Source organism: Mus musculus, chromosome 13 (genome assembly GCF_000001635.26).
Source record: "Mus musculus strain C57BL/6J chromosome 13, GRCm38.p6 C57BL/6J".
Taxonomy (NCBI): Eukaryota; Metazoa; Chordata; class Mammalia; order Rodentia; family Muridae; genus Mus; species Mus musculus.
In genome coordinates, this window is record NC_000079.6 from 6,683,821 (window position 1) to 6,827,999 (window position 144,179).

The window sequence follows — 144,179 nt, forward strand, 5'->3', positions numbered from 1 at the left end:
AGCTAGAGACACAAGCTCCGGGGTACTGGTTAGTTCATATTTTTGTTCCACCTATAGGGTTGCAGATCCCTTTAGCTCCTTGGGTACTTTCTCTAGCTCCTCCATTGGGGGCCCTGTGATCCATCCAATAGCTGACTGTGAGCATCCATTTCTGTGTTTGCTAGGCCCCGGCATAGTCTTACAAGAGACAGCTATATCAGGGTCCTTTCAGCAAAATCTTGCTGGTGTATATAATGGTGTCAGCGTTTGGAGGCTGATTATGGGATGGATCCCTGGATATGGCAGTCTCTAGATGGTCCATCCTTTTGTCTCAGCTCCAAACTTTGTCTCTGTAACTCCTTCGATGGGTGTTTTGTTCCCAATTCTAAGAAGGGGCAAAGTGTCCACACTTTGGTCTTCATTCTTCTTGAGTTTCATGTGCTTTGTATCTTGTATCTTGGGTATTCTAAGTTTCTGGGCTAATATCCACATATCAGTGAGTACATATCATGTGAGTTCTTTTGTGATTGTGTTATCTCACTCAGGATGATGCCCTCCAGGTCCATCCATTTGCCTAGGAATTTCATAAATTCATTCTTTTTAATAGCTGAGTACTCCATGGTGTAAAGTCCCACATTTTCTGTATCCATTCCTCTGTTGAGGAGCGTCTGGGTTCTTTCCAGCATCTGGCTATTATAAATAAGGCTGCTATGAACACAGTGGAGCATGTATCCTTCTTACCGGTTGGGACATCTTCTGGATATATGCCCAGAAGAGGTATTGTGGGATCCTCTGGTAGTACTATGTCCAGTTTTCTGAGGAACCGCCAGACTGATTTCCAGAGTGGTTGTACAAGCTTGCAATCCCACCAACAATGGAGGAGTGTTCCTCTTTCTCCACATCTTCACCAGCATCTGCTGTCACCTGAATTTTTGATCTTAGCCATTCTGACTGGTGTGAGGTGGAATCTCAGGGTTGTTTTGATTTGCATTTCCCTGATGATTAAGGATGCTGAACATTTTTTCAGGTGCTTCTCAGCCATTCAGTATTCCTCAGGTGAGAATTCTTTCTTTAGCTCTGAGCCCCATTTTTAATGGGGTTATCTGATTTTCTGGAGTCCACCTTCTTCAGTTCTTTATATATATATATATATTAGATATTACTCCCCTATATGATTTAGGATAGGTAAAGATCCTTTCCCAGTCTGTTGGTAGCCTTTTTGTCTTATTGACGGTGTCCTTTGCCTTACAGAAGCTTTGCAATTTTATGATGTCCCATTTGTCAATTCTCAATCTTACAGCAGAAGCCATTGCTGTTCTATTCAGGAATTTTTCCCCTCTGCCCATATCTTCGAGGCTTTTCTGGAAAGATCAGGAATTCAAGGCCCATACCTAAACATGATAAAAGCAATCTACAGCAAACCAGTAGCCAACATCAAAGTAAATGGTGAGAAGCTGGAAGCAATCCCACTAAAATCAGGGACTAGACAAGGCTGCCCATTTCTCCCTACCTATTCAACATTGTACTTGAAGTCCTAGCCAGAGCAATTCAACAACAAAAGGAGATCAAGGGGATACAAATTGGAAAAGAAGAAGTCAAAATATCACTTTTTGCAGATGATATGATAGTATATATAAGTGACCCTAAAAATTTCACCAGAGAACTCCTAAGCCTGATAAACAGCTTTGGTGAAGTGGCTGGATATAAAATTAACTCAAACAAGTCAATGGCCTTTCTCTACACAAAGAATAAACAGGCTGAGAAAGAAATTAGGGAAACAACACCCTTCTCAATAGTCACAAATAAAATAAAATACCTTGGCGTGACTCTAACTAAGGAAGTGAAAGGTCTGTATGATACGAACTTCAAGTCTCTGAAGAAAGAAATTAAAGAAGATCTCAGAAGATTGAAAGATCTCCCATGCTCATGGATTGGCAGGATCAATATAGTAAAAATGGCTATCTTGTCAAAAGCAATCTACAGATTCAATGAAATCCCCATTTAATTCCAACTCAATTCTTCAATGAATTAGAAAGAGCAATCTGCAATTTCATCTGGAATAACAAAAACCCTAGGATAGCAAAAACTCTTCTCAAGGATAAAAGAACCTCTGGTGGAATCACCATGCCTGACCTAAAGCTGTACTACAGAGCAATTGTGATAAAAACTGCATGGTACTGGTATAGTGACAGACAAGTTGATCAGTGGAATAGAATTGAAGACCCAGAGATGAACCCACACACCTATGGTCACTTGATCTTTCACAAGGTTGCTAAAACCATCCAGTGGAAAAAAAGACAGCATTTTCAACAAATGGTGCTGGCATAACTGATGGTTAACATGTAGAAGAATGCGAATTGATCCATTCCTATATCCTTGTACTAAGGTGAAATCTAAGTGGATCAAGGAACTCCACATAAAACCAGAGACACTGAAACTTATAGAGGAGAAAGTGGGGAAAATCCTCGAAGCTATAGGATTTTTTTAAAGGACAAAACCATATAGCTACCATATTTTCCATGTGGCTTTGCTATTTTCCAAGAAATATAAGTCTCAGAATTTTAAGAAGTCACCTTGTCTGTACAGATTAATTTTGGGATCTACACTGACCCATACTTTCTGTTGTTTCCTCTGAAGTACATTGAATCAGAAGTAGTTGCTGTCAAGAACCTCAGTTGGGTTGATGGGTGTGGAGGGCAGATTCCTGGAGGGCAGCTAGAGCCTGAGGCTTATGAAGAAAAATAGGAAGGATGTCTGTGTCTTCCAGTTATACACATCTGAAGAAGAAAACAGAATGGAACTGAAAAGGGTCAGCTGCCTTCTGAGTTTCTGCCGCCTGCCGCAGGAGGGAGTGGTACTTTTGGCAATGGAAAGATTGAAACTGGGACCTGAGTCTGATTGAAACATGATATGTTGTTCTCCAGCAGGGGAAGTCAGGGGTGGAAAAAGAAGTTCAAGACGTTGAGGAAATGGGTATCTCCACCAGGAAGCATAGTAATAGTCCCAAGAGGAGGGGCTGCTATAGGGGCTTACATCCAGAAGGTGAAGCGGGTAAAGCTGGGGTGTGGATAGTGTGCAGAGGTGGATAGACTGCATTGGAACAGGATGGAGGGGCCTGAGGTTGAGAGGAAGAGGAAGAAGAGGAGGATGAGGAGGAAGAGGAGGAAGAGGAGGGAGAGGAGGAGAAGGAAGAGGAGGAAGAGGAGGAAGAGGAAGAGGAGGGAGAGGAGGAAGAGGAGAAAGAGGAGGGAGAGGAGGAGGAAGAGGGAGAGGAGGAGGAGGAAGAGGAGGGAGAGGAAGGAGAGGAGGGAGAGGAGGAAGAGGAAGAGGAGGAAGAGGAGGAAGAGGAGGGAGAGGAGGAGGAGGGAGAGGAGGAAGAGGAGGAAGAGGAGGGAGAGGAGGGAGAGGAGGGAGAGGAGGAAGAGGGTGAATCTGGATTAGGTTAGTTGTAGGCAGGGAAGGGAGCTCACAGAGGGTCTTTAGCCCCGGAAGGGAACAAGACAGGAAGTGGGAGCTGCTGACAGGGAGATCTTTAGAGACCTAAACAGCAGAGGAATATCTAGAGGTACAACCCTTAAGCCTAGAGGGTGGGCTTTGAACATGGGCCAATGATTGATCAATAGAGGCGAACTGATCAGAACACTATGGGGACGCTTTTACCTTGAGACAAAGTGCTTTTGCAATAGCTGGGTCTAGGTAACCAGCAATCGGCCATTTCACTTCATAAGATGGCCAGTCAATCTCTCACCGAAAGTGCATAGCATTCATTTTGAGAGCACACTCCCATTTTACTCCCCAAACAAACCCTTGGGAGAAATTCTTTAGCATACTTTGAATGGGTAAGAACTCATGATCCCAGTGTGAGGAGAACATTTTGGTGACTTTAAGAAGTAAAAGATTAATATAACCAATCCATTCTCACTGGCAACAAAGAGGAAAGAGAATATGGCCCCACAGAAGAATGGCCACAGTTTCCCTGGTGTGGGAGCCAGTGAGAATACAAGGCTGGAGAAGTGGGGTAGGAACTGATGGGTATGACTGTTGATTTTCTGTCTTGGATAGGAAAGGAGATGTTCTTACAAACGAAGAGGTGATCTGAACAACAAGAGAGGATGCCACTTAGTAATCAGACCAAACAAAGCAAAGCAAACAGCAAACAGTGGCACACAGAGGATTCTACCTTGTGGTAGAATAAAGAAAGCAAAACCAAAAGTCCAGAGAAAGATGCTCCAACATCCATCACTAGCACAATACTGAGATGCTCAGAAGACTCCGGGACTCATCAGTAACAGTACCTTAGAAACTATTCTGATAGGAAGGCCCTTTCTCTCCCACTGTGGATGCCACACTCTTGAGGGTCACAAAGTAAAGTGGCCACTGTGTAGATAAAGGGGCTTGTACACTATCTCATAGTCACCAACACCAATATCAGACTGGTTTAAATTGAGAGGTAGACATTGTTGGGTTGTGGGATACTAGAGATACTCTTGTGCCTGGCCATGAGCTGGGTGGGGCCAATATCAGAGCCTGGGGAAGCTGTTTACTACAGTGGCATGCACTGGGGCTGGGACTCAAGGCAATGGTGTTGAGGGATCTGGAGCTTAAACTCAGGGGTGAGGGTGAGGGATGAGGGGAGTAGGTTGTTGGGATCAGGGGTTAAGAGGGTTTTAGAACTCAAATTCAGATCTTCATGTCTATGTAGCAATTTACCAACAGCCATCCCATCATCTCCCTCCATGTTTATATTATGGAAACCATTGGGATTCTATTCACCTCTTGGCTTTACTCCTTAGCCAGATGACTTGGCTTTGGAAACACGAACCCATCAATTTGAAATAACACATTTTGCATGAGTGTCATCATGCCTGGCTCATTTAGAAAGTAAAGCCCTGGCCTAACTAACTTGGGCTCATTAAAATATGAAGCATCTGTCTGTTAAGCTGCAGGCCTCATGGAAGTTTCAGAGCCCCTGGATCGTCCACTGCTGGATGTCCCCAGTGCTCCTCATAGGTGACAAGGCTATAGCTTTCCCTTGTGTCTGTGTAAACTGTACAACATTAAATTACTGTTTAGATTTAGTCCAAAAATATTAAAAAATCAACCCCCTTAAATTCATTTCTATTTCTCTTTACTGCCCCCTAATGGTCTGCAACTCAGAACATGTTCTGTGGTCTGTGGTTAGTGGTCCCAGATTTCTGTTGAGCAAATTATAAGTCCCAATCCCAAACTTTTCTCTCTGTCTTTAAATACAATTCCATTAGCAGCATATCCTTGTGTATGTATAGTAATACTTGAGAAGCACTCCATCTCTCTGTATGATTGGCTGTTTTGCAGTCTTTAGGCAAGTACGCTTACTGATTGCTTAAAACTTCTAGCCTGTCTTTTTTTCTTTAATAGACTTAGAAGCATCCGGCCCTTGCATTCTTCAATAGGACCACACGATGGCCCCAGACTCCTACTAAATGCATAACTGGCATGGCCCTTTAAGCGGCTCTTAAAAACATGCTGGGTCTCCTATGGAAAGAATTGAAAGAAATAAATATATGAGGATAATTCTCCGCCAAACCCATTACTTCCCACAACTGTATGTATTTACGAGTCCTCCGTAAGTAATTTGGCTTTTGTCTATTTCAATACAATGTACTTTTGCACATGTAAGAAGAACTTAAAAAGAGTATAACTAACTTGTTACTCTTAACAAGTTATGGCCTAAGCTGGGGAGGTAGCTCAGTGGCAAAGTGCATGTGTTCACTACCCAACAAGGAAAATACAGGAGAATCAAAACAAAACTATTTATTTATTTATTTATTTATTTAAAAATCTTTTTATTGATTCTTTGTGAGTTTCACATCATGCACCCCAGTCCCTCTTCTCTCCCCATCTGCTCATATCCACCCCTCACCCTTGAAGCTCTCCATCAAAATAACACACAACAACAGCGACAACAACACAAACCAGAGAAAACATCTCATCGTGGAAGCTGTCGTACAGCACAGTGAGTGCTACAGTGTATTGCTCTGTCCACAATTCTTCACTTGCAAATGGTCATTGCAATGAGTCTTTGGTCTATGGCTTCTATGACACCATCAAAGTTGGATCTTCATGGGGACTCCTTCTGGTTATCCTTCCGGTTGTTGCTTTGTGTCATGAAGATCCTGCAGCTTTTGACACCAGGACTGGCCCTTTCGTGCATCCCAACCATTCGGAGATGATATAGATTTGGGGGTAAGTCAATTCAGAGCCCTGGATTTGGGCCTGGGTGGTAGCTTAGCTGGTCAGCATGTAGGCTCTCCCTCACCTGCACCACTAAGCTCTTCAGCACGTGCTCCAGCTAGGCCACTCAGTGCTGCCATCTGCTGGAGGTCAGCTCTCATGTCCTCAGGGCCCTCGCACCTGCACCCACACCTCCAGCACCCACTCCACTGTGCTGCCCAATCAAGATGTGGGGGCCCACTCTCCTAAGTGCTGCAGATTGTGATGAATTGGCCCAGCTCTCCCACTCTTAACATTCTCAGGGCTGGATCACCTAAGCCTTTCCCATCAGAGCCAGCTCCACTGTTTGGTCCAGACGAGGTGCACGGCTCACTCTCTAGATTGCTATAGCCAGTGAGGGGGGGGGGGAAGGGTCTGCTCTGGTGAGCCCAAGGCTAGCTCTCCCAACTACTGCAGTTGGCCAGGGGAGAGGGGAGAGCTTGCCCCCTGTACCCATGCAACCTCACACCAGATGAGTGGTGGGGCTAGCTCTCCAGTACTCTTGCTCTTGGGGCCACCTTACCTATGTCCCCTCCATTAGGGCTAGCTCTTCTGTGCTACTCAAGCAAGGTTCAGGGCCTGTTCTCCTAAGTGCTGCAGGCAGCGAGAGTCAGTGTCAACTTGCCAGCTCTCATGACCCTGGGGCCAGTTCTCCCTACTGCCTCAGGTGGTGAGGTGCACAGTGGGGTAAGGGAAGGGAGTCATCACCAGAACCCTCCCCCACTCTGCACCCAGGTCACCTTAAGGCAGGTGAGCCGTGGGGTCACATTTCCCATACTCTTACCCTTGGAGCTGGCTCACCTGTGTTGTCCACCACCAGGGTCAGCACTGAGGTGCTATCCAAGCAAGGTACAGCAAACAGGTGTCTATGGCCCACCTGTGCTGTGTGCTGGGGGTCAGGGGTGTTGTGGAACCGTGAAAGGCAGCCTGTTTTCTGTTGAGCTAGGCTTAAAACCCTGAGACCCAGCAGTGTTCCTGCAAGGGACAGAAGGTGTTTCCCACACCCCCAGACACCAGGCTCTATTTCTCTACTCTCTCCCTTTCTCTGCCGCTACTCCATCACAATAAATGCCCTAAAACCATGGACTGTCTCTTCTCATCGGGATCCATCGTGTTGGAGCAATGGAGCAGGTTTCCTCTAAAGAGCTACATCTAACCTCCTGCAGGAAGTTTCTCTGCGCTCTTAGCCACGGTCTCCATAATCTCCATCAAGCTAGCCCACCGAGGAAGTCAGACACACTCCTCCCTATGAGAACCAGCCAGATGCTCTCTTCCTGCCCCTTTCCCTTCGGCTCCAGGCTAGAGCCAGCCTCATGGGCCTCCACTCCATTCTCAGCTCTTCCACAGCACTCAGCTGTGTCTGTGGTGTCCAGGACCCTGAGAACCTGTTGTCCTCGGCCTCTGTGCAGACACGGGGACCCCCTGAGAGTATGAGCCAACTCCCGCAGTCCACAGGGACCTTAGACTGCACCTCCCCAAACCCAGAGTGGGGTCCTGCGGCTTCTCACAGCCCAACGCCCGCCCTGCGGCAGCAGTGTGGGATTTGTGCAGTCAAACTTCCCGCGTCTGCTAACCCACAGTCTATGGTGGCAAGATACAGGTCTCTGTTTTCTTCCTCTCTCTCTCTGAGTTGCTGGGATTAGATTTCACTTGATTTGATTTTTATGAATCCTAGATAGCTTGGGCCACCAAGCCAGCCATCAAGCTAGGATGAACGAAGGTCGGCCATCTGCTCTGCCCCTGACTAACATAAGAGCAACACCACCAAGTAGAGTGTCTTTGCCATTATCAGGGGGTAATTTGTTTTTATGTTTGTTTGTTTGTTTTTGTTTTGTGGGGGCTCAGAGTCTCCTGTAGCCCAGGCTTGTCCCCAACCTTGCAATGTAGTTGAGGGTGACCTTGAATTCCTGTGTTTCCTGCTTTAGCCTCTCCATTGTAGGGATTACATGCGAATGCCACCATACCTGCTACATTCAGTGTTGGGGATTGAATGCAGAGCTTTACGAGTGCCAGGCAAGCACTGTACCAAGTGAGCAGCATCCCCAGTGCCTGGTCTCAAAAATCTAGAATAAATCTATTTTAAAATCTCAAAGGTCCTCCTTCATATTTTGAAGCCCAAATAAGACATTTTTTTTGCTTTTGTTATTAGCATTCTTTGTCTCTCGCCCCAGCTTTACTTATAGATTTACCAAGGTATAATTGATACATAATAAAATGGTTCAGATTTATAACCTACAAATTGAGCTCTGATATAACCTCACAAAATGAGGTTTAAACCACAATAAGAAACAAACTTATTGGCTCTAAAATGTTCCCTATACACACATCTTGTTTCTCAGTAGAAAAATCTGCCTCCTGCTTGTATAGATGTGTGTGCATCTTCTAGAATCTTATAATGCAGTGTACTCTCTTTTGATGTCGGCAGCTTTTCTTAGTCACATTAAGGTGCTGAGATTCACTCCTTTAGACTTGTATTGGTTTGAATAGGTTTGCCCCCCATAGATATATGTGTTTTCATGCTTGGCCCATAGGAAGTGGCACTAGTAGGAGGTGTGGCCTTGGTGGAGGAAGTATGTCATTGTGGGGGCAGGCCTTGAGGTCTTCTATGAGAGCTTCTACTTAAGCTCTGTCCAGTGTGGAATTCAGTCTCCTCCTGGCTGCCTTTGGATTAAAATGTAGAACTCTCAGCTCCTTCTCCTGAATCATATCTTCCTGCAGGCTGCCGTGCTTCCTTCTATAATGATAATGGACTGAACCTCTGAAACTGCACACCAACCCCAATTAAATGTTTTTTTAAGAGTTGCCTTGGTCGTAGCGTCTCTTCACAGAAATGGAAACCCTAACTAAGATAAACACATACCAATAACCTACACTTGTGGTTTTCCCTTGTCCTTAGCGGTTGTTGGCCACAGGCCCATGGGGACAAAGGAGGCAGAAGCATCTAGCAGGGTTAGGACAGCTGTGAGTATGATAGAAGAACTTACAGAGAATGCTGCAGTGAGACAAACCTACTTTATTGTTCCAGGGATATAAGGGCCTTTAGGGGTATGTAGGGTTAAATGGTATCTCGAGTCCCCTCTGCCATAGGGCTTGGGCCACTTGGGGAGAAGGAATGCTAAAAGTTTTGACTGTGCTTACCCCATGCAAGGGCTGGGAAGCTGTGGGACTCCACTCAAGGGTTGGGGAAGTGCAGTATAAGGTCCCAGGGACAGCTGTAGCTGGTTTGGGGGTCCTTGGGCATGGAGGGAAGCCAGGCCCATCTGGTTCTCAGACTGTTGGCACCCAGGTGCCGCTGGATACTGAGGAGGAGCTGAGAATGGAGTGGGGGCCCATGGACTGGATCAAGCCTGGGGCCAAAGGGGAAAAAAGGGGAGAGCTCTGGCTGGGTCATTTGGGTAGGAGAGAGTCCTTGGCTTGTTGGGCAGGCATCTTGACTTGGTGGAGGCCATGGCTGGGAGGGTACGGTGGACTCTAGATGAAGGCCTGCTCCATTGCTCCCCATGGCAGATCCCATGAAAAGAGGCAGTCCAAGGTTTTAAGACATTTATTGTCATGGTGGGAAGTAGATGAATAAAACCATATCCCAGTTTCTCAGGGTGGACCTGAGGTTAAATACATTTTGCAGGGAGGAGTGTCTGGGAAGGAGACTTTATTGGCTAAGCCTCCAGGCCTTTAGGTACTTCATTAAAATGGAGATCTGTCTTGAGGCTATGTGACTTGTGGTCACATCCTCTACTTGTGGAGGGGCTTGGAACATTGGCCTTAATTGACTAATGGCTACAAACCTATGGAGGGTTGCGGACTCATGCCAGGAGCCTAGTGTCTGGGAGCATGGCAAAATGCCTACTCTCCCTACAGGGTCACTGGGGTTTCAAGCCTGTGTTCAACCAGGGACCAGGCTGTCTTTCACAACCCACCGCCCCACAAGGGTATGGTTGGGAAGGGCTAATTGGACATAACATCATTTGGGGGAGCCAGAGCAGAACTTGTGTGCTGAGTTATTCAGTATTTGCAGAGAGCTTAGCACAAGGTCATTCTTCAGATGAGGTCAGGCATCTGTGCCCAACACTCTTCAAAGATATGCAGAAAAAGGGAACCCTACTGAGAAAGGGAGTCCTTCATTATGCCCTGAGCTCAGAGAGCCATCCAGACATGGAGACTTGGACCTTAATAGCAGGGTTCCTCACCATATACTTTCTAATCTCTGAGCAGCCTTCTACTGGCAGATATATCTTAATGTGTTCATTCATTTGTTGATAGACACATAAGTGTTCTTCAGTATTAGTTGTTGTATATAAAGCTGTAATGAATGCCAGTTTACATGATTTTATATAGGGTGATGGTATGGTTTCTTCTGGCAAAATACCTGTGCAGGAAATGGCAGGACTAGAAGGAATATGTCTAATTATCAGAGAAAAGTAAAAGAGGTTTTAAAATTATTTGCACTACTGTACATTTCTGACAGAAATTGATTGGACACATATTTACCAACTGACTTTGAATGGTATCTCCTTACTTACAGTGGTGTCACCAGGGAAGAGGGAGCCTCAGTAGAGGAATTGTCTCCATCAGATTGGCCTATGGGGCATTTTCTCAATTGATGTTTAATGTAGCAGGGTCCAGTCCACTATGGGTGGTACCATGCCTAGGCAGGTAGGCATGGACTGTATAAGAAAGGTAGCTGAAAGTGAGCTTGAGAGCTAGCCAAGAAGCAACATTTGTTGGAGATTTCTGTGGTAAGTTCCTGCCTTGAGTTCCTGCCTTGGTTCTTAATGGTGGACTACAACTGAAAGATATAATAAATGCTTTCTTCTACAATTTTTTTGACCATGGTGATTAACATAGCAATAGAAACTAAACTAGAACATGGACTCATGATAGTAAGCACCTTTTCACATGTTTGTTTGCTATCTGCAGAACCGGTTATGGCAGCACATATGTGTGATACCAGTCCCTGAGAGACTGAGGTAGAAGGAACTTGAGTTCAAAACCAACAAGAATTACTTAGAAAGGCTCTGTCTCTGAAAAATAACAACAAACAAACAAAACTGAGGAAGCAAGCAAAACCTGCCTCTCACTTTTAGTGAAAACTGTTCAAATCAGTTGCCTATATTTAAATTGAATTCTTTTTATTAAGGAGTTGTGTGATTTACATTATAATTATGAACTTCTGCCAGATATATGTTTTCCTAACAATTTCTTCCAGATTTTAGATAGGAGGTTAAGAGAAATCTTGAGCTAATTATGGCAGCACACACCCATGAGCCAGCCACCCCTTGGAAGGTGGAGGCAGCAGATCTATTCAAGGACGGTCTCAGCTATATAGTGAATTCAAGGCCAGTCTGAGTTACATGAAACTCTGTCTCAATGTGCCAACACAGACAAACAACAATGGAAACACAACTCAGAACATCTCTTTCTTGTACTATTTTAAGATCAGACGATAGCCTAATAATACACATTGAGTTTACAGAGTCTATTGATTGAATAATCCTCCACTCTTGTATGTGTGTGTATCTGTCATCTCTCTCTCTCTCTCCCTCTCTCTCTCTCTCTCTCTCTCTCTCTCTCTCTCTCTCTCTCTCTCTCTCTCTCTCTCTGTGTGTGTGCGCGCGCGCATGCATGCATGCAAACATGAACATGGAAGTAGAGGCCAAAGTAAAATCTTGAATGCCATTCCTCAGACAACATTCATCTTGTTTTGAACTACTCTCTCATTGTCCTGGAGCTCACCCATAAGGTGAGGTGGGCTGCTCAGAGAGCCCCAGGGACCTACCTGTCTCCATCTCTTCCAGTACTGAGAGTATAACCATGTGTCACACCCAACTTTTTAAAGATAGATTCTGAGGATTAAACTCCAGCCCTCACCCTTAAGGGGCGATCTGTCAACTGACTAAGCCACCTCTCCCACACTGAATCATTTTCTTTTTGTGCTTGTTTTAATCTTGTATTATAGTACTTATCCTCAAGGGTAAAGTTATTTTACATGCATGTATACACACACACACACACACACACACACACACACACACATAGTCTAGGTATGTAGTAAGCTATATGATCTAAGCTTGTGTGTAACTATATACACCATGATAAAAGTATAATGAAGGAATCAATTAACAAATCATTTCTGTGAAGGTTTCTCTGTCATTGGCAAATGGTTGGATAGCCATACAAAACACTTTCCACCGGTAGAAAGTAACACACACAACCTTGACTACTTTATTACACTAAATACATTGTTTCATAATAAATGGAAACATTTTTCTCCATGATATCAAGCTTCTAATTTGCTGAGAACTAACGACAGTTCTGAAGTGGATCATTATCTGCCACAGATGGTGCTGTACCATTAAAGCAAGAGTGGTCATCTATCATGGTGTAGGTTGACGCTGTCTTTTATAATGCTAGCAATAATGTTACTGAATGGTCACATTATACATCTGGCCAGCCACTATGTAAAAATAATCACGAACTCTTAGATGTTTTATAATCATGATTAACCTACATGACATTGAGTTAGTGATGATTAAACAGTGATATTCCTGAGGACTATTGTTATAAATGTATTTGTATGAAGGTGTGTGTCTGTGTGTGTAAGAGAAAGGGGGGACAGAGGAAGGGAGAGAGGGAGAGAGAGAGAGAGGGAGAGAGGGAGAGAGGGAGAGAGGGAGAGAGGGAGAGAGGGAGAGAGGGAGAGAGGGAGAGAGGGAGAGAGACACACACAGAAAGAAAGGAATCTAATGTCACAAAACATATATGCAGTGGATCTTCTCAAAGCCAGATCTATTATCAATTTCCTTTCTAGGTAGGAAGTGACTTATTGGTAAGCGTGAGTCTTATATCCTACCTCTTTTGCCAGAAGGAGATGAAAACAAACTCTCTGAAGGGGAGATGAAGGCAGAATTTATATAAACAAGTCCAAAATTTCCTAGAACATGCAGAAAAGGACTATAGTTAACAACAAACATTTATTTATTTATTTTTTCCATTTTTTATTAGGTATTTAGCTCATTTACATTTCCAATGCTATACCAAAAGTCCCCCATGTCCACCCACCCCCACTCCCCTGCCCACCCACTCCCCCTTTTTGGCCCTGGTGTTCCCCTGTACTGGGGCATATAAAGTTTGCAAGTCCAATGGGCCTCTCTTTCCAGTGATGGCCGACTAGGCCATCTTTTGATATATATGCAGCTAGAGTCAAGAGCTCCGGGGTACTGGTTAGTTCATAATGTTGTTCCACCTATAGGGTTGCAGATCCCTTTAGCTCCTTGGGTACTTTCTCTAGCTCCTCCATTGGGAGCCCTATGATCCATCCATTAGCTGACTGTGAGCATCCACTTCTGTGTTTGCTAGGCCCCGGCATAGTCTCACAAGAGACAGCTACATCTGGGTCCTTTCAATAAAATCTTGCTAGTGTATGCAATGGTGTCAGCGTTTGGATGCTGATTATGGGGTGGATCCCTGGATATGGCAGTCTCTACATGGTCCATCCTTTCATCTCAGCTCCAAACTTTGTCTCTGTAACTCCTTCCATGGGTGTTTTGTTCCCAAATCTAAGGAGGGGCATAGTGTCCCCACTTCAGTCTTCATTCTTCTTGAGTTTCATGTGTTTAGCAAATTATATCTTATATCTTGGGTATCCTAGGTTTGGGGCTAATATCCACTTATCAGTGAGTACATATTGTGTGAGTTTCTTTGTGAATGTGTTACCTCACTCAGGATGATGCCCTCCAGGTCCATCCATTTGGCTAGGAATTTCATAAATTCATTCTTTTTAATAGCTGAGTAGTACTCCATTGTGTAGATGTACCACATTTTCTGTATCCATTCCTCTGTTGAGGGGCATCTAGGTTCTTTCCAGCTTCTGGCTATTATAAATAAGGCTGCTATGACCATAGTGGAGCATGTGTCCTTCTTACCAGTTGGGGCATCTTCTGGATATATGCCCAGGAGAGGTATTGCTGGATCCTCCGGTAGTACTATGTCCAATTTTCTGAGGAACCGCCAGACTGATTTCCAGAGTGGTTGTACAAGCCTGTACTCCCACCAACAATGGAGGAGTGTTCCTCTTTCTCCACATCCACGCCAGCATCTGCTGTCACCTGAATTTTTGATCTTAGCCATTTTGACTGGTGTGAGGTGGAATCTCAGGGTTGTTTTGATTTGCATTTCCCTGATGATTAAGGATGTTGAACATTTTTTCAGGTGTTTCTCTGCCATTCGGTATTCCTCAGGTGAGAATTCTTTGTTCAGTTCTGAGCCCCATTTTTAATGGGATTATTTGATTTTCTGAAGCCCACCTTCTTGAGTTCTTTATATATGTTGGATATTAGTCCCCTATCTGATTTAGGATAGGTAAAGATCCTTTCCCAATCTGTTGGTGGTCTTTTTGTCTTATTGACGGTGTCTTTTGCCTTGCAGAAACTTTGGAGTTTCATTAGGTCCCATTTGTCAATTCTCGATCTTACAGCACAAGCCATTGCTGTTCTGTTCAGGAATTTTTCCCCTGTGCCCATATCTTCAAGGCTTTTCCCCACTTTCTCCTCTATAAGTTTCAGTGTCTCTGGTTTTATGTGAAGTTCCTTGATCCACTTAGATTTGACCTTAGTACAAGGAGATAAGTATGGATCGACTCGCATTCTTCTACAGGATAACAACCAGTTGTGCCAGCACCAATTGTTGAAAATGCTGTCTTTCTTCCACTGGATGGTTTTAGCTCCCTTGTCGAAGATCAAGTGACCATAGGTGTGTGGGTTCATTTCTGGGTCTTCAATTCTATTCCATTGGTCTACTTGTCTGTCTCTATACCAGTACCATGCAGTTTTTATCACAATTGCTCTGTAGTAAAGCTTTAGGTCTGGCATGGTGATTCCGCCAGAAGTTCTTTTATCCTTGAGAAGACTTTTTGGTATCCTAGGTTTTTTGTTATTCCAGACAAATTTGCAAATTGCTCCTTCCAATTCGTTGAAGAATTGAGTTGGAATTTTGATGGGGATTGCATTGAATCTGTAGATTGCTTTTGGCAAGATAGCCATTTTTACAATGTTGATCCTGCCAATCCATGAGCATGGGAGATCTTTCCATCTTCTGAGATCTTCCTTAATTTCTTTCTTCAGAGATTTGAAGTTTTTATCATACAGATCTTTTACTTCCTTAGTTAGAGTCACGCCAAGATATTTTATATTATTTGTGACTATTGAGAAGGGTGTTGTTTCCCTAATTTCTTTCTCAGCCTGTTTATTCTTTGTGTAGAGAAAGGCCATTGACTTGTTTGAGTTTATTTTATATCCAGCTACTTCACCGAAGCTGTTTATCAGGTTTAGGAGTTCTCTGGTAGAATTTTTAGGGTCACTTATATATACTATCATATCATCTGCAAAAAGTGATATTTTGACTTCCTCTTTTCCAATTTGTATCCCCTTGATCTCCTTTTGTTGTCGAATTGCTCTGGCTAATACTTCAAGTACTATGTTGAAAAGGTAGGGAGAAAGTGGGCAGCCTTGTCTAGTCCCTGATTTTAGTGGGATTGCTTCCAGCTTCTCTCCATTTACTTTGATGTTGGCTACTGGTTTGCTGTAGATTGATTTTATCATGTTTAGGTATGGGCCTTGAATTCCTGATCTTTCCAGAACTTTTATCATGAATGGGTGTTGGATCTTGTCAAATGCTTTTTCTGCATCTAACGAGATGATCATGTGGTTTTTGTCTTTGAGTTTGTTTATATAATGGATTACATTGATGGATTTTCGTATATTAAACCATCCCTGCATCCCTGAAATAAAACCTACTTGGTCAGGATGGATGGTTGCTTTAATGTGTTCTTGGATTCGGTTAGCGAGAATTTTATTGAGGATTTTTGCATCGATATTCATAAGAGAAATTGGTCTGAAGTTCTCTATCTTTGTTGGGTCTTTCTGTGGTTTAGGTATCAGAGTAATAGTGGCTTCATAAAATGAGTTGGGTAGAGTACCTTCTACCTCTATTTTGTGAAATAGTTTGTGCAGAACTGGAATTAGATCTTCTTTGAAGGTCTGATAGAACTCTGCACTAAACCCGTCTGGTCCTGGGCTTTTTTTGGTTGGGAGACTATTAATAACTGCTTCTATTTCTTTAGGTGATATGGGACTGTTTAGATGGTCAACTTGATCCTGATTCAACTTTGGTACCTGGTATCTGTCACGAAATTTGTCCATTTCGTCCAGGTTTTCCAGTTTTGTTGAGTATAGCCTTTTGTAGAAGGATCTGATGGTGATTTGGATTTCTTCAGGATCTGTTGTTATGTCTCCCTTTTCATTTCTGATTTTGTTAATTAGGATTTTGTCCCTGTGCCCTTTAGTGAGTCTAGCTAAGGGTTTATCTATCTTGTTGATTTTCTCAAAGAACCAACTCCTCGTTTGGTTAATTCTTTGAATAGTTCTTCTTGTTTCCACTTGGTTGATTTCACCCCTGAGTTTGATTATTTCCTGCCGTCTACTCCTCTTGGGTGAATTTGCTTCCTTTTTTTCTAGGGCTTTTAGATGTGTTGTCAAGCTGCTAGTATGTGCTGTCTCCCGTTTCTTCTTGGAGGCACTCAGAGCTATGAGTTTCCCTCTTAGAAATGCTTTCATTGTGTCCCATAGGTTTGGGTACGTTGTGGCTTCATTTTCATTAAACTCTAAAAAGTCTTTAATTTCTTTCTTTATTCCTTCCTTGACCAAGGTATCATTGAGAAGAGTGTTATTCAGTTTCCACGTGAATGTTGGCTTTCCATTATTTATGTTGTTATTGAAGATCAGTCTTAGGCCATGGTGGTCTGATAGGATACATGGGACAATTTCAATATTTTTGTATCTATTGAGGCCTGTTTTGTGACCAATTATATGGTCAATTTTGGAGAAGGTCCCGTGAGGTGCTGAGAAGAAGGTATATCCTTTTGTTTTAGGATAAAATGTTCTGTAGATATCTGTCAGGTCCATTTGTTTCATAACTTCTGTTAGTTTCACTGCGTCCCTGTTTAGTTTCTGTTTCCACGATCTGTCCTTTGAAGAAAGTGGTGTGTTGAAGTCTCCCACTATTATTGTGTGAGGTGCAATGTATGCTTTGAGCTTTACTAAAGTGTCTCTAATGAATGTGGCTGCCCTTGCATTTGGTGCGTAGATATTCAGAATTGAGAGTTCCTCTTGGAGGATTTTACCTTTGATGAGTATGAAGTGTCCCTCCTTGTCTTTTTTGATAACTTTGGGTTGGAAGTCGATTTTATCCGATATTAAAATGGCTACTCCAGCTTGTTTCTTCAGTCCATTTGCTTGGAAAATTGTTTTCCAGCCTTTCACTCTGAGGTAGTGTCTGTCTTTTTCCCTGAGATGGGTTTCCTGTAAGCAGCAGAATGTTGGGTCCTGTTTGTGTAGCCAGTCTGTTAGTCTATGTCTTTTTATTGGGGAATTGAGTCCATTGATATTGAGAGATATCAAGGAAAAGTAATTGTTGCTTCCTTTTATTTTTGTTGTTAGAGTTGGCATTCTGTTCTTGTGGCTGTCTTCTTTTTGGTTTGTTGAATGATTACTTTCTTGGTTGTTCTAGGGTGTGATTTCCGTCCTTGTATTGCTTCTTTTCTGTTATTATCCTTTGAAGGGCTGGATTCGTGGAAAGATATTGTGTGAATTTGTTTTTGTCGTGGAATACTTTGGTTTCTCCATCTATGGTAATTGAGAGTTTGGCCGGGTATAGTAGCCTGGGTTGGCATTTGTGTTCTCTTAGTGTCTGTATAACATCTGTCCAGGCTCTTCTGGCTTTCATCGTCTCTGGTGAAAAGTCTGGTGTAATTCTGATAGGCCTTCCTTTATATGTTACTTGACCTTTCTCCCTTACTGCTTTTAATATTCTATCTTTATTTAGTGCATTTGTTGTTCTGATTATTATGTGTCGGGAGGAATTTCTTTTCTGGTCCAGTCTATTTGGAGTTCTGTAGGCTTCTTGTATGATCATGGGCATCTCTTTTTTTATGTTTGGGAAGTTTTCTTCTATTATTTTGTTGAAGATATTAGCTGGCCCTTTAAGTTGAAAATCTTCATTCTCATCAATTCCTATTATCCGTAGGTTTGGTCTTCTCATTGTGTCCTGGATTACCTGGATGTTTTGAGATAGGATCCTTTTGCATTTTGTATTTTCTTTGACTGTTGTGTCAATGTTCTCTATGGAATCTTCTGCACCTGAGATTCTCTCTTCCATTTCTTGTATTCTGTTGCTGATGCTCGCATCTATGGTTCCAGATCTCTTTCCTAGGGTTTCTATCTCCAGTGTTGCCTCGCTTTGGGTTTTCTTTATTGTGTCTACTTCCCCTTTTAGTTCTAGTATGGTTTTGTTCATTTCCATCACCTGTTTGGATGTGTTTTCCTGTTTTTCTTTAATGATTTCTACCTGTTTGGCTGTGTTTTCCTGCTTTTCTTTAAGAGCCTGTAACTCTTTAGCAGTGCTCTCCTGTAATTCTTTAAGTGACTTATGAAAGTCCTTCTTGATGTCCTCTATCATCATCATGAGAAATGTTTTTAAATCTGGGTCTAGATTTTCGGTTGTGTTTGGGTGCCCAGGACTAGGTGGGGTGGGAGTGCTGCGTTCTGATGATGGTGAGTGGTCTTGATTTCTGTTAGTAGGATTCTTACGTTTGCCTTTTGCCATCTGGTAATCTCTGAAGCTAGCTGTTTTAGTTGTCACTGTTAAGAGCTTGTTCTTCAGGTGACTCTGTTAGCCTCTATAAGCAGACCTGGAGGGTAGCACTCTCCTTAGTTTCAGTGGACAGAGTATTCTCTGCAGGCAAGCTCTCTTCTTGCAGGGCAGGTACCCAGATATCTGGTGTTCGAACCAGACTCCTGGCAGAAGTTGTGTTCCACTCACTAGAGGTCTTAGGATCCCGTGGGGAATCCTGTGTGGGCCCTTGCGGGTGTCAGGCGACTCTGCTGGCAAGGTAGCCCGGGGCTCGAGTGGAGCGGAAGGGGTTTGTGCCCCAGATCAAGCCCAGGTAGCCTGCTTCCCTATGTATCGCAGTCTCAGGTTCTGCGCGATTGGATTGGGGCAGGCGCTGTGTTCCACTCACCAGAGGTCTTAGGATCCCGTGGGGAGTCCCGTGTGGGCCCTTGCGGGTGTTGGGCAAGACTCTGCTGGCAAGGTAGCCCGGGGCTCGAGTCGAGCGGAAGGCAACCACAAACATTTAAACACACACAATTTACATGAACTAGTTTATAAGCTACCTTGTCACTGGTATGGGAGGGTCTAGCCCACTGTGGGCAACAAGCTCTCTATAAGGTAGGTTTTGGCTATTTAAGATAACTAGCTGAGTGAGCCAGTAAGCATTATCCCTCCATGATTTCTGCTCCAGGTTCCTGCCCCAACTTCCTGCTCTGACGACCCTCAATGGATGGATTGTGACTTTGAAGAGTAAGATTAAGTGAGCCCTTTCCTAACGGTGTTGCTCTGGTCAGAACATTTTATCTCAAGAAGAACTCAAACTGGAACAGAAAATGATTTCAGATTAATGGTGTGGTGGTATGTCGCATTATTTTTTCATAATCATTATTACTTAGGCCAAAGTGTTCCTCTTGATCTAATGAAGACAGTGTTTGCTTTGGAGAGACAGGAATTCATTAGTACTTTAAGCTGTCTGAATAAACTCTTTAAGAGCACACTGAATCAAGATGAATATCTTTTGTTGTTAAGTGCTCCCTCCGGCTATGTAGTTTCTATATTTGTAAACAACTTAGCCCATTAATTACAAATGTAGAAGCAAAGAAAATATGTTTGAAGATTTATGGAAAGGGGGCAATGAGCAGGTCGTAAAGTGAATAAGTTAAAAAAAAAGTACAACATAAAGAAATGTACAAAAATGGGATTTATGGAAGACTGACTTGATTAGAACTTTTAATAAAAAAGCCTGAAGTTTTATTTTAATAAAGTTATTAAAGGCATGGCTAACCTTCAGTTTTACCAATAAGAACACTAGAAAATTTGCTATTTATTAATTGTTGAGTTATCTTAGCGCCCCCCCCTTTTTAGAAAGAGAAGTTGAGAACATCAGTAAGGTAAGGACATTAAAATTTAAAGCTCACATTATTAATGGTAGCTATTTTTTGTTTTCTTTTTATATGTGTATGTGTTGGTGGTATGCATGCATGTGTATATGCGTTCAAATGTGCATGGATGTATATGTATGTACTGCTATGCATATAGTATGCACTGCTGTGCATACATGTATTCATTCATGAAGACCAGAAGTTGATATCCAGAGTTTTCCTCAGTCACTATCCATGGTAAATATTGAGGCAGGGTGTCTCTTTTGAATAGAAATTTCTGATTAGAATAATCTATCTATCTAGCTCTGCCTATGACTTCATCTCCACAAGTACCAGGATTACAGGGGGTCACCATGCCTTCCAACATGTGTGTAGGTGCTGGGGATCTGGACTATGACCCTCATGCTTGTGTAGAAAGTATTTTGCCCATTGAACCATCTCTCAAGCCCATCTGTAGCTACTTTAATCACTGTAAGGAAATGAAATTCATTGTTGAACTAAAATGATTAGAGAGTAATTATCTTCAAAACCTTTCCTAAATGTAGGAAGAACTTAGCCAAGTAGGCCCAGCAGCAATGCTGGCACATGTACCACTGATACTTCCCCCACTGAGGCAACCTTAAATCTGCTGGCATGGCTAGAGACTACTGACACTGATGCAGGATCAGGTGATGGAGCAAGTCAATTGGAAAGAGACAGCACCACATCTGGCTACTTGACAGCCAATGAAATGCTGGGAGGCAGGTATAAAGGTTTGCCCAGTTCCTGCAGTTAAAAAAAAAAACAACAACAACAACAACAAAAAAAAACCAAATCTGGGTTCCGGTCATCACCAGCCATGGGCTACCTTGTGCACGAACTCATGGTCCCTAGAGGACTCTCCATGCTGCAGGCTCCCTAGCACACCCAGGACCTTATGATCACTGGTGAGTGGAACACATCTGATCCAAAACGACCAGGAACGACCCTGTGCCAGCAGGGATAGAGACACAGGAAACCCATCCAACCAGTGGCTGGGGTTTGTTCCAGTCAGCACCAGCTCCAGGCCACCTTGGGCATGAACTAAACTGATGGTCCCATGGTCCCCAGAGGACTCTCCACGCTGCAGGCATCCTAGCACACAAAGGATCCTAGGATCACTGATCTGGGTTAAAGATGAAGCTTCTTAGAAAACCAAAACGATGGAATTACATGAATTGTTGCCTGGCATTTGAATGATGGCATCTTAGATAGAGTTGTAATTTCTTTTTAAAAATTGTTTTTGACTCTGTGCACCTTCCCTGCCAGAGGAGAGTCAGTCTCCAGAGAGGGCTCTGACCCCGGGACTCAGGTGAGAACGCCATCTTGTATCCCAGGTCTCTCAGAGACCAGTCCTTTCAGGAGAGCATGTTGGCCACAGAAGCAACAGAGCTTCTTAGTCAGGGTCCTTTAGGGCCTTCATCTTCCACCAGGAGGCAGATCTGAGCTCCAGACCTCTGTGCACCTTCCCTGCAAGAGGAGAACTTGCCTGCAGAGAGTGCTCTGACCACTGGGACTCAGGAGAGAGTTGGACTCCCAGGACTGCTGACAGAGACTAACAGAATCATAGGACTAACAAGCTCTAGCCAGAGACTGCTAGAACATCTAACACCAGAGATTACCAGATGGCAAAAGGCAAACTTAAGGATTTTACTAACAGAAACCAAGACCACTTGGCATCATCAGAACCCAGTTCGCCCACCACAGTGAGTCCTGGACATGCCAACACACCCGAAAAGCAAGATGAGGATTTAAAATCATATCTCATGATGCTGGCATATGATTTTTAAGAAGGGCATCAGTAACTCACTTAAAGAAATACAGGAGAACACTTAAACAGGTAGATGTCCTTAAAGAGGAAGCATAAAAATCCCTTGAAGAAATACAGGAGAACACAACCAAACAGGTGATGGTATTGAACAAAACCATCAAAGATCTAAAGATGGAAGTGGAAACTATAAAGAAAACCCAAAGGGAGACAATTCTGGAGATAGAAATCCTAGGAAAGAAATCAGGAACCATAGATGCGAGCATCAGCAACAGAATACAAGAGATGGAAGAGAGAATCTCAGGTGCAGAAGATTCCATAGAAAACATGGACACAAGAATCAAAGAAAATGCAAAATGCAAAATGCAAAAAAAAATCCTAACTCAAAACATCCAGGAAATTCAAGACACAATGAGAAGACCAAACCTAAGGATAATAGGTATAGATGAGAATGAAGATTTTCAACTTAAAGGGTCAGTAAATATCGTCAACAAAATTATAGAAGAAACCTCCTCTAGTCTAAAGAAAGAAATGCCCATGAACAAACAAAAAGCCTACAGAGCTCCAAATAGACTGATAGAAAAGAAATTCATCCTGACACATAATAATCAGAACAACAAATGCACTAAATAAAGATAGAATATTAAAAACAGTAAGGGAAAAAGGTCAAGTAACATATACAGGATTAAAATTACACCAGACTTCTCACCAGAGACTATGAAAGCCAGAAGATCCTGGGCAGATGTTATACAGACCCTAAGAGAACACAAATGCCAGCCCAGGCTACTATATCCAGCAAAACTCTCAATTACCATAGATGGGGAAACCAAAGTATTCCATGACAAAACCAAATTCACACAATATCTTTCCACGAATCCAGGCCTTCAAAGGATAATAAAGGGAAAACTCCAACACAAGGAGGGAAATGACACCCTAGAAAAAGCAAGAAAGTAATCCTTAAACAAACCTAAAAGAAGATAGCCGAAAGAACAGAATCTAAACTCTAACAACCAAAATAACAGGAAGCAACAATTACTTTTCCTTAATATCTCTAAATATCAATGGACTCAATTCCCCAATAAAAAGATGTGGACTAACAGACTGGCTACAGAAACAAGGCCCAACATTTTGCTGTGTACAGGAAACTCAGGGACAAAGACAGAAACTACCTCAGAGTAAAAGGCTGGAAAACAATTTCCCAAGCAAACGGTCTGAAGAAACAAGCTGGAGAAGCCATTCTAATATCGAATGAAATCGACTTCCAACCCAACGTTATCAAAAAAAGTCAAGGAGGGGCACTTCATACTCATCAAAGGTAAAAATCTATTGAGGTGAACTCTCAATTCTGAATATCTATCCTTCAAATGCAAGGGCATCCACATTTATTAAGGAAACTATAGTAAAGCTCAAAGCACACATTGCACCTCACACAATAATAGTGGGAGACTTCAACACCCTACTCTCATCAATGGACAGATCGTGGAAACAGAAACTAACAGAAGTTATGAAACAAATGGATTTAACAGACATCTACAGAACTTTTTATCCTAAAGCAAAAGGATATACCTTCTTCTGAGCACTTCATGGCACCTTGTCCAAAATAGACCATAAAATTGGTCACAAAACAGGCCTCAACAGATACAAGAATATTGAAATTGTCCCATGTATCCTATCAGATCACCATGGACTAAGGCTGATCTTCAATAACAACATAAATAATAGAAAGCCAACATTTATGTGGAAGCTGAACAACACTCTACTCAATGATAACTTGGTCAAGGAAGAAATAAAGAAGTTAAAGACTTTTTAGAGTTTAATGAAAATGAAGCCACAACATACCCAAACTATGGGACACAATGAAAGCAGTTCTAAGAGGAAAATTCATAGCTCTGATTGCCACCAAAAAGAAACTAGAGAGAGCATCCATTAGCAGCTTGACAGCACACTTAAAAGCCCAAAAAGAACAAAAAAAGCACACCTAAAAAATCAAAAGGGCTGGGCGTGGTGGTGCATGCCTTTAATCCCAGCACTCAGGAGGCAGAGGCAGGTGCATTTCTGAGTTTGAAGTCAACCTGATCTACAAAGTGAGTTCTAGGACAGCCAGGGTTATATAGAGAAACCCTGTCTCGAAAAAAACAAACAAACAAACAAACAAACAAACAAAAAAACCAAAACCAAAACCAAAACCAAACCAAAAAACAAAACAAAACAAAACAAAAACAAAAACAAAAAAGAAAAAGAAAAACAAAAACAAATCAAAAGGAAGCAAATTCACCCAAGAGGAGTAGACAGCAGTAAATAATCAAACTCAGGGCTGAAATCAAGTAGAAACAAAAAGAACTATACAAAGAATCCAGGAGCTGTTTTGTTTTGTTTTTTGTTTTTTTGTTTTTGTTTGTTTTTTTTTTTTTGAGCAAATCAACAAGATAGATAAATCCTTACCCAGACTAGAGGCCATAGGGACAGTATCCTAATTAACAAAATCAGAAATTAAAAGGGATACATAACAACAGAACCTGAGGAAATCCAAAACATCATCAGATCCTACTACAAAAGACTATACTCAACAAAACTGTAAAACCTGGATGAAATGGACAACTTCCTAGACAGATACCAAGTACCAAAGTTAAATCAGGATCAGATTAATGATCTAAGCAGTCCCATATCCCCTAAAGAAAGAGAAGCAGTCATTAATAGTCTCCCAACCAAAAAATGCCCATGGCCGGATGGGTTTAGTGCAGAGTTCTATCAGACCTTCTTCCAATTCTCCTCAAACTATTACACAAAATAGAAACAGAATGTACTCTGCCTTATTCACTCTATGAAGCCACAATTACTCTGATACCTAAACCACACAAAGACCCAGCAAAGAAAGAGAACTTCAGACCAAATTCTCTTATGAGTATTGATGCAAAAATACTCAATAAAATTCATGCTAACCAAATCCAAAAACACATCAAAATGATCATCCATTATGATCACATAAGCCTCATCCCAGGGATTCAGGGATGGTTTAATATACAGAAATCCAACATAATCCACTATATAAGTAAACTCAAAGACAAAAACCACTTTATCGTTTCATTAGATGCTGAGAAAGCATTTGACAATATCTAACACCCATTCATGATAAAAGTCTCAGAAGAATCAGGAATTCAAGATCTATACCTTAACATAATAAAAGCAAAATACAGCAAACCAGTAGCCAACATTAAACTAAATGGAGAGAAACTTGAAGCAATCCCACTATAATCAGGGACTAGACAAGGCTGCCCATTTTTTCCCTACCTATTCAATATAGTACTTGAAGTCCTAGCCAGAGCAATTCGACAACAAAAGGAGATCAAGGGGATACAAATTGGAAAGCAAGAAGTCAAAATATCACTTTTTGCAGATGATATGATAGTTCATATAAGTGGCCCTAAAAATTCCACCAGAGAACTCATAAACCTGATAAATAGCTTCAGTACAGTAGCTGGATATAAAATTAACTAAAACAAATCACTGGCCTTTCTCTACACAAAGGATAAACAGGCTGAGAAAGAAATTAGGGAAACAACACCCTTCTCAATAGTCACAAATAATATAAAATATCTCGGCGTGACTCTAACTAAGGAAGTGAAAGATCTGTATGATAAGAACTTCAAGTCTCTGAAGAAAGAAATCAAAGAAGATCTCAGAAGATAGAAATATCTCCCATGCTCATGGATTGGTAGGATTAATATAGTAAAAATGACTACCTTGCTGAAAGCAATCTACTTATTCAATGCAATCCCCATGAAAATTCCAACTCAATTCTTCACAGAGTTAGAAATGGAAATTTGCAAATTCATCTGGAATAACAAAAAACCTAGGATAACAAAAAACCTAGGATAACAAAAACTCTTCTCAACAATAAAACAACCTCTAGTGGAATCACCATGCCTGATCTCAAGCTGTACTACAGAGGAATTGTGATAAAAAACTGCATGGTACTGGTACAGCGACAAACAGCTAGATCAATGGAATAGAACTGAAGACCCAGAAATGAACCCACACACCTATGGTCACTTGATCTTTGACAAAGGAGCTGAAACCATCCAGTGGAAAAAGCATTTTCAACAAATAGTGCTGGCTCAACAGGTTGTTATCATGTAGAAGAATGTAAATTGATCCTTTCTTATCTCCTTGTACAAAGCTCAAGTCTAAGTGGAACAAGAAACTCCACAAAAACCAGAGACACTGAAACTTATAGAGGAGAAAGTAGGGAAAAGCCTCAAAAAAAAAAAAAAAAAAAAAAAAAAACACAGGGGAAAAATTCCTGAACAGAACGGCTATGGTTTGTGCTGTAAGATTGAGAATTGACAAATGGGACCTCATACAATTGCAAAGCTTCAGAGAGGCAAAAGACACCGTCAATAAGACAAAAAGGCCACCAACAGATTGGGAAAAGATCTTTACCAACCCCAAATCTGATAGGGGACTAATATCCAATATATATAAATAACTCAAGAAGCTGGATTCCAGATAATCAAATAATCCCATTAAAAATGGGGTACATTGGAAAGAACTCAAGAAGGTGGACTCAAGAAAATCAAATAACCCCATTAAAAATGGGGTTCAGAGCTAAACAAAGAATTCTAACCTGAGGAATACTGAATGGCAGAAAAGCACCTGAAAAAAATGTTCAGCATCCTTAATCATCAGGGAAATGCAAATCAAAACAACCCTGAGATTCCACCTCACACCAGTCAGAATGGCTAAGATCAAAAATTCAAGTGACAGTAGATGCTGGCGAGGATGTGGAGGAAGAGGAACACTCCTCCATTGTTGGTGGGATTGCAAGCTTGTACAACCACTCTGAAAATCAGTCTGGCAGTTCCTCAGAAAATTGGACATAGTACTACCGGAGGATCCAGCAATACCTCTCCTGGGCATATATCCAGAAGATGTTCCAACCGGTAAGAAGGACACATGCTCCACTATGTTCATAGCAGCCTTATTTATAATAGCCAGAAGCTGGAAAGAACCCAGATGCCCCTCAACAGAGGAATGGATACAGAAAATGTGGTACATTTACACAATGGAGTACTACTCAGCTATTAAAAAGAATGAATTTATGAAATTCCTAGGCAAATGGACGAACTTGGAGGGCATCATCCTGAGTGAGGTAACCCAATCAAAAAAGAACTCACATGATATGTACTCACTGATAAGTGGATATTAGCCCAGAAACTTAGAATACCCAAGATATAAGATACAAATTGCGAAACACATGAAAGTCAAGAAGAACGAAGACCAAAGTGTGGATACTTTGCCCCTTCTTAGAATTGGGAATAAAACACCCATGGAAGGAATTACAGAGACAAAGTTTGGAGCTGAGACAAAAGGATGGACCATCTAGAGACTGCCATACCTGGAGATCCATCCCATAACCAGCCTCCAAACGCTGACACCATTGCAGACACTAGCAAGATTTTGCTGAAAGGACCCTGATATAGCTGTCTCTTTTGAGACTATGCTGGGGCCTAGCAAACATCCAAGTGGATGCTCACAGTCAGCTATTGGATGGATCCCAGGGCCCCCAATGGAGGATCGAGAGAAAGTACCTGTAGTGGCTATTCCTGGTTGTCAACTTGACAATATTTGGAATGAACTACAATCCGGAATTGGAAGGCTCACCAGTGACCCTTATCTGGAGGCTTGGAGATCCTTATCTGGATCTTGGTTTGAAGATCTTGAGCCATAGTGGCTATGGATTCCAGAAGATTGAATCTCCGAGTTAAGGAACACACCTTTAATCTGGGCTATGCCTTTCATCTGGGATTAAAGGTGTGGTGGAACACACCTTTAATCTGGGCTACACCTTTTGCTGGAGACAATATAAGGACATTGGAAGAAGGGAGTCTAGCTCTTGCTCTTGCTCCTTCGCCTGCTTGCTGCGTGAGACTGAGTAACTGCTAGATCCTTGGACTTCCATTCACAGCTGCGACTGAACCATTGTTGGGAATTGGGCTGCCGACTGTAAGTCATCAATAAATTCCTTTACTATTTAGAAATTATCCATAAGTTCTGTGACTCTAGAGAACCCTGACTAATACAGAAGTTGGTACCAGGAGTGGGGTCCCATGGATATATTGTGTAAAGCATAATTGTCCACAATGGGAAGGTCCAGAAGATATGCCTTTCACCAGCTCTATAAGACGCAAATTGGTGAGAGGGGCACCAGCACATTTGAAGGGTTTTGTTCTTTCCCTTTTCCTTGTGCCAGATCTTAGCATTGGAGATGCTTCTGCTCAATTAGATGAATTAAATTCACTGGGTTTAGTTGGATTCCGAGGTAACAAGGGCCAGGTGGCAGCATTGAATCGCCCGAGACAAGGTGATTCTAGTTATTATAATGGACAGCGTAGACAAAAGAATGTTTATAATAACATACCCAGTAATGGTCAGCACAGGAGAGGTGAAATTTATAATGGCATGACTCGGTTGGACCTTTGGTACTGGCTAACCAATCATGGTGTTTCCAGGAATGAAATACATAGGAAGCCTACTGCATATTTGTTTGATCTGTATAAGCAGAAAAATTCTCAAACAAATGAAAGAAAGGCTACATTAGATCGTGGTAAACAGCCAAATGAAAGAAAGGCTACATTAGATCGTGGTAAACAGCAATCTCGGCCAGTGAATCAATTTCCAGACTTGAGACAGTTTGCAGATCCAGAACCCCTTGAATGAAGGGGTGGCCAGGTTCCGCTGAGGAAGGATCTTGATAAGACACTCAAAGGTTTTGCTGTTACCCTTTCTCCAGTTCTTCCCCAGAGGGACCTACGGCCTTTTACAAGGGTAACTGTACACTGGGGAAAAGGAAATAATCAGACTTTTCGGGGTCTGCTGGATACTGGTTCTGAGTTGACACTGATCCCAGGGGATCCCAAGAAACATTGTGGCCCTCCAGTTAAAGTAGGGGCTTATGGAGGGCAGGTGATTAATGGAGTTTTGACTGATGTCCGACTCACAGTAGGTCCAGTAGGTCCCCGGACACATCCTGTGGTGATTTCCCCAGTTCCAGAATGTATAATTGGGATAGATATACTCAGAAATTGGCAGAATTCTCATATTGGTTCCCTGAACTGTAGAGTGAGGGCTATTATGGTTGGAAAGGCCAAATGGAAGCCTTTAGAGTTGCCTTTGCCAAAGAAAATAGTGAATCAAAAACAGTATCGTATTCCTGGAGGCATTGCAGAAATTACTGCCACTATCAAGGACTTGAAAGACGCAGGGGTGGTGGTTCCCACCACATCTCCGTTTAACTCTCCTATCTGGCCAGTGCAGAAAACAGATGGATCATGGAGAATGACAGTTGATTATCGAAAACTAAATCAGGTAGTAACTCCAATTGCAGCTGCTGTACCAGATGTAGTTTCGTTACTTGAGCAAATTAACACATCTCCTGGCACCTGGTATGCGGCTATTGATCTGGCAAATGCCTTCTTCTCAGTACCTGTCCATAAGGACCACCAGAAGCAATTTGCTTTCAGTTGGCAAGGCCAACAGTATACCTTCACAGTTTTGCCTCAAGGATATATTAACTCTCCTGCCCTGTGTCATAATTTAGTTAGAAGGGATCTTGATCGTTTGGATCTTCCACAAAATATCACATTGGTGCACTATATTGATGATATTATGCTGATTGGAACAAGTGAGCAGGAAGTAGCAACCACTTTGGACTCATTGGTAACACATATGCGTATCAGAGGATGGGAAATAAATCCAACCAAAATTCAAGGACCATCTACCTCAGTGAAATTCTTAGGAGTCCAGTGGTGTGGGGCATGCAGAGATATTCCTTCTAAGGTGAAAGATAAATTATTGCACCTGGCCCCTCCTACAACCAAGAAAGAAGCACAACGTTTAGTGGGTCTATTTGGATTCTGGAGACAACACATCCCTCACTTGGGTGTGTTACTTAGGCCTATTTACCAAGTGACTCGGAAAGCTGCTAGCTTTGTGTGGGGCCTGGAACAGGAGAAGGCCCTTCAACAGGTCCAGGCTGCTGTGCAGGCTGCTCTACCACTTGGACCATATGACCCAGCAGACCCGATGGTACTTGAGGTGTCTGTGGCTGATAGAGATGCTGTTTGGAGCCTCTGGCAGGCCCCTGTAGGTGAATCACAGAAAAGACCTTTGGGATTTTGGAGCAAAGCTCTGCCATCATCTGCAGACAACTATTCTCCCTTTGAAAAACAGCTCTTGGCCTGCTATTGGGCCTTAGTGGAAACTGAACGTTTGACAATAGGACACCAAGTTACTATGCGACCTGAACTACCCATCATGAGCTGGGTACTATCAGACCCTGCAAGTCATAAAGTGGGACGCGCACAGCAGCAGTCTATTATCAAATGGAAGTGGTATATACGTGATCGGGCCAGAGCAGGTCCTGAAGGCACAAGCAAGTTACATGAAGAAGTTGCTCAAATGCCTATGGTTTCTACTCCTGTTACAATGCCATCTGCTGCCAAGCATGCACCTATAGCCTCATGGGGTGTTCCCTATGATCAACTGACCGAAGAGGAGAAGACTAGAGCCTGGTTTACTGATGGCTCTGCACGTTATGCAGGTACCACCCAGAAGTGGACAGCTGCAGCATTACAACCCCTTTCTGGGACAACCTTGAAAGACACAGGTGAAGGGAAATCTTCACAGTGGGCAGAACTTCGGGCAGTACACATGGTATTACAGTTTGTTTGTAAGAAGAAGTGGCCAGATGTACGATTATTCACTGACTCATGGGCTGTAGCCAATGGATTGGCTGGATGGTCAGGGACTTGGAAAGATCACAATTGGAAAATTGGTGAGAAAGACATCTGGGGAAGAAGTATGTGGATAGATCTCTCCAAATGGGCAAAGGATGTGAAGATATTTGTGTCCCATGTAAATGCTCACCAAAAGGTGACTTCAGCCGAGGAGGAGTTCAATAATCAAGTGGATAAGATGACCCGTTCTGTGGACAGTCAGCCTCTCTCCCCAGCCATCCCTGTCATTGCTCAATGGGCACATGAACAAAGTGGTCATGGTGGTCGAGATGGAGGTTATGCTTGGGCTCAGCAACACGGGCTTCCACTCACCAAAGCTGACCTGGCTACTGCTGCTGCTGATTGCCAGATCTGCCAACAGCAGAAACCAACACTGAGCCCCAGATATGGCACCATTCCTCGAGGTGACCAGCCAGCAACCTGGTGGCAGGTTGACTACATTGGACCACTTCCTTCGTGGAAAGGACAGCGTTTTGTTCTTACTGGAGTAGATACTTATTCTGGTTATGGATTTGCCTTTCCTGCACGTAATGCCTCTGCTAAAACCACCATTCACGGATTGACAGAATGCCTCATCTATCGTCATGGTATTCCACACAGTATTGCTTCTGACCAAGGAACTCATTTCACAGCCAGAGAAGTTCGACAGTGGGCCCACGATCATGGAATACACTGGTCTTACCACATTCCCCATCATCCTGAAGCAGCTGGGCTGATAGAAAGATGGAATGGCCTTTTGAAGACGCAGTTACAGCGCCAATTAGGTGGTAACAGCTTGGAAGGCTGGGGCAGAGTTCTTCAGAAGGCAGTATATGCTTTGAATCAGCGCTCGATATATGGTACAGTTTCACCCATAGCCAGGATTCATGGGTCCAGGAATCAAGGGGTGGAAAAGGGAATAGTTCCACTTACTATCACTCCTTGTGACCCTCTAGGAAAATTTTTGCTTCCTGTCCCCATAACTCTAGGTTCTGCTGGCCTAGAAGTTTTGGCTCCAGAGAGGGGAATGCTCCTACCAGGAGCTACAACAAACATTCCATTGAACTGGAAGCTCAGACTTCCCCCTGGTCATTTTGGGCTTCTAATGCCCTTAAACCAACAGGCTAAAAAAGGAATAACAGTGTTAGGAGGGGTGATAGATCCAGATTACCATGGGGAAATTGGATTACCTCTTCACAATGGTGGTAAGCAAGATTATGTCTGGAGTGTAGGAGATCCCTTAGGGCGTCTCTTAGTACTACCATGTCCTGTGATTAAAGTCAATGGGAAACTACAACAGCCTAATCCAAGCAGGATGACAAAGGATGCAGACCCATCAGGAATGAAGGTATGGGTCAATCCTCCAGGAAAAGAGCCAAGACCTGCTGAGGTGCTGGCTGAAGGTGAAGGAAATACAGAATGGGTAGTAGAGGAAGGTAGTTATAAATACCAATTAAGGCCACGTAACCAGTTGCAGAAACGAGGATTATAAAGTAATATGAATGCCCATTGTAAATTTACTAATGCGTTTGCGATTGTACGAGGGATAGTTATATCATGTTAGGCGTATTTACAACCTTGTTATTGTTTCATGTGAACATGAGATATTATTTGTGTCAAGTTGACAAGGGGTGGATTGTAGTGGCTATTCCTGGTTGTCAACTTGACAATATTTGGAATGAACTACAATCCGGAATTGGAAGGCTCACCAGTGACCCTTATCTGGAGGCTTGGAGATCCTTATCTGGATCTTGGTTTGAAGATCTTGAGCCATAGTGGCTATGGATTCCAGAAGATTGAATCTCCGAGTTAAGGAACACACCTTTAATCTGGGCTATGCCTTTCATCTGGGATTAAAGGTGTGGTGGAACACACCTTTAATCTGGGCTACACCTTTTGCTGGAGACAATATAAGGACATTGGAAGAAGGGAGTCTAGCTCTTGCTCTTGCTCCTTCGCCTGCTTGCTGCGTGAGACTGAGTAACTGCTAGATCCTTGGACTTCCATTCACAGCTGCGACTGAACCATTGTTGGGAATTGGGCTGCCGACTGTAAGTCATCAATAAATTCCTTTACTATTTAGAAATTATCCATAAGTTCTGTGACTCTAGAGAACCCTGACTAATACAGTACCCAAGGAGCTAAAGGGATCTGCAACCCTATAGAAGGAACAACAATATGAACTAACCAGTACCCCGGAGCTTGTGTCTCTAGCTGCATATGTATCAGAAGATGGCCTAGTCGGCCATCAGTGAAAAGAGAGGCCCATTGGTCATGCATACTTCATATGCCTCAGTACAGAGGAACGCCAGGGCCAAGAAGTGGGAGTGGGTGGGTGGAGGAGTGGGTGGGGATGGTGTGGGGACTTTTGGGATAGTATTGGAAATGTAAATGAAATAAATACCTAATAAAAAGTATATTTAAAAAAAAGAGTTGAGCAGAATGGACAAGCACTGTGGGAGTTACTATGTTTAATGTAGAAAAAAATAAATGCATTCCATGAGAGAGAACTGCTGGTTGAGACCTTATGGTGGTCTTACTCACTTTCCTACAAGTTACTGTTAGAAGCATTTGGAACATGTTAGCATCACAAGATCCAGGCCTCTCTGCTACACTCGGTGAACTATGTCTGGAGTATTTGAACAATAGCCTCTGTATCTGAAAGTAAAGTCAATTTGGTTCACAACATGAACTGTGGTTAAAGTGATTGCTGAGTTTGGGTAAAAAAATGGGGTACAGAGCTAAACAAAGAATTCTCAACTGAGGAATACCAAATGGCTGAGAAGCACCTGAAAAAATGTTCAACATCCTTAATCATCAGAGAAATGCAAATCAAAACAACCCCGAGATTCCACCTCACACCAGTCAGAATGGCTAAGATCAAAAACTCAGGTGACAGCAGATGCTGGTGAGAATGTTGAGAAAGAGGAACACTTCCGGATGGGATTGCAGGCTTGTACAACCACTCTGGAAGTCAGTCTGGCGGTTCCTCAGAAAATTGGACATAGTACTACCGGAAGATCCAGCAATACCTCTCCTGCGCATATACCCAGAAGATGTTCCAACTGGCAATAAGAACACATGCTCCACTATGTTCATAGCAGCTTTATTTATAATAGCCAGAAGCTGGAAAGAACCCAGATGCCCCTCAACAGAGCAATGGATACAGAAAATATGGTACATTTACACAATGGAGTACTAGTGTGCCATTAAAAACAATGAATCTAGGCAAATGGATGAATCTGGAGGGCATCATCCTGAGTGAGGTAACCCAATCACAAAAGAACACACATGATATGCACTCACTGATAAGCGGATATTAGCCCAGAAACAGAATACTCAAGATACAATTTGGAAAACAAATGAAACTAAGGAAGAAGGAGGACCAAAGTGTGGATACTTCATTCCTTCTTAGAATAGGGAACAAAGTACCCATGGAAAGAGTTATAGAGACAAAGTTTGGAGCTGAGATGGAAAGAAGGACCATGCAGAGACTGCCCCACCCAGGGGTCCATCCCATAAACAACCACCAAACCCAGACACTATTGCATATGCCAGCAAGATTTTGGTGATAGGAGCCCTGATATAGCTGTCTCTTGTGAGGCTATGCCAGTGCCTGGCAAATACAGAAGTGGATGCTCACAGTCATCTATTGGATGGAACACAGGGCCCACAATGAAAGAGCTAGAGAAAGTACCCAAGGAGCTAAAGAGGTCTGCAACCCTACAGGAGGAATAACAATATGAAGTAACTAGTACCCCATAGAGCTTGTGTCTCTAGTTGCATATGTAGCAGAGGCCTAGTAGGTATTGCTAAGATTATATGCCCCAGTATAGCGGAATGCCAGGGCCAGGAAGCAGAAGTGGGTGGGTGTCTTAGTCAGGGTTTCTATTCTTGCACAAACATCATGACCAAGAAGCAAGTTTGGGAGGAAAGGGTTTATTCGGCTTACACTTCCATACTGCTGTTCATCACCAAGGAAATCAGGACTGGAACTCAAGCAGGTCAGGAAGCAGGAGCTGATGCAGAGGCCATGGAGGGATGTTCCTTACTGGCTTGCATCCCCTGGCTTGCTCAGCCTGCTCTCTTATAGAACCAAGATTACCAGCCCAGAGATGGTCCCACCCAAAAGGGGCCTTTCCCCCTTGATCACTAATTGAGAAAATGCCTTACAGTTGTATCTCATGGAGGCATTTCCTCAACTGAAGCTCCTTTCTCTGTGATAACTCCAGCTGTGTCAAGTTGACAAAAAACTAGCCAGTACATTGGGTTTGGTAGCAGGGCGGGGGCGGGGGGGGGGGGGAGGGTATAGGGGACTTTCAGGATAGCATTTGAAATGTCAATGAAGAAAATATCTAATAAAAATATTGTTTTAAAAAAAATCTGATTTTGCCACTTGCTTGACTCCTGTAGTCTGTGTCATTGACTCTGACCTTCTTACTCCTGACCCCAAGGGTCTTAGTCGGGGTGGCAAGCAACACTAACTAATAGGTGGGGTTTGTAATCATATAAGTAATGAGGATGCTTTGAATCATCCCCTGACTGTGAGAATTAATGGGGTTCTGCTCTTGGTTGCTGAGTACAACTTTGAAGTGAATGCTTTTGGTTTAATCTTATATTTTATTTTGTTATATATGGTTATTTATTAGTAGTTTGTTATTTCCTAATGAGAGACAGAAAGGGAATGGACCTGGGGGAGAGTGGCTGTCAGGAAGAACTGGGAGGACTAGAGGAAGGAGAAACTATATCAGGATATATTGTATGAGAAAATATTCTATTTTCAATAAAAGGAAAATGAAACAATGAAAAAAACTTTTATTAAAAAGATCTATTTTAGGACTGGAGAGATGGCTTAGCTGTTAAGAGCACTGACTGCTCTTTCAGAGGTCTGGAGTTCAGTTCTCAGCAACTACTTAGTGGCTCACAATCATCTGTATTGGTACCTGATGTCCTCTTCTGGTGTGTCTGAAGGTAGTTACAGTGTTCTGATAAAGTAAAAATAAATCTTAAGATCAAATCTTCTTCAAATTTCATAGTAATAGAGAAATTTCAAGTGTTGCTCTGTGGTATTCTAGCTGGCCCTTTGTTGAACAGCAGCACCTTTTACAGTTGACCACAATATAAACAATACTCTCTTCTAAAATTGGCCTTACTTGATATGGGAAAAAATATATCCTTCAAGTCTGTTTTCACAGGTGATTCACAGTTGCACTGAACACCATGGGCGTCACCTCCCAAAGATGAAGTCAAGTTCACGAGCTTCATTTGATTCTGTTACCTATGTTTACAAACTGTGTCCACTAAGCACTATCCAACCCTTGAAGGGAACACTTCAGAATAGTCAGTTTGGGTACCTTATGTAAAAAAAGCTTGGTAGTGATTTATAAATATTTCCTCCAAAATAAGCTCATTAAGACTCCTGATGTTCTAAAGGGAGGGAAGACACGCCCTCCTCCAGGGAGGCTCCTGAAAACTCAGGGGCAAACAATAGCTCAATATTTCAATAGCTTTTGGAAGTCCCTGAAATTCACAAGGCCCCTCACTTCGCAAATATAAATATATAAATATAAATACATGAGCAGTAAGGGCTGCTGAGAGACACTTTCAGACAAGGTGGACTGAGCTGTCCACCAAGAACAGAAATCAGCACTTTACATTTTTATTTTAAAAGACAGGGCCTCATGTAGTCCAGGCGAGCTCTAAACTTGCTATGTAGCTGCTGACAGTTAGCTTCTGAGTTTTGCTTCCCCTTGAGTGCTGTATTTGTAAGAGTAAAGTCCTATGCCTAGTTTATGCAGGGATGGATACAAAAGCCAGAACTTGTGCATGTTAGATAAGGATGCTACCAACTGAGCTATAGCCCCGGCTTTTGTCAAGGGTCTTTAACTCATTAAGTATTCCCAGTAGCCCTCCAGGGCCTTGTGCTTGCTGGGTAAATGCCTTACCACTGAGCTACACCACTAGCCCTCTTGTTTTTGGTTGTGTTTTGTTGTTTTGTCTTTTAATCTTTTTATCTTTTTCTGCCTTTGCACTTTTTTTTTTTTTTATTTTTGTTTTGTTTGTTTGGTTGAGACAAAATTGTGATGCTGACTATATCTCAGGCTGGCCTGAAAATCACTGTGTAGCCCAGACTGGCCTCTGATTTGGGATTTTTTTGCCTCAGCTTCCTGAATGCTAAGATTGCAGGTATGAGTCACCACACTCGACTCTAGCTATGGTGCTCAGCTTTAATGAGTGTCAGTTCTACATTTTACTTTTTATTTCAAAATACCTTTCTCTCTCTCTCTCTCTCTCTCTCTCTCTCTCTCTCTCTCTCTCTCTCCCTCTCTCTCTCTCTCTCTCTCTCTCTAGCATTGGTCAGATGAAAAAAGCCTAAAAATACTTATGGAGTCACAATATATTCCATTAGATATAATGTGGCTTGGTGCACTGTATAGTCAGTAAGGAAACATCTCCATGCATAGCTCCGTATTCCTTAAGCTGCAGTTAAGTCTAAACTTTTTATTTTTCCAGGAAGCCTCCTAAAGTGTACAGTTGCAGATGATGTATCAACATCAAAGCTGATATACTGCGTCTATGTGTGCATGGAAGGACAGAGGAGAGGGAAAATGTAGATCATAAGATAAAACTCTTTGGGAAAAATATGTGTAAGGAATCCGGAAGCTCTCATTAAGAAAATGTAGCATGTGAGGCAAATGTGAAAACCACTACATTACAGAAACAGAAACACTCCTCCTCCACATTTGCAGTAGATGTGCAGCTTGGCCTTCAAGGGAGTCCTCTAGCAACTGGAGCAAGGTTGTCTCTGCCTCTGCTGCCTGCCATTGGCTCCTTTTCTGCTAACTGGACTGCCTTGTCTGGCCTCACTGGGACAGGATGCACTTAGTCCTGTGGTGACTTGATGCGCCAGGGAGGGCTGGTACTCGTGAGGATCTTCTGTTCTCTGAGGAGAAGGAGAGCTGGTAATGGCATAATGGGGGAGGGGGTTTGTGAGGGTGGGACTTGGAGGAGAGGAGGGAGGGGGTTGTAATCTGGATGTAAAGTGAATAAATAAATTAATAATAACAAAAAGGAAAGAAAAGAAAATGTAGCATAGTGGATCAGAAGGAAAAGGGGTTGCCTTCCTCTTAGGCTTCTTCCAGCCTTCCTCTAATTCAACCACAGCTCCCCTCCCCACCAGCCCTGACTTCAGTCCGTTGGTTGGGTCTAAGTATCTGCATCTGCCTTAGTCAGTTGCTGGTTGGGCCTCTCAGAGGACAGCCATGCTAGGCTCCTCTCTGTAAGCATGTAATAGCATTAGTAATAGTGTCAGGCCTTGGAGCCTCCCCTTGAGATGGATCTCAAGAAGGCCCTGTCACTAGACTGCCTTTCCCTCAACCTCTTCTCCATTTTTGTTCTTTTAGGCAGGAACATTTCTCAGTCAGAAATTTTGAGTGTGGGTTGGCAACCTCATCCCTTCACTTGAGACCCTGTCTATTTATTGGAGGTGAACTCTACAAGTACCCTCTCCCCACTGTAGGGCATGGTATCTAAGGTTCCCCTTTGAGTCTTGAGAGTCTCTCACCTCCCAAGTCTCTGGTACTTTCTACAGGGATCCTCCACCTCTCTCCACCCCGAGGTTGCACATTTCCATTCATTCTGCTGGCCCTCAGGGCTTCTCTTCTGTCTCCCCGCCCCCTAGACCTGATCATCATGTTCCCCTTTCCTCTCCCTCTCTACTCTCCTACCCAGGTCCCTTCTCCCTCTGCCTCCCCTGATTATTTTCTTCTCCCTCCCAAGTGGGGTTGAAGCATCCTCACTTGGCCCTTCTGCTTGTTAAACTTCTTTTTTTTTTTCCATTTTTTATTAGGTATTTAACTCATTTACATTTCCAATGCTATACCAAAAGTCCCCCATATCCACCCACCCCCACTCCCCTGCCCACCCACTCCCCCTTTTTGGCCCTGGTATTCCCCTGTACTGGGGCATATAAAGTTTGCAAGTCCAATGGGCCTCTCTTTCCAGTGATGGCCGACTAGGCCATCTTTTGATATATATGCAGCTAGAGTCAAGAGCTCCGGGGTACTGGTTAGCTCATAATGTTGTTCCACCTATAGGGTTGCAGATCCCTTTAGCTCCTTGGCTACTTTCTCTAGCTCCTCCATTGGGAGCCCTATGATCCATCCATTAGCTGACTGTGAGCATCCACTTCTGTGTTTGCTGGGCCCCGGCATAGTCTCACAAGAGACAGCTACATCTGCGTCCTTTCAATAAAATCTTGCTAGTGTATGCAATGGTGTCAGCGTTTGGATGCTGATTATGGGGTGGATCCCTGGCTATGGCAGTCTCTACATGGTCCATCCTTTCATCTCAGCTCCAAACTCCGTCTCTGTAACTCCTTCCATGGGTGTTTTGTTCCCAAATCTAAGGAGGGGCATAGTGTCCACACTTCAGTCTTCATTCTCCTTGAGTTTCATGTGTTTAGCAAATTATATCTTATATCTTGGGTATCCTAGGTTTGGGGCTAATATCCACTTATCAGTGAATACATATTGTGTGAGTTTCTTTGTGAATGTGTTACCTCACTCAGGATGATGCCCTCCAGGTCCATCCATTTGGCTAGGAATTTCATAAATTCATTCTTTTTAATAGCTGAGTAGTACTCCATTGTGTAGATGTACCACATTTTCTGTATCCATTCCTCTGTTGAGGGGCATCTGGGTTCTTTCCAGCTTCTGGCTATTATAAATAAGGCTGCTATGAACATAGTGGAGCATGTGTCCTTCTTACCAGTTGGGGCATCTTCTGGATATATGCCCAGGAGAGGTATTGCTGGATCCTCCGGTAGTACTATGTCCAATTTTCTGAGGAACCGCCAGACGGATTTCCAGAGTGGTTGTACAAGCCTGCAATCCCACCAACAATGGAGGAGTGTTCCTCTTTCTCCACATCCACGCCAGCATCTGCTGTCACCTGAATTTTTGATCTTAGCCATTCTGACTGGTGTGAGGTGGAATCTCAGGGTTGTTTTGATTTGCATTTCCCTGATGATTAAGGATGTTGAACATTTTTTCAGGTGCTTCTCTGCCATTCGGTATTCCTCAGGTGAGAATTCTTTGTTCAGTTCTGAGCCCCATTTTTTAATGGGGTTATTTGATTTTCTGAAGTCCACCTTCTTGAGTTCTTTATATATGTTGGATATTAGTCCCCTATCTGATTTAGGATAGGTAAAGATCCTTTCCCAATCTGTTGGTGGTCTTTTTGTCTTATTGACGGTGTCTTTTGCCTTGCAGAAACTTTGGAGTTTCATTAGGTCCCATTTGTCAATTCTCGATCTTACAGCACAAGCCATTGCTGTTCTGTTCAGGAATTTTTCCCCTGTGCCCATATCTTCAAGGCTTTTCCCCACTTTCTCCTCTATAAGTTTCAGTGTCTCTGGTTTTATGTGAAGTTCCTTGATCCACTTAGATTTGACCTTAGTACAAGGAGATAAGTATGGATCGATTCGCATTCTTCTACATGATAACAACCAGTTGTGCCAGCACCAATTGTTGAAAAGGCTGTCTTTCTTCCACTGGATGGTTTTAGCTCCCTTGTCGAAGATCAAGTGACCATAGGTGTGTGGGTTCATTTCTGGGTCTTCAATTCTATTCCATTGGTCTACTTGTCTGTCTCTATACCAGTACCATGCAGTTTTTACCACAATTGCTCTGTAGTAAAGCTTTAGGTCAGACATGGTGATTCCACCAGAGGTTCTTTTATCCTTGAGAAGAGTTTTTGCTATCCTAGGTTTTTTGTTATTCCAGATGAATTTGTAAAGTGCTCCTTCTAATTCGTTGAAGAATTGAGTTGGAATTTTGATGGGGATTGCATTGAATCTGTAGATTGCTTTTGGCAAGATAGCCATTTTTACAATGTTGATCCTGCCAATCCATGAGCATGGGAGATCTTTCCATCTTCTGAGATCTTCTTTAATTTCTTTCTTCAGAGATTTGAAGTTCTTATCATACAGATCTTTCACCTCCTTAGTTAGAGTCACGCCAAGATATTTTATATTATTTGTGACTATTGAGAAGGGTGTTGTTTCCCTAATTTCTTTCTCAGCCTGTTTATTCTTTGTATAGAGAAAGGCCATTGACTTGTTTGAGTTTATTTTATATCCAGCTACTTCACCGAAGCTGTTTATCAGGTTTAGGAGTTCTCTGGTAGAATTTTTAGGGTCACTTATATATACTATCATATCATCTGCAAAAAGTGATATTTTGACTTCCTCTTTTCCAATTTGTATCCCCTTGATCTCCTTTTGTTGTCGAATTGCTCTGGCTAATACTTCAAGTACTATGTTGAAAAGGTAGGGAGAAAGTGGGCAGCCTTGTCTAGTCCCTGATTTTAGTGGGATTGCTTCCAGCTTCTCTCCATTTACTTTGATGTTGGCTACTGGTTTGCTGTAGATTGCTTTTATCATGTTTAGGTATGGGCCTTGAATTCCTGATCTTTCCAAAACTTTTATCATGAATGGGTGTTGGATCTTGTCAAATGCTTTTTCTGCATCTAACGAGATGATCATGTGGTTTTTGTCTTTGAGTTTGTTTATATAATGGATTACATTGATGGATTTTCGTATATTAAACCATCCCTGCATCCCTGGAATAAAACCTACTTGGTCAGGATGGATGATTGCTTTAATGTGTTCTTGGATTCGGTTAGCGAGAATTTTATTGAGGATTTTTGCATCGATATTCATAAGAGAAATTGGTCTGAAGTTCTCTATCTTTGTTGGATCTTTCTGTGGTTTAGGTATCAGAGTAATAGTGGCTTCATAAAATGAGTTGGGTAGAGTACCTTCTACTTCTATTTTGTGAAATAGTTTGTGCAGAATTGGAATTAGATCTTCTTTGAAGGTCTGATAGAACTCTGCACTAAACCCATCTGGTCCTGGGCTTTTTTTGGTTGGGAGACTATTAATAACTGCTTCTATTTCTTTACGTGATATGGGACTGTTTAGATGGTCAACTTGATCCTGATTCAACTTTGGTACCTGGTATCTGTCCAGAAATTTGTCCATTTCGTCCAGGTTTTCCAGTTTTGTTGAGTATAGCCTTTTGTAGAAGGATCTGATGGTGTTTTGGATTTCTTCAGGATCTGTTGTTATGTCTCCCTTTTCATTTCTGATTTTGTTAATTAGGATTTTGTCCCTGTGCCCTTTAGTGAGTCTAGCTAAGGGTTTATCTATCTTGTTGATTTTCTCAAAGAACCAACTCCTCGTTTGGTTAATTCTTTGAATAGTTCTTCTTGTTTCCACTTGGTTGATTTCACCCCTGAGTTTGATTATTTCCTGCCGTCTACTCCTCTTGGGTGAATTTGCTTCCTTTTTTTCTAGGGCTTTTAGATGTGTTGTCAAGCTGCTAGTATGTGCTGTCTCCCGTTTCTTCTTGGAGGCACTCAGAGCTATGAGTTTCCCTCTTAGAAATGCTTTCATTGTGTCCCATAGGTTTGGGTACATTGTGGCTTCATTTTCATTAAACTCTAAAAAGTCTTTAATTTCTTTCTTTATTCCTTCCTTGACCAAGGTATCATTGAGAAGAGTGTTATTCAGTTTCCACGTGAATGTTGGCTTTCCATTATTTATGTTGTTATTGAAGATCAGTCTTAGGCCATGGTGGTCTGATAGGATACATGGGACAATTTCAATATTTTTGTATCTATTGAGGCCTGTTTTGTGACCAATTATATGGTCAATTTTGGAGAAGGTCCCGTGAGGTGCTGAGAAGAAGGTATATCCTTTTGTTTTAGGATAAAATGTTCTGTAGATATCTGTCAGGTCCATTTGTTTCATAACTTCTGTTAGTTTCACTGTGTCCCTGTTTAGTTTCTGTTTCCACGATCTGTCCTTTGAAGAAAGTGGTGTGTTGAAGTCTCCCACTATTATTGTGTGAGGTGCAATGTATGCTTTGAGCTTTACTAAAGTGTCTCTAATGAATGTGGCTGCCCTTGCATTTGGAGCGTAGATATTCAGAATTGAGAGTTCCTCTTGGAGGATTTTACCTTTGATGAGTATGAAGTGTCCCTCCTTGTCTTTTTTGATAACTTTGGGTTGGAAGTCGATTTTATCCGATATTAAAATGGCTACTCCAGCTTGTTTCTTCAGTCCATTTGCTTGGAAAATTGTTTTCCAGCCTTTCACTCTGAGGTAGTGTCTGTCTTTTTCCCTGAGATGGGTTTCCTGTAAGCAGCAGAATGTTGGGTCCTGTTTGTGTAGCCAGTCTGTTAGTCTATGTCTTTTTATTGGGGAATTGAGTCCATTGATATTAAGAGATATTAAGGAAAAGTAATTGTTGCTCCCTTTTATTTTTGTTGTTAGAGTTGGCATTCTGTTCTTGTGGCTGTCTTCTTTTTGGTTTGTTGAATGATTACTTTCTTGGTTGTTCTAGGGCGTGATTTCCGTCCTTGTATTGCTTCTTTTCTGTTATTATCCTTTGAAGGGCTGGATTCGTGGAAAGATATTGTGTGAACTTGGTTTTGTCGTGGAATACTTTGGTTTCTCCATCTATGGTAATTGAGAGTTTGGCCGGGTATAGTAGCCTGGGCTGGCATTTGTGTTCTCTTAGTGTCTGTATAACATCTGTCCAGGCTCTTCTGGCTTTCATAGTCTCTGGTGAAAAGTCTGGTGTAATTCTGATAGGCCTTCCTTTATATGTTACTTGACCTTTCTCCCTTACTGCTTTTAATATTCTATCTTTATTTAGTGCATTTGTTGTTCTGATTATTATGTGTCGGGAGGAATTTCTTTTCTGGTCCAGTCTATTTGGAGTTCTGTAGGCTTCTTGTATGATCATGGGCATCTCTTTTTTTATGTTTGGGAAGTTTTCTTCTATTATTTTGTTGAAGATATTAGCTGGCCCTTTAAGTTGAAAATCTTCATTCTCATCAATTCCTATTATCCGTAGGTTTGGTCTTCTCATTGTGTCCTGGATTACCTGGATGTTTTGAGTTAGGATCCTTTTGCATTTTGTATTTTCTTTGACTGTTGTGTCGATGTTCTCTATGGAATCTTCTGCACCTGAGATTCTCTCTTCCATTTCTTGTATTCTGTTGCTGATGCTCGCATCTATGGTTCCAGATCTCTTTCCTAGGGTTTCTATCTCCAGTGTTGCCTCGCTTTGGGTTTTCTTTATTGTGTCTACTTCCCCTTTTAGTTCTAGTATGGTTTTGTTCATTTCCATCACCTGTTTGGCTGTGTTTTCCTGCTTTTCTTTAAGAGCCTGTAACTCTTTAGCAGTGCTCTCCTGTAAATCTTTAAGTGACTTATGAAAGTCCTTCTTGATGTCCTCTATCATCATCATGAGAAATGTTTTTAAATCTGGGTCTAGATTTTCGGTTGTGTTGGGGTGCCCAGGACTAGGTGGGGTGGGAGTGCTGCGTTCTGATGATGGTGAGTGGTCTTGATTTCTGTTAGTAGGATTCTTACGTTTGCCTTTCGCCATCTGGTAATCTCTGAAGCTAGCTGTTTTAGTTGTCACTGTTAAGAGCTTGTTCTTCAGGTGACTCTGTTAGCCTCTATGAGCAGACCTGGAGGGTAGCACTCTCCTTAGTTTCAGTGGGCAGAGTATTCTCTGCAGGCAAGCTCTCTTCTTGCAAGGCAGGTACCCAGATATCTGGTGTTCGAACCAGACTCCTGGCAGAAGTTGTGTTCCACTCACTAGAGGTCTTAGGATCACGTGTGGAATCCTGTGTGGGCCCTTGCGGGTGTCAGGCGACTCAGCTGGCAAGGTAGCCGGGGCTCGAGTGGAGTGGAAGGGGTTTGTGCCCCAGATCAAGCCCGGGTAGCCTGCTTCCCTATGTACCGCAGTCTCAAGTTCCACGCGATTGGATTGGGGTAGGCGCTGTGTTCCACTCACCAGAGGTCTTAGGGTCCCGTGGGGAGTCCCGTGTGGGCCCTTGCGGGTGTTGGGCAAGACTCTGCTGTCAAGGTAGCCCGGGGCTCGAGTCTCGAGTCGAGCGGAAGGGACTTGTGCCCCAGATCAGGCCCGGGTAGCCTGCTTCCCTATGTACCGCAGTCTCGAGTTCCGCGCGATTGGATTGGGGCAGGCACTGTGATCCACTCACCAGAGGTCTTAGGGTCCCGTGGGGAGTCCCGTGTGGACCCTTGCGGGTGTTGGGCAAGACTCTGCTGGCAAGGTAGCCCGGGGCTCGAGTCACGAGTCAAGCGGAAGGGACTTGTGCCCCAGATCAGGCCCGGGTAGCCTGCTTCCCTATGTACCGCAGTCTCAAGTTCCGCGCGATTGGATTGGGGCAGGCACTGTGATCCACTCACCAGAGGTCTTAGGGTCCCGTGGGGAGTCCCGTGTGGACCCTTGCGGGTGTTGGGCAAGACTCTGCTGGCAAGGTAGCCCGGGGCTCGAGTCTCGAGTAGAGCGGAAGGGCTTGTTAAACTTCTTAAGTTTGGTGGGTTGTATCCTAGGTATTCTCTACTTTTGGGGCTAATATTCACTTATTAGTGAATGCATACCATGCGTGCCCGTTTGGGTCTGGGTTACCTCACTCAGGAGGATATTTTCTAGTTCTATCCATTTGCCTGTGAAGCTCATGATGTCCTTGTTCTTAATAGCTGAATAATATTCCATTGTATAAATGAACCACATTTTCTGTATCCATTCTTTGTTTGAGGGACATCTGGGCAGTTTCCAGCCTCTGGATATTACAAATAAGGCCTCTCTGAACATAGTGGTGCATCTTTCGGGTATATAGCCAAGAGTGGTATAGCTGGGTTTTCAGGTAGATCTATTCCCACTTTTCTGAGCAACTGCAAGATTGATTTCCAGAGTGGTTGTACCAATTTGCAATCCCACCAGCAATAGAGGAGGATTCCTCTTTTTCCACATCCTCACCAGCATATTCTGTCATCTGAGTTTTTGATCTTGGCCATTCTGATTGGTGTAAGGTGGAATCTCATGGTCATTTTCATTTGTATTTCTCTGATGCCTCAGCATGTTGAACATTTCTTTTTTTTCATGTTTTATTGGTATTTAGCTCATTTACATTTCCAATGCTATACCAAAAGTCCCCCATACCCACCCACCCCCACTCCCCTACCCGCCCACTCCCCCTTTTTGGCCCTGGCGTTCCCCTGTACTGAGGCATATAAAGTTTGCGTGTCCAATGGGCCTCTCTTTCCAGTGATGGCCGACTAGGCCATCTTTTGATATATATGCAGCTAGAGTCAAGAGCTCCGGGGTACTGGTTAGTTCATAATGTTGATCCACCTATAGGGTTGCAGATCCCTTTAGCTCCTTGGGTACTTTCTCTAGCTCCTCCATTGGGAGCCCTGTGATCCATCCATTAGCTGACTGTGAGCATCCACTTCTGTGTTTGCTAGGCCCCGGCATAGTCTCACAAGAGACAGCTACATCTGGGTCCTTTCGATAAAATCTTGCTAGTGTATGCAATGGTGTCAGCGTTTGGATGCTGATTATGGGGTGGATCCCTGGATATGGTAGTCACTACATGGTCCATCCTTTCATCTCAGCTCCAAACTTTGTCTCTGTAACTCTTTCCAAGGGTGTTTTGTTCCCACTTCTAAGGAGGGGCATAGTGTCCACACTTCAGTCTTCATTTTTCTTGAGTTTCATGTGCTTAGGAAATTGTATCTTATATCTTGGGTATCCTAGGTTTTGGGCTAATATCCACTTATCAGTGAGTACATATTGTGTGAGTTCCTTTGTGAATGTGTTACCTCACTCAGGATGATGCCCTCCAGGTCCATCCATTTGGATAGGAATTTCATAAATTCATTCTTTTTAATAGCTGAGTAGTACTCCATTGTGTAGATGTACCATATTTTCTGTATCCATTCCTCTGTTGAGGGGCATCTGGGTTCTTTCCAGCTTCTGGCTATTATAAATAAGGCTGCTATGAACATAGTGGAGCATGTGTCCTTCTTACCAGTTGGGGCATCTTCTGGATATATGCCCAGGAGAGGTATTGCTGGATCCTCCGGTAGTACTATGTCCAATTTTCTGAGGAACCGCCAGACGGATTTCCAGAGTGGTTGTACAAGCCTGCAATCCCACCAACAATGGAGGAGTGTTCCTCTTTCTCCACATCCTCGCCAGCATCTGCTGTCACCTGAATTTTTGATCTTAGCCATTCTGACTGGTGTGAGGTGGAATCTCAGGGTTGTTTTGATTTGCATTTCCCTGAAGATTAAGGCTGTTGAACATTTTTTCAGGTGTTTCTCTGCCATTCGGTATTCCTCAGGTGAGAATTCTTTGTTCAGTTCTGAGCCCCATTTTTTAATGGGGTTATTTGATTTTCTGAAGTCCACCTTCGTGAGTTCTTTATATATGTTGGATATTAGTCCCCTATCTGATTTAGGATAGGTAAAGATCCTTTCCCAATCTGTTGGTGGTCTTTTTGTCTTATTGACGGTGTCTTTTGCCTTGCAGAAACTTTGGAGTTTCATTAGGTCCCATTTGTCAATTCTCGATCTTACAGCACAAGCCATTGCTGTTCTGTTCAGGAATTTTTCCCCTGTGCCCATATCTTCAAGGCTTTTCCCCACTTTCTCCTCTATAAGTTTCAGTGTCTCTGGTTTTATGTGAAGTTCCTTGATCCACTTAGATTTGACCTTAGTACAAGGAGATAAGTATGGATCGATTCGCATTCTTCTACATGATAACAACCAGTTGTGCCAGCACCAATTGTTGAAAAGGCTGTCTTTCTTCCACTGGATGGTTTTAGCTCCCTTGTCGAAGATCAAGTGACCATAGGTGTGTGGGTTCATTTCTGGGTCTTCAATTCTATTCCATTGGTCTACTTGTCTGTCTCTATACCAGTACCATGCAGTTTTTACCACAATTGCTCTGTAGTAAAGCTTTAGGTCAGACATGGTGATTCCACCAGAGGTTCTTTTATCCTTGAGAAGAGTTTTTGCTATCCTAGGTTTTTTGTTATTCCAGATGAATTTGTAAAGTGCTCCTTCTAATTCGTTGAAGAATTGAGTTGGAATTTTGATGGGGATTGCATTGAATCTGTAGATTGCTTTTGGCAAGATAGCCATTTTTACAATGTTGATCCTGCCAATCCATGAGCATGGGAGATCTTTCCATCTTCTGAGATCTTCTTTAATTTCTTTCTTCAGAGACTTGAAGTTCTTATCATACAGATCTTTCACTTCCTTAGTTAGAGTCACACCAAGGTATTTTATTTTATTTGTGACTATTGAGAAGGGTGTTGTTTCCCTAATTTCTTTCTCAGCCTGTTTATTCTTTGTGTAGGGAAAGGCCATTGACTTGTTTGAGTTAATTTTATATCCAGCTACTTCACCGAAGCTGTTTATCACGTTTAGGAGTTCTCTGGTGGAATTTTTAGGGTCACTTATATATACTATCATATCATCTGCAAAAAGTGATATTTTGACTTCCTCTTTTCCAATTTGTATCCCCTTGATCTCCTTTTGTTGTCGAATTGCTCTGGCTAATACTTCAAGTACTATGTTGAAAAGGTAGGGAGAAAGTGGGCAGCCTTGTCTAGTCCCTGATTTTAGTGGGATTGCTTCCAGCTTCTCTCCATTTACTTTGATGTTGGCTACTGGTTTGCTGTAGATTGATTTTATCATGTTTAGGTATGGGCCTTGAATTCCTGATCTTTCCAGAACTTTTATCATGAATGGGTGTTGGATCTTGTCAAATGCTTTTTCTGCATCTAACGAGATGATCATGTGGTTTTTGTCTTTGAGTTTGTTTATATAATGGATTACATTGATGGATTTTCGTATATTAAACCATCCCTGCATCCCTGGAATAAAACCTACTTGGTCAGGATGGATGATTGCTTTAATGTGTTCTTGGATTCGGTTAGCGAGAATTTTATTGAGGATTTTCGCATCAATATTCATAAGAGAAATTGGTCTGAAGTTCTCTATCTTTGTTGGATCTTTCTGTGGTTTAGGTATAAGAGTAATAGTGGCTTCATAAAATGAGTTGGGTAGAGTACCTTCTACTTCTATCTTGTGAAAAAGTTTGTGCAGAACTGGAATTAGATCTTCTTTGAAGGTCTGATAGAACTCTGCACTAAACCCGTCTGGTCCTGGGCTTTTTTTGGCTGGGAGACTATTTATAACTGCTTCTATTTCTTTAGGGGATATGGGACTGTTTAGAAGGTCAACTTGATCCTGATTCAACTTTGGTACCTGGTATCTGTCCAAAAATTTGTCCATTTCGTCCAGGTTTTCCAGTTTTGTTGAGTATAGCCTTTTGTAGAAGGATCTGATGGTGTTTTGGATTTCTTCAGGATCTGTTGTTATGTCTCCCTTTTCAGTTCTGATTTTGTTAATTAGGATTTTGTCTCTGTGCCCTCTAGTGAGTCTAGCTAAGGGTTTATCTATCTTGTTGATTTTCTCAAAGAACCAGCTCCTTGATTGGTTAATTCTTTGAATAGTTCTTCTTGTTTCCACTTGGTTGATTTCACCCCTGAGTTTGATTATTTCCTGCCTTCTACTCCTCTTGGGTGAATTTGCTTCCTTTTTTTCTAGAGCTTTTAGATGTGTTGTCAAGCTGCTAGTATGTGCTCTCTCCCGTTTCTTCTTGGAGGCACTCAGACCTATGAGTTTCCCTCTTAGAAATGCTTTCATTGTGTCCCATAGGTTTGGGTACGTTGTGGCTTCATTTTCATTAAACTCTAAAAAGTCTTTAATTTCTTTCTTTATTCCTTCCTTGACCAAGGTATCATTGAGAAGAGTGTTGTTCAGTTTCCACGTGAATGTTGGCTTTCTGTTATTTTTTTTGTTACTGAAGATCAGCCTTAGTGCATGGTGATCTGATAGGATACATGGGACAATTTCAATATTTTTGAATCTGTTGAGGCCTGTTTTGTGACCTATTATGTGGTCAATTTTGGAGAAGGTACCATGAGGTGCTGAGAAGAAGGTATATCCTTTTGTTTTAGGATAAAATGTTCTGTAGATATCTGTCAGGTCCATTTGTTTCATCACTTCTGTTAGTTTCAGTGTGTCCCTGTTTAGTTTCTGTTTCCATGATCTGTCCATTGGTGAAAGTGGTGTGTTGAAGTCTCCCACTATTATTGTGTGAGGTGCAATGTGTGCTTTGAGCTTTTCTAAAGTTTCTTTAATGAATGTGGCTGCCCTTGTATTTGGAGCATAGATATTAAGAATTGAGAGTTCCTCTTGGAGGATTTTACCTTTGATGAGAACGAAGTGCCCCTCCTTGTCTTTTTTGATGACTTTGGGTTGGAAGTCAATCTTATCAGATATTAGGATGGCTACTCCAGCTTGTTTCTTCATACCATTTGCTTGGAAAATTGTTTTCCAGCCTTTTATTCTGAGGTAGTGTCTATCTTTTTCTCTGAGATGTGTCTCCTGTAAGCAGCAAAATGTTGGGTCTTGTTTGTGTAGCCAGTTTGTTAGTCTATGTCTTTTTATTGGGGAGTTGGGACCATTGATGTTAAGAGATATTAAGGAAAAGTAATTGTTGCTTCCTGTTATTTTTGTTGTTAAAGTTGGCATTCTGTTCTTGTGGCTGTCTTCTTTTAGGTTTGTTGAGGAATTACCTTCTTGTTTTTTCTAGGACGTTGTTCCCATTTTTGTATTGTTTTTTTTCTGTTATTATCCTTTGAAGGGCTGGATTCGTGGAGAGATAATGTGTGAATTTGGTTTTGTCATGGAATACTTTGGTTTCTCCATCTATGGTAATTGAGAGTTTGGCTGGGTATAGTAGCCTGGGCTGGAATTTGTGTTCTCTTAGTGTCTGTATAACATCTGTCCAGGCTCTTCTGGCTTTCATAGTCTCTGGTGAAAAATCTGGTGTAATTCTGATAGGCTTGCCTTTGTATGTTACTTGACCTTTTTCCCTTACTGCTTTTAGTATTCTATCTTTATTTAGTGCATTTGTTGTTCTGATTATTATGTGTCGGGAGGAATTTCTTTTCTGGTCCAGTCTATTTGGAGTTCTGTAGGCTTCTTGTATGTTCATAGGTATCTCTTTCTTTATATTTGGGAAGTTTTCTTCAATAATTTTGTTGAAGATGTTTGCTGGTCCTTTGAGTTGAAAATCTTCATTCTCATCCACTCCTATTATCCGTAGGTTTGGTCTTCTCATTGTGTCCTGGATTTCCTGGATGTTTTGAGTTATGATCTTTTTGCATTTTCCATTTTCTTTGATTGTTGTGCCGATGTTCTCTATGGAATCTTCTGCACCTGAGATTCTCTCTTCCATCTCTTGTATTTTGTTGCTGATGCTCAAATCTATGGTTCCAGATTTCTTTCCTAGGGTTTCTATCTCCAGTGTTGCCTCACTTTGAGTTTTCTTTATTGTGTCTACTTCCCTTTTTAGGTCTAGTATGGTTTTGTTCATTTCCATCACCTGTTTGTATGTTTTTTCCTCTTTTTCTGTAAGGACTTCTACCTGTTTGATTGTGTTTTCCTGTTTTTCTTTAAGGACTTGTAACTCTTTAGGAGTGTTCTCCTGTATTTCTTTAAGTGATTTATTAAAGTCCTTCTTGATGTCCTCTACCATCATCATGAGAAATGCTTTTAAATCTAGGTCTAGGTTTTCGGGTATGTTGGGGTGCCCTGGACTGGGCGAAGTGGGAGTGCTGGGTTCTGATGATGGTGAGTGGTCTTGGTTCCTGTTAGTAGGATTCCTACGTTTACCTTTCGCCATCTGGTAATCTCTGGAGTTAGTAGTTATAGTTGACTCTGTTTAGAGATTGTTCTTCTGGTGATTCTGTTACCGTCTATCAGCAGACCTGGGAGACAGATTCTCTCCTCTGAGTTTCAGTGCTCAGAGCACTCTTTGCTGGCAAGCTCTCTTACAGGGAAGGTACGCAGATATCTTGTTTTTGGACCTCCTCCTGGTCGAAGAAGAAGGCTCAAAACAGGGCCTTTCTCAGAAGCTGTGTTGCTTTGGCAGTTCCTAGAAGCTGTCAGCTTCTGTGGTGCAGACTCTCACCTGTGCAGACTAAATTCCTAAGTTCCAGGGAGTCCTGGAACCAAGATGGCGACCGCTGCTCCTGAGGCTGAGGCCTCCTCCCGAGCCAGGCGGAGGACACCTGTCCTCTGGTCCGGACAGTGGCCGGCTGTCTGCAGCCTGCAAAGGGTACTGCCTCAGCGGCTCTGTGCTTCCGTCTGTCCCAGAAGCTGTCCGGTTCTCTGGCGCACCCTCTCACCAGTTCAGACTAATTTCCTAAGTTCTGCTGAGTCCCGGAACCAGGATGGCTACCGCTGCTGCTGAGGCTGAGGCTGCCTCCCAAGCCAGGCGGACACCTGTCCTCTGGTCCGGACGGTGGCTGTCTGTCTGCAGCCTGAAAAGGGTGCTGCCTCAGCGGCTCTGTGCTTCCGCCTGTCCCAGAAGCTGTCCGGTTCTGTGGTGCACCCTCTCTCCAGTTCAGACTAATTTCCTAAGTTCTGCTGAGTCCCGGAACCAGGATGGCGACCCTGAACATTTCTTTAAGTGCTTCTTGGCCATTCAAGATCCCTCTGTTGTGATTTCTCTTTTTAGTTCTACACTCCATCTTTTAATTGGGTTATTTGTTTGTTTGTTTGTTTTTGGAGGTTACCTTCTTGAGTTTTTTTTTTTTTTTTTTTTTTTTTTTTTTAACGTATTTTGGATATCAGCCCTCTCTTGGATGTGAGGTTATTGAAGATATTTCCCAATCTGTAGGTTGATGATTTGTCCCATTGACTGTGTCTTTTGCCTTACAGAAGATTTTCCAATGCAACCCACATCAAGATTTCAACACAGTTCTTCAGAGACATGGAAAGAGCAATTCTCAATTTCATATGGAAAAACAAAGAACCCAGGATAGTGAAAATAATTCTTAACAATAAAAGAACTTCTGAGGGAAGTTGAGGTCACCATCCCTGACCTCAGGCTGTACTACAGAGCAATAGTGATAAAAATTGCATGATATTGGTATAGAGACAGACAGGTTGATCAATGGAATAGAATTCAAGACCTAGAAATAAAACCACACATTTATGGACACTTGATCTTTTACAAAGAAGCCAAAAATATACAATGGAAGAAAGAAAGCATCTTCAATAAATGGTGCTGGTCTAACTGGTGGTCAATATGTAGAAAAATGAAAATAGATTAATATTTGTCACCTGGCACAGAGCTCAAGTTCAAGTGGATCAAGGACCTGAACATAAAACCAGATACATTGAATTGAATAGAAGAGAAAGCAGGGAAGAACCTCAAACTCATTGGCACAGGGGAAAAAATTTCCTAAACAGAACTGCAACGGCTCAGGCTCTAAGATCAACAATTCATAGGGACCTCAAGAGAATCATTTTCTTTTAAGTCACTTCATTCCTAAGTGCCACAAAGGAGACCACCATTTGCTATGCGGATTTCTTCTTGAGTGTTGGTTTATAGATTACTTAGCTCATTTTGTTTTATATTACCGTATTTCCTCCTTAAAAAAAAAAAAAAAACAAAAAAACCCAAAAAACTCTGCTTGCGAATATTTATAAAACCACGAGGCCACTAGGGGGAGGCCAATGCTAGGTAATCAGCAATGGATGTCCTTAGATTAGCCCTTCTCTTTTTAGCATGTCTACCCCTCTTGACCTTTGAATTCCCAAGCTGTGCTTTGTGTGAAGGGTTAATAACAAAAATGCAAATGTTGAATTATAGATGAGTTGGCTTTTCCCAGCCTGGGGGATTACTAGAGGCTGATGTACAACAGAAACCCAGATGCTGTTGGACAAACCGCAGTTCATTGTGCCGTAAGTGAGCTATACAGATGTGACCTTTTGTCTTTGGTGCAAAGGCCTCAGAACTATCATTTCAGTTCAGAATACTTTTTAGCCAGTGGCCATTGGCTTATCACTACACATGCTTTGCAAGGCTGTAGGAGGGAGAATGATAGAATATCAGAGCTTTCTTCTTTGTTGCATGAAAATTTATGCATCGAAGCACACATAGTTGTTCTCATTATAGAAGAATTGGGTGACCTAAGACCTTTCTAGCACAACCCATTACCTTTCTCCAGCCAGGCTAAGGCAAATACTTATTCTTCTACGACTCAACTTATTCACCTTCCTACCCTTGACTGAACCAACTTCTCTAAGCACAGCAAGCTTTCTGCCTTTGTAGTAAGATAGAGGCAGATGGGTCAGGGACTCATGTGACTAATTGATAGACATTTACAGTTCTCAATAATTGGCAGACACCAGGAAGATGTACCTGGATGTTTGCAGAGTACATAACACAAATTTGCTCGACTTCACGAAACTCCCTGATTCTTATTTTGAATCCTGTTCTTGCAGATGAGAAGTACAAGGAAGGCTGAGTGTAATATTTTGTATCACACGGAACTTAAATAAGTTGTGTCATTTATTTACCTGGGGATTGCTGATAGGCCAGCCTCGACAAATTAGACCTTGTTTAAGAAAAACAAAAAGAAGATAACAAACAAACAAAAACTATGTGTACCCTGGTGAGATGGCTCTGTGGGTAACAGTGTTTACTGCTCAAGACTGCTCAAGTCTGGACATCAATTCTCAGAGCCCACATAAAGGTTCAAGGAGAAAACCAATTGAGAAAGTTGCATCGTGACCACCATGTGTACATCATAGTGTACACACACCCCTTACATCAGCCCTCCAGAAACGATAAATAAAGTGAAACATTGTAAAAACAAGGTGCCTAGCTACTGAAGAATGACAGCCAATGTTAAACTCTGGCCTCTACATGCACACACACACACACACACACACACACACACACACACACACACACCTACACACACACACACACACACACACACCCCTACACACACACACCCCTACACACACACACACACACACACACACACGCATACACACACGCGCGCACACACGAGCATGTGCACATATACACAAAGAAATGGCATGATATAAATGATATGTCACTTCTATTTGTGCCTTTTTTATGGATCATTAAATTGCTTAATATCATTGTTTAAAAACCACTTTTGGTACAATCCTTAGGGTTTACTGAGGTTGTCTGTCTAGGCTCTGCGTGCACCAGGCACACAAAGGATGAGCATATCTTTCTTCATACTTCTTAAGAATTTTTATGCTCAGAAAGCTGTCTTGGCCCTACCATGTGTGTGAAAACCTTAGGATTCACTTCAGCTCACCTTTGTGGCTCACATATGTCACAGTGCAAGTCCTGGCACAAGCTGGGCAAGCTCCAGAACAAATGATGCCATTGGAGGAAACTGCCTGCCACTGAGTAATGAGCTCTTCTCACTGATGGTGTTGGGGGTTTGGTCTATGTATTCCAAAGACATGGTTGATGCCTGAATTATGCATGCTAAACCAATGCAGGCTTATAGCTAGGCTGTCGTACAATAGCATTTTCTGCTCCTGTCTGAGCTATTGCCATAGCAGAAATGGTAAACTTTTGACAGAAAGAGGTCTCTGTTTTGCTCTTCTTGCTTGTGAATAGTACACATCTTTTTCTTTTGCTAGAAAGAAAGCTGATTCTTCCCCCTAGAAGCAGAAACCTGTGGTGGTTTTACATGTCTCCCAGTGCAGTGCAGTGCTCTGTGCTAGCAGTCAGGGGATATTACATCTAGAGTAGCCTCATTTATTTGCCATGTCACTGTGTGGCTTTTCCTTACTAGGTGCCTCTGTACCTTCATCTATAAAATAGCAACAGTAATGGCTGCTCTATTTATCTCAGAGTTGTGATATTTTCTGAAATGGGATACGATAAAGAACTCCGGAAATGATCATGGCTACATCTCAGGAGGTGTGTAAGCCCCATTTGGAATCTCACTGTGGCTTCTCAGGGCCAGATAATTATTCTTATGTTAAGGCTGAGTAGGCATCCCTATGGAAACTACCTGAGCAGCATGTAGAAAACAGACAGACTCAAGTCCCTTTGACTGAGTTGTTGATGAAGGTTTCTAACCACCAAGGTAAGCTTTGCTCGCTCACCAGTGACCAATGTAGATGATTTCCACCAAACTGATTGGAAACCAAGTGGCTTTTGTGGGAAAAAACCCATGCATATGACCAAGTTTTTAATATATGCCTTATATATTCTTTTTAGAATTTCATATATGAGCACTATATTTACCTCAGTTTCACCTCTCTATATCTCCATTACAACTTTCTTCTGACCCCTTAACTACCTCTCAAATTTATTTCTTCTTTAATTATTGTTGTTTTACACACACACACACACACACACACACACACACACACACCACACATACACACTTGGACACAGACACACATAGACACAGACAAATACACAACACATACAACACACACATGCACACACACACACACACACACACACACACACACACGGACATGGACACAGACACAGACACATACACATACCACACACACACACCCCACATATACACATACAACACAAAGATACACAGGCACACAGACATGCAGACATGCACTACACACACATAACACACACACACAACTGTACATACACCACACACACACACACACACACACACACATACCACACACACATACCACACACATACACATATACCACATATACCACATATATACACACATGCACACATACAATACACACCACATATACCACACACATACACACATGGACACAGACACATACCACACACACACTCACTACACACTATAAACACACACACACTCACCACACTCCATAAACACACACACACATACTACACACATACCACACACACACACACACACACACACACACACCCCACATATACACATACAACACACACACACACACACACCCCTTCCTCAGTCCCTTTTATGTTGCTTCTATGTACTTATGTGCATATGTGCTTCAGATTGACAACTTGGGATTGGATAACCTATCAGCATACTTGCTCCTGGAGCAGACTGATTCTCTCTTTCCCTTAGCAGTCATTTTCTATAGCTCTTCATCGAGGGGGGAGGCCTTTTGAGACTTCCTTTATCCACTGACATATCAATTGCCTTTGTGATTATGCAGGTCTTGTTTGTTGAGATTTCATGGATGCAACTTCCCATCACATGCAGAAGACACTATCTCACAGTAGACTTCTTGCTCTTACAGTCTTTATGCTCCTCTCTTCTATGATCTTTCCCCAGCCTTAGGTGTCTCCGTTGTGTTATTTATGTATTGATGAGGGCTGGGGACCTCACAGCCAGTTTTTCTCTGCATTTTGACCAGTTGTAAATTTATGTAAAGACCTCTGTACATGCAAAAAAGACTCATCTTTGATGAGAGTTCAGATGTCCATGTGAGTGTAAGGATAAGCATTTAAAATGCAGTTGGGAATTATAGTGGCCTAGGAAAGTGGCAGGAAAAGATGCGCCCCTAAGCTCCAAGCTCTCATGTTACACCATTTTTTTATTTCCCCATTTACTCGTGTGAACATATAGTCATATCCGTGTATATATTCACCAACAAAGAGGTATTCTAAAAATATTTGACTGCACTTGCATGTTGGCAGCTGACCAGCAGACTAGCCTAGAACATTGTCAGAACTAATTAATACACTTTGGATGATAGGAGAATGCTTACCGATGCTCCTGCTCATTGCTGGTTGGAGCAATTTGGGCGTGTTAATGGAGTCCTTGTAGATCATCAATATACAGTAGTTTTCCCATTGAAGGAATCGAGAAGGCTCTCAGGCACTGGAACAAACACAGCAAGTGGGTGATTATACTGTTACATTGATTATTATATAGTGTGCAATTAGAGCATCCAAGGCCAAAGAATGTCCAGTTCATGCATCAGACCCTTCTATGTGTCCTACCGAAGTAGCACACCCTTCAGAGTCCATTAATCTTCCGGATTTTTTTCCAGTTTGGTAAAGTGGCCTGAATATTAATGAGGAGTTTTCCGTGTTAGAAAATCAGGAATAATGAGAGACTCAAAGGCAGCAAGAACGGTAGATTTTTAGAAGCAAAAGCAAGGAAGAGAGATGGAGTTTCACCAATCACAAAGCAGTGAACATAGCAACAGCATCAGTATGTGATTTTAAAGCCATGGTTCATTTGCATTTGCTGATGAACTTCTTGGAGGTCACATTTTCATTTAGCTATTAACTTACTGAGTACTTATAGCTATCAGAGGCCTATCCCTCATGAATAAGATTGGATTATTAGATAAAACGTGGTGCCTAATTTCTTTCTGTTGCTGTGTCAAACACCACAAAGGCAACTTGGGGAATAGGGGTGTCATCTTATGCTTCTAGTCACAGTCTTTCAGTGAAGGAAGTCCAGGAACTAAACATACAAGCTCGAGGACGGGACAGCTTGCTGTTCTGTACAGCTGTACCAGGGGCCTCACTCGCAGACAAGGAAATACAGCAAGAACAATGTGCTTTGATAGCTTGCCATTCTCATGAGCCAGCTCATGGCCTGGCTCATGCATAGCTAGATTTTCATACATCCCAGAACCACCTGCCTGAGGAATGATGCAGGCTAATCCCTCCTCCATCAATTAGTAATCAAGACACGCTCTCATATACTGGCCCACAGATCATAGCATTCTCTTCTCAGGTGACTCTAGGCTGTGTCAAATTGACAAGGCTAAAGAAGAGCGTGGTTAACATGAATTTTGATGACAAAGGACAGATGTGGGAAAAGCAGCTCAGAAAGGAAGGCTCAGGCCTACAGATGGGGACCGTGGGTGGGAGAGCACATTTTTATTTGGGCAGTAAGCAGTCCTATGACTGTTCGAGGCTGAGAAATGTTATTTGTACAAATTAGAAAGTGAACAGAATGTGAACTAGAGATACTATTACAAAATTTATAAACTGTGTCTGGCATGGGAAGAATCTATTTTTCTGAACCACAAGTTGACCTCGGAGAAGGCAGGCAGCTGCATGCACTGGCTCAGTAATATTAGTACATGGTCTAATTTCTTTTTAATTTCATCTTACTCACCACCACCAGAAAGGCCGTGAGCTTCACCAGAGGTGTCTAAATGGCTCCATGCCTCTGTAAGACTCAGGCTCAATAGGTTGATATTTGACCATATATACTTTTCCATGCAAGAAAATAACTATTATGTTTTTATAAACCCATAGTATTTTAAACGGGCCAACTAATCAGCAATACAAGTGAAGATTAGCTTCACTTGCTTCATATGGAGCATACAGTCAGGTAAAATGATGGAGCACAAAGCTGACTACATAGTAAAAGTTTACGTGGGGTAGGTGTGGTGAGACAAGTCTGTGGGTAAAGGCACTTGCTACCAAAGCTGACTACCACAGTTAGATTATCAAGGGCATACGTATGGAAGGAAATCATTGATTCCATGCGTGAATGCTGGCACTCCCATCATCCCCAGTAAGTAAGTAAATAAATAGAACATAACAAAAACGCTAGATGAAATATTTACCTGTTTCCATATATATGCATGCATATATATGCAGGGCTAGGTGGTTCAGTGGGTGAGGCACATTCTGCAGAAGCATGAGGACCTGAGCTCTAGTTCCTGGCACCCATATAAATGCTGTCACATGGCGACGTCTCTGCACCCTAGCTCTCAGGAGGTAGAGACAGGAGCTCTCCGGGCAGGCTTGTTACCTAGCCTAGCTGAATTGTTGAGGTTTGGGTTCAGCTGAGAGACCCGTATCAATATATAAGGTGAAGAGGAGTCATGTACAAACGCACATACACACATCCAGTCACAACTAACACACACACACACACACACACACACACACACACACAGAATAAAGAAATACAGGTTCCTCTGAATGCTTGTACCATCATAAAATAAAGTAAAATAAAACCATAAGCTAAACAATTGTGATTGGGGCATGTCTGCACATTTGCTTTTCTGTATAATAGTCTATATATGCATTAAATACATGATGATTGCTGAGCCTGGAAAGAAAGACTGTATTTTGAATCTCACTTTTAGAAAATTGCTCCAACTCTGCAGGGACTTGTTTTTTCAGAACAGGATGGGCCCTGCAATGCCTACGAGCAGCTATGTCAACTGTGAGAAAGTAGTGGATGAACAAAGCAAGAAAATGCAGACAATGTCTGGGCCCTTGCTAATCCTAAGTTCTGCCCCATGAGCCAAGGATAGAGAGACAAGGGTGGCTAGTTCATAAGCTAATGGAAGATGAACCAGAAATTAACTTCATGGTCTGTGCTTTGCTTTCCAACGAGTGCAAGATAGTTTTCTCATGTGCAAAAGGGGTTTAAAATAATCCCCGCCTCTGAGGGTTATTGTGGGGATTAAAGGAGTTTATGTTAGTAGAGAACTCAGAACAGTGCTTGCCACACAGGAACATAAGTCAAAAGTTTGACACATAAAGGCGAACAGTTCATATGTGGAAAGTCATATAAAACCTGCTAAACATGTAGAACTAGTCAATGAGCTAAACTATTTTTCAAGATCAGAATATAAAATTTCTTTATATTGGCAAGATATAGAAAGATAGTCAAATAGCATTAAAAACAGATATGCATTATACAAAATAAATAGAAACTTATATGAAAGGGGGATGATTTGGAGAGAAGATGGGGATCAGCAAAAAAGGGAGCAGGAGCCAGTCATGGGCTGGACATGCACAGTGTACAATGATAAATATGTATGGAAGATGTCAGAAACCCATGTTTTTTACACCAACAAAAACTTAATAAAATAATATTTAAAAGGACTAGAATAGGCAAAGAGCCTGAATATACATTTCTCCACAGATGTCTGAATAGCACAGGATAAGAGTCTCAACATTTTAGTTAACACACCACTAAAAATTCAAACCCAGTGATCTATACTTCTAGTCTCTTAGCATGACCCTAAACAAAAGGTCAGATGGCAGCAGGCACTGAGGGGGAGACCTCAGATTTTCCTCATTGTAACTTAAAAGGGTACAGCAATTTGTAAATGACAGTAGTGTTATGAGACTCAATAGCTCATTGGCATGAACCCAGGAGAATTGAGAAATAGCTCCAACAGAAATGTGGTCTCACTGGACTCATAACAGCAATGCTGACTGAATCTGAACTGTGGACATACACCAAATTCTATCTAAAGATGAATGGGTAAACAAAATGTGGCCTATCCACATGAAGACTGTGGTTCAACTATAGAAAGAGTTGAGTTTTTGATCCCAACCAAAAGTGGAAGGACCTGAAAAACAAAGCGCTTAGCAAATGGAGTCATGTACAAAAGAAAAGGAACTTCACAACGATATGATACCAGTATGGAGTGCTCTGAATATACACAAATATCCTCAGATGTCTCAGGTGTGTTTTCATAACTTGTGTTTTTAGAAACCTGGGATTGCATTTCCACACCAGTAGAAACCAGAGAAATTGATCCCCCTTTCTCCTGAATTTCACGTGCCACTATATTAACACATGGGAAGCTTCAAGTTGACTTGTTAAATTTTGTGTGTAGAATAATTCCTATTTTGGATTTTTTTGATTTCTATTGTAATCTTTAAATCCACAGTGAGTGTATTTCTGTGACTCCTCAATGAGTTAAGTATGGACAGTTCTATGTTTGGTATGCCAAGTAGTGTGAAATTCCAGGGCTTTCTTATTGGTGACATCTCTAGTCTTCCTTGAGATAGTACATTGTAGTAATATTTGTGATGGAAACATTTGGACCACAATGTTTTTTTTTTTTTTTTAATATTACTGGGTTTAAGATGCATTGACTCAATTACGTCATTCTTATTCTCCATTCCAGAGCTGGTGTGTGTGTGTGTGTGTTGGTGTCATGTGTGTATGTGTGGTGCATGCATGCATTAATTGTTTAATTCTAATTTTTGTTGAGTAGGTACTTTGATTGTGTTCTATATAGTAACAATTTGAGCCAATATTCGAGTCAATCGACTGTAATTTATAAACACTGAACATCTGTAGCCATTTGTGTCACATTTGTTCCTTACAGTAACCTTATGAGAAGATCCACTGACACCTTTGTACTGGAGAAGGGTGAAGCACTGCCCAGAGGTAGAGTCGTGATGGGGAATTCCTAGTGTGGAAACAGAGGTAGTGGAAGCATTGATTTTTCTAGGACCTGAGAAACACTGATGACGGTGTAGGTACCACACTAAACATAAACATCCTTCTAAAAATATAAAAGGAGGTGGGAACAAAAGGAAGTGAGGCGATTCTGCTTTACCAACCGGATGGAGGCAGACGTCTGAGAAAACTGGAAGATGGCTGACAACCCCCTTTCCACACAGCTTGCCTTACAGAACAGAAACTGTTCCCCAAGTTCCTCTTACTCACTTTATGTAGCTGTCTCCTTTGTGGTCCATGGGTTGGTAGCCGTGGTGGTGACCTGTCCACATAGGAGTTAAGTTCAATCTTTGTTCTGGGGTGTTCTTCAGGCGTGAGTGGAGGGGCTGCGGTAGGGAGATAATACCAGAAGCAACAAAGTTTTGTGTGTATGGGGAAGGGTAAAGGCCTGAAAATGTAAATTGGCAAAAATAAGATAAAGGCTCAGGCCTGGTGATACTTTATATCCTTACGTGGCCATGCATCAGTGTAATTGCATTACAGTGGCAAGTGACACGGTCGTTGGAGAATGTTCCAGAAATAAATCCTCTGGGAAGTAGGAGAGGTTTTTCTCTTGGAAAAGCTCCTTGACTGGGGATGTCTTCTGATTATTGTTGGTCTGAGGTCATAGACACCAGTGTGTTATCTAAATCAGACTGAGTGATGCATGTGTAATAAAAGGCATTTGCTTTGCTTTAGTATTGTGACATTTCTTACATTTATTTTGCACATCTTTTAATTTCTTGTATAGTGCAATCCAGGCTTCTTAGAAAATTCCATTTTTAGAACAAATTTCTAACAAGTAAGATAGATGCATGGTGTTAATTCATGCTTAGCTCTAAGCTATCTGCAAACAGGACTTTGTACTTATAAGGCTAAAATGCAGAACTTTGAACTTGTGTACATATGAAATATAAGCTTGCAAAAACATTTCATACCAATATTATTACTTTGGAGAACGTAGAAGACATGATAAAAATACTAAAAAAAAAAAATAAAAAATAAATAAACCAAAACCAAACCAAACCAAAACAAAAATGACCCAAAGTCCTGACATAAAAAGGGGAATATATCTAGCAAAGAATAAAATACTGACTCAACTATAATAGATTGTAAAGAGCGCCAATGATTGACAGCGTACTTCAGGAATGAAAACCGTGTTTCATTTTGCAGCAGATGTGTTATGCACTCCTGGAATCACAGCAATCCAATGTGCCTTCAGTCATTTAGCAATCTACAGGAGGGAAGCGGGAAGAATTTCTTGTGCAAAGGGAAAATTTATGAATGTCTCTTCTATTCTCTCAGGCAAGCTGGTTTGACACATAAGATGGTCCTTGATGATGGCACAAGGCAGCTCCCTTGAATCAGAGGCAGCATAGATTTAAGGAAGCGTCAGCATGCATACTTCATACAGGAATGCCTTGCCCTGGCAGGTAGAAGATGGGAGACCCCGAATAAACCTTAGAGTTTTCTTAAATGCAATTTTCTGGTATGAGATTTCACTCTATATATTGCTTCTGATTTCTTTTGGGAAATCAGCAAGCCAGTGGAAAGGGAAAACTTACTGTGTTTTTCTTACACAGAGGAAAGTAAAGGAGGGGTTTCCTTCTGAGCAGATTTGTTTAGGCTAGCTTGCATAGTGATGTATAAATTAGGGAGGCATTGAGAATCTAGTCACTTTTATTGTGGGTACGATTATTCAGTATATTTTCATTGTGATAACTATGTTCCATATATATTTGTAATAATTAAAATAAAATATGACATGGGATTGGAGAGATGATTTATCAATTAAGAGCATTTGCCGCTCTTGCAGAGGACCATGGCTCTGTTCCCAGCGTTCGCATTAGGACACTCACAAACCCATAAAACCCCATTTGAAGTGAGTCCAAAGCCCTCTCTGACCTGCTTGGGTACTAGCTGAAATATGGTGCACATACATATCTCCAGGCACACACACAAAAACATAAAATGACTTTTAAAAAATAAACAAAAAATACATTTGATTTTTATAGAGACTTACTTCTAACTGCTAGTCATTTTAATTATGATTATCAATTCCAATAGTAGCCTGAAGGAATTAAGTTAAGGAACCTCTTAAAAACATATTATGTTTAGATATTTTAAAAATGACTTGAAATTGCCTAGTTTTTTTTTTTTTTTAATGGAGAGTAATACGCAATTTGTTTCTTAGGTATGTGCTTAGCCTAAACAGGCAGATTTAATGTGTAAAAACATTGAAAATATTTTGCATGCACAAGCTATGTGATATATTGAAGTTTTCATATAATTTTCTTCCTGCCTTCCTTCCTTCCTTTCTCTCTCTCTTTTCTTTCTTCCTTTCTCTCTCCTTCCTTCCTTCCTTCCTTCCTTCCTTCCTTCCTTCCTTCCTTCCTTTCCTTCCTTCCTTCCTTCCTTCCTTCCTTCCTTCCTTCCTTCCTTCCTTCCTTCCTTCCTTCCTTCCCTCCTTTCCTTCCTTCCTTCCTTCCTTCCTTCCTTCCTTCCTTCCTTCCTTCCTTCCTTCCTTCCCTCCCTCCCTCCCTCCCTCCCTCCCTCCCTCCCTCCCTCCCTCCCTCCCTCCCTCCCTCCCTCCCTCCCTCTCTTTCTTTCTTTCTTTCTTTCTTTCTTTCTTTCTTTCTTTCTTTCTTTCTTTCTTTCTTTCTCTCTTCCCTAACAATTAGGTCCTAGTAAGAAAGTTTTAGTGGGGCATGCCTGTGACCCAGCATTTAGGAGGGAAAGGCTTCAACGCGAGCCTGAGCCTCTCAGTTGAGCACACCCTGGACTATATGCAAGTCTGTTTCAAAACCTCCCCCAAAGAGAACTCAGTTATTGAGTTAATTACATGCATAAGTGATTTTTATTATATGAAACATGACACAGATTGTTACTCTCAAAACTGCATTGAATTTGACCCTCAACAATCAAAGAAATTGCCAGGAAGCCTAATGGAAACTTGGATACTTTATTCATTAGTAAAGGATTGTGTTTCTTAAAGGTTGAGAAACACAAGATAAACTACAGCAATAAAATTGTTGTTTGTCTAATTTTTGGCCTGGGTGATTGGGAAGACTGGACTGGACCTGACAGGAGCTTGGCTGTCCTTGTGTGGCTGGCGTTTTGTGCCCCGTGTTTCCTGTGGCTGCGATTTGCTTTATTCTGTTTGTTTCTCCATGCTTACACAGGTGGGAAAATAGATAAAAACCGTACTAAGTTGCAAACCAGAAGAGAGGCATCTTAGTGTTTTTATCCCTAAAATGTTTGTGCGATTTGCCTTGAACTGGCCAGTTTACCCAGAGAAAAGGATATAACTGTCAGCTAAATACAGATCTACAACTACTTAGGTTTCTCAAGTAGTCAGGGATGGGGCATTTTAGACCAAGCCTATTACAAAGCTCAAAAGGGAGAAAGGCTTCATTACTAAGGAAAGGAAGGATAGACAGCAAGAGACTTCATATTCCTGTCACTGACCTGAGCTGAAGCTGATCTGCATCAATATGAAGTAAGTGGTAAATAGTTCATCAGTTAGTTTCACAGACCAGTGCACACTCGAGGGTGCTTGCTATTCTACTGGCATGCAACTCAGTCCTTCTCACACACTCGAGGTGCTGTCTGGCAGCTCTGATGTGATGAGCCTCAGGTGTGATTAGGAAAAATTTATGAGCGTGTTTTACAGAAGTATAATCAACGTTAAGTCATTGGGGATCATCAGTAGGAGGCCGTTTATGTTTTTAAGGGAGGAAATGCCATACATATTAAATATTAAAAGAAACATACCATGATGTTAGAGCATGTGGGCATTTCTCTGTCTTCTCCCCCCCTTGCCTCCTTTAGGTTTTTAAAATCACTGACTCAAAACTTTGAACATCTTTTGAGTTTGTAGCTCACTGCCTTTCACTCTTTCCTGTCCTGTTTTGTTTCCACTCCTTAGCATATTTGGAAGAGCATTTCATGACCTTGGGCGTTGGTGAGAACACCTGAGAGACACCTCATAAGTAGCTGATGCTGTGCCTTATTTTAAAGACATACCTTCTATTCACAATATCCGTGATTATCTGAAATGCTGTGCTTGATGGTCCAAACTTGGGAGAAGTCTTTTATGGGTTAAACTTGAAATGTCCTACTTGGGCTCATGTGTTTGAACTCTTTGTCCCTGGTTGGTGGTCATGCTTCAGGAGATAGTGGAAATTTGAAATAAGGGCATGGGTGATTGTAGGCCATTGTGGGCAAGTGTTGAACCAGGTCTTGTTTCTGAGTTCCTCCCTTCTTGCTGACCAGCCAAGATGTGAACAAGCTGTGAAGAACCTTCTGTTGCTATGAAGCGAACATCACCTGGAGCTACAGGTAGACTAAAGCCTTCCTCCCTGAAGTTGCTTCTGTCAGATATTCTTTAACCATGATGGGGAAAAACATCTAACTTCAGTTTTGGAGAAATTTGGGATATTGTAAAATCTTCTCCTTAGTTGAATCAAGAAGGGGCCTTATCCTAAACGCTGAGCTTTTAAAAGCCCTAGTGACACCCAGACCCAGAGTCACTCCCAAACTCCCCCACAGACACTCCTTTCACAGACCCAGACACACATATACAGAAACAGATACCAACAACACATATAGACACACATGCACACACACAGACCCAGACATACACACATACAGACCCAGACATGCACACACACACACACACAAAGACCCAAACACACACAGACCCAGAGACAAACACACATACAGACCCACACAGAGACACACACACACAGAGAAACACACGCAGAAAAGCATACACACATACACACAGACACAGAAACACACATACAGACATACAAGACACACAGACACACACACACACACACATACACACATACACACACACACACACACACACACACACACACAGCATGTCCAAATGTATGTACATATGCAGGCACCAAACCTTAACTCCACATCTTCTATAACCCAGCTCTAGTCTGCTCATTACCACCTGGAAATTTAAAAAATTTTTACTCTCTGGTACCAAGGAGAGGCAATCACGTTGTTTGCAGGTTCTGCACTGCAGATTTTCCTACGGACTTACTCATTTGCTGATTTTGCCATTTATCCTTGGGATACTTCTGCAGTCTTTCTCAAGCATGCACAGATGAGTGAAAAATCAAGATGTTCTCTATGCATCTCCTCTAAAGGTATCAACAGGGTCAGATCTGTGGCTGTTTAAGCTCTGAAAAGTTGTGCCTATGTGGTTGATTTAGAACAATATTTTTAGGGTGAGTCTATTCTCTCTCTCTCTCTCTCTCTCTCTCTCTCTCTCTCTCTCTCTCTCTCTCATCTTTAGTAGTGATTAATGACTTAGTAGTGATTTCATTATTTAAAGTGACCTTCAGACACAGTATTGAAATTCTGGCTAGAGTTCCTAAGTATAAGAGGTTTAGAGTGTGTCAGAAAATTTGTATCTTAGATAAACTTTGTTCACACATGCATTACTGAGTTATTGGTCATACACTCAATGTTATTAATTAATGAGTCACATGCATTCAAAATATATTTTAAAACTGAAGTTTATGTAGAACAAAGCTGTCCATTGTTTGAAACTTTGCAATCTCTGGCCCACAAGAAATTAAACTTGAGTGTCCCTTAGGGGCAAGGATTTAGTGTTTGCTGATGTGATTCTGTGCTCAGAGTAACTTTGCAGAGTACGTCATGTTTGAGTAGTGAGAATTGACTCTCTATGTGTAACTAACCTTTTGGTGGGTGTTCTTTGACCCCTTTAATGGCTTTGGTTAATGGGCCAAAGCAACAGCCAACACTCATTTAGAGGAATGGGCTAAGTTCATGTGCTATATTTCTTCTTAAAAAACCAAACCAAACCAAACCAAACCAAACAAAACAAAACAAGAACCACAACCAAGTCCCCCAAACCCAACTACTTCTCTCCTGACTGTATCTTACCTTTTATCAGGTACCTCAGGTCTCTGCTGAGTAGAAGAGAATCTGTGTATTAATTCCTGTGTTTGTTTCTGGGCCAAAATCTTTGTCAAAAGCAGCAGAGGGAAAGAATGATTTATTTTAGCACACATTTTCATGGGAGGCATGACTTCACCCACAGTGACCACAGCCTGCCAAAAAGCCTGTTATAAGTTGGTGAATCAGAGTTCAAGTTGGAACCAGGCTGGCTATCATGGTCTAGCCTCACTTCGATGGGCCTACAGCTGTCAACAAGGTCCCATGTCCAAATGCTTTTACAACTGTCGCCGCCAGTACCACGGTCGGAGAGCCAACTATCCAAACACATGAACCCCTGGGGGACCATTTTTACATTCAACTCATAACAACCTGTGTTGGAATTACTCCTTCCAAGGTAGGGCTTGTGCAAATGCCCACAGATGAGTCTTCATTTCAGAGAACCTTTCTGATTAAAAGGCAATCAATTAAAATAAATCCCTTCATTTCAAACTGAAGTGCCACACACAGGCATCAACCAAGGGCTTACGTTCTGACATTACAAGAAGCTGGGAAATTGCACAGCAATAAATAGTAAAGTCCTAGGATTAAAATTTCTCATCATTATTCCCAAATTGATTTTAAAAATAATGAGGGCTATTATTTATATAATGAATCTGCAAAACTTAAAAATTCATTAAATGTCTTCCTAAGTCTTTGATTTATGTTTTCCTCAACTGAATATTCAAATATTTAGACTTGCTCTCCTTATCAAAATGCTTAGATCTAGGGAATATAGTCAAGCTAAATGTATTGCTTTAAAATGTGAGGACTGCTCCTTAGGACTTCATAGACCCAAAAATTCATACAATAGTGTGCTGGTATGGGTAAAAGCCATTATACACTTCTGCCTTCTGATATTCAGAATAAATATTGCTAACATTTATCCTGTGCATGAAGGTTCAACTTTAATATTGCCTGAATCCCCTCGATGCCTGGCAAATTCAGTGGGCATAAGATGCATTAATGATTTTTTTGTAGAATATATGAGTGAAGACAAGTATGTATCTGTGTGGAGGCCAGAGAATAACTTCAAGTGTTGTTTCTCAAGTGTCACCTGTCGTTTTCATTGAGATAGGGCCTCTCATTAGCTTGGAACTTTCCAAGGAGGCTAAAGTGGCCAACTAGAGAGTTGCAAGGATCCTTCTCTCTCCATGACTGGGATGATCAATACTTGCTACCCTACCCGGTTGTTGTTGTTGTTGTTGTTTTGTTTTGTTTTGCTTTTTTTTTGTTTAGTTTTTAATGTGTTGTCTGAGGATTGAACTCCAGTACTTTACTTAGAAAGCGAGTACTCTTCCATTTGAGCTCTCTAATTAATCAACTTCTTAAATAATAATCTTCTTTATATCTTCAAAGAGTCCATCTGATGTTTATTTTACTGAACAGTATATGCTCAGGGTTATTGATAATATTGATTCATCAATGATCTCCTGAGCACACATTATGTGTAAGGTCTTAGGAAGAAAAAAATGCAAGAGCATGTATTATTCTGATGCCTATTGTGCTTGGGTGGGTTTCTGCACAGTTAGAAGGATAAGGTATGTGTTAGTGTCCACAATGAGCAGACTTTCAATGGCATGTTCATCAAAGCATGGCATTGCCTGCCTCTCACCAGTGAACATGGCTCATGGTGCCATGTCTGACAGTCATGCAGACTTTCCTCAACCAGTTCAGTGAATACCCACTGAAGGGTGGCTTTCTTCTCAACCCTGTGCCTTCTGTATTCTCCAGTGAGAGTTTGTAAGTTGGGTAAACATCAGATAACTGCATGATATCAAGGTAGGAAAACATGGAGATGTTCTATCTTCTTGAAGTTAACTGAAAACTCTACATAAAAGTCAGTTTTTTGTGTTGGTGAACAATTGCAAATGATTGAGAAGCATGGTTAAAAAAGACCACTTAGACATCACACACACACACATTTGTGCCTCTATGTTTGCATATGTATAGATACATATCAATTTGAGTATTTGCACAGTACTGTGCCTAGGAAGGCCAGAGGATAACCTTAGGTAGTGTTCCTCATGACTAGTCCATCTTGTTTTCTGAGACAGGATCTCTTGGTGGCCTGGAATTTACCAAGTAGGATAAGCTGACTGATATGTGAGCACCAGAGATTCTTATGTCTCTGTACCCCCTAGAACTGGAATTACAAATTATCACACTGAACTTTTTTTCTATGGATGTGGGAGCTCAAATTCTGGTCCTCATACTTGTAAAGCAAGCAGTTTAACAACTGAGGTATGTCCTTAGCCCCTCCATTACATTGTAGTAGCAGAGCTTAGGTCTGAAGTGCTATTGAGCATGGAGTATAGACATTTCTTATGAAACTCTCTATTCTACCCCACAGTCTCCTCCACTGCCTGTGCAGAAGCACCTAAGTCACGTATACCTCCAAACCACCCAGAGTCCAGTTCCCATAAGGGGTCAGCCTTCTTTATTTGTCATACAGAATGAAGCTTCATCTAATTGCAATGTTATGGATATTAAGTTGGAAGACTTTTCTTAATTTAAAACCTAATGAATGTCCTCCAAATCCCACTCTTATTATTGGCAAGGAAGAGAATGGCTCAGTACCCTCTTACCTTAGATGAAATGCCCAACAGTGGGGAGAGGAAACTTGTAGAGTCCACAGCCAGTAGAAAGACAGGGCATCAGGTGGAGGGATAGGGTTGCCATCCCTCACTCAAAAACTCTCACCCAGAATTATTCTTGTCTAAAAGAACCACAGGGACAAAAATGGAGAAGAGACTGAGGAAAAGGAGGTCCAGTGATCGGTCCAATTTGGGATCCATTTCAAGGGGAGGCTCCAAGGTCTGACACTACTACTAATGCTATGGTGTGCTTACAGAAGGAGCCTAACATGGCTGCCCTCTGAGAGTCCCAACAATCAGTTGACTGAGACAGATGCAGATACACCAAACCATTGGACTGAAGTTGGGGCCCCCTGTGGTTGAAAGGCTGGAAGAAGTTGAGGAGGAGGGTGACCCCATAGGAAGACCAGCAGTCTCAACTGACCTGGACTTTTGAGATCTCTCAGACACTGAGCCACCAACCAGGCAGCATACACTAGCTGGTCTGAGGCCCCTGACACATATACAGCAGAGGACTGCCTGACCTGGCCTCAGTGAGAGAAGATGCACCTAACTCTCAAGAGACTTGAGACCCCAGGAAATGGAGAGGCCTGGCAGCGGGTGGGGACATCCTCTTGGAGATGGGGGTGGGGGTGGGGGTGGGGGAGGTGGAGGGGTAAGGGTGAGGAAGGGAAGGAGGGAAGGAGGAGGAATGGGGTGAGGAGCTATCCAAGGGCAGACGGGATAATGACTGAACTGTAAAAAAAGATTAAAGATAATTTTTTTTAAAGTTACAAACAACAACAACAAAGGGAAGTCTGGAGGACTGAGAGGCAGAGATGAAACAATAATCTGTAATGGTAGAATTAAATGATTTTCTGGATGAGCGTAACTGAGGACAATGGAGCCCCTGAGGCAGGATGCGCTGAGCTCTACTTGCCCAAGAAGACCACAAAAATTGGTAACGATGGTCATGATGGGGTTTACCTTCTTTTCAATTATATGTAGCATAAGTAACTCACACATATTTAGTTGAGATTGACAATGTGGAGCCTGCCCATACCTAGGGCATAGTGAGTCGTCATGGGATAACAGAGTCAATCCCTTTTCTGTTGATTTCTCTTGCCACTGACTTGTGTACCTTTGTTCCAGGGCAATAGTCATTAATGAAAATGATCCCTGAGTTATCACGCACTGATACAGAATTTACCCATGTGTCATGGGTAACTGGGAGGGCAGGAGTCTATTATTTCTCTTTTTGAATAATCTTGATCAATTCTTCAGTGTTTGCAAACTATTTTATTAGACCTTTTAAAATTAAACCCACTCCCCTCATGTTCTTACCTACCCACTAATTTAAAGCAGGAAGTCAGGCAGTGCTCTAATCTTACTGGGAAATTTCAGAGTAACACGTTCATGATTCTGATTGAATGATGACATCCTGTGACTCACAAAGGACTTAGTGTCATCCTAAGTATATTGGTGGAGGTGACAACTATTTAAATAAGAATGATGAAATACTCAAAAGCAGAGTATATTTTCCTTAAGGTAACTGTTTTATGTAGGTTTGGTTTATTTCTCCTAAGAAGGTTCTGTCACTGTTGTGAACCCAGGCAAAGCCTTTGGCTGCCCATCTTTAAGTCCCTCCTTCTAAGGTGGAGGTCCTCACAGAACAGGCAGCCATGTTTGGTGTCAAGATGAAATGTGAAGCAGCTCATGATGTAGAGCAGTGTTTACTTGAGTCTGGCGAACTTGAGTGTACTAGCTCTCCTGTGGGAGATAAGAGCCTTGATGGACATCGGCCCATTGCCTTGCTCTCATACAAGACCTTCTCACAACCCAAAGGACACATAAACATAATTTCTAACAGTATTTCAGGTTAATTGTCTCCTGTTTCTGCTACAACCCATTAAGTGAGGCTTGTGATCATAAGGGCCAAGTGTGGCTAAGAGAGCCTTCGCTTAACCAGAAAGTAGGAGGTAGAAAGTTATAAAGGGATGGTCAAGTGCTAGGACCTGAGTCCATATTCCCTGCACCTCTGTAACATGATGGGCATGGTAGCACATTCCTGCAACCCCAGTACTGAGGAGAAGGTGACAGGAGCATCTCTGGGACTCTGGCCAGTGAGACTACTAGAACCAGTGAGCTCCAGCTCCAGCAACAGAACTTGTCTTAAAAAAATAAGATGCAGAGCTGTTGAGAAAGACACCCCATGTCAACTTCTGGTCTCTACAAATATGTGCACACACGTGCTCACGTACTTGACCACATGTACACACATACAGACCTACACAGATGCAGACATACACAGACACACATACACACATATAAGAATGAAGGTTAATGAAGAACAAATGCAGGTTTGGAAACCCTCCACCTCCCACTTTCTGGTCCTCAGGTAAGTTCCTCTCTTGTGATGCTGACAGCACTTGAGACTTCTGTTGACCCTGCAATGTACAATCGCACAATCCTAACATGCTTATTTCTTCTTCTTGGCATATGTCATAAAACCTTGATTGTTGTGGATTTGTTTAATAATACACATAGGCTAACATCTGATTAAGCTTCTGCATTGACATATAGAAGTGCCTGAGGCGGTCTTATATGTACTGTGCTGTACAGCTTTCAACATGCATTAGTACTTTCAGTTATTCCATAGACAGCACTATCCAAGGTTGTTCAACACTGGATCAAGGTAAGAAGAATTCCAGATAAAATTGTAAAAAGGAAGCAAATAAATGAAACAAACCCCACACAGACCTCTTAACTAAATCAACCAACTAAACAAACAACTGGTCAAATAAAAAAAAACAATTTTCACGCTGAAAGTTCTCAACAGAGCTATAGAAATATCTCAGTGATTGCAGAGCAAGTGTATGTGTGTGTGTTTATTTGTGAAGATACAATTTGTTCACAATTTGTCCACATATCCAAGAGCACTAGACTTTAAAACACACTGAAATAAACTAAAGTATCCCACATTTTGTGAGGATGTGATATAGCCTGGATAATTAGTCCACTGTTTTTAATAGTTCTTTTTACAATTGTAATTAAAATTAGAATTTCTTGAATTCTGGAGTTGTAGTAGCACTGGATTTATTTTCAGAGAATAAACCTGTATTTAGCATTTCTGACACTAGAGGGAAGCACTAAACAGATGAAATGAGTGAGACAGAGAGACAGAGACACAGACAGGAGACAGACTCAGAGAGAGGCAGAGACAGACAAATGCACTAAGATACACAGTAGGGAAATATTTAACTAGATCTCAGTGATAATGTTCTTACTACCTGGCTGTTGTCCTCTGTACTCTTCCCGTTAGTCCTCTTTTTCATTTTGAACATGAAAAATTTAGAAATTCACACGAAGGGATGGTTGTCCTGGTAGTGGTCTGAAGTCCCAGATACTCAAGAGGTTGAGTGTATATGTATATATATGAATATATATATATATATATATATATATATACATACATATATATATTTCAGTTTTATCTTGAATTTCCCATTTAGTGCACCAGCTATCTGAGACCCAGTAAGAACAGATGTTATCATTCTACACCAAACAGTAAGGCAGTCTTGGGCCATGTAAGACGCTGAACACTTCGAATGCAGCTTGTCCAAATGAAGATGAATGCTTAGTGGCAAATACATGCTGCTTTTTAAGTCTCAATATGGCAAAAAACAATGTTTATATCACCTTGATATTTTCTGTTTCAATCACAAATTGAAATAATGTTTCTGACACATTATATTTAAAACTATATCAAAATGCTCTTGTCTTTTACTTGTAATTGTTTGGTGTGTTCTAGAAATTAAACCACACTCGAGCCTCACACCCTTTTAATTTTGCACCATCAGGAAATTTAGTGTCATTTTCTGCATCCTATTATTTTGAAAAGTAAAATATGTGTATAGAGCAGTACACCAGGTATTTAATAGACATTGCCGAGCAATCTCTCAAGCATGCTTTTTCTTGTGTTTTTGCTGTCGGTTTGTGACCCCTGAGTCATTTGTCGTTGCCGAAATGCGACTAGGAAAGCTTTGCCTTTTTCCCTCCTTGTGTTTTGGGAAAGCCTGTGTCTGAATGCAAATTATCAGGAAATCCATCAAAGCTGGCCAGAGAGCACGGGGTGGGGGCAGATTCTGGATACAAGGTTCTCTTGGAACTGATTTCAGGACACAGTTCCGGTCAGGCTGTGATTACAGACTCCTTTAAGGACACCCAGAGGCTTCTTCATATTTATGGTCTGCCTTTTCCCTTGCTAGCCCGTTAAGATCCATCTCCTTGAAAAATTCAGGCATTTACTCCATAAACACACACATCACGTTACACACCGAAGAATTTCACAGCATAGGTTCGTTCCCTTACAAACATCATAAAGTGTACATAATTTAAAACAATCCTTCTCATGCCCCCAAAATTTTCCCTGACTCTCAGGGTGACAAATCAGAGGCGATTAAATACACACATATTAATTTGGGCTATTACTTTTTTAAAAATAAAGTATATCTAACACTATAAACTCAAGAGCCTAGCTGCTTTCCACAGTGACCTAAACCTGATATCTACATGTCAATAGATTCTTGTAATTCTTCCCCTTATTACTATCCTGCCATGCTGGATTCTCTGAGATTCTAGAGAGAATTATACAACACACAGGGCAGGAGTGGTGTCATTTATAAAACATACTTGCTTGTCTTTTATTTATAAGCCATTTGACTTTTAAGTGCAGAGCACTCAATGGAGCCTCAATTCTGTTGAAACAGACTCTGTAATTGTTTTCTTCTACAGGATTACAATATGTTCATAATAAAACAGTATCTTTTGCAGTTTGTCTGCACAGCTTAGGAATACATTCTCAATTTTGATTCTTTTTGACTTTACTGACACATGTATGCCCTCTGTGTGTGGGTATGTGCTTGTGAGTGCCTCTATGTGGAGAAGGGGCTCTGGAATGCAGATTGTGAGTTTGCACCCATTTTGTGGTGGGCTTGTGGGCAACGCTTTGATCCTTGATCTTTCTTATTCTCCTGTAAGAAACACCAATGAGCTCATTGGCTTGTCTAGCTAGAGTTGAGTGAATTGGTTTCTTCGATGCCTATAGGTGCTCTCTTTGGGGTGAGTAGAAGTTTGTTCCTTATCTTCAGAAAAGTTATGTAACATCACAGTTGTTTGTTTGTCTGTTTGTTTATTTCACAAATAATTAAAAATCTTAAACTCATCCTTTTCCTGACATTTCATCAGGAAAACATAAGCTTACAAATAAGAGGGAATTGTCACAAGTCAATGGAGAAATATACCAGCAATATTCCTCTCTCTGGTCCTCACAAAAACATACTTTTGATAGAATTCAAAACAGGAGGTACATTTTCTGGGGCCAGTGAAAAAATGCCATGTGTGTGTTGGTTGTCTTGGAGATTGCTCTGTAGTGACTTTCATACAAATAGGATCTCACTGTACTAGAAAGCTCTTGGAGTCATTAAAGGATTTGACTGTGTTGTATCTAGCTGGCTGGGAGAATCATCCAGAGGGTTATTCTCTAGGGGCTGGATCTGTAGAGCTTTGGGGATAACTTTTCAGCCGAGCAAGGGAACTGATCTTAGTTGACTGTCTGTCAGCAGCTGGGTCTGCAGAACAGAGGCCTACAACTCAGACTGTTCATCTTAAGCTCCCTGGGTCTCCCCAGGCATTCTGAATTCTTCTTCCTTCTTGGACCAGCAAATAAACGCAAGAGTTTCTAGCTTGTAAAAAGGAGAACATTCTGGTTTGGTTGTCAGTGGAATTTAAGAGCATCCATTAAAGCAATGTTTATTTGCTTAATTGAGTGAATTTATTTAGATATTGTACATGCATGTGTGTGTGTGTGTGTGTGTGTGTGTGTGTGTGTGTGTGTGTGTGTGTGCACAGTGAGATGAAGCTACTATCGTCATCTCATACAGAATATCGTCTGAGTCTTGAAAAAAACTCCCTTCTCTGGTGATTCATTTCTCAATTGTTTGCTGTGGTATTTGTTGTTGTTGTTCCACTCCAAATTTATATCGATGCTTGCCATTTTTCCTACTGAATTCTTTAGATGATTGTATCACCAAGACTTTATTCTGATAATTGCCATCAGCAAACAAATTAGAATTCTGCCATTAAAATTTAAACACTTTATTTGAACAAAGCCATCTTTGACAAAGTTAACATGGCACTGGTGAAGCCCTTCCTGTAGGTAGGGCTTGTGGTTACTGGGACTGAGCTGGTGTAATTTAGGAAGTAACATTGAAGGTTACTGTGCAAGAAGAGACCTAACTCCATCTCAACATATGAAATCTTACTTTCTAGAAATAAAAAAAATGTTGGCCAGCACACAGGGCAGTTAGAGTCACTAAAGCAGTTGGCTATGTGAAAATCACCTCCAGTGGATTTCCCTGCCCTGCCCAGGTAGCTGAGGGGCCTCAATCCCATAATCCTATGGGAATACTGGATGCTACACTCAAAAGTAGCACTTTAAGAACTAGAGCCTACATAAAGCATGGTGTGGGCGTGGGCACCTGTGATGCCATGCTTCTGTGGAAAGATGAGAGGCTGAACAGAATGCTGGAAGCTCTTGAGCCAGCCAGCCTGGCATGCAAAGGAGGGCATCATCCTGAGTGAGGTAACACATTCACAAAGGAACTCACACAATATGTACTCACTGATAAGTGGATATTAGCCCAAAACCTAGGATACCCAAGATATAAGATACAATTTCCTAAACACATGAAACTCAAGAAAAATGAAGACTAAAGTGTGGACACTATGCCCCTCCTTAGAAGTGGGAACAAAACACCCTTGGAAGGAGTTACAGAGACAAAGTTTGGAGCTGAGATGAAAGGATGGTCCATGTAGAGACTTCCATATCCAGGGATCCACCCCATAATCAGCATCCAAACGCTGACACCATTGCATACACTAGCAAGATTTTATCGAAAGGACCCAGATGTAGCTGACTCTTGTGAGACTATGCCGGGGCCTAGCAAACACAGAAGTGGATGCTCACAGTCAGCTAATGGATGGATCACAGGGCTCCCAATGGAGGAGCTAGAGAAAGTAGCCAAGGAGCTAAAGGGATCTGCAACCCTATAGGCAGAACAACATTATGAACTAACCAGTACCCCGGAGCTCTTGACTCTAGCTGCATATGTATCAAAAGATGGCCTAGTCGGCCATCACTGGAAAGAGAGGCCCATTGGACAGGCAAACTTTATATGCCCCAGTACAGGGGAACGCCAGGGCCAAAAAGGGGGAGTGGGTGGGTAGGGGATTGGGGGTGGGTGGGTATGGGGGACTTTTGGTATAGCATTGGAAATGTAAATGAGCTAAATACCTAATAAAAAATGGAAAAAAAAAAAAGAAATCCTGTCCAAGCCGGGTGTGGTTGCACACGCCTTTAATCCCAGCACTCGGGAGGCAGAGGCAGGCGGATTTCTGAGTTCGAGGCCAGCCTGGTCTACAAAGTGAGTTCCAGGACAGCCAGGGCTATACAGAGAAACCCTGCCTCGAAAAACAAAAACAAAAACAAATAAACAAACAACAAAAAAAGAAATCGTGTCCAAGAACAAGGTGTAAGACAAGGTGTGGTGCTTGACATTCTTCTCTGATTTCCACAAGCGCACAGTATTGACACCCAAACATTCACACATAGAAATACATACGTGCACCATGTACACATACACGAATTTTAAAAACAGTGTCACCTTAAAGTGTGGCTTTGCCATGGTAGTTTAAATTTGAAAGAAAATAGTGCAGAAGCAATCGGCATTTAGATTGTATAGGCGATTATTCCTAGTTGGCTTTGATTAAATCACCCCAACAGTACACGATAGCCCCCCTTAGACAGTGTTCAAGATTATTATCACTTTTTGCAGATGATATGATAGTATATATAAGTGACCCTAAAAATTCCAACAGAGAACTCCTAAACCTGATAAACAGCTTCGGTGAAGTAGCTGGATATAAAATTAACTCAAACAAGTCAATGGCCTTTCTCTACACAAAGAATAAACAGGCTGAGAAAGAAATTAGGGAAACAACACCCTTCTCAATAGCCACAAATAATATAAAATATCTCGGCGTGACTCTAACGAAGGAAGTGAAAGATCTGTATGATAAAAACTTCAAGTCCCTGAAGAAAGAAATTAAAGAAGATCTCAGAAGATGGAAAGATCTCCCATGCTCATGGATTGGCAGGACCAACATTGTAAAAATGGCTATCTTGCCAAAAGCAATCTACAGATTCAATGCAATCCCCATTAAAATTCCAACTCAATTCTTCAACGAATTAGAAGGAGCAATTTGCAAATTCATCTGGAATAACAAAAAACCGAGGATAGCAAAAACTCTTCTCAAGGATAAAAGAACCTCTGGTGGAATCACCATGCCTGACCTAAAGCTTTACTACAGAGCAATTGTGATAAAAACTGCATGGTACTGGTATAGAGACAGACAAGTGGACCAATGGAATAGAATTGAAGACCCAGAAATGAACCCACACACCTATGGTCACTTGATCTTCGACAAGGGAGCCAAAACCATCCAGTGGAAGAAAGACAGCATTTTCAACAATTGGTGCTGGCACAACTGGTTGTTATCATGTAGAAGAATGCGAATCGATCCATACTTATCTCCTTGTACTAAGGTCAAATCTAAGTGGATCAAGGAACTTCACATAAAACCAGAGACACTGAAACTTATAGAGGAGAAAGTGGGGAAAAGCCTTGAAGATATGGGCACAGGGGAAAAATTCCTGAACAGAACAGCAATGGCTTGTGCTGTAAGATCGAGAATTGACAAATGGGACCTAATGAAACTCCAAAGTTTCTGCAAGGCAAAAGACACTGTCTATAAGACAAAAAGACCACCAACAGACTGGGAAAGGATCTTTACCTATCCTAAATCAGATAGGGGACTAATATCCAACATATATAAAGAACTCAAGAAGGTGGACCTCAGAAAATCAAATAACCCCCTTAAAAAATGGGGCTCAGAACTGAACAAAGAATTCTCACCTGAGGAATACCGAATGGCAGAGAAGCACCTGAAAAAATGTTCAACATCCTTAATCATCAGGGAAATGCAAATCAAAACAACCCTGAGATTCCACCTCACACCAGTGAGAATGGCTAAGATCAAAAATTCAGGTGACAGCAGATGCTGGCGAGGATGTGGAGAAAGAGGAACACTCCTCCATTGTTGGTGGGATTGCAGGCTTGTACAACCACTCTGGAAATCAGTCTGGCGGTTCCTCAGAAAATTGGACATAGTACTACCGGAGGATCCAGCAATACCTCTCCTGGGCATATATCCAGAAGAAGCCCCAACTGGTAAGAAGGACACATGCTCCACTATGTTCATAGCAGCCTTATTTATAATAGCCAGAAACTGGAAAGAACCCAGATGCCCCTCAACAGAGGAATGGATACAGAAAATGTGGTACATCTACACAATGGAGTACTACTCAGCTATTAAAAAGAATGAATTTATGAAATTCCTAGCCAAATGGATGGACCTGGAGAGCATCATCCTGAGTGAGGTAACACAATCACAAAGGAACTCACACAATATGTACTCACTGATAAGTGGATACTAGCCCAAAACCTAGGATACCCACGATATAAGATACAATTTCCTAAACACATGAAACTCAAGAAAAATGAAGACTGAAGTGTGGACACTATGCCCCTCCTTAGAAGTGGGAACAAAACACCCATGGAAGGAGTTACAGAAACAAAGTTTGGAGCTGAGATGAAAGGATGGACCATGTAGAGACTGCCATATCCAGGGATCCACCCCATAATCAGCATCCAAACGTTGACACCATTGCATATACTAGCAAGATTTTATCGAAAGGACCCAGATGTAGCTGTCTCTTGTGAGACTATGCCGGGGCCTAGCAAACACAGAAGTGGATGCTCACAGTCAGCTAATGGATGGATCACAGGGCTCCCAATGGAGGAGCTAGAGAAAGTACCCAAGGAGCTAAAGGGATCTTCAACCCTATAGGTGGAACAACATTATGAACTAACCAGTACCCCTGAGCTCTTGACTCTAGCTGCATATGTATCAAAAGATGGCCTAGTCGGCCATCACTGGAAAGAGAGGCCCATTGGACACGCAGACTTTGTGTGCCCCGGTACAGGGGAACGCCAGGGCCAAAGGGGGGGAGTGGGTGGGTAGGGGAGTGGGGGTGGGTGGGTAAGGGGGACTTTTGGTATAGCATTGGAAATGTAAATGAGCTAAATACCTAATAAAAAATGGAAAAAAAAAAAAAAAACTAAAACTAAAGCCAAAAAAAAAAAAAAAAAAAAAAAAAAAAAAAAAAAAAGATTATTCCGTTATCCTAGGGCTCCCCGTCTTCCTCAGTCTGTCTTCAAATGAATTAAAAATTCTGATTTATTTCCAAGGCCTTTATAGAAAGCTCCTGGAAAAGCACATACTATTTGTAGTGGTGACAGGCAATTAGCAAAGCATTTAGATTTATTATAAAGCTCCAGCACAAGTGCGGCTTTATTTTTCTTGTACAGGAGTTTAAAAAATTCACTTCAAGATAATGGAATGAGGTTGTACTTTCCCAAGGACCAGTCCTTGGTCGGAGGGGTGAGAGCATATGTGACGAGTCTCCCCCACTTTCATATGCTTTTCTAATAAATTCACATTTTAAAGTTCTCACTTTGATTTCATTTGCACAACTTTTTCACTCCTTTAAAGTATAAAAATAATTTCTAGTAATTCTTAATACGCCAAATCCCACCACAGGCACAGGTGCGACCTTGGCCTGTTTCTTACTGAGAGTTTGGTGAGGAAGACAGTCGTGCAGCAGGCAGGCTGGGCTCGGGCTAAAAGCTGTGGCAGTGAAAAGCATCATGGGAGCCTGAGTTCTAGTGCTGCTTTGTTTCATGCCAAGGGTAGCTGAGCTGGGCTGATTTCCTCCCACTAAACTAACTTTGGGTTCTCTTCCAACTATCCTTCCCCCACCTAGTTCATAATTTCTCTAAAACATCACTAATAGTACTTAACTCCCAAACCCTTTAGGATTAAGGCAATCTTACTCTGTATTTTCTGTATTTCTTTGATCAGCCTTAAGATGTTTACAGTTTCTTTTCTGAAGCTGTCATCTCTCTTGTAGTCTTTTAAAACTAGGTTTACCCTAAGAATTAATTTTAGACATACACTGAGACAACTGTTTTCACACATTCATACTTATACGTATATAATACAAACATACATACATATACACACACATAAATACACCCAAAGTATACAGATACAATCAAGTCTTTAGGAAGAAAATACCACTTTCCTCTGCACAATACTAAGAACAGAACTATTGATACTACAAGTAACTGCATATTAAATACTATAATGTGTTGTTAATGACTATGATACTGTCTATAACATGTTAAATAATTTAGCATATTGTTAAATTCTATAATACTGTCCTTCTCAGGTATCTTCATGAGATTTGATTCTAGGATTACACTTAGATAAGAACATCCATGAATGTTCCAATCTCATATATAAAATGGTATAATTTTATGTAATACCCATACATCCTCCCATATACTTTATACACTTCTAGATGACTTAATGCAACCTTTGTTAAATTGTACTGCTCATAAAATAATGATAAAATACATCAAAATATATTCAGTTCTGATGCAATTTTCTTATCTTTGTTTTTTAAGAATATTTTTTTTCTGAAATTGACCTTATCTTCAGATAAATAATCCACAGATGTGGAGGGCTGGTTGCATATTCACACAAGCGTGCCTCATAATAATATTATTATTAATAATTATGCTATTAATAGCAATTATATCTTGAATAGCTACAATGTTACAATAACTGCAGTCACATTTGGTGTGTTTCACATTGCAATATATTGCTAATAATCTTGGCTGTAATAGCAGCAAATTATTGAGAAAATGTTTGCATATACCACTGTATAGGACCACCACACACCTCCTCTCTTCAGCTTCGCAGGGTCTTTCTGAGATTGACAGAAAAACCCTTAGCAGGTAAGTTTTTGAATCACAGACTTAGAAACAAGTCAAGTGTGATGAAGATGGGCAAGTCCTACATGCTAGTACCTGACATGAACAACACCATCAACTTTCCTGTGGAATGACCCATTGTTCTGTGATGTGGTTAGAATATTAAGTGTTAGCCAAAGATGCACCAGGATGGAACTGTTGGGGATTGGTTGAAACTTTGGAGGTAAGGCCTGGTGGATGGGAGTTAGGATATGGGGAGCACATTCCTAAAGAGGCTATTGGGACCATTACTCCTTCCTTTCTCTGTCTCTGCTTCCTGGCTGCCCTAAGTGAATAGCTTACTCTTCCATACACTGCATCATGATGTTCTGCTTCAACGCAGGACCAAAAGCAATGGCACCAACTGACCATGGACCGAAATCTCTGAAACCATGAGCTCAAATAAAACTCTCTTCGTCCTGATTTGTCAATTTCAGGTGCTATGTTTCAATGTCCCAAAGCTGATATACATATGATATCTGAGCGATATTCTAGGGACTCTTGTGTGACCTCGGTTGCACACATGGTATTTCTGCCCCCTTCCCCCTCAGAAGTCCCGTTTATCTTTTCAGATGCAATGTCCATGTCCAGCAGTTCAGGAAACCTGCTGACTCCATGATGGATTAAAAATGATGGGAACTTCCTCAGTACTTAGGACATTGTTATTGCTCTGTACACAACTGCCTTCCTCAAGAGTGACTGAAACATCAGAAACCAAAACAAGGTGCAGTGTTTTGGGATCTGATCACTAGCTTCTCAAATGCCTCTTGCTCTAAGAAACCACACATAGATTTTTAATTAAAATTCTTTTTGTCACTTTTTTTTTCTCAGAGGAAATGCATGGAATTTGTTCTTATAGCTTTGGCACTGCAGAAGGAAAATTGAAAGTATAATTAATTGTTAAAGGGTAGTACTGATATTAGATAAGTTGCACTGGGGATGAATATATGTTTTTTTAGTGTATCAAAGAGAAATTTCCAGAGTCTTAAGTAGCACTATAGAATGTGAAGTTTGTGAAATTAAGGAAAAAGGAGGATGCTCAATTTTTAAGCAGCACAGTCTTGAAAATATTAGAATATACATATGCACTTAAAGAATTAAAATCAGACTGGAAGATCCCAGAATGCTAATATTCACTTAACAACCATTATCTCCGAGTCTTGGGGTTCTGAAGGAGTGTTATATTTATTTCATAATTTTTGTACATTTTCAATTTTTTAAATAATAAAAACATATCCCTGTTATAGTTAAAAATCATGTTTTCTATACAAAAACGATTATCAGGTAAAGTCTCAGCACACACTTCTTATCAGGAGGTATGTTCTGGAAGGCCCTGTGGCCTCAATTAAAGCCCCCTTTTATGTTGGTTTGTGCTCACTGCCTAGCGAGCCTTTTTCTCAGGGAAACTTGCTGCAACATTGGCTGCAGCTTTATCAGGAATCTCTGCTGTCAATCTCAGTGTGGAAGAAAGCCATTGTTAAGAAAGACACTTGCGTGCTGGGGTCCTCTTTCTCGGAGGGTTTTTTTTTTTTTTTTCATGACTGTCAATTTCCTACTTGCTTCAGTTTCTCTTTTGACTTTAAAATATCTGATTTTTAGTGCTCTTTGGGGGAGGCCTGAGGGTGCTGGGTATGAAAACCCTAGCATTTCTCCCCAGTAGCCTCTTATGTAAATTTAGATTATGACTGCATGAAAAATTTGTTGGGAAAAGTCATCAATAGGGCCATATGTTAGAGTTTCAAAAGTCCTCCTAATTTTCATTTAACTCACATCATAAAAACCACCCTCCCATTCAATCAGACTATTATAAGGTGTTTTAGATGAGTGATGGATGAGCGCCCGTGAGGGGAGAGCTAATCGGAAGGCCTTGATCTTCCCCAGAGCAATTAATCTTTCATCTTTCAATGTGCTCCACCCTCCCCCACATATGCACAGTGCTGAGAACAAAACTATAAAAAAAGAAAAAGATGAGAGCTCTTTGGAGTCCATAAAAATGTGAGTAAGACTTTACATTTTATTTTTATTTACTAGAAATTTATGGTACACACACAGAGGCATAGTTGTGATTCATAGCTGGTGTCTGATTTTGGTGTCCCTTCTTGCCCAAGGCTGTGACGCGATCACTTTCTGTATGGCATAGCTCTCTTCCCAGAAAGGAGGAGAGCTCACAGGGAGAGCAAGGAGCTTTGGTTCATGTCCCCAAGGACCACAAAGAAACATGAATCTCACTGGCTTTCATTTAGAATGTTTCCTGTCATTATATTTAACAACTCTTTATATGACCCTCGCAGGTCAGTTAAAGGATGGATGGCTCTTTTCTAGTTAGATAATGATGAGGCGAAATCTACTTAATGTGCCCAATGATTCATGTTGAATGTTAATAATGTATGCAGCTTTGAATGACCTGTGTATGGCATTGTGGAGCTCTGGGAAGGGTAGCTTACTGCGTGATAGGAATGTGGCTCCATGGAAATATTATCAGCAAGACTGGACAATGTGGAGTCAGTCCTTCACCATCCTGATTGCATGTGAAGATGCACTGGATTCTCACAGATACGGGAGTTTTAAAGATTCACCTTCTAATTTTCATCTATGAATATGTCTGTGTGCCTGTGTGAGTGCCTATCGTGTGTGTGTGTATTTATGGAGGCCAGAAGAGGAAAATAGATCCTTGGAGCTGGAGTTGACAACCAAGCTCTGGTTCTGTGTAGTAGTAGCAGAAGCTACCAGCTGCTGAGCCCTTTCTCTAGCCCTGAAATAGGAATTTGGCGCCAGAATAGTATGCTATCCTTGACTTTGATCCAAGAGTTCATGAGATAGTTTATATCATTTGGCCTTTAACAGGTTTAAAGAAAGAAAACTATAATTTGTTCATTTTCTGTTCATTCAACAACTTTTGCAGTTAGGCATTAAAACATTTAGCCACTTATGCAAATAAGCCTGATGGGAAACAGTCAAATATTTGAAAATTCATACAGTGGAAGAATATAATCACAAGACAACATTGTTGTTGTTATTGTTTTTTTCTCATGCTGATTTTGGTTTAGTCCAGGTGACCTAGAACTTGCTCTATAGAGAAGAGTGACCTTGGACTGATTATTTCGTCTCTACCTCCCAAGTGCTGGGCTATAGTCCTGTACCACCACCATGTGGGGATGTAGCAAGCATTCTATGCCTGATTATATCTCTGTCTCTATCTCTACCTCTACCTCTACCTCTGTCTCTGTCTCTGTCTCTGTCCCTGTCTCTATCTCTACCTCTACCTCTATGTCATCTATGTCACCTGTGAGGAGCAGGTGTGGCAGCAGTCCCAAGAAGGCGCCAGGGACTGCAGCTAAGTCTTATGACTTGCACCTGACTTCCTCATACACCTGAAAATAAGCCATGACCATCGTGAGAGCTGCACAGGTGCACCATGATGCTGGCGGTTTAAACAAGTCCATATTTGGTGGAGACATGCCCCTGCTGCCCTGATTGGCTGAAGCTGCGTTCCTGGTGAGGTGAGGTGGCCTGCTGTGAGTGGATGGGGACTGAGAGTATATAAGAGTGAGAGGCCCAGGGTTCAGGGGAGAAAAAGATGAAGCGAGAGAGATGAAGACTGAAGTTTGCTGAATAAACTGCTGTTAGAAGGACTGGTGGTCGTGTCGTTCTTGCTGGTCGAGAGCAGACGCGACAGTCACCTGTATCTATATCTATCTTTGCTATTTTGAGATAGGGTTCTCTGTGTAGCACTGGCTATTCTAGAACTAGATCTGAAGACCAGGCTGGCCTTGAACTCAGAGATCAAACTGCCTTTGCCTCTGGAATTTAAACTCTGAGGTCTCTCTGGGTGTATGTGCATGGGTATGTGTGCCAGAGGTCAATCTTGGGTGTTGTTCCTCAGGAACTGTCCACCCTGATTTCCAAAATAAGTTCTCGAACTGGAAAAATGGGGCTTATCCAATTAGGCTAGAATGATTGGCTAGTGAGTGCAGGAGAGCTGCTTGTCACCATTTTCCTAGTGATGGAATTACAAAAATGTGTCACCAGGCCAATGTTTTAGGTAGGTGCTGGGGATTGAACTCAGGTCCTTATGCATTTGTGGCAAGCATTTTACCAACTGATTTACTTCTTGTGCCAAACTTTAAGATGCTTATTATAACAGTTTCATAGTGTATAGGTATGTATTTATTACTATGACTGCAAATAGATGGGCCAGGGTCAGACACGGCTATAGAGGAGAGGTTAGCCCCCATCCCAAGATACTGGGGAAAAGGTCTCTATTTTTCCAGATCTTTGTGTCTCAAATATTTAAATTATATTATTTTGCATGTGGCTGATTAGACTGGATTAGATAAATTCTTATTTCCTTTCCTATTCATATTTACTTCATCATCTATCTATGTATTTATCTAGTTATCATTTAATTCAAGAGAAAGCTTACCGTGTATTAATGTAAAAATTTATTATTAAGGAAAAAATTTCATTTTAAACAAAGAAGAGCTCTTTCACTTCTCTTTCAGTTTCACTAGAAAACATTTAGAACCTACACAGGAGTTGGAGATTCATGAGAAATCTGCATGTCCCTTATTGCAAACCTTACTGTGTGTGTGCTATTTGGACACATGAAAATAAATGATATGGGCTGAGGAGACCATTCCCTGGGTAAAAGCATTTGGTGTGCAATTCTGATGAGCTGAGTTCAGATCCCTCAAAGCAACATAAGGTGAAGTAGTCAAGTGTCTCTACACCCAGTGTATCCTCTACAAGATGTGGAAGGGGAGCAAGGTGAGTCTCCCTAAACATCTCAGCCACCAGCCTGGCTTAGGAAGCACTGAAAACTCAGCTTCGAGCAAGGTGGAAGATGAGGACAGACTACCAACAACTCTCTGCTGGCCTCCAAATGTTTGCCTTTGCACATGTGTGCCTGTACTTACACATATTACCACTTACACATACATGCATATATTCACACATACGTACAAAAAAGGAGGAAGAAATAAAAGCATTACTGAAAGCTGAAGTGGTAGCTCAGATATTAAGAATGCATTCTGTTCATGCATAGGACTGGAGTTTGGATCTTAGGTCCTAGACTGGGTGACTCAAAACTGTTTGTAGCTCTGGAACCAGCAGTTCTGACACCTCTACCTTCCAGGGACACCTGCACTCACATGCACATACCCACATGTTTACATGTGCACATGTGCACACACACAAAGTTAAAAATTGCAAATAAATTTAAACAGAGCTTTACACACATTTGCTACATTCACAGCCTTATGTACAACTGTGAAATAGCTATTTACCCTTGAAGGATTGCTAAAATAATAGTGCACTCAGGGGCAGTGTGAAGAATCCTGGAATTTACATGATATTGCTATCTTTCTTTTTGTTCTGCATAAAATACGAAGTAAGTTAAAAATAGTACTAGAACGTCTTTCCACCACACTTTCCAGTTGTTCTCAAGCCTACTATTAACACACTTTCAAAAGCCCTTGCGTGAATTTCCCTGCCACCTGATGTTTTGCTAATATTTAGAAATACTTGCACGGCAGGGATTTGCAAATGTTCTCCCTAGAACTTGGGTAAACTAAATTAACATAATTCCAAATCCGATTGCTTTTATGCAGTGAGGGATTGGAAGCAGTTTTACTATTTTGCAGTCATGAATCTGAGAAGGGGTAAAGAACACTGAGAGAATTCATGAAGATAATTTAAAAATTGCAATAGATTTGCAGGTAAATAGATTCTCAGCATGGACACACTGCAGCCATAATTTATACCATGTCTATACAATATCCAAATACCTTTACAAGTTATGTAAAACAGAAAAAAGTGTAGCAGACTATCATTTAAACAAACACCAGGTTCTGATGTTCCTTTCATTTTCTTTTAGAATTAATTAAACACAGTTCTCATTAAAAGTCATTTTACCCATCCATACTCAATTGTGCATCTTTAAATAACATGCCCTATCTATCTATCTATCTATCTATCTATCTATCTCTATCTATCTATCTATCTATCTATCTATCTATCTATCTATCTACCTATCTACCTATTTTTCACAGTGCTAACATTGTAGTCAGCATAACCAAGGGTGATTTTGGGTCTCATCTGCTTGCATTTTCATGTGTGTGCAGGTGCACATATGTGTGGCTGAGCATGTGGAGGCCAGAGGTCAACTGCAAGTATCAATCTTGAAATATGGTACACTATTTTTGTATTTTAATTTTAAGGCAGGGTTTCTCTCTGGCTTGGAACTCTCTAAGTGGATTCAGCTGGCTGGCTAGCTGGTCAGCAAGCTTTGGAGATCGACCTCTCCAGTGATGGGAACACAGGCATCCTCCATCATGGTAGGAGGCTTTATTAGCTACCATCCCTTCCTCTGTCACATTTTCATTTTCTTAGTTATCTGATGACATTTCTTTTTGTAGCTGATTAATTTTTTTTTAATTGGTAACACTCACCTATAACATATGCCTCTTAGGTCCCACTCTGTCACTTGCATCTTTCATGCAATCAGCTTGAAGAATGCCTCAGGTGGTGATTAATCTTGCATGTCAAGTGGGCTGACCAGATATTTGGTCAAGCTTTAATCCATATATTCTTTGTGGGTTTTTTTCTTTTTTGTTTGTTTGTTGGTTAAATCTAAGCTTGCACATTTGAGAAATGCAGAATGCCTTTTGTATGTAGGTTGTATCCATCTCATTCACTGACTGCCTTGGTAGAAAAGATGCTCTCTCCTGAGCAGGAAGGAATTCTATCAGCAGGTGACCATGAACTTCACCTGGAATAATGCTCTTGCCTGTGTCTCCAGTCTGCTCTTCTACCCTGCAGTGTTTGGAGCTGCCAGCCTCTATCAGTGTATGAGCCAATCTTTTATCATAATTATTTTCATATGTACACACAGGCATTTGTTTTTATTCTGCTAGAGAACTCCTAAGTGTGTACCACACCTGGAAAAAAGAGAGGGCATGAATACTAAGTATATAATATATTCATATGAAAATGTTTTTTGTAGGGCTGGAGAGATGGCTCAGTGGTTAAGAGTCCTGAGTTCAATTCCCAGGAACCACATGGTGGCTGACAACCATCTGTAATGGGTTTCGATGCCCTCTTCTGGGTGTGTCTGAAGACAGCGACAGTGTACTCATATACATTAAATGAATAACAAATATATATTATACATACATATATGATTAATGATTTTATAAAATGTATCATGTTTACAATGAATATATGTCAATTAAAAACTGTTTCTGTCTCAGAAATTTTTCTGCCATTATTCCATAAGTACTATGGTATAATGATTGTTTTAATAGAATGTACATTGTTTTAGTTTCTTAGTTAGGGTTTTGTTGATGGGAAGAGATGCCATGACCATGGAAACCATGGAAACGCTTATGAAGAAAAACATTTAATCAAGGCTGGCATACTGTTCAGAGATTTATCCATTTATTTATCTATCTATCTATCTATCTATCTATCTATCTATCTATCTATATTAGATATTTTCTTCATTCACATTTCAAATGCTATCCCAAAAGGCCCCTATACCCTACCCCCGCCCTGCTCCCCTACCCAATCACACCCACTTCTTGGCTCTGGCTTTCCCCTGTCCTGGGGTATATAAAGTTTGGTTGACCAAGGGGCCTCTCTTCCCAATGAAGGCCAACTAGGCCGTCTTCTGCTACATATGCATCTAGAGATACGAGTTCTGGGGGTACTGATTAGTTCATATTGTTGTCCCCCCTATAGGGTTGCAGACGCCTTCAGCTCTTGGGTACTTTCTCTAGCTCCTACATTGGGGGCCCTGTATTTCATCCTATAGATGACTGTGAGCATCCACTTCTGTATTTGCCAGGCACTAGCAAAGCCTCACAGGAGACAGCTATATCAGGGTTCTTTCAGCAAAATTTTGCTGACATATGCAATAGTGTCTGCATTTGGTGGCTGATTATGGAATGGAACCCTGGGTGGGGCAGTCTCTGGATGGTCCATCCTTTTGTCTTAGCTCCAAACTTTGTCTCTGCAACTCCTTCCATGGATATTTAATTCCCTATTCTAGGGAGGAATGATATATCCATGAGTTGGTCTTCCTTCTTGGTTTTCTTGTGTTTTGGAAGTTCTATCTTGGGTATTCTAGGTTTCTGGGCTAATACCAACTTATCAGTGAGTGCATATCAAGTGACTTCTTTTGTGATTGGGTTACCTCACTCAAGATGATATCCTCCAGATATATCCATTTGCCCAAGAATTTCATAAATTTGTTGTTTTTAATAGCTGAGTAGTACAGGAATTCAAGGCCCATACCTAAACATAATAAAAGCAATATACAGCAAGCCAGTAGCCAACATCAAGGTAAATGGAGAGAAACTGAAAGCAATCCCACTGAAATCAGGGACTAGACAAGGCTGCCCACTTTCTCCCTACCTATTCAATATAGTACTTGAAGTCCTAGCCAGAGCAATTCGACAACAAAACGAGATCAAGGGGATACAAACTGGAAAGGAAGAAGTCAAAATATCACTATTTGCAGTTGATATGATAGTATATATAAGTGACCCTAAAAATTCCACCAGAGAACTCCTAAACCTGATAAACAGCTTCAGTGAAGTAGCTGGATATAAACTTAACTCAAACAAGTCAATGGCCTTTCTCTACACAAAGAATAAACAGGCTGAACACCCTTCTCAATAGTCACAAATGATATAAAATACCTTGGTGTGACTCTAACTAAGGAAGTGAAAGATCTGCATGACAAGAACTTCAAGTCTCTGAAGAAAGAAATTGAAGATCTCCGAAAATGGAAAGATCTCCCATGCTCATGGATTGGCAGGATTAACATAGTAAAAATGGCTATCCTGCCAAAAGCAATCTACAGATTCAATGCAATCCCCATCAAAATTCCAACTCAATTCTTCACTGAGTTAGAAAGGGCAATTTGCAAATTCATCTGGGAATAACAAAAAACCTAGGATAGCAAAAACTATTCTCAACAATGAAATAACCTCTGGTGAAATCACCATGCCTTACCTCAAGCTGTACTACAGAGCAATTGTGATAAAAACTGTATGGTACTGGTACAGCAACAGACAGGTAGATCAATGGAATAGAATTGAAGACCCAGAAATGAACCCACACAGCTATGGTCACCTGGTCTTTGATAAGGGAGCTAAAACCATTCAGTGGAAAAAAGACAGCATTTTCAACAAATGGTGCTGTCACAACTGGCGGTTATCATGTAGAAGAATGCGAATTGATCCATTCTTATCTCCTTGTACTAAGGCCAAGTCTAAGTGGATCAAGGAACTCCACATAAAACCAGAGACACTAAAACTTATAGTGGATAAAGTAGGGAAAACCTTTGAAGATATGGGCACAGGGAAAAATTCCTAAACATAACAGCAATGGCTTGTGCTGTAAGACCAAGAATCAACAAATGGGACCTCATAACATTGCAAAGCTTCTGTAGGGCAAAAGATACTGTCAATAAGACAAAAAGGCCACCAAGAGATTGGGAAAGAGTTTTTGCCAATCCTAAATTTGATAGGGGACTAATATCCAATATATACAAAGAGCTCAAGAAGCTGAACTCCAGAAATTCAAATACCTCCATTAAAAAATGGGGTACAGAGCTAAACAAATAATTATCAACTGAGGAATACCAAAGGGCTGAGAAACACTTGAAAAAATGTTCAACATCCTTAATCATCAGGGAAATGCAAATCAAAACAACCCTGAGATTCCACCTCACACCAGTCAGAATGGTTAGGATCAAAATTCAGGTGACAGCAGATGCTGGCGAGGACGTGGAGAAAGAGGAACACTCCTCCATTGTTGGTGGGATTGCAAGCTTGTACAACCACTTTGGAAATCAGTCTGGCAGTTTCTCAGAAAATTGGACATAGTACTACCGGAGGATCCCGCAATACCTCTCCTGGGCATATATCCAGAAGATTTCCCAACTGGTAAGAAGGACACATGCTCCACTATGTTCATCGCAGCCCTATTTATAATAGCCAGAAGCTGGAAAGAATCCAGATGCCCCTCAACAGAGGAATGGACACAGAAAATGTGGTATATTTACATATTGTAGTACTACTCAGCTATTAAAAACAATGATTTATCCATTCTTATCATGGAGGAAAACATGGTGTCACAGAGATAGACATAGTATTGGAGAAGGAGTCAAAAGTTCTATTTATGGATTCCAGGCAACAGGAAGTGGGAGAGGGAGGGAGGGAAGAAAGAGAAAGAGAGAGAGAGAGAGAGAGAGAGAGAGAGAGAGAGAGAGAGAGAGAGAGAGAGAGATTTGTTTTGAGGTTCTGAAACCTCAAAGCCCAGTAGCAGTGACAAACTTTCTCCAGCAAGGCCACATGTTCAAATTCTTTCAAATAATGGCATTCCCTGCGAGCCTCTGGGGCCATGTTCATTCAAACCCCCAGAATTAGGTTCTGTAAGCACTGACGAGTTCAAGAATATGGAGGGATACACATAGATTATATAGGAATGCCAGGTCAGTGTATAATGAGAATATGGAGGGATACACACAGATTATATAGGAATGCCAGGTCAGTGTATAATGAGAATATGGAGGGATACACATAGATTATATAGGAATGCTAGGTCAGTGTATAATGAGAATATGGAGGGATACACATAGATTATATAGGAATGCTAGGTCAGTGTATAATGAGGAACTGTTCCAGCATTTTTTTTTGTTTTTTCTTCTTTTGTTGTTGTTGTTGTTTTATTTAGTATCTGTTGAGATCTTAGCACCAATACCCTTCAGTTATGTAAGGACAACCACACTGTTATGCATTTTCAATGGTTAGTTTTTTCCAGAACATTAAAGAAATCAAATATTGCACATTTTTAAGGTAAGACTATAAAGTCTTAAACATAATTTTGAATTGAAATATCTTATTTTCATGCCCAAATCAGAATTTATTATGAATTTATCTTACAGGCTCTGAGAAAGCAGAACCATGAATTATATCCCCCAGATTGGCTTCATTTCTTATTCACCTTGTTTTCAGTTAAACCTTGTGAATTAAACCAAATGAGAGAAGGAAACTTTGAAATCATGTTGGATGCATTTAAAACGTTAAGAAACTGCATGAATATTCCTCTTGAATTTTAAAAGTGAATGAAGAAAAAATATGAAGACATTAAAAGTGCAGGAATCACTAGAAGAAACTTCTAACTATTATGGGGAAAGTGGATAGCAACTAAAATTTTAGGAAGTTATAAATGTCCCAATTCAACATTTGAAATGGAAAAATATATAAAATTAAACAAATCATCTTAAGATTTTGAATTTTTAACTCCAAACTCTTATTCTGTATGAATACATCTGATTTTCAAAAACAGCCTTGGTGCTTCATTTTCAAGCATGCTGACTTAAGTTCTGACATAGTATGTTTTAAGCAGCCTGCAATGTCAATAATTCCAGTATATGATCAACATATTTTCATCTCTGAAAAGTCATTTAAGAGTTTTGGTTTGGGGTGTTTTATTCCAATTTTGACCGTAATGTTTTGTTTTGTTTTTTAAATCATGTGAATCACAATGGTATTGTGTTGGCTAGTCTTATGTCAGCTGGACACAGTAATCTGATTAGGCTGTAGGCAAGCCTGTAAGGAATTTTCTTAATTAGTGATTTATGGGGGAGGGCCCAGCCCACTGTGGGTAGGGCCATCCCCAGGCTGATGGTCTGGGTTTTTAAAAGAAAGAAGGCTGAGTAAGCCATGGGAAGCAAGTTAGTAAGTAGCACTCTTCTATGGTCTCTGTATCAGATCCTGATAGAAGGATCCTGCCCTGTTTGAGTTTCTACCTCACTGCTTTAATGATGAAATGCTCTATGGAACTGTGAGTGAATAAACCTTGTCCTCTCCAAGTCACTTTGGTTATGGTGTTTCATCACAACAATAAAACCTCAATTATGGCAAGTATCTTGTAGGTATCTCAGTAAATTAACCTGGCATGGTAGTGCACAGCTATGATCTCCAGCACTCAGGAAGCTGAAACAAGACGTTCACATAATCAGGAACAGCCTAGGTTATCAAATAAGACTTAAAGAAAAAGAGATGGTGATTGCTAAATGTAGTAGTCTGATCATGATGCTGAATAAATGTGTCTTACAAAACAACCATTAATAGAGTGGTCGCCATCTTGGTCCGGGACCCGCCGAACTTAGGAAATTAGTCTGAACAGGTGAGAGGGTGCGCCAGAGAACCTGACAGCTTCTGGAACAGGCAGAAGCACAGAGGCGCTGAGGCAGCACCCTGTGTGGGCCGGGGACAGCCGGCCACCTTCCGGACCGGAGGACAGGTGCCTGCCCGGCTGGGGAGGCGGCCTAAGCCACAGCAGCAGCGGTCGCCATCTTGGTCCGAGACCCGCCGAACTTAGGAAATTAGTCTGAACAGGTGAGAGGGTGCGCCAGAGAACCTGACAGCTTCTGGAACAGGCAGAAGCACAGAGGCGCTGAGGCAGCACCCTGTGTGGGCCGGGGACAGCCAGCCACCTTCCGGACCGGAGGACAGGTGCCCGCCCGGCTGGGGAGGCGGCCTAAGCCACAGCAGCAGCGGTCGCCATCTTGGTCCGAGACCCGCCGAACTTAGGAAATTAGTCTGAACAGGTGAGAGGGTGCGCCAGAGAACCTGACAGCTTCTGGAACAGGCAGAAGCACAGAGGCGCTGAGGCAGCACCCTGTGTGGGCCGGGGACAGCCGGCCACCTTCCGGACCGGAGGACAGGTGCCTGCCCGGCTGGGGAGGCGGCCTAAGCCACAGCAGCAGCGGTCGCCATCTTGGTCCGAGACCCGCCGAACTTAGGAAATTAGTCTGAACAGGTGAGAGGGTGCGCCAGAGAACCTGACAGCTTCTGGAACAGGCAGAAGCACAGAGGCGCTGAGGCAGCACCCTGTGTGGGCCGGGGACAGCCGGCCACCTTCCGGACCGGAGGACAGGTGCCCACCCGGCTGGGGAGGCGGCCTAAGCCACAGCAGCAGCGGTCGCCATCTTGGTCCCGGGACTCCAAGGAACTTAGGAATTTAGTCTGCTTAGGTGAGAGTCTGTACCACCTGGGAACTGCCAAAGCAACACAGTGTCTGAGAAAGGTCCTGTTTTGGGCCTTCTTCTTCGGCCAGGAGGAGGTCCAAATACAAGATATCTGCGCACCTTCCCTGTAAGAGAGCTTGCCAGCAGAGAGTGCTCTGAGCACTGAAACTCAGAGGAGAGAATCTGTCTCCCAGGTCTGCTGATAGACGGTAACAGAATCACCAGAAGAACAATCTCTAAACAGAGTCAACTATAACTACTAACTCCAGAGATTACCAGATGGCGAAAGGTAAACGGAGGAATCTTACTAACAGGAACCAAGACCACTCACCATCACCAGAACCCAGCACACCCACTTCGCCCAGTCCAGGGAACCCCAACACACCTGAGAACCTAGACCTAGATTTAAAAGCATATCTCATGATGATGGTAGAGGACATCAAGAAGGACTTTAATAAATCACTTAAAGAAATACAGGAGAACACTGCTAAAGAGTTACAAGTCCTTAAAGAAAAACAGGAAAACACAATCAAACAGGTAGAAGTCCTTACAGAAAAAGAGGAAAAAACATACAAACAGGTGATGGAAATGAACAAAACCATACTAGACCTAAAAAGGGAAGTAGACACAATAAAGAAAACTCAAAGCGAGGCAACACTAGAGATAGAAACCCTAGGAAAGAAATCTGGAACCATAGATTTGAGCATCAGCAACAGAATACAAGAGATGGAAGAGAGAATCTCAGGTGCAGAAGATTCCATAGAGAACATCGGCACAACAATCAAAGAAAATGGAAAATGCAAAAAGATCCTAACTCAAAATATCCAGGAAATCCAGGACACAATAAGAAGACCAAACGTACGGATAATAGGAGTGGATGAGAATGAAGATTTTCAACTCAAAGGTCCAGCAAACATCTTCAACAAAATTATTGAAGAAAACTTCCCAAATCTAAAGAATGAGATGCATATGAACATACAAGAAGCCTACAGAACTCCAAATAGACTGGACCAGAAAAGAAATTCCTCCCGACACATAATAATCAGAACATCAAATGCACTAAATAAAGATAGAATACTAAAAGCAGTAAGGGAAAAAGGTCAAGTAACATATAAAGGCAAGCCTATCAGAATTACACCAGATTTTTCACCAGAGACTATGAAAGCCAGAAGAGCCTGGACAGATGTTATACAGACACTAAGAGAACACAAACTGCAGCCCAGGCTACTATACCCAGCCAAACTCTCAATTATCATAGAGGGAGAAACCAAAGTATTCCACGACAAAACCAAATTCACGCATTATCTCTCCACGAATCCAGCCCTTCAAAGGATAATAACAGAAAAAAACCAATACAAGAACGGGAACAACGCCCTAGAAAAAACAAGAAGGTAATCCCTCAACAAACCTAAAAGAAGACAGCCACAAGAACAGAATGCCACCTTTAACAACTAAAATAACAGGAAGCAACAATTACTTTTCCTTAATATCTCTTAACATCAATGGTCTCAACTCGCCAATAAAAAGACATAGACTAACAAACTGGCTACACAAACAAGACCCAACATTTTGCTGCTTACAGGAAACTCATCTCAGAGAAAAAGATAGACACTACCTCAGAATGAAAGGCTGGAAAACAATTTTCCAAGCAAATGGTATGAAGAAACAAGCAGGAGTAGCCATCCTAATATCTGATAAGATTGACTTCCAACCCAAAGTCATCAAAAAAGACAAGGAGGGACACTTCATTCTCATCAAAGGTAAAATCCTCCAAGAGGAACTCTCAATTCTGAATATCTATGCTCCAAATACAAGAGCAGCCACATTCACTAAAGAAACTTTAGTAAAGCTCAAAGAACACATTGCGCCTCACACAATAATAGTGGGAGACTTCAACACACCACTTTCACCAATGGACAGATCATGGAAACAGAAACTAAACAGGGACACACTGAAACTAACAGAAGTGATGAAACAAATGGATCTGACAGATATCTACAGAACATTTTATCCTAAAACAAAAGGATATACCTTCTTCTCAGCACCTCATGGTACCTTCTCCAAAATTGACCACATAATAGGTCACAAATCAGGCCTCAACAGATTCAAAAATATTGAAATTGTCCCATGTATCCTATCAGATCACCATGCACTAAGGCTGATCTTCAATAACAAAATAAATAACAGAAAGCCAACATTCACATGGAAACTGAACAACACTCTTCTCAATGATACCTTGGTCAAGGAAGGAATAAAGAAAGAAATTAAAGACTTTTTAGAGTTTAATGAAAATGAAGCCACAACGTACCCAAACCTTTGGGACACAATGAAAGCATTTCTAAGAGGGAAACTCATAGCTATGAGTGCCTTCAAGAAAAAACGGGAGAGAGCACATACTAGCAGCTTGACAACACATCTAAAAGCTCTAGAAAAAAAGGAAGCAAATTCACCCAAGAGGAGTAGACGGCAGGAAATAATCAAACTCAGGGGTGAAATCAACCAAGTGGAAACAAGAAGAACTATTCAAAGAATTAACCAAACGAGGAGTTGGTTCTTTGAGAAAATCAACAAGATAGATAAACCCTTAGCTAGACTCACTAAAGGGCACAGGGACAAAATCCTAATTAACAAAATCAGAACTGAAAAGGGAGACATAACAACAGATCCTGAAGAAATCCAAAACACCATCAGATCCTTCTACAAAAGGCTATACTCAACAAAACTGGAAAACCTGGACGAAATGGACAAATTTCTGGACAGATACCAGGTACCAAAGTTGAATCAGGATCAAGTTGACCTTCTAAACAGTCCCATATCACCTAAAGAAATAGAAGCAGTTATTAATAGTCTCCCAGCCAAAAAAAGCCCAGGACCAGACGGGTTTAGTGCAGAGTTCTATCAGACCTTCAAAGAAGATCTAACTCCAGTTCTGCACAAACTTTTTCACAAGATAGAAGTAGAAGGTATTCTACCCAACTCATTTTATGAAGCCACTATTACTCTGATACCTAAACCACAGAAAGATCCAACAAAGATAGAGAACTTCAGACCAATTTCTCTTATGAACATCGATGCAAAAATTCTTAATAAAATTCTCGCTAACCGAATCCAAGAACACATTAAAGCAATCATCCATCCTGACCAAGTAGGTTTTATTCCAGGGATGCAGGGATGGTTTAATATACGAAAATCCATCAATGTAATCCATTATATAAACAAACTCAAAGACAAAAACCACATGATCATCTCGTTAGATGCAGAAAAAGCATTTGACAAGATTCAACACCCATTCATGATAAAAGTTCTGGAAAGATCAGGAATTCAAGGCCAATACCTAAACATGATAAAAGCAATCTACAGCAAACCAGTAGCCAACATCAAAGTAAATGGAGAGAAGCTGGAAGCAATCCCACTAAAATCAGGGACTAGACAAGGCTGCCCACTTTCTCCCTACCTTTTCAACATAGTACTTGAAGTATTAGCCAGAGCAATTCGACAACAAAAGGAGATCAAGGGGATACAAATTGGAAAAGAGGAAGTCAAAATATCACTTTTTGCAGATGATATGATAGTATATATAAGTGACCCTAAAAATTCCACCAGAGAACTCCTAAACCTGATAAACAGCTTCGGTGAAGTAGCTGGATATAAAATTAACTCAAACAAGTCAATGGCCTTTCTCTACACAAAGAATAAACAGGCTGAGAAAGAAATTAGGGAAACAACACCCTTCTCAATAGCCACAAATAATATAAAATATCTCGGCGTGACTCTAACGAAGGAAGTGAAAGATCTGTATGATAAAAACTTCAAGTCCCTGAAGAAAGAAATTAAAGAAGATCTCAGAAGATGGAAAGATCTCCCATGCTCATGGATTGGCAGGACCAACATTGTAAAAATGGCTATCTTGCCAAAAGCAATCTACAGATTCAATGCAATCCCCATTAAAATTCCAACTCAATTCTTCAACGAATTAGAAGGAGCAATTTGCAAATTCATCTGGAATAACAAAAAACCGAGGATAGCAAAAACTCTTCTCAAGGATAAAAGAACCTCTGGTGGAATCACCATGCCTGACCTAAAGCTTTACTACAGAGCAATTGTGATAAAAACTGCATGGTACTGGTATAGAGACAGACAAGTGGACCAATGGAATAGAATTGAAGACCCAGAAATGAACCCACACACCTATGGTCACTTGATCTTCGACAAGGGAGCCAAAACCATCCAGTGGAAGAAAGACAGCATTTTCAACAATTGGTGCTGGCACAACTGGTTGTTATCATGTAGAAGAATGCGAATCGATCCATACTTATCTCCTTGTACTAAGGTCAAATCTAAGTGGATCAAGGAACTTCACATAAAACCAGAGACACTGAAACTTATAGAGGAGAAAGTGGGGAAAAGCCTTGAAGATATGGGCACAGGGGAAAAATTCCTGAACAGAACAGCAATGGCTTGTGCTGTAAGATCGAGAATTGACAAATGGGACCTAATGAAACTCCAAAGTTTCTGCAAGGCAAAAGACACTGTCTATAAGACAAAAAGACCACCAACAGACTGGGAAAGGATCTTTACCTATCCTAAATCAGATAGGGGACTAATATCCAACATATATAAAGAACTCAAGAAGGTGGACCTCAGAAAATCAAATAACCCCCTTAAAAATGGGGCTCAGAACTGAACAAAGAATTCTCACCTGAGGAATACCGAATGGCAGAGAAGCACCTGAAAAAATGTTCAACATCCTTAATCATCAGGGAAATGCAAATCAAAACAACCCTGAGATTCCACCTCACACCAGTGAGAATGGCTAAGATCAAAAATTCAGGTGACAGCAGATGCTGGCGAGGATGTGGAGAAAGAGGAACACTCCTCCATTGTTGGTGGGATTGCAGGCTTGTACAACCACTCTGGAAATCAGTCTGGCGGTTCCTCAGAAAATTGGACATAGTACTACCGGAGGATCCAGCAATACCTCTCCTGGGCATATATCCAGAAGAAGCCCCAACTGGTAAGAAGGACACATGCTCCACTATGTTCATAGCAGCCTTATTTATAATAGCCAGAAACTGGAAAGAACCCAGATGCCCCTCAACAGAGGAATGGATACAGAAAATGTGGTACATCTACACAATGGAGTACTACTCAGCTATTAAAAAGAATGAATTTATGAAATTCCTAGCCAAATGGATGGACCTGGAGAGCATCATCCTGAGTGAGGTAACACAATCACAAAGGAACTCACACAATATGTACTCACTGATAAGTGGATACTAGCCCAAAACCTAGGATACCCACGATATAAGATACAATTTCCTAAACACATGAAACTCAAGAAAAATGAAGACTGAAGTGTGGACACTATGCCCCTCCTTAGAAGTGGGAACAAAACACCCATGGAAGGAGTTACAGAAACACAGTATGGAGCTGAGATGAAAGGATGGACCATGTAGAGACTGCCATATCCAGGGATCCACCCCATAATCAGCTTCCAAATGCTGACACCATTGCATACACTAGCAAGATTTTACTGAAAGGACCCAGATGTAGCTGTCTCTTGTGAGACTATGCCGGGGCCTAGCAAACACAGAAGTGGATGCTCACAGTCAGCTAATGGATGGATCACAGGGCTCCCAATGGAGGAGCTAGAGAAAGTACCCAAGGAGCTAAAGGGATCTTCAACCCTATAGGTGGAACAACATTATGAACTAACCAGTACCCCTGAGCTCTTGACTCTAGCTGCATATGTATCAAAAGATGGCCTAGTCGGCCATCACTGGAAAGAGAGGCCCATTGGACACGCAGACTTTGTGTGCCCCGGTACAGGGGAAAGCCAGGGCCAAAGGGGGGGAGTGGGTGGGTAGGGGAGTGGGGGTGGGTGGGTAAGGGGGACTTTTGGTATAGCATTGGAAATGTAAATGAGCTAAATACCTAATAAAAAATGGAAAAAAAAAAAAAAAAAAAAAAAAAAAAAAAAAAACAACCATTAATAAAATTCAAAATCTCTTCATTTACCCCTTAAAGCTCTGGAGCTGCTGAAGGAGAACATACAGGAAGTTTTCAAGACATGGGCACAGTCAAGGAGTCTCTGAATATGATTTCAAAGCTCAGGAAAGAAGAGGAAAAATGTAAAAATGGGGTTGAATGAAGTTTAAATGTTTCTGTCCAGCAAAGGAAACAATTATTTGCCTGAAGAGACAGCATACAGAATTTGAGAACATTGTTTCAAACTACACATCAGGCAGAAGATTAGTACCTAGAATACATAATGAACTTAAAAACATTGCAGACCAATAATTCATTAAACACGGGCAAGTTAAATGAATAGGTCATTCTCAAAAGACAAAGCACAAGTAATCAATAGATATATGTGAGAGTTCAGCATCTTAGCCACCTATGAGATGCAACCTAAGCTACCTTGACATTCCACTTCACCCCAGAAAGAAAAGATAGCATTAAGTTAACAAACAACAAGCAATAGATGTGAGGAAAGAGCATTTTACTTATTGCTGGTGGGAAAGTGGTGATACAGCCCTCATAGAAACTATTCATCTTTTTCAAAAACTATGGAACTACCACAAGGTAAAGGTATACTTGTCTTAGGAATGCACTAAAGGATTGCAAGTCAGCATATTCTAAAGACACCTCATTATCAATGTTTAGTGTGACCCTATTTACAATAGCAACTCAGAGATTCAGCCTGGGTATCTGTCAACAAATGAATGGATAAAGGAAAACAGGAAGATCATCTTGTTAAATGAAATTAACCAGATTTCCTTCTTCCTCCCTCCCTGCCTCCGTCCCTCCCTCCCACCTACCTCCCTCCTTTGCTCCCTCTGTCCCTTCCTTCCTTTCTCCATCTCTCTCTTCCTCTCTCTCTCCTTTCATCCCTTCCTTCCTCCCTTCTTTCCTTCTTCCCTCTCTCTCTACCTCCCTCTCTACCTTCCTCCCTCCCTCTCATCCTTCCATCTACCTACATAGCCACACTCTGTCACATGAAAATAGAATGAGCCTACTTGGAGAAAGAAAGGGGAGCAGCAGGAGAGGGAACATGAGACGATGATGAGGGTGGATATGGCCAGAGTACATGATATACCTGATTGAAATGTCATTATGAAACCCATCACTCTACACAGTGAACATATGTTAGTAAGACTTAGTAATAAAAGGAAAGGAAAAACATCCCACAAATGTGTTGATATGAATGAAGCTTTCCCCAAATGGCACAAATGATACCTCACACACTACATGCTTATTAAAAACATTTTTAAAAAGAAAAAAAATAGAGAGGTATGCATATGGAACTTATCTAACTTACCTCAGGCTCTAATTTGGGTCCTTGCAGCAATAAGATTTTTTTTTGAAAAAAAAAATGTTTCTTTATCATAAACATTTTTTTTTGAGACAGGGTTTCACTTTGTAACCTTGGCTGGCCTAGAACTTGCTATATAGACCAGGCTGACGTTGAACTCAGAGAGATCTGCTTGTCTTTGTCTCCAAAATGCAAGTGCTTGGATTAAAAGCATGGACCACTATTCCATATTGATGAGCTTTTTACAGTAGCTTTGATTTAAAAGCATAGTGTGAAAATATTGACTCTGACGTCTTTGTAGATGCAGGTTTTTTACCTGTCTAACCTAACTCTAGTGCACAGCTGTCTTCTGGGGCTGACCATGATAGAGTCTGACCTCTATTATCACGTTGAATGCATGTGGGACACGTTTATTCACAAAGTATCAGGTTCTCTATGGTATTTTCATTCCATACTTCTTTTGGTTGACTCTCCTGGTCCTCCTCTTCTTCCTGCCCCGTTCTTCCCCTACTGTACCCATCCATCCTGCTTCCCACCTCCATCCTTTGAAGCCTCTTCCTGCCCATTGTCTCACAGGCCACTTTCTGAATCCTCGCTTTTACCACATTTACTTCGAGTTTAGATACACCCAGAGTGTGTGAAGGAGGCACACATTCTATAGGGCTTTCTTTTCTACTTCCCCTTGAGAAACTGTCCTCCATGCTTGAGTCAAGAACTATCAATTATTTAGCTTTTTGGTCAATAATAATATTATATTTGATGTACATGTATTTTCATGGGGGAGAATATGACTCCTTTCAGGAGTTTATTTCAATAACAGTCTCTTGAAAATAGTTATTTTGTACGAGTAAAATCAAAATCACAAAGAAATTATCTCTGAGCTTGCCTGAGATGATGTAGAGCATCAGCAATTCTCCTAAATTCAATTATGCTCACAGCATAGTCTGAGCTTTCTGCCTAATTTCATAGTATTTATTCTGTTTTGGTGTACTTCCTGGAAGGTAATATTTAAAAATGCATTAGTGTATATGTATTGTGATGAGTTCATAATAACATTAAACTTTTTGTATTAACGTGTGTGTGTGTGTGTATGTGCATGTGTGTGTATGCATGTGACCCATCACACATGTGCAGATAATAGGACTGCTTGCAGGAGTCAGTTGTCTCTTCCTGCCATGTAGGTCCTGGGTGTCAGGTGCACTTCCTAACTAAACTGTCTCCCAGTTCTCACAGTGACTCTTTCATTTAAGTGCAACAAGTACTCTATCCATGTCCCCCCACTGCCATTCCTCCTGTCCCCTCTCTTCAAAATCCCCTTTCCTTCTCAGCCACCCATTCTTTCTGGATGTGCCTGTGTCAGAAACAGGTATCATCCATGAGAGCGAACTTGCTTTATTTGTCTTTTAGAATCTTGATTACTTGCCTAATATTAAGAATTCTAGTTCTTAAAGGCCAAAATTGGCTAACAGTCCTGTGTTTCACCTGTGATATGTCACTCTTTTTCTGAGAGGTAGAATCGACTCCATGGGATAGGAAAACAACTGGCATATTCTGTTTTGACAAACAAAGGTAGTGATCAAAAGAGAGAGAGATGAAGGAAGTATCTTAGGAATGTCCACTCTCAAAAAGTAGTTATGAGCATTCTAAAACTGTCTTCCTTGGGACCTTTTAGGTATGACAGAAACACAAAGACATAGCTGGATTCCATTAGAATGCTTAAGTCATGAGATATTAGAGTTAGCTGTATTTTCTCATTAGATGGAAACAGTCTCTTATCTCAACCTGGGTTATGAAATGTTTAAAGCTGACTTAGTCCACTTTGAATCTATTGAACTCTGTTATTATTGTAATAATTTCAGTAGAAGCCTGACCTCGTTCCCATTGTCTGGTAGGAAAGATGGGAAACTGACCAAGGAGAAGGCATGCTGTTGCCCTAGATACTTTACAAACATATGATTTCTCTTCCGCAGACGTTTGCCTTTCTTTTTCTTCTAAAGAGAAGCACACAAAAATACCAACTAATAAATGATTCTAGTCCAACGTATGTTACAATCCTTACCTTGTGTGGCAGTCTGAATTCTGTCTTTTTTCTTCTTTATTTAGCTGATGTGTGGACAATTTCTAATGGTTTTCAAAAATGGTTACATTTTGATTGACCCTTGCAGAAAACCTGTAAAGCACACAAAAGCTACAGTGGCTTCTTTGAAGACACTCAGATGCAGTAAATGATATATCAGAGATGACATAGCTAATCACCTTTAGGATTGAGTGTTTGTTCTTCTTCACCAAACTCATATGATGAAGGTGCTAGCCCTCCTAAATGTGGGTATATTAGCAGTGGCAATAATTAAGGTTAATTATAGGTAGCATGTTGGGGACTGTCTTACTTAGGGTTTTACTGCAGGGATCAGACACCATGACCAAGGCAACTCTGTTTTTGTTTGTTTGTTTGTTTGTTTGTTTTTTTGATACAGGGTTTCTCTGTATAGCCCTGGCTATCCTGGAACTCACTTTGTAGACCAGGCTGCTAGGCTGGTCTTGAACTAAGAAATCCTCCTGCTTCTGCCTCCTGAGTGCTGAGATTAAAGGCATGTGCCACCACGCCCGGTTCTTCCTCTTTTTTTTTTTTTTTAAGATTTATTTATTCTATGTATGCAGTACATTGTGGTTCTCCTTGGACACACCAGAGAAGGGCATAGGATCCTATTACAGATTATTGTGAGTCACATGTAGTTACAGGGAATTGAACTCAGGACCTCTGGAAGAAGAGCCAGTGCTCTTAACCGCTGAGCCATCACTCCAGCCCCCAAGGCAACTCTTATAAGGACAACATTTAATTGGGGCTGGCTTACTGGTTCAGAGGTTCAGTCTATTATCATCAAGGTGGGAACATGACAGTGTCCAGGCAAGCATGATGCAGGAGGAGCTAAGAGTTCCACATCTTCATCTGAAGGCTGCTAGCAGAACACTGGCTTCCAAGCAGCTAGGATGAGGGTCTTAAAGCCCACACCTACCGTGACACACCTGCTCCAACAGGGACACACATTCTAGTTGTGCCACTCCCTGGGTGGATTCTATACAAGCCATCATAGAGACCTAACCTGATAGAATTAGTGCCCATTGAGGAAGAGACACACCAGAGTAATCTCTGATTCTCGGTGTGAGATATAGCAAGCACAGGGCCATCTTCTTGGCCCTGGGCTGTATAGTCAGCACTCTGGATTCTGAATCCAAAGATGATGGACATCTATACAAGAAACTGTCCATGGCATGGTATCTAGGCATCTTGATCTTAGCTTTCTCTACCTCTACAACTTTAAAAAAATGATCTATCTGTCTGTCTGTCTGTCTGTCTGTCTATCTTTCTTTCTTTCTATCTTTCTATTTTAGTAGTACGTGGAACAGATCAATATAGATATTTTTGGGGGCTACTGTAACAAATATCTTAAGATGTTGAAATGGCTTTAAAACTAGATAATGGATGGATGTCGAAAATGTGTTAAATACATGCTAGAGTAGTATTAGTCTTCTCTGAAAGCATTGTTGACAGGAATATAGATGTCAATGGTAAACCTTTCGAGGACTAAGAAAAAAATAAGCAGATCTGGAGATAAAGCCTCTATCATTTTAGAGAATTTATGCATTATTCTGAACAAGATGTTGGAAGAAATTCTATCTCTGAAGGCAATGGGGACCAGTTGATGGCAAACTGAAGGAATAGCAATCTAATGACAAAGAACTTGACCTTCACTGAATTATATTCCGAAGTTTTGTGGAAGGTAGTACTTGGAATGAATGAACATGGATACTTAGCTCAGGAGATTTCTAAATAAATTATTAAAGAAATGAGAGAGAGGGAGAGGGAGAGGGAGAGAGAGAGAGATGCATAGAATTATTAAGTATACTTAATGCACAGTGAGCTAAGAATTGCTAGCTCCTGGCCATAATCACTTCTGTGATGTGAGCTGTTATCAGTCCTATACATAAACCTACCAGTAATACTTACTCATGACCACAAGGGAGACAGGTAGTATGAAGTAACTCAAATAAAATTTTGTGTCATATTCTTTTGTATTTGATATATTTCTGGTTATAAGGAAGTGCTGGGTGCAGAGAGAAATGAAAGTATACTAGTTCCCTGAACAAAGTGGTCAGAGAGACATTCCTTGGGTAAGAATTGTGGGTGACCTGGCCATTACTTGTTCTTCTTGCATTAAAACCACTGTTTATAACCTCAAGTCCAGCTTTGCCCTTCTCCCCCACCCCCTTACTTATTGTAAAAATACAGCACTCACATTCATTTGGACTTGAAAAGAGACAGAAAAGAGTTAATTTTTTCTGAGTTGACTGAAACTCATTGCTGAGATTTTTTTCAAATTTAGATTAAAAAGTTCCTCTTGGCTTTTTTTATCAGGCATTTTTGTCTGTATGTGGTTCTCAAATACATTTAAAAAACCTTTTTATTGATTCTTTGTGAATTTCATATCATATAACCCGATTCCACTCATCTCCCTGTCCCTTTTTATCTGCCCACCTCTTTTGCAACCTCCCCCTCCAAAGTAAAATAGAATAAAAATATTCTTGTAGTGAAAGCTGCAGTGTGCCACAGTGTGTCACCCAGTATATACTTTTGCCCACACTTGCCAATGTTCCTTGCATTGAGTCATTGATCTGTTTTGATTCCTCTGGCTTCTGTTACACTATCAATACTCAATCCTCACTGGGACTCCTCTCAGATATCCTGTTGTTGCCCTGGGGCATAGAGATCGGGCAGCTTTGGATCTGCCGAATCCACTCTTTTTTTAATTAGATATTTTCTTCATTTACATTTCAAATGTTATCCCAAAAGTCCCCTATACCCTCCCCCCCTGCCCTGCTCCCCTACCCACCCACTCCCACTTCTTCTTTCATGTGCCCCTGCAGATCATAAATGGGGTAGATGTTTGGGTGGGCCAACTCAAAGCCCTAGATCTAGGCCTGGGAGACAGCTCAGAGGATTAATCCACCAGCTTACCTGAGGCCCATCACCTAGATAAGCTCTCTAGCACTTCCCTGGTTAGCTCATCCAATAATGCCTGCAAGGGGCGGGGTCAGCTTTTCTGCTCTCATGTCCTGGAGCTGGCTCACTGGAGCCTTTCCCACAGGGGTCATCTTTACTGTGATGCCCAGGCAAGGTGCAGGACCCAGTTTCCTGAGAGCTGCTGCCAGTGGGAGGCGGGGCTGGCTCTCCTGCTCTCAGGACTTTGGGGCCATCTCATCTCTTCCACCTGCAGCAGGCAGCAAGGGGCTGGGAAGGGGCATCGCTATCTCACCTAAGCCACCCCACAGCAGACTAAAGCCGAAAGCCTGGGCCAGCTCTCCCATGCTGAAACCGTCAGGGACCGCTCACCTACACGCCTGCCAACAGAGTCAGCTTGGTTATGCTGTCCAGGCAAGGTACAAGGTCAGCTCTACCAAGCAGCTGTGGGTTAGGGCCAGCACTCCCTCTCTCAGGACCTTGGGACCAGCCCAGCTCTCTCACCTTTAGAGGCAGCCAGGGGCTGGAGAGGGTTGTCTCTCCCTCATCTAAGCCACCCCATGGCAGTCTAGGGGTGGGATCAGCTCTCCCGTGATCATACTTTTGGGGCCTGCTTATCTGCACCCCGGGTTTCAAGGTCAGTGCTAGTGTGCTGCCCAGGTGAGGGCCAGAGCCAGCTCAGCACAATGCCTCAGGTGGCAGTCAAGACCAGGGACATCATTTTTACATTTGCTGCTATCATGAGCCTGGAACATCAACATAGATCCCACTGCCATTGGACCATCAACATAGACGTAGACCTGCACAGCACCCTGGGCCAAATATTCCCATGGCCTCCGGTGTCAGCGCAGGTCGCTCAGCTTAGCACGTCTTCCCTCAGCAGCGTGGCCCTCGGATATCACATGGTCTCTGCTGGTGGCCCAGACCAGGGACAGGTATCTGCTTGGCTTTTGGTTGTAACTGACCACAGGCAACAGCTGCAACAGTACATGGACCCAACAATGGCCCTTGGTACCAGCCTGGGCCAGGATTTCACCATGGCCTTCTCCTATCTGTCTGTTCCCCACTGACGTGGAGTGTCCAGTTCTATCTTTCTCCACAGTGTATGAAACCCTCGGGGCAGGCACTTCTGTCCTGTAACAGGTATTTTTTTCCAAAAGTGAATCTTCTGGTTTTCCCCACTTTGGTATTAAGACAATTGAAGTTCAACAGAATCACCACGTGTGTCTTCCTAAAGTTCAAAGTATGTGGGGAATCTCAGCTCGTTTGATTTAGATTAGGTATGGTTTTCATTTTCTTTCCCCAAATTCAGAGCAAAGCAGAGCTAAACTAACTTCCAAGAGCACCTTTTCTCAGAACACATAGTATATTGAAAACACACGTCCCAAGATAAAAATACGATTGGTACAATATTTTAACTAAAAACTCCTATAGCAAAAATCCTTAGCTTTGTATACAATCACCTATTTTTATGGTGTCCTTGGGGCAGGCAGAAGTAAGGTTAAGGGTAATCGGCCTGGCAGATGCTGGCCCCAGTGGGAGTGCTCTTCAGGGGGTTTGTTTCCTCACTCAAGATCACTGTTGTGCACCATAAGCCTGTCTTTTTTTTTCTTTTCTTTTCTTTTCTTTCTTTTCTTTTCTTTTCTTTTCTTTTCTTTTCTTTTCTTTTCTTTTCTTTTCTTCTTTCTTTCTTTCTTTCTTTCTTTCTTTCTTTCTTTCTTTCTTTCTTTCTTTCTCTCTTTCATCCTCCTCCTCCTCCTCCTCCTCTTCCTCTTCCTCTTCCTCTTCCTCTTCCTCTTCCTCTTCCTCTTCCTCTTCTTCTTCTTCTTCTTCTTCTTCTTCTTCTTCTTCTTCTTCTTCCTCCCTCCCTCCCTCTCTCTGTCCCTTCTTTTCTTCCTTCCTTCCTTCCTTCCTTCCTTCCTTCCTTCCTTCCTTCCTTCCTTCCTTCCTTTCTTCCCTTTCTCTTGTTTTTCTTCTTCTCCTTCTTCTTCTTCCTTTTCCCCCTCCTCCTCTTTCCTCTTTCTCTTCTTCCTCCTCCTCCTGGAAGAGAGGAAGGTTTATTTTGGCTATAGTTTGAAGGACTAGTCCATCGTGGTGGAGAAGCTGTGGCAGGTGTGTGAGGCAACTGGTCACACTGCATCTATACTCAGAAACAGAGAGAGATGAATGTTGTTGCCTAGTGGCCTTTCTCCTTTTTAAATTTTCTTTTTTTCCCCTCATCATAGTATTTTTATTAATTATTTAAGAATTCACACAATGTACCTTAATCACATTCTTTTTTCATTCCTCCCAGGTCTACCCTTCTATACCTACCCAACCCTACCCCAGCAAAGAAAAACATATCAAGTCCCATTTGTGTTGCCTAGATACTCATTGGAATAGCCAGCCATGGCTCCGCCTCCCTCAATGGCCTTCTTCCCCAGTCAAAAGCCATCATCTGTGAAGAGGAACTTACCATAGTTTTTCAAACTCTTTTCTATAGCTTCCTGTCTATACTGTTTCTCCCCTCCCCCCTTTGGGGGTGGGATTGCCATAGAAACCTTTAATTTCTCTCATTCTGAGTACACAGTCATTGATACCACTACAAAAGCAGCTTTCTTAACCATAGCAGGCAGCACAGACCACGGAGTTCCACATGGTCACCAGGAGCAGCACGGAATGGATGTCAACATGGCCTTAGGCAACAGCATAGAGCATGGACATCTCTACGGATCTCAGGCCTCGACATTACCTGGGAAGGCAGCATGGACCACGGACACCAGCAAGTCCCCTAGCTGTAGCTTGGATCATGGATATTAGGATGGCTTTATTTTGCAGAATTGACCATGAAGGTCTTTTGAGGAGACCCAATCCAGATAAGAAACAGTTGTCCATCTCAGACATGCTGTTATCGCTCAGAGGCAGGGTGAACATGTCACTGGGCAAAATGTTGGGGCTATAGCCTTTGAAGTCTAGGCTGCTGCACACCACTGTGTCAGGTAACAATAACCTCTCCCCACCATGCATGGGTTGCTCTGTTCTTTCATCTTTCCTACATCTCAGTTGCATAATTGTTTCTTAAAGTGGCATTGCAAACTGCAGGGTGTCACACAGTATCAATTTTTGCCCACACAGCTTTACAAACAAGTACTTTGTAATAAGTCATTTGTCTAGTTCAAGATTTCCGAAGCATCAGGAATACTGGGGTATCACTGAGACACACCTCAGGCTGGGCTGCTGCACAACTGCACAGCTCCCTGCTCTAGGCACCAGCTGCCCTGCTGTCTCCCTGGCACAAACGGTATGGCATTATGCTGCAGACACGGTGGGCTGAGTGGTGACACCAGGCTAGCAGGCTGCAATGTGATGAGGTAGCCTGGTGGTGGCTTTAGCATCCCAGCAGCCCGAAGACCTACTTGGCAAGGACATGTTCCTTTGTCCACTACAGCTGTGCTCCCGAGCCAGTCACCACCACTTCAGTAGTTTCCCTTCTGGCACACCCCTTGAGCTGCCATCTATTTTTACAATTCTGTAAAACCACGTTTCCAAAGCATCTTCCCATAAGACCTGCCTCAAAAGAAAGTTACTCCGGAGCTGCTGAGCACTCTGGAAGCTCATTCTCCCCCTCAATGTCTCCTCTAGAAGCCTCCATGGGTCTCTCAGACTCCTTGGAGAGGCCCCACAGCCAGTGGGTGGCTGATGCCATCTTGAATAGAGCTCATCTATTTTCTTTCTAAACGTGGCTTGTTTGTTTCTGCCTATACCAGGGTCATAGGATTAAGGGCAGGTGTTTTCCCGAGTTGAAATGAATGCTTCTGTGTTTTTTTTTTTCAATTTTTGTTGACTGTCCTAATAAACCACTGACCACAAATGAATTTCCTCTCCCATTGAGGCCAGATAAGGCAGCCCAGCTAGAAGAATATATCCCACATTCAAACAAAAGCTATTTAGGATAGCCCTGACTCCAGTTGTTGGGACCCACATGAAGGCCAAGCTGTACATCTGCTACATATGTGCAGGGAGGCCTAGGTCCAGCCTGTGTACGTTCTTTGGTTGATGATTCAGACTCTGTAAGCCCCCAGGGTCCAGGTTAGTTGACTCCGTTAGTCTTCCTGTGGAGCTCTTGTCCCCTTCAGGGCCCACAATCATCCCGAGTGAGGTTACCCAGTCCCAAAAGAACATGCATGGTATAAGAGGATATTAGTCATAAAATACAGGCACCATGCTACATTCTACACACCCATAGAAGGAAAATAAGAAGGAAGGCCCAAGCAAGGAAGCTTGAATCTCACTTAGAAGGGGCAATAAAATAATTATAAGAGGTAGATGGAGGGAGGGAACTGGGAGGGAGGGGTGGGGGATGGGGATGGGAGGGGTTCAGGATCAGGTGTGAAGAAGGACAGGAGAGATGACTAAATGGCCATGAAAAATGAATGGAAATCTGCAACTGATGGGGGCGAACAGGTAGGAGGAGTAACTCCAGGACAAGAGCAAGATCTTGGATAAAGGAAGCACCAAAGAATCAATGAAGGTGCCTTTAGCTGTGGCTCACTACATTAGAGATCTGGAACCTGCCGAGGCTACCACCTGTAGTCAGGGGGGAACCCCAGTGGAGTGATAGAAATATCAACCCACCCACAACACTTTCAATTCCAAATTTATCCTGTCTAAAAGAAATGTAGGCATGGAGGAAGGAATAGAGACTGAGAGAATGGCCAACTAATAACTGACCCAACTTGAGACCCATCCCATTGTCAAGCATCAATTCCTAATACTATTAAGGATACTGTTATGCTTGCAGACAGGAACATCTTCTCCTCAGAGAGGCTCCACTCAGCAGCTGACTCAGGCAGATACAGAAACCCATAGCCAAACAGCCACCTTATTTGTACAGATGCTTGTTAGATGCAGGGCACATTCCTAATCACTAAGAACGACAACTAAACTTGCTTCCAGGCCAGGATCCCATCCCACCTTCTATCAGATGATAGCATGTGTAAGACATGTGTATAGACATGTGTATAGACAGATGATGGGTTTAATTGTTTTCCTTAGGGATCCTTTGAAGATAATGATGGATCTGTAGAAATGTATCCAGAGCAGTTACTGCTGCTCAAAAAGACCACAGTGATGGGACTAGCTTGTTTTGCCAACAAGTTCATCATATCTCCCACTGGAGGAAGCCATAGGTGCTCACCTCATTTGCTCATTATGTGATTGGCTTCGGATAAAGTCAGTCAACATGTCAGGCACTAAGTATGGTAAGTGGTGTAGAAGGTAGGAGTAATGAAGTCAAATACTTGGAGTTTGCTCGGTCAAAATTGCATGGAATGTCTATTTTTACTCCTCTGGTTAGGAAAGTGAGAAGTAGATTTATTTTTTAAAGTAAATATGTATATATTTACTTAAAATGTGTTGTGGGTGCATACAAAGACTAGAAGAGGGCATTAGTTCCTCAGGAGCTGAAGTTGCAGGAGGTTGTGAGCTACCCAACATGGGTGCTGGGAACCAAACTCTGTTCCTCTGGAAGTGCTCTTGTCTGTTGAGTCATCTCTTTGGCCCCAGATTTGGTTTATATGATCAAAAGGAACAGCAATTGACATTCATTGAGTATTGATCAGTATTACTGGTTCTAAATACCTTATACAATACTATTTGATCTAAACTAGTCTGACAAGATAAGATACAGGAAACTTGCTGCAAATCCCAGTTAGGATGGAACAAAGTCATGGTTTGACCTCAGTGATACTAAGCACGAGTACTTGGATGTTTCACTCTATACCATATCAATTAGCAGATAGCTTGTGTATTAATGGGTGACAAGGCACAATTCCCATGATTGTGTTCCTCTTTCATGCTGGGTATGTTCAACTTTCTGGACTTTCTACTCTGGTCACATGTCAGTAGTTTTCTTTTCATAACATAAGAAGCTTGGCGCTTTGTAATTTTCTTCTTATTTCCTTAACATCTTCAAAGACTGGTGGAGCTGTAGAAGTGTGCACTGATGACAGTAGGTGCAATCAGAGCCACAATTAGACAGCAATTCACATTATGTAAAAGATTCATCATTCCAATTGATGCAGAATGACACGCCATCCCGCCTGGTACTGATTGCCGAATCCTTGAGTCTTAGGGGTTTGGTTATAATCACTTTTAGGCAAATGCCTTTCCAAAGTGTCATTATGTGTAATCTGACATGGTGTGTTTGTGTGTGAGCATGTGTATGTTATTGTGACAGAATTTAAAACCCATGGCGTGGTGGAATCAGCCATGAATCATCAGTACCTTCATTTGACTGGGAAGTTTTAGCCTATTTTAACCCACATGTATGGATAGATAACTGCTCCAACTGGACAGTTCCTTCCCAGTGGGACCATGGGCAGGAGAGAGGGGTTTTGTTTTGTCTCACCTGCTTTGTCCTTTGTGGGTTACCCTGAAGCTGTCTCCCCTTGTGTGGAACATGAAGTTGATGAGCTGTTCTTGTCTTAGAGGCACTGTCCTGGGGCAATACAAGTGCCTTTATAACCTGATGTTCAAAATATTCAGGACAAGCAACAGGACAGTGATCTTTTATCTCAGTTATCAGATCTCAGCAATGCATTCTCTGTAGAGTCACAGTGTGTTCTGCAGGCTTTCTGGAGCCCTTTCTTTATTCCTCCTCCATCCCAATCGTCCTTCTCTTGCCCTTCTTTCAATCTTTCTCCACTCAGTCCATCCAATCCCCTCTCCCTAGTCCCACCCTCCTTCTCTAGCTCTCTTTTCTCTTTTTCTTCATTCTTTACTTTCCATGTTCTCTCTTCTTTTCCTTTCCTTTTCTTTGAAATACAGTATAAATTCATTCATTTTAGAGGTTAAAGTTCAGTTTCTTGAAACTTCAGAGAAAGCAACAGCTAAACACTTGTATGGAAAAAACATCAACTCAACTCCATTATGGAAAACGAGGTAATTTTTATCTGAGGAAAAATAATCAGATCTCCACATTCTTGAGTAGACAAAATAACAATACTTGGTGGGAGGGGTCTGTTTTGAGCCTTATAAATGGAGAAGAATAATGAAGGTGGAAAATGAATTATAAGACAGCAACATGGCTGAGTATAAGTAAGTTTCCTCTGAAATCATACGTCAGTTTGGAAAAGAAGACAAATGTTTATGGCTTTGAACTTTGGAATATTTGCCATTCAAAGGCATAGATGGATATCCATTCTTGTCAACAATGCATAAAGTTTAAGTGTGTCCTACTTACTAGATAAATAAAAATGGATGGGTAAAACATATGGTCTTTCTCAGATTTTTAAAATTTGTAATTATGAACTACATATTAATTGTACAAGTTAATGATATCCACTGTATCATTTCCATACACCACACATATATAGTTTGTTTACTCTATTTATCTTAAGCTTTTAAAGCTTGAATCAGTGGGTTGTATTTAGATAAACTAAATTTATGATTTTGGACCAAGTGTAATTTTAGATTTATCTATCTATCTATCTATCTATCTATCTATCTATCTACCTATCTATCATCTACCTATCATTCTATCAATTTACTCATTTATTTGTCTATCATCTATCTATTTGTCTGCTGTCTATATTTGTCATCTATCAATCTATCTACCTATCTATCCATCTATCTTTCTATTAATGTATCTATCCACCTATCATGTATCTACTATCTTTCTATTTTTATCATCCATTTATATCTATCTATCTGTCTGTCTGTCTGTCTGTCTGTCTGTCTGTCTATCTATCTATGCCTATCTCTATTATTTTATTATCTACTTATATCTCTTCATTTTTTCTTTCTTTATTTCTCTATCTCCTCTCTCTTTCTCTCCCTTCCTTCCTTCCTTCCTTCCTTCCTTCCTATCTTTCAGCCAAGTCTAATTTTCCCCAATTTTTGCCCAAAATTACAACATACAAGTGACGTCATGTACAAATATGTTTAGTTGGGAAGGGCATCTTTTCTTTTCTTAAACAAGACAGTGAGCCTGTATCCCAATGGCATAGAACTGTTCTTCAGGCAGCAACTAAGGGCCAATTTTCAAAAGACAAAACATAACTTTCTTTCTCTCCATGAGATTATTGGTCCCAAGTGCTGAGTTAACACAAATGAACAATTTAGTTTTCTTCCAGAATATGAATCTTTCTAATTGTGGGTATGAAGATGGAGTGTGAGCTCTGATCCATTGAATGATGAAGGGCAAGGCTAATATTTTCAGTCACTGAGAGAGAACTCTAGACCAGAGCTCAGATTCAGAAAATTTGAGGAATCTCACTAATGGTGCCGTATTCAGTGCTGTCCAATACAAACTTGTGAAAGTCTAAACCCTGGTTTGAATTTATTAAAAGGTATTGTGTCTAATGTGCAGTAGGCATAGAGTTGAGCTGCTAGGCATATAGAATGGATATGGTCATTGCTTTTAAAGGAGCTTAGATTCTAAAGAGGATATGAATTGACTGGAGGAGTTAAAGAGAGAATGTGCAAAAACATACAGATTGTAGCATATCGGCAAACTCTTAGGGAAACAAGGGTGGTTAGTAGTGTGAATGGAGCACCAGAATTATACATTCGGAAATACTAATCTGCTCTTTGGGTTGGACTATGCAATAGGAAAGCAGGACTGAGAGTCAGACTCACACTACTCTTGGAAACAGAATGTACTGGAGCCTGGATTTGCAAAAGCCCTAGACAAAAATATACAGCAAAGTTGTATGAGAGTAAAGCTAAAAGCTAATCACTGCCCATACTCTAAGATTGCAGTAGTCTATTCCTGTCGGGCATCTGCTTTCTTTTGTCTTTTCCTCCTGTAAAGTGTCAGCTTATCCTTGTTAGATCTCTTTCAGATCACCACTTCTCTCTGTTAACGTGAATTACACATTGGAGATTTACATACCATATGAAGTGCTGCCAGTTACATGGGAATTAGGAGTTGAATTTGTGACTACAATGATAATAAATTTCCCTTCTGAGATATCATACAAACTCAAATAATAGTGAGTTACTGTCTCATAAGGTGCATTTGAGTTGTGCATGTGTGTGTGTGTGTGTGCAATGTACATATACGTGTGTGGTGTGCAGGTATGTACACCACTGAGATACTCATGAGTTCTGCTTTTGAAGTCGAGAAGACAATCATAGGGTCAACCATCAGATGTTGTACATCTAGTTGTTTGGGATGGGATGCCTCACTGGCATGAGGCTCAGGTCCTTGTGCTTGCAAGGCAAATACTTCACTGACGACACTGTCTCTTCAGCCCTTCGTGGTTCTGAAGGCTGAGGTAAAGGTTTGGACATGTTGACTGTTTTCTTGAGGCCTGTCTCTTTGGCTTGTCAGTAGCAGTCTTCTTTCTGTGTCTTAAGGTGGGATCCACCTTAATGACCTCATTTTAGCAAAATTCCTTCATAAAAGACACTGTTTTCCAGTATGACGCAGTCTTAGATATTGGGGGTTAGAGCTTTACCACGTGATTTTGAAGGACACCATCCACATTATCACAGCTGACATCACTGAAGCTCCTGCATTTGTTTGGGAGAACTCTCAGCTCCTTCTTGAAGCCTGATGATATTCACCTGGGTGTACACAATGTACTAACATAGCCTTTAATGTCCCTGTGCACAAAAGGTTATTGGTTGCTTAAGGAGTGAAGGATAGAAGTTAGGATGGTTAAAAAGCAAAGAGAACTACTTATAGCTGCCAGGTCTCGGAAAGATGGAGGCCACAGTCAACAAGGAAGCTTGCAGCATAGGTCAACCCTATGTTGTCATGGTCCCTGGTGGGTCCCAGAGCATTGCAAAATGGAATCCTATGTAAGGCATGCCGTGAAAATAGGAATGTGTTGGATATTGTTTGAGGTATTCTTATTAAAATTCTTATGGTAATCTATAAGATAGTGTTGAAAGGGAGATGAGTGATTTTTGGGGTGCCCCATGTCCCCCCTGTCTCTAAGCTGAGGAGGTTTCTGTGGATTTCTTGATTGGGACTTTTGGTATGATTCCAGCACAGGCAGGAGGTGAAGGTGAAAGGTGGTGAGGTAGAGGGGGCCACGTCCTCATCTCTCCTTACCTCTTACATTGTCTTTGTGAGCAGCTCCCTTCTTCCTTTAGGGGTTCCTTTTACTAATTGTGTGGGTGCAGTTCTCATGTCCTTTTACCTGTGTTCATCCATCTCTAAATAATTACTTAAGTGACTCTAATTGTCCCTTTGTGTGTGACGTTTTCTGGAGGGGCCTTGGCTGATACAGAGATAAGTCTAGTTTTCTTAAGTTATTGCAACAAAGTGTTTGTTCCTTATTCAGGTGAATTGTTGATTCTTGTAATTGGAGTGACTTTAAAGCTCCTGAGACTTTTTTGCTTATAGATGAAGCTGCTATGGTTCAGGGATGAGAAGTGACTCTGTAAAAGCAAAGGAAAATCAGACTTTTTTAAATACAGAGCAGAGTTCCTGTGTATCTTCCCACATTAAGAAGATCTATCCTTCCCCCATCACCCCCCATGCCTCTCTTTCCTGCAGCTCTTTGCTTTTCCTCCCTTCCAATACAACTTTCAAGAGTGGGACTTTGGATTACACCCAAGGCCACTGAAGGCATCTGTGACAACAAACGACTTTCGGCTCAGCATTTTTTTCCGTTCACATCTTCAACTCTAGGATGTCTTAGAAATTGAACAGGCAACTTAGTTCCCAGTCTCCCCAGAATCCCATAGGCCATTTCCCACACAACAAAACATTCAGCTCACTGGACTTTGATGGATGCAAATTTATTCTAAATGAGCCCGGCTTTCATTAGCATGTAAACATATGTTGTTGGTGGCAGCTTGCTGTGCCACATGCCAGATCGCATAGGTTGATACCCACTGGACACCCTAGCCTGCTTAGACTTGCATTGCTTCTGGCTAAGGCTCCAGATGTTGTTTTTCTTGCACTACAGGGTCTACATTTTAGCTAAAGGGCCATTTTCTTTCACAAGGAAGCACAGGAAGAAGCGTGGAAAGAACTTGGGTTTCTGTGATGTAGCAGAGGGAGCCTCCTGGTATGTGGAGTCCTCAGAATACTGAATGGGCTGCAGCTCAGAGACTCGGTAGGTTGACACACAGGTTGGGGGCTAATTCTACTTGACACTTCCTCAACAGTAGAGCTTTTGATACATCTGAAACAGGTAGATTTTCTAAAGAGCTGTTCAAAGGAGAGAGATACCACTCCAAAACACGGGCAGAATGCAATAGAGAAGCTGGTAGAAAAGAAGAAAAGCTTTCTGTTCATCCCCTATGTGGCAGAAAGCAGTAAACAGATTTCTCAAGGCAAGGGCATGCTTCCTCTTTCTGCCTCAAAGGACTCAGGTTAATCATTAAAGAAGTGCTGGAGTTTATTCACCTCAAGTCAGCACCAGAGGCATCTACACAATTAGCAGACATCTGCTTCCATGCAACTCTTGGTTCTCTGAAGTCTCTCCCTTTTGTCTGGTTATTCCTCTGAAATCTGCTCTTTGGTTCTTGAAGACAATCTGTAATCCTTAACTCTGAGTCACCTCTTTGAGAATTACATATTTATCCTTAGTATGAAGGACAAACCTGAATTTCAACTTGCCTGGATTTTAATATACTTAGGAGATTGGCAGAGAACATTTTTCAGTGTGTCTGTGAAAACATTTCCAGAAATAAACAGATTGTGAGATGCTGAACTCTCAATAATTTAGTCCATTGATGGATCAGAATGTGAATGGATCCTTGGGAAGTGATAGAACTCTGCTAGGAGGAGCCTACCTGGAGAAAGCACGTTTTTGGAGGTAGGGCTTTGAAGGATACATCACAGCCCTGACCTCCTCGTGGTTTCAGTAGCCTTTTGGCCACCATTAGTTGAAAGCCTCTTTTATTAGCTCCTATTGCCATGATATTCTGCTTCACTTTAAGCTAAAGTAATGGATCTGTCTAGTCTTGAACTAGAAACCTGCATTCAGAAGCGGAAAGAATCATTCTGCCTTTTAAATTGGTTCTTTTGGGTATTTTCAAAACACACTTCACACATGAGTATATCTTGATTGTGTGTGTGAGTGTGTGTGCGTGTAAAATAGTACATATGAATTTCTGTATCACCTGTTGACTTCACTTGTTTTTTATAAGACAGCAGAATCATTTCTGAAAGAAGTATTATATGCTAAATATATCTATGCATGCTATCAAACTCTGCTTATTTTTTTATGGTTCATCTATAATTTTGTTGGGATACCCATCAATGATCTTAAAGTGGATGGAAGGAAAAATCACTATGCTTTTTATTATTGTTTTAACCCTAGGGCACTCTTTTCTGTATGTCTTTTAAATTAACACACTCACAGGAAAGTATAAAACAAAGGAAATATAGTGATTATGATTGTTTGAATATGAATGAGTCCTATAGGCTCATATATTTGAATGATTAGTTATCAAGGAGTGGAACTATTTGGAAAGGCTTAAAAGATTAGGGCATGTGGCCTAGTTGGAGGAAATGGGTCACTGGAGATGAGCTTTGAGGATTCAAAATGCCACACCAGATTGGGGATCACTTCCTGTCTGCTGCTTCCAGGTCTGGATGTGATTAGCATGTTCCAGCTATGCTCCTGATGTGATGACAATGGAGGAGACCTCTGAAACTGTAAGCAAGCTCTCACTTTAGTGCTTTCTTTTATAAGAGTTGCCTTGGTCATAGGGGCCCTTCACCACAATAAAGCAGTGACCATGACAGTGAGCAGTGGTGAGATTTTAGGTCACAACATTATTTAACCGACAAATAGAGATTTTAGCAAATTGTCTTAATCAAATATTAATTCTGTTTCTCATAGACATTCTCATCTTTTAAGATGTTTTCCACTGGAATATCATTTCTCGTTTTCCCTCTCTGTACTTCCTTGCAAATTCAGGAGAACATGATGCTTATGAACATAATAAAGTACACAGACTTCATCCTCATTAGTAAGTAGAATTGCAACAACATAGAAGGACCAGAGATAGGCACAAGGGCAGGCAGAAAATGAAAACCGTTTGAAAAGCCTTTGCTTCTGATCTCCTTTGCCATTCTTCAGCCTTCTACCTCTGCTCTTTTCTCACACTGCACAGGCTACTTTGAAGATCTCTCGTTTTATTCTATAGAATTCAAGGGTCTAACATTGGTTTTGTAGTATAGGAGCCATTCACGTATTTGGTCAAGATTTTCTAAATATATTCAATAGGTACTGAAAATATCATGATTAACCATGGCTCTTATGTATTAGCAGTGTGATGTAGAAAATGAATATAACCTCCAGTAACTGTACCATTGATTTTTGATGGCAAATCAAGGAAAGAGTAACATGAAAAGGAAGATAGGTTAGAAGACACAATGCTATAAAATAATTTGATATATCCTAGGATGAAAATAAATGAAGGATGCATTCTGGAAGGGCTTGTCCAACTGACATCTAAATGAAAAGCAGAGCTTAAGTAGAAACTGAGTGAATGTCTATGGTAGTTCTAAAAGAGGAAAGAACATGTGTAGAATGCTTTTTCTAGGAAAAAACACATGTTCAAGAACACCCTGGAGAAACTGGAGGCACAAGGTGATAGAGAAGAAGATAAATCTAGGTTCTAAGACATCTTGTTCTTTATCCAGATAGCAAAAACTTCTGTAGCTATTGTGGTAGTTATACAGTAGGCACTATATAACATGTTTGATAAGTTATCACATGGTCTTAGAAAATCAAATACTTTTAATAGTTGATACATACTGTGGTGTTGTTAGAAGCCATAGCAGGTCCACATCGTGAGAGAACTCTTATACAGACTCTGGATTTCAGGTGATAATGTCTTGATATTGGTTGATAAATTGTAGCAAATCTTCCACTCTGGTAGCAGATGTGTCGGTAGGGGAACCTGTGCATGTATGAGGGCAGATAGGATATGAGAGATCGTTGGAGCTCTCATTCAGTTCTTCCCAAGTCTAAAATTACTCTAAAATTGTTGTCTTTAAAAATAATTAGAAAAAAACTAGCATTATCTTTAAAACAAGTAAAACAAACATAGAAACAAAATGTGATCACATTGGGTGGTTTAGGACAGAAAGGAAGAAAAAAAAAAACAACTGTATTAACTTTCCTATCAGAAACAAAGAGCTAAAATGAGCCTCCCAGCTTTGATGCTGAGGCTGGGCAGTGGTGTGTGGAAGAAAGAACAATAAATAGCATCCTGTGATTGATCACACTTGCTGTCTTGAGAAGGTTTCCTGAATGACGTGAAAGACAAGAAAGGGAAGCAGAGTCCTGCAGTCCCCAGGAAATGAAGAGCACAACCTATACCATGGGAAAACAAGGAAAGTGAAAAATCCATGCAGAAGAGCGCTAGAGAGAACCAATTAAACAGAGCATAAGCTCAGGCTATTTCTTCTGGAATACTAAGAGGATTGCAGAATGGTACACACATCATAGGAAACCTTCCCAGAAGGAAAAATACTGCTTGAATGGAATAGAATCATATATAGCTGGTGATGGTGCCTATGCCTATTAGCTATTGTAAAACTCACTCTTTCTTATTGAGAAATTCTGTTCCCCCCTTAGATGTGAGCAATGTTGACTCTACAATTAATATTTCTCTTATCTTCTTAATAAATGAGGGCTTCTGCCTTGTTTGATTGCATCTTGTTTTGTCATGATTGGTTATTGTCTTTTGGAGAACTGCTCTTTTCTGAAGGAAAATGAAGGGGGGGGGGTGGATCTGGGGGGAGAGAGAAGAATCTGGTGATAATGTCTTGAAGAAGCTGAGAGGAGTGGAGGGGGAAACTGTGTTCAATATGTAATTTATGAGAGAAGAACCCATTTTCAATAATAATAATAATAATAATAATAATAATAATAATAATAATAATAAAAATCCAAGAACCACAAAGCCCAAAAGAAAGAAAAGATTAGATGTTTCTAAGTAATCTACTACACACTAGAAACAAATGCCTTTAGAATATTTATTGTAAAAAAATTCTTATTTTATTCCAATAGACCCTAACATGTATCCTTCTGTTGAGACAGTGACTGTGGTTGGCAAGTGCTCCTAATTCCATTGGTTATTAGTGTGATCAGAATTAGACAGGACTAGTGAGTGACTACACTTGCTACATTGACTCTACCTAGAAAACATGATTTTGGGGGCTGCAGAGATGATTCAGTAGTTATGAACACTGAGTATTCTTCCTGAGGACCCAGGTGTAATTCTCAGCACCTCTGCTGAATTAAAACTGTCTGTAGTTCCAGTTCTAAGAATAAAACTACTTTATATGCCCTAGTACAGGGGAATGCCAGGGCCAAAAAGTGGGAGTGGGTGGGTAGGGGAGTGGGGGTGAGGGTATGGGGGACTTTTGGGATAGCATTGGAAATGTAAATGAGGAAAATACCTAATAAAAATATTTTAAAAAAAACTGTCTGTAGTTCCAGTTCTAAGAATAAAACTGTCTGTAGTTCCAGTTCTAGGAGATCTGACATCTTCTGGCTTCTGTGGACACTGCACACACATGATGCACAAACATACATTTAAGTTAAACACTCATACACATAATTGTTGTATCTCAAGAAATTGGGGGACAAAAAGAAAATAAGTGGTTTTGCAAGAAAGAAAATGTGCTGCAAGAACAGGCTTTGTGACTTGAAGTATCCCCCTTTTTACTCTGTTAGAACTATATAAAATCATACTGTTGTAGTATGATTTCATATGAAAATTACATTACTATGTAGAGAATAAAGTATAGCTTCAAAAATAGAAAAAATATTATTAGGGTATAAATACATTCACTATCCAACAAAACCAACTAACCAACCAAGCCACAAAGTGTGAAATTTAAATTATCACACATTCAGAGAAGGAAACTATACATTGTATAATGACAGCCAAAATCTCAAATGGACTCAGAAAAGACCCCGGTGACTGAATTAGGAGATGAGAACATTTTGACTACCATTCCCATCACTTTGCTCCTTCTTTAGTCCAGTTTTCCTGCCTCTTTCTTCTGTCATGCTGTTCCCTCTGCCGAATGTACCACTTAAAAGAATGTATATATCTTGCGCACGCCGGACTGGCCAGCAATAATGACCCTGCAACAGGATCCTTCTGCACACGTTTATTGGGAGAGCTTGATTGCAGAGGCGAAGAGACTCCGAGCCCAGAACTGGTGCTGCTTATATAGGCCTAGGAGAGGCGTGTCTCACACCCGGATTGGTTATGCACTAAGCCTCATTTGCATGTTCCTCATCTGATTGGCTACTCTCTCTCTCTGTACCTCACAGAGCCTCATTATCATACCTCATTTGCATGTCTCACATCTGATTGGTTATACTCTCAAAGCCTCATTATCATGCCCGGGCCAGGCAGTGTCTTTGCAAAGAACTTTACTGCATATGTACACATTGGTTGTTTGTTCAAACTTATGCATGGTGGCCAGCAGTAGTCAGCGCCACTCTGCAACGGCACATGTGGCTTCCCACATATATATAGAGTTTGAATATATTCATTAGATAACAATTCATATACCAATTCCACTGAGTTGTTCAAGAGTCTGCCACATCGTCTTATATCCTATGGCAATCTAACGATAGTATTATTCAGTGAGCATACTTTGTTTTGCCTTAACTCTGTTTTTTAGTAGTTTATCTGAGGGCAGGGGCGAGATTGCATTCATGTTTCTTTCTCTCCTAACACAAGGGAGTGAGCTTTGTGCAAAGTCACATTGAGAGCCCAGAGAGGTGGCTGTGGCAGTGAAGTGCAAAAAATGTACTTGTTGGGTAAGTATGAGGAACTGACTTCAGTGTCCAGAAGCCACATAAAATGCCAAGAATGATGGTGACACCTGTAACTCCAGTTTTCACAGGACAGTGACAAGCAGATCCCTAGGGCTTGCTGAACAGCCAGTTTATCCAAATTGGTGACTTCAGTTCAGTGAGAGACCATGTTTTAAAGAGAAAACTGGGGGAAGACTGAGGAAGACACCTAATATGTACACACACACACACACACACACACACACACACACACACACATACTCACTCATGCACACCACACGCAAATTGAGTAATTTTTTGCACACTTGCATACTGATGAAAAAGAAGTAATTTATCGATTCAACAGCAACATAACATCAGCTATACTAATCAAATCCATATCAACACATACTTTTATTATGTACATAGCAACCAAGACACCAAATACAATAGAAAAATGACCCAAGTATTAAACATTTATCACACGGAGATGGATTTAGTCAGAACTGTAGTTAAACAAGCTCTAGTAAGTTCAATATAATACATTCTAATGCATTTTTAGCTGAAACAGGCCAAGACTTTAGCATTCCTGGAGAAGGGCACACATATCTTGAATATTTGTTTAACATTTTCTTTCCTGATTCTCTTTCTGAAGGGCTGCATACATTGCTGACCAATGGCCTTAAGGGAAGAATTACAGCTGAGTCCATACCCTTTCAACATTCTTCAGAAAGTTTATATTTTTGTAGAGTAAATTTCCACTGTCAATAATTCTCTAGAGTTTATTCTACTAGGAAAGTTGTCAACACAGAATACTGCTTACATAAGAACAGCATTCAAATTTATGATTATAAAAAATCTGATTTTTGAGTATCATTATTTTTGTACATATCTATTTAAATAACTTTTATTAATTTTTTGACAATTTCATACATGTATATAGTGCATCCTGTTTATACCACTCAAATTTTCCTGTATTCCAACCATCCCTGTCAACAAACTCTTATCTTCACAAGCCCCTTCTAACAGTCAGGCCTCTTTGTTTTATCTTTCGATCCACTGAGTTTAACTAGAGCTACCTGTGCAATCAAGAGTTTTGAATTATTCCTTGGGACCTCCTGGACTCACCTGTGGGTACACAATTTTAAACTATGAATATCTCTACTTGGTACCTACAAGTAGTTGAGAAGGTTAGTATATAGTCCCTTCGTCATCTATGATTTACTGGTGACAAACCTAATCATTTGCAGGCAAACAGAATTGTTGTAAGATCATGATTGGAATATCCATAATGTCATGGCCAGGGGATGGCAAGTTGCATCTTCTGGTGTTTATATGTTTTTCTGAAACACTCCCCGACCCTTAGAAGGGATGGCATAAATGTTCCAACTAGGGATGAGCATATGATTGTTATTTATTATCAGTGCCCCGAGCATCTCTAAGTCTCTGTATTGATCACACCCTCCCCACACTCAGCTATTAGCTACTGGTGAGGTCCAGGGAAAAGGAAGTCATTGTCTTATGTAGTGTATCCACAGGTGAGTCCACCAGGCTCCCAAGCATTGCTTGAAGTTTGCATTCATACAAATGTACTGATTAAACTCAGTGGGTCACATGACAGAACAAAACTACATGCATAGGAAAAAAAGATTTGTAAGAAGCGAGGGTTGATGGGCAGGAGGGAGAGAGGCCAGAGAGGTTGGAGAGAGTAACCAGAAGGCTGGGCACACAGGCTATTATTATTGAATATTGAATACATTCTCATATAACCCATTCACTAAACTATTACCTCCATTTTACTGATGAGGAAACTGAGAATCAGAGAGGCTAAGATTGTGAAATAGCAAATCTAGTTGTCACACTAGGATTTTATTTGAACCTGGTTAGTCTGATCTAAAGTTTAGGCTATCTATCTATCTATCTATCTATCTATCTATCTATCTATCTATCTATCATCCATGAAAATGGGTATTGGTACACCCACATTCATGTGTAAGGGTCAGAGGACAACTCTTGGGAGTCCGCTCTCCTTTCTACCAGGTGGTTTCTTGGGATTGAACTCACTCAGGTTATTAGACTTGGCAGTAAGCATCTTTACCCACTATGTCATCTTGCCAGCCACTTTCCTTCAAGTTTACAGTTCCTTGTGCTGTAGATCAAACTCCGCTAGTTATAGCATAAGCTTTCATGCATAGCTGATAACAAAACACAAATGCATGCAACGTAAGCACAAAGATCGGTTGTAATTGTGGCTTACATTCACTTAGCCTCCCCACCTCTATTTTGAGATAAGGTCTTATGTAGCTCAGGCTGGACTCTAACTCGCTATGTGGTCCAGGATTCTCCCCGTGCCTCTCCTCCCTTCCTGAGTGCAGTAAACTGAAGTGTTCCTTACCACACCCCCCTCAGGACCTTGTGTTTATTTTAATGAAAAGGTAGGAATCCATAAAATCCATAAGAGTAGAGTGGGATTTCATGTGCAGAACCCATCTGGGAAGGTGTCATAGCTGGAAGTGAGATATTCTGTTTCTCACTGTCATTTCCATTTGACATGATCTTGGCCTTTCCTTCACCCAGTGCATACTCCTTATCAGCCATGGCTCCTGTACACCTAAATGATCTGAGCTGAACTGGGGTAGCTCTGTCTTATCTGGCTTCCCTGATGTTTCTTTTTCTAGAGTTTCATAGATTCTCTGAGACTTTATAATTAGAAGGTTGATCATAACGGTGTTTATTTTGAATACCATATTCCTGACAAGGTGCAAGATTCTAGGGTCTTTCTTGAAAATTTAATGGCAGAAGATTGTAAAATAAACTGACTGTGGGGTAGAGGAGAGTAGGTAGGGTAGAGAAGTCTTCCATGTCTATCACAGTGTACTGGAGTACTGAGTTTTGTGTGCTCTTGCAGGCTGACCTCTGTCTTTCATGGAAGAGGTGGAGTCTCTTGCCATGATGAAATCAGAACACTCATTGTTGTCAGCCTTCAGGTCATTCATGGAGCCCCATGGGCCTTCTGCAGTGACCAGTCATCCTTTCAGCAGGTTCTGTGGAGAACGAGCCCATGGGTTTTCTCCATTTTGTTTCTGCAAATGGAATGCAGAAAAAGTAAATTATTTATTACATTAGATTCGTAGTTCTTGTCTTTTAAAATGTTGATATCCTTGTGCAAATCTATGCTGAGGGACTTTGTCATTCTGCTAGATCCTTCTAAGAGGAAATCATTGGAAATAGGCTGAGCTCCACCTCCCTGTTTTGTCTCTTCTTCTTCCTTTCCTCTTTATTCTTTCTCCATCTCCCCTCCCCATGCTGTTGCTACACAGAACATTTATGTTTAAAAACTTTCTAACTCATCTTTTATCTTTTTGTGAAATATATTTCCATAGTAGATTAATTGTGGAAACAGATGTGCCTATAGATACTGACATGTGGACTCTCAGAGAGTATGATTTACTGCACATATTATCAAATATGGCTTGGCAGTATCCCACAGTCCCAATTAGACTTTGGCAGAGGTAGTGTTTGCATTGAGGCTGCTGCAAGCCTGAGATGGTAAGGTCAAATATTGTCTGCACTAGGCAGTGGACTGGAAGAATGATGAGGGTGGCTTCACCAGGGCTAATTCAGACTGCTTATCTTTTCAAGGTCTGATAGACTCATGGGAAACATTTCTCATGGGAAAGCAACAGTATCTGGATTATCACCTTCAAAGGATTGTAAACTCAACTTATAGTCTAAGTTGGTAAAGCTTATCAGTGCTCTTTGATATAGAAGGTGATGGGTGATTTTTGTGGTCAGTGCTAAACCAAACTAGACCTTTTTGACTGACAAGAAGGGTGATAGACAGAGATCAAGCACGAGGGCACGCTGATTAACATGGACAGCATGCCAACATTTAGCTACACTATGAGATCATGATCTTTGTGCTAGAATATGAGCTTGACTGGGAGAGGGCAGAGAAAGACTCCAGTTACTGCAGGGAGTGGGCCTAGGCAGTGACCAGTTATAGACACAGGTATTAGAGAAGTCTTCCTCTTGGAGTACAGGTACTTTCTGCTCTGTGATATACAGCACTTATACATATCTTGGTTTGAGATGGTGGAAGACACAAGATAGTTTTGAAATAAGACAAGATTTTCTATTGTAAACCTAAACCCACCTGTATGGACTTCAGTCTAATGGTCTCCAAGTCACCAAGACTATATTTGATGAATTGTTTAAACTAAGCAGATTTTGACCTCAGAGAGAGATAACATCACTGTAACTTATTACTCCTCTAGAAACATTGGCAATTGAAGAAGTCGAGAAAACATGAAACTCCTAATACTGCATCTTTAAATGATTTACTTCAAATATGTGGCACTAACACAGGGCATGAGTTTAGAAACATGGGGCTGGATTTGTGCCTCAGAAGTTCTTTGTTTCCAAAGCCTGGGACATTTTCTAAGGATGAAAACATCCAATTTGCAAGGGTGGATAATCAGATTTTGTTACATTTCTTGCAGTAGCATATGGAGAGATGGCTCACCAGTTAAGAGCACATACTGCTGTTGCAAAGAACCTGTGTTTAGTTCTAGGCACCAAGTTGGACAGCTCACCACCTCCTATAACTTCATCAGATACTCTTCTGGAGTCCATGGAGACCACATTCATAGATACAAACACATACTAGCTCTCTCACGCATAGACACACAATTAAAGCAATATTCTAGCAATCCCTGTAGCAATGCCAGCGGTGGCAGTTTTTCTATGATCCGACTGGGAATTTGACTACTCGTTTGTGTCCTCTGCAACAGTGGACCTGTCCTCTTGCAGTGACTGAGCATCCTGCCATTCATTTCTGCTTTCACAGCAGTTTCCAGAAAAGCATGTCATTTCCTCAGTTATCATCATTAGTCTCTTCAATAAAACTCCTTAAGTATTCCATAAACCGAATTTAAGGCTGTCCAGGGGACTTCCTGGCATCCATCCATCTTCTCTCCCTCTCTATTATATATTAATGTGTCTATGATATTGAGATTGTTTCTATTTCTTCTTTCCAAACACGGAGCAGAAAACCTTCTCTCATATCACTAAGAGGAAAGGCTCTTGGCATGTTTTGGACGTGCTACCATCTTGATGATGCATCTCTTCCCATATTTATTTATTATTTTAAAGATTCGTTTGGTTTTTATTCATGTGCATGCATGTCACTGTGTGTGTGCCTATGTATGCAGGAGCACGAGGGCATCAGATCTCCCAAAGCTGGAGTTACAGGAGGTTCTGAGCTGTGCAACATGGTGCTAAGAACTGAACTCTGGTTCTCTTGTAGGATCATCAAGAGCTCTTAACTGCTGAGCCATCTCTCCAAGCCTGTATATACTTTTTATTCTAAAGACAGAAGTAGCATTTCTTACTAACAGTCCTATTGTAGAAAACAGATAATTGCCCCATCCATTTCTTTTTCTCCAAATGATTTGAAAAATAATCATTCCATTAGCTATAATATTTATTCATTGCTCAGTTTTTCATTATAGTTATGAGAACATTCTCTTCCAGCTGAAGGTCCAATTGCCTATATTTTAGACTATATTTGATTTTATCCTGTTGTCTTTCCTGTTTTTAACATATTTGTTGAGAATTTTATATGTGTATACCACATTGCTGTGATCCTTCCCTTTCAAATATTCTTTTAATTTTTGTCATTTAAAAAAAAATAAACCCTAGAGTAACATTAGAGGCACCCATATATGCATCTCGTGGGTTCATCCACTGTAGTATGGTCAACCTACCAGGGAACACCACCTTAATGAAAATCGAATTTCTCTCCCAGCCATCAACTGTCAATAAATCGTTAGCTAGTGGTGGTAGCTCATATGTCTCCCCAAGATTCGGGTTGATAGGTTGATTTAATCTCACACAATTCTTAGGCAGGCTACTGTATCTTTTTACATTTCTGTTTATCTGATTCAGGTTCTCCTGTAATGCAGCTCAACTTTGAACTCATTATGTAGCCCAGGGTGGCCCCCTGCTTTTTCCTCCCTTAATGTGGTGAGCAGATCATAGGTGAGGTATATGTTGGGGTGGCCAACTCAAAACCCTTGATCTGGGCCTGGGTAGTAGCTGAGGTGGTCAGTCCAGCAACTCTTCTGTAGTGGGTCCTTCTAATAACAGCTAAATATTGACCTGTTTTATAAAAACTTGTTCCAAAGAACTGATTTGTTGGTGTACAAAATAATATAAGTAAATGATGAAAATATCTGGTATGGATTATATGTGCTAACATTTAAGCCATTTTCCTTTAGCACTTGCAAACATCCTAGTGACTTAAGCACATGTTTGCGGTGGCCTGTGTTCCTATTATCCTCTCTCAGGAAAACTTGCCTGCTTCAGGGATGGAGGTCTGTCTTCATTGTTCTTTGTCTAATTTTTTTTTTTTTTTGTATTTTGAGACAGGGTTTCTCTGTGTAGCCCTGGCTGTCCTGGAACTCACTCTGTAGACCAGGCTGGCCTCGAACTCAGAAATCTGCCTGCCTCTGCCTCTCAAGTGCTGGGATTAAAGGTGTGCGCCACCATAGCCCAGCATTGTCTAATTTTCTTATCTGATCAATTTCTTCATCCCAAAGAAACCATGGAGATGCTAACATGAAAAACTTTGTCATACTGAATTCAAAATAGTGGAGAGATAAACACTGTAGGCACCAGTATATTTTCCAAAATTTTCTCTAATAAACATGGCTGTATATCATTTACTCTTTCCCCAGATCAGCATCATTGCTGGGTGTGGTAGTTCCCATCTGAAATTCCAGTATTTGAAAGGATGAAACTGGAGAATTCTTATGGCTCTAAGGTTAGCTCAAGTTATAGAGTGATTCAGGGCTTGCTTGCTTATGCAGTGAAACTGTGCATCAGGGTCTGCTGAGTTACACAGCGAATAAGCAAATCCAAACCAAGAAATTAACTAACCAAACAACACCTTTCCACACAAAATATATCAGAGATGTGACTTGGCCTTACCAGCTTACTCTGTTCAGATTTCTATATAGCAACTTCTTATTATCTATTGCAGAAGTATAACCCTAACATCAAAGTATAGCTTGGTTTAGGTTATTTTAAAATTTCTCTCTCTCTCTCTCTCTCTCTCTCTCTCTCTCTCTCTCTCTCTCTCTCTCATCTATCTATCAATCATCTATCTATCTATCTATCTATCTATCTATCTATCTATCTATCTATCTATCTATCTATCATCTATCTATCTATCTATCATCTATCTATCTATCTAATCTATCATCTATCTATATATCTATAATCCATCTATCTATCTTTTTACCTATCATTGTCATCTATTTACCTATAGGTATGTGTATATGTGTGTGGGTATATATATATCACATCATGTATGTGGAGGACAGAGGGTGATTTGTGGAGTAAATCCTCTTCCATTTGGATACTGGAAACGGGACTCACAGTAAATATTCTGGGCAGCAAGAACTTTGGACAGTCCAGATTTGGATTTTATATTTACATTAGATCACATTAAAAATTTAAAACTTATATGGGAAAATTGCAATGTTCCCTAAGGAGCTGTAGAATACAAAACCCCCAATAGCAGGTGTGAAAAAACCTCCTTTGGTTGTTTTGGTCAGGATTTTCTAAGAGATTCCCTCAAATGTTATAAGCTACTGTTATGGCCCTTGGTTTCCTCCCAGGAGAAGAAGATAAATTCATATTGCTGAAAACATCACATTCCTCAGACACAGGAACTGGATGATCTGAGCAGGAGCTAACCTGAACACATTCTTTCTTTGGTCTAGCTTTCATGGTACCATGGAAGCTTCTCAAGAGGGGAAGCCAGCAATATTCCTGGCCATATCAGATGCTTATGAGCCACAAATCAAATGACTAGCATGACACAATAATCCTAAGGGTGCAGTAATTGCGCACATACTTTGATGCTAACTGACAGCTTCTTAATTAAACCTGATGCCACCCCAATAAGAGGAAAATCATACCTGTAACCGGAAACCTAGCAACTACCTTGGGCTAGTGAAGTTATGAATTTTGGAGGAGAACCTACAACCACACTTTACTAAACATAAATACATTATAAATATTTGCCTTTATATCCATATATAGGTCTCACCCTTCATCAAAGATGGGCCTCCTAGCAACAGATAGAGACCATTACAGAAAACACAGCAAAAACCCAGGTACAGTATGATGCTCAGTGGCAACTGCTATACCCACAATATAGTGCCTAGCATATGCTATCTCTTGAGTTTTTGATTTTAGCCATTTTGGTGGGTGTATGATGGAAGCTCAGAGTTGTTTTGATTTGCACTTCCCTGATGAATAAGGACTTTGAACAGTGCCTTAAGTGCTTCTCAGCCATTTGAGATTCTTCACAACAGCATCTCTTAAAAATGACAGAAAGGCTCCATTCAGGAAATCTCATCATGGGCGCCTAAACAAAACCCAAACAGGAATGACACCAGTGGATACACTAATGTGAAAAGAGGAAACCTTTGGGGTTCAAACTGTAGCCAAAGAACTAAAGCAAGCAAAGAATACTGCGAGTGGGAGCAAGAGTCTTTTCTAGGGAAGAAATCCCAAATTGGTTACCCAGGTTACCCAAGATCAAGTAGTCATCCCTGAAATCATATGCATATGAGTAACACCTTATCGACTGAGCCCATCTTATATTATTTATATATTTATTGTATATATATATATATACATTATATATAAGACATACACATGTAAAACTACATACAAAACTTCCAGCACTACAGTGTTTAAAAAGAAAGCAACACAGTAGACACACTGTTGGTGAGGGAATGAAGGACCTTGAGCCAGTTGGACAGATGATCAGAGTCTCAGTTCATGAACTGATGGGATATAGAGGTTCCTTGCAAGAGGAACAAACCATGTTCAGATCCTAAACAGTCAACAGAGAGAAAACAGGTTAGATAACACATGAAATGCTTTGCAGTGGAGTGCTTTGGCCTTTTTCCTGATGTCATCAGCTGACAGCCTTTTTGCTGAGCTCTACTTCTTACTCCTGAAGATGACAACCTCCTCTTCCTTTGGTCTTTTCCATTGGTCACCCTCATTGTCACTTCCCCTCTCCTAATGTGCTTATACTCCCATCTGGGCAACATGAACTCTGTGATATGGAGCAGTGATCTTTGCTAAACAGCTAAAAATTCTAAGTGCATTGCAGGGATGTGGAAAGGGTGTTCCTCATTCCCTTTTAGTCAAAGCTTTAAAACTAGGATTGAGCTTTTCACACAATTGTGTGCATCTATGAATCTTATTGCTTTGAATATAAGATAAGTGTATGGAGGGAAGGAACAGATATGGCAAAAAGTGACATAAAGACACACAGACATATCCCTGTACTCTCTTTTAAGTGAGAAAGAGCTTGATTTCTATCACTGACAACCGAAGTAGTTCTCTCTAGCACTTCAGCTCTGATGAGATTTGACATTTTAAATAACATATTTGATCCTGGGTTGAATTAAAGAGCAAATAGAATTAACCTATATGAGATCGGTTTTGTAAATGCCAAATGCTAATCTCTGTTATTACTTAAAATGCCATTATTATTGATAATTGTTATCAATTAAAACACCCATACCTTTTTAAAATAGGACTAAAAAGGTCATTGAAAAAAAGTAGCAAAAAATGAATTTAGACTTAAAGTTTTGAAGAGCCAATGGCATTTTTGTAGAAAATGTACAGAGCTGAAAGTCTGGATAAAAGATTATGATATTGCAAAAGCACTCAAGTTTGAGGTGACAAGAGGTAGTGAGCTCCAGGGGGCTACTTGAAAGGTATGGTGATGGAACTGTGAACAGCAGTGAGGAGAACAGAGGATATGCAACTTTCGGGAAAGAATAAAATCATAGGGCTTGACACAAGCATGTCTTGTTTTGTTCCTGCGTAAAAAGTTACTCTTTCATCTACTGCTTGACACTGAAACATATTACCTCACACAGTTTCTAAGGGTAAGGGATCATTTGTAAGCGAGTTACTGGGCAGTGGTGTACCAATCAGGTTAGAGGCAGGTTGTTGGCCAGAGCTATTCTCATGTGATGGTTTAAGAAGGACATAAAGAACTGAGGATGCAGCTCGTATGTGTTTGCTAGCACACAGGAGGCTTTGGCTTCAGTTTTCCAGCACTGCCTCCACAGGGCTTAGGGATACTCACTCATTATTTCTCCACTCAGGAAGTAGAGGCCGGAGGATCAGGAGTATAGCATCATTTTCAACTCTGTTGTGAGTTTGAATCCAGTTTAGGATACAAGAAACTCAGTTTCAAAAGAAAACAAAAAGTTGGCCTGCCTCCAAATCAAGCTGGAGAACCTGAGCTGGAGTCTCATGACCACTGGTGAAAGGAGAGACTTGGATTTCCTCTAAACTCTCCCCTTCCACACGCATACAGTGATGCATGCACAGCCATACCCACACAAACAAATAAACAAATAGTGTAATTAAAAATACAATTCATTTGTAAGTTTATCTCTGGGCTATGAGCAAACTCAGGCTCTTGCCATGTGGGGGCTTTCTTCAGAGGCATGCTAACATGACTTTTACCATAGTGCATGAAGATAAATGAGGGAAAATGCAGACAAATGAGATCTGTCTCCTTTCCTACTTAATATTGAAAATCATGGAGCACACTTTTTCTGTATGATCTTAAAGGATAAGAAGCCACACAAGAATATGAGTTCCCAAATCAATAGGACTCTGGAGGCCATCTTGCAAGTTGCCTACATCACAGTGAAAATTTTTAGTGATGGAGAATTACTGTGTTTATGATTGAAGCCAAGCAGGGGGTAGAGAGTTACAAGACAATGCTGAGTTCTTGAAGGTTAGCTTTGGTTTTCTCCACTCAAAGTACCCAGGCAATAGTCTGCTATGCTTTGCGGATGTAAGCCAATGTGGAAAAGGAAATCCTATTGGAAGGAGATGTAGATCAAGCAGGCCCCGTAGAAGATGGCAGTGCTTTTTTTTTTTTTCTGTTATTGGATATTTTCTTTATTTACATTTCAAATGTTATCCCCTTTCCAGGTCTCCCCCCTGGAAACCCTCTATCCCATGCCTCTATGAGGATGCTCCCCCACTCACCCACCCACTCCTGCCTTCCCTCCCTGGAATTACCCTACACTGGGGCATTAAACCCCTACAGGACCAAGGGCCAATCCTCCGACTGATGTCCAACAAGGCCATCCTCTGTTACATATTCTGCTGAAGCCATGTGTTCCTCCATGTGTATTCTTTGGTTGATGGTCCAGTCCCTAGGAGCTCTGGAGGTCTGACTGGTTGACAATGTTGCTCCCTCTATGGGGTTGCAACCCCCCTCAGCTCTGTCAGTCCTTCTCCAACTGCTTCATAAGGGACACCACATTCAGTCCAATGTTTGGGTGAAAGCATCCACTTCTGTATTTGTCAAGCTCTGGCACAGTCCCTCAGGAGTCAGCTATATCAGGCTCCTGTCAGCAAGTACTTCATGGCATCTGCAATAGCATCCTGGTTTGGTGACTGTATATGGAATGGATTTCCAGGTGGGGCAGTCTCTAGATGGTCTTCCCTTCAGTCTCTGATCTACACTTTGTCTCCATATTTCCTCCTTTGAGTATTTTGTTCCCCCTTCTTTTTTTTTTTTTTTTTTTTCCCCATTTTTTATTAGGTATTTAGCTCATTTACATTTCCAATGCTATACCAAAAGTCCCCCTTACCCACCCACCCCCACTCCCCTACCCACCCACTCCACCCCTTTGGCCCTGGCGTTCCCCTGTACCGGGGCACACAAAGTCTGCGTGTCCAATGGGCCTCTCTTTCCAGTGATGGCCGACTAGGCCATCTTTTGATACATATGCAGCTAGAGTCAAGAGCTCAGGGGTACTGGTTAGTTCATAATGTTGTTCCACCTATAGGGTTGAAGATCCCTTTAGCTCCTTGGGTACTTTCTCTAGCTCCTCCATTGGGAGCCCTGTGATCCATCCATTAGCTGACTGTGAGCATCCACTTCTGTGTTTGCTAGGCCCCGGCATAGTCTCACAAGAGACAGCTACATCTGGGTCCTTTCGATAAAATCTTGCTAGTATATGCAATGGTGTCAGCGTTTGGATGCTGATTATGGGGTGGATCCCTGGATATGGCAGTCTCTACATGGTCCATCCTTTCATCTCAGCTCCAAACTTTGTTTCTGTAACTCCTTCCATGGGTGTTTTGTTCCCACTTCTAAGGAGGGGCATAGTGTCCACACTTCAGTCTTCATTTTTCTTGAGTTTCATGTGTTTAGGAAATTGTATCTTATATCGTGGGTATCCTAGGTTTTGGGCTAATATCCACTTATCAGTGAGTACATATTGTGTGAGTTCCTTTGTGATTGTGTTACCTCACTCAGGATGATGCTCTCCAGGTCCATCCATTTGGCTAGGAATTTCATAAATTCATTCTTTTTAATAGCTGAGTAGTACTCCATTGTGTAGATGTACCACATTTTCTGTATCCATTCCTCTGTTGAGGGGCATCTGGGTTCTTTCCAGTTTCTGGCTATTATAAATAAGGCTGCTATGAACATAGTGGAGCATGTGTCCTTCTTACCAGTTGGGGCTTCTTCTGGATATATGCCCAGGAGAGGTATTGCTGGATCCTCCGGTAGTACTATGTCCAATTTTCTGAGGAACCGCCAGACTGATTTCCAGAGTGGTTGTACAAGCCTGCAATCCCACCAACAATGGAGGAGTGTTCCTCTTTCTCCACATCCTCGCCAGCATCTGCTGTCACCTGAATTTTTGATCTTAGCCATTCTCACTGGTGTGAGGTGGAATCTCAGGGTTGTTTTGATTTGCATTTCCCTGATGATTAAGGATGTTGAACATTTTTTCAGGTGCTTCTCTGCCATTCGGTATTCCTCAGGTGAGAATTCTTTGTTCAGTTCTGAGCCCCATTTTTTAAGGGGGTTATTTGATTTTCTGAGGTCCACCTTCTTGAGTTCTTTATATATGTTCGATATTAGTCCCCTATCTGATTTAGGATAGGTAAAGATCCTTTCCCAGTCTGTTGGTGGTCTTTTTGTCTTATAGACAGTGTCTTTTGCCTTGCAGAAACTTTGGAGTTTCATTAGGTCCCATTTGTCAATTCTCGATCTTACAGCACAAGCCATTGCTGTTCTGTTCAGGAATTTTTCCCCTGTGCCCATATCTTCAAGGCTTTTCCCCACTTTCTCCTCTATAAGTTTCAGTGTCTCTGGTTTTATGTGAAGTTCCTTGATCCACTTAGATTTGACCTTAGTACAAGGAGATAAGTATGGATCGATTCGCATTCTTCTACATGATAACAACCAGTTGTGCCAGCACCAATTGTTGAAAATGCTGTCTTTCTTCCACTGGATGGTTTTGGCTCCCTTGTCGAAGATCAAGTGACCATAGGTGTGTGGGTTCATTTCTGGGTCTTCAATTCTATTCCATTGGTCCACTTGTCTGTCTCTATACCAGTACCATGCAGTTTTTATCACAATTGCTCTGTAGTAAAGCTTTAGGTCAGGCATGGTGATTCCACCAGAGGTTCTTTTATCCTTGAGAAGAGTTTTTGCTATCCTCGGTTTTTTGTTATTCCAGATGAATTTGCAAATTGCTCCTTCTAATTCGTTGAAGAATTGAGTTGGAATTTTAATGGGGATTGCATTGAATCTGTAGATTGCTTTTGGCAAGATAGCCATTTTTACAATGTTGGTCCTGCCAATCCATGAACATGGGAGATCTTTCCATCTTCTGAGATCTTCTTTAATTTCTTTCTTCAGGGACTTGAAGTTTTTATCATACAGATCTTTCACTTCCTTCGTTAGAGTCACGCCGAGATATTTTATATTATTTGTGGCTATTGAGAAGGGTGTTGTTTCCCTAATTTCTTTCTCAGCCTGTTTATTCTTTGTGTAGAGAAAGGCCATTGACTTGTTTGAGTTAATTTTATATCCAGCTACTTCACCGAAGCTGTTTATCAGGTTTAGGAGTTCTCTGTTGGAATTTTTAGGGTCACTTATATATACTATCATATCATCTGCAAAAAGTGATATTTTGACTTCCTCTTTTCCAATTTGTATCCCCTTGATCTCCTTTTGTTGTCGAATTGCTCTGGCTAATACTTCAAGTACTATGTTGAAAAGGTAGGGAGAAAGTGGGCAGCCTTGTCTAGTCTCTGATTTTAGTGGGATTGCTTCCAGCTTCTCTCCATTTACTTTGATGTTGGCTACTGGTTTGCTGTAGATTGCTTTTATCATGTTTAGGTATTGGCCTTGAATTCCTGATCTTTCCAGAACTTTTATCATGAATGGGTGTTGGATCTTGTCAAATGCTTTTTCTGCATCTAACGAGATGATCATGTGGTTTTTGTCTTTGAGTTTGTTTATATAATGGATTACATTGATGGATTTTCGTATATTAAACCATCCCTGCATCCCTGGAATAAAACCTACTTGGTCAGGATGGATGATTGCTTTAATGTGTTCTTGGATTCGGTTAGCGAGAATTTTATTAAGAATTTTTGCATCGATGTTCATAAGAGAAATTGGTCTGAAGTTCTCTATCTTTGTTGGATCTTTCTGTGGTTTAGGTATCAGAGTAATAGTGGCTTCATAAAATGAGTTGGGTAGAATACCTTCTACTTCTATCTTGTGAAAAAGTTTGTGCAGAACTGGAGTTAGATCTTCTTTGAAGGTCTGATAGAACTCTGCACTAAACCCGTCTGGTCCTGGGCTTTTTTCGGCTGGGAGACTATTAATAACTGCTTCTATTTCTTTAGGGGATATGGGACTGTTTAGAAGGTCAACTTGATCCTGATTCAACTTTGGTACCTGGTATCTGTCCAGAAATTTGTCCATTTCGTCCAGGTTTTCCAGTTTTGTTGAGTATAGCCTTTTGTAGAAGGATCTGATGGTGTTTTGGATTTCTTCAGGATCTGTTGTTATGTCTCCCTTTTCATTTCTGATTTTGTTAATTAGGATTTTGTCCCTGTGCCCTTTAGTGAGTCTAGCTAAGGGTTTATCTATCTTGTTGATTTTCTCAAAGAACCAACTCCTCGTTTGGTTAATTCTTTGAATAGTTCTTCTTGTTTCCACTTGGTTGATTTCACCCCTGAGTTTGATTATTTCCTGCCGTCTACTCCTCTTGGGTGAATTTGCTTCCTTTTTTTCTAGAGCTTTTAGATGTGTTGTCAAGCTGCTAGTATGTGCTCTCTCCCGTTTCTTCATGGAGGCACTCAGAGCTATGAGTTTCCCTCTTAGAAATGCTTTCATTGTGTCCCAAAGGTTTGGGTACGTTGTGGCTTCATTTTCATTAAACTCTAAAAAGTCTTTAATTTCTTTCTTTATTCCTTCCTTGACCAAGGTATCATTGAGAAGAGTGTTGTTCAGTTTCCATGTGAATGTTGGCTTTCTGTTATTTATTTTGTTATTGAAGATCAGCCTTAGTGCATGGTGATCTGATAGGATACATGGGACAATTTCAATATTTTTGAATCTGTTGAGGCCTGATTTGTGACCTATTATGTGGTCAATTTTGGAGAAGGTACCATGAGGTGCTGAGAAGAAGGTATATCCTTTTGTTTTAGGATAAAATGTTCTGTAGATATCTGTCAGATCCATTTGTTTCATCACTTCTGTTAGTTTCAGTGTGTCCCTGTTTAGTTTCTGTTTCCATGATCTGTCCATTGGTGAAAGTGGTGTGTTGAAGTCTCCCACTATTATTGTGTGAGGCGCAATGTGTGCTTTGAGCTTTACTAAAGTTTCTTTAGTGAATGTGGTTGCTCTTGTATTTGGAGCATAGATATTCAGAATTGAGAGTTCCTCTTGGAGGATTTTACCTTTGATGAGAATGAAGTGTCCCTCCTTGTCTTTTTTGATGACTTTGGGTTGGAAGTCAATCTTATCAGATATTAGGATGGCTACTCCTGCTTGTTTCTTCATACCATTTGCTTGGAAAATTGTTTTCCAGCCTTTCATTCTGAGGTAGTGTCTATCTTTTTCTCTGAGATGAGTTTCCTGTAAGCAGCAAAATGTTGGGTCTTGTTTGTGTAGCCAGTTTGTTAGTCTATGTCTTTTTATTGGCGAGTTGAGACCATTGATGTTAAGAGATATTAAGGAAAAGTAATTGTTGCTTCCTGTTATTTTAGTTGTTAAAGGTGGCATTCTGTTCTTGTGGCTGTCTTCTTTTAGGTTTGTTGAGGGATTACCTTCTTGTTTTTTCTAGGGCGTTGTTCCCGTTCTTGTATTGGTTTTTTTCTGTTATTATCCTTTGAAGGGCTGGATTCGTGGAGAGATAATGCGTGAATTTGGTTTTGTCGTGGAATACTTTGGTTTCTCCCTCTATGATAATTGAGAGTTTGGCTGGGTATAGTAGCCTGGGCTGCAGTTTGTGTTCTCTTAGTGTCTGTATAACATCTGTCCAGGCTCTTCTGGCTTTCATAGTCTCTGGTGAAAAATCTGGTGTAATTCTGATAGGCTTGCCTTTATATGTTACTTGACCTTTTTCCCTTACTGCTTTTAGTATTCTATCTTTATTTAGTGCATTTGATGTTCTGATTATTATGTGTCGGGAGGAATTTCTTTTCTGGTCCAGTCTATTTGGAGTTCTGTAGGCTTCTTGTATGTTCATATGCATCTCATTCTTTAGATTTGGGAAGTTTTCTTCAATAATTTTGTTGAAGATGTTTGCTGGACCTTTGAGTTGAAAATCTTCATTCTCATCCACTCCTATTATCCGTACGTTTGGTCTTCTTATTGTGTCCTGGATTTCCTGGATATTTTGAGTTAGGATCTTTTTGCATTTTCCATTTTCTTTGATTGTTGTGCCGATGTTCTCTATGGAATCTTCTGCACCTGAGATTCTCTCTTCCATCTCTTGTATTCTGTTGCTGATGCTCAAATCTATGGTTCCAGATTTCTTTCCTAGGGTTTCTATCTCTAGTGTTGCCTCGCTTTGAGTTTTCTTTATTGTGTCTACTTCCCTTTTTAGGTCTAGTATGGTTTTGTTCATTTCCATCACCTGTTTGTATGTTTTTTCCTCTTTTTCTGTAAGGACTTCTACCTGTTTGATTGTGTTTTCCTGTTTTTCTTTAAGGACTTGTAACTCTTTAGCAGTGTTCTCCTGTATTTCTTTAAGTGATTTATTAAAGTCCTTCTTGATGTCCTCTACCATCATCATGAGATATGCTTTTAAATCTAGGTCTAGGTTCTCAGGTGTGTTGGGGTTCCCTGGACTGGGCGAAGTGGGTGTGCTGGGTTCTGGTGATGGTGAGTGGTCTTGGTTCCTGTTAGTAAGATTCCTCCGTTTACCTTTCGCCATCTGGTAATCTCTGGAGTTAGTAGTTATAGTTGACTCTGTTTAGAGATTGTTCTTCTGGTGATTCTGTTACCGTCTATCAGCAGACCTGGGAGACAGATTCTCTCCTCTGAGTTTCAGTGCTCAGAGCACTCTCTGCTGGCAAGCTCTCTTACAGGGAAGGTGCGCAGATATCTTGTATTTGGGCCTCCTCCTGGCCGAAGAAGAAGGCCCAAAACAGGACCTTTCTCAGACACTGTGTTGCTTTGGCAGTTCCCAGGTGGTACAGACTCTCACCTAAGCAGACTAAATTCCTAAGTTCCTTGGAGTCCCGGGACCAAGATGGCGACCGCTGCTGCTGTGGCTTAGGCCGCCTCCCCAGCCGGGCGGGCACCTGTCCTCCGGTCCGGACGGTGGCTGGCTGTCCCCGGCCCACAAAGGGTGCTGCCTCAGCGCCTCTGTGCTTCCGCCTGTTCCAGAAGCTGTCAGGTTCTCTGGCGCACCCTCTCACCTGTTCAGACTAATTTCCTAAGTTCGGCGGGTCCCGGACCAAGATGGCGACCGCTGCTGCTGTTTGTTCCCCCTTCTAAGAAGCACTGAAGCATCTACAATTTGGTCTTCCTTCTTCTTGAGCTTCATATGGTCTGTGAATTGTACCTTGGGTATTCCGAGCTTTTGGGCTAATATCCACTTATCAGTGAGTGTATACCATGTGTGTTCTTTTGTGACTGGGTTATCCCACTCAGGATGATATTTTCAAGTTCCATCTATTTATCTAAGAATTTCATGAAGTCATTGTTTTAATAGCTGAGTAGTATTCCATTGTGTAAATGTACCATATTTTCTGTATCCATTTATCTGTTGAGGGACATCTGGGTTCTTTCCAGCTTCTGGCTATTATAAATATGGCTTCTATGAACATAGTGAAGCACATGTTTTTATTACATGTTGGAGCATCTTCTGGATATATGCCCAGGAGTGGTATAGCCAGGTCCTCAGATAATACTATATCCAATATTCTGAGGAACCACAAGACTGATTTCCACAGTGGTTGTACCAGCTTGCAATCCCAGGAAATCCAGGACACAATGAGAAGACCAAACCTAAGGATAATAGGTATAGAAGAGTGTGAAGATCCCCAACTTAAAGGGCCAGTAAATCTCTTCAACAAATTATAGAAGAAAACTTCCCTAACCTAAAGAAAGAGATATCCATGAACATACAAGAAGTCTTCAGAACTCCAAGTAGATTGTACCAGAAAAAATGCCTTCTCTCACATAATAGTCAAAACATCAAATGCACAAAACAAAGAAAGAACATTAAAGGCAGTAAGGGAAAAAGGTCAAGTGACATATAAAGGCAGACCTATCAGAATTATACCAGACTTCTCACCTGAGAGTATGAAAGCGAGAAGATGCTGGGCATATGTCTTACAAACCCTAGGAGAGCACAAATGCCATCCCAGGCTACTATACCTAGCAAAACTCTCAATTACCTTAGAAGATATTCCATGACAAAAACAAATTTACACAATATCTTTCCACAAATCCAGCCCTAGAAAGAATAATAGATCGAAACTCCAACACAAGGAGGGAAACTACAACCTAGAAAAAGCAAGAAAGTAATCTTTTTTCAACAAACCCAAAAGAAGATAGCCACAGAAACAATTCCACCTCCATCAACAAAAATAATAGGAAGCAACAATCACTATTCTTTAATATCTCTTAATACCAGTGGAATTAATTCCCCAATAAAAAGTGGCAATGCTCTTAACCAGGTTTCAACATGAGCTGGGATAGACACTACGCTATATAGAGTGACTATACTATGTAGAGTGTTGGAGGGAATGCCTTTCCCTGATTATAAGGTTATGTTAGGTAGAAAAAATAAAGGAGTTGGACTTTACTGGATTTTCTGATTGTGTATTTAATGGAAAACATTTTGGAATTCCAATTGTTCTAGTTTGTTTCCTGTTACTGTGATGAATATCATGGACCAAAGAAACTTGGTATGAAAGGTTTATCCCAATTTATAGGTTAGAACATCAAGGGAAGCCGAGGAAAGAGCAGAAGCAGAGTACTGTGGAGAAATGTTTCTTAGCAGTTTGCTGCCAGCCTCACAGTTAATGCACTACAGTTTTACCTACACAGGAAAAGGACCACCCATAATTGCCTGTGCTCACCTACATCAATTACCACTCATGACAATGCTTCACAGACGTGCTAACAGGCCAGTATGATGGAGGTGACACTTAAATATGGTTTCCTTTTTCTAGGTGTGTCAAGTTGACAAGATTGGCCATCATGATGCCATAAAGTCAACTAAAATAAGTAAGAC